The 144,179-nt window shown below is 40.4% G+C and overlaps 1 protein-coding gene across 7 annotated transcripts; it reads right to left on the bottom strand.

The window, feature by feature from the left end:
• Nucleotides 1-61,370: 61,370 nt before the first annotated feature.
• Nucleotides 61,371-123,915, bottom strand: AMOT (angiomotin). 7 transcript variants are annotated; one of them, XM_081125056.1, is made up of 15 exons: nucleotides 123,808-123,910; nucleotides 123,507-123,720; nucleotides 115,248-115,324; nucleotides 108,763-108,911; nucleotides 105,883-106,816; nucleotides 98,922-99,405; nucleotides 95,319-95,463; nucleotides 94,382-94,474; nucleotides 91,283-91,428; nucleotides 77,596-77,745; nucleotides 76,672-76,862; nucleotides 68,454-68,576; nucleotides 67,236-67,468; nucleotides 65,481-66,125; nucleotides 61,371-65,129 (listed from the first exon to the last, which is right to left on the bottom strand). In XM_081125056.1, exons 5-15 carry the CDS (start codon nucleotides 106,752-106,754, stop codon nucleotides 65,032-65,034), a joined length of 3,180 nt encoding a protein of 1,059 aa, XP_080981182.1. In that variant the 5' UTR covers nucleotides 106,755-106,816; nucleotides 108,763-108,911; nucleotides 115,248-115,324; nucleotides 123,507-123,720; nucleotides 123,808-123,910; the 3' UTR covers nucleotides 61,371-65,031. The 7 variants fall into 7 exon arrangements, with proteins under 7 accessions (XP_080981182.1, XP_080981181.1, XP_080981184.1 ...); XM_081125055.1 differs by having other exon boundaries at nucleotides 123,507-123,915; XM_081125058.1 differs by lacking the exons at nucleotides 123,507-123,720; nucleotides 123,808-123,910 and adding an exon at nucleotides 123,325-123,492.
• Between the last annotated feature and the right edge of the window lie 20,264 nt (nucleotides 123,916-144,179).

Genomic DNA, 144,179 nt, shown 5'->3' with positions numbered 1-144,179 from the left:
GAGTCTGGTTAAAGGTTTGTCAATCTTGTTTATCTTTTCAAAGAATCAGCTCTTGTTTCATTGATCTTTTGAATTGTTTTTTTAGACTCTTGTTTATTTCACTCTGATTTTTACTATTTCCCTCTTTCTAATCACTTTGGGTTTGTTTGGTGTTCTTTTTCAAGTGTCTTTAAATGTAAAGTTAGATTGTTCATTTTAGTTTTTTCTTTTTTCTTGAGATAGGCCTGTAACGCTATGAATTTCCATCTTAGGGCTGCTTTCCAGGTGTCTCATAGGTTTTGGGTTGTTGTGTTCAAATTTTCTTTTTTTTCAAGCTATCTTTTGATTAATTCCTTCACTCATTGTAAACCCATTCATTGTTTATTAATGTAGTATTTAGCCTCCATGTCTTTGTGTGTTTTTCATGTTTTTTTCTTGTGATTGATTTCCAGTTTCATACCATTATGGTCAGAGAAGACGCTTGATATGATTTCAATATTCTTAAATTTATTGAGACCTTTTTTGTGTCCTAGCATGTGCTCTATCCTAGAAAATGTTTGATGTGCCCTTGAAAAGAATGTATATTCTGCTGTTTGGGGGAAAAACGCTCTGAAGATATCAATTAAATCCCTCAGATCTAGTGTGTCATTTAAGGCTGCGATGTCCTTATTGATTTTCTGTCTGGAAGTTCTATCCAGCTGTCCCTTTAGCTCTCTCCCCAGAGCCACAAACACCAGTCTTTCCTCAAATGAGCCCAGGTTGAGTGGCTATGAATGAAATTTTGTGCATTAGCCCTTTAAAATGAAGCCAGTGTCTCTAGTGGACCCCTCTCTCTCTCACTGATTGACAGAAATCTTTTTGCTTTTCACAGCCTTGTGTTATATGGATGCCTCTTTCTGGTTCTGGTGCTCTGGGCTAGGCAGCCTGGCTTGGTGTTTAGGCTCCACACTTCTCAGTAGGAACCCCTGAAGCTGAGATATCCCTCTGGAACATCAGCTGCCACCCATGGGAGCAGGGCCAGCCCTTTTCATGTCTCTGCCTTTCCTACCAATCTCCACGTGGCTTCTGTAAATCCTTGGTTATAAAACTTCTCTTCAGCTAGTCTTCAGTTGGTTATTCAGGGTAACTGTTCAATAATTTAGTTGTAATTCCAGTTTGGTCCTGAGAGAAGGTGAGTGTAGCTTCCAGCTACTCCACCATGATCTTGGATTCCCCATTCAACCCATTTGTGTTTTTGAATGTAAAATGTGTCTCTTATATACAGCAAATTGTTGCATTATGTTTTTAAATACATTTTGCCAATTTCTGCCTTTTAACTGGAGAGTTTAATCCATTTACATTTAATGTAATCACTGGTGTGGTAATATTTATTTTTCTCATTTTACTGTTTATTTTCAACTATGCTGTCCAGATTGGCCAGAGTTCTATACATAATGTGTTCAAGAAACACACACATGGCCAGTGATATGCCACTTCAAAATATAGCTTTTCTGTAAAATATAGGGTTGCAATGTCTATCCACTCATCAACTCATCTTTTTGTTTCAAATTTAGTGTTCTAACAAAATGAATCTCAGCTGCCACTCTACAAATATGAGTCAACTTAATAATCAAAATGCATTACTAACCGACTGACTAAATAAATAAATAAATAAAGCCAATTGCATACCTTCTCAAAAATGTGTAAGAAGCATCATCCTCTCTCATTTTCTGGTTATTCCATTGTCCCAGATAGAAGGATGATAACATGTTGCAGTTTATTGTAAACTCATGGGTCCCTTAAACTGCCTCTGAGTTTAAATTACTACACCGAAAATTTCTCACGATTTTATTTTTTAAAAGTTACAGTTAAACATTAGGAAACCAAAAAATGTTACTCTATGCCTACTCCCACAAAAGTCAGAAAACACAGCCATAATCAAGAACTAAATGTAACCACAGCAATAGCTCAATTTAGATATGTACTCCCCCACAGAAAACAATTCCCAGGCAAAAGCAATTCGCCCAGTATTCAATGCATATTTTATAATCTAAACTTCTGTTGCTAGCATAGGCCATAGTAAAATTCAACTGTGATCTCGGATGAAATACAAAAATGGTCAGATAAAATTATTCGTTTTTGGTCAACTAAGAAGAGAAAGTACCCAAGAACTAGTATAAGACACTGGTTTTAGCTTAAAATATATAAAAATATTGAATTACATATTATAACAAAAGACAACCCTCCCAACTTGGTCACTCTATAATAGAAAACATCCAAAGCAGCACTCCACACACCACCCAAAGGTAGAATGCATAGATTTGCCTTTGAGGTTCCTGTGTGCAAATGAGGACAGATCATTTAACCTGTTATGAAAAGCTCATTCAAAGACTTGAAAGCATCTGTTTTTCTGGGTGTTAGTGGAAGTGCTTTTGTGTATGGGTTACCTTCCAAAATGTCTTCAAATAATGGAAAAAGTATAAATTATTCACTATGGAAAGTGTTATAGGTGCCTGGTATACAAAAATCTAGATTTATTCATCTTCCTCATGAAGATCCAATTCAACTTGCCTTTATTGAACATATTGTGAAACCACAAAGAAAAAAGTTAGTTGATCCAGCTAGTAGCTCTGTCAAGACCTCTGTAGTTAAATGATTCCAACTGAAGTTATCTCGAGTTTCTTCTTTACCAAGTTTGGAATTGCACAGGATTATAGCCCATCAATTTCCATTGTCTAAAGTCTAGCATCTGTTAATAAAGGCAGTTGAAAAAATTTACCATCAGGGCTTTGGCATTTCCCCAAGTGCTGTGCTCATTCTCATATGTGTGGCACCTGGAGACAAGTCCTGGTGTGGGGTGTCCTAGTTGAATGGTACCTAAAGGGCTCCCTTGAGATCCTGAGATTTTGTTCCTTCTGACTTTGTTCCAAAAACTGAGGAGGCCATCCAAAAGAGGATCATCCTGCTGGGTTCAAAAGGTGCAGAGCACTGTTATTAAAAGATTGAAGTACAAGTAGACATTGGTTAGGTAACTACATGACTTCAGGTGGTGTTAGGAAAAAAGAAAGTGTACCAAGAAAAAAAAAAAAAGAAACAATAATTGTGATGGTCACCATACATTGGAAAAATGCACATCTTCAAACTGTCTCCTCTTTGAGTGGTATTTCAGATACCCATCCGTCTTCTTGCAAAATTTCAAAACGTTGCAGTATTGCTACATATACATACACACCCCACTCACTGGATCTTACCCATAAAGTCTTTTCCACATATTTCAAATCTTTTAATTTCCATATTTCTTAGGAACTTTGTGCTTCATAGCATCCCAAAATTGAACTGAAAATGGTCTCTATCTACTAATTCAGCCCCCTAATAAGAAAGGTAGCCCAAATTAACCTGCTACTCTCAAAACAGTCTATTGCCTGTGTTCTCCACAGTGCCAAACTTCTTCCCTTCTTCACCTATCCATAGCAAGATATCAAGGTGTTTTTATCCCTTTGTCGTATGAACTTGCTTTCTCTCCTGGAATTCTATGCTAACAACTCATTTATTAACACTAACTGGTGACTACATCAATGAGAAACTTAAGCACGTAGCCTTGTTTGTCCTATTATACAACTAAAATACCTCCTTAATTTTTTCCTCATTATCTCTGCTCAGCATTCCCCTTGGGGTCATCCCACAGTGTAGCTATCCCAGATTATGTTAAGCATGCTTGTATTTCAGGATGCTAGAGAGAGCCTTCTCCAGTCTTAGAAGAGGAATGTTCCTAAAACAACATGTAAGACTTAGGGAAGTACCTGTACTTTGCTATACTAAGGGGAAAGATTGACATTTAATGGTAAAGATTTATAGACTTTTAAATAAGACTTTTTGTCACAATTTCAGTTAAATATCCCAAAGCTGAAGATAGTAAAAGTGAACTACTTCTTCACAGATACACATTTTAAAAAAACATCAAGCAGTAGTTAGACACCTACTCCAAGGTTTTGCAACAGATATTTAAACTGCCCCTGTGCACCTCACCTCACTTCACCTCAGCTGAGTTATATGAGAGAAGTATGTTGAATTTTATTAATTCATAGGGGTAGTGAAAGGTGGGGAGATTGTGGTTTATCTCAGTCTGAACACTGCCCTGGGCTAAGAGACAGGGGAAAAAATGGAAAGAAAGAAGCACGTGGATAACAAAAACAAAGGCCAGCATCCTGATTCTTGGCTAGCGAGGGTTCATGACTCCAGGAAGAAAATGGCTATGGGATGTGTGTCTAAGATAGGACTGGACCATAAGAAATCTCATAAAATATACCAATGTCCCAAATGTGAAATAGAAGTAACACAAAGATCACCATGTCCCAAGCAGGCACTGAAGAGCAGCTCTCTGCTGGGCCCCCTCAGTCATCAGACAGAGACAGTGGCAACAAGGCAGTGGAAACTTGTGTGAACAAATAGGCAAGAACCAGGTGGCACCACCTTTCTCTCTCCTTAATACCTTGACATTGTGTAAGATCTCTCTTGAAAGAGTGTCAGTTACTCACACTGGTTATTGGGTAAAGGTAGCCTTTTAACAAAGACAATAAAAATTTCACTGAGTGTAATGAGGAGGGGACAAATATAGCAGGGGCACTTAGCACAGTATGAGCATTATCCTGATAATTGGTGGGCCTAGGAGGATATTATACTAAGATCTAAGGATTCCTCATATAGAAAGTACTAAGATGAACAAATTAGATTCAATGAAAATATACCAGTGTTTGAAAACAGAGGGGAGGTAGACTTTAAGTATAGCATGATGCATATCAGACTATATTTTAGGCCAGTCCTCTGAGACTTAATTTTTTTTTTAATGTATCTTTATTGACTTCAGAGAGAGGAAAGGAGAGGGATAGAGAGAGATAGAAACATCAATGATGAGAGAGTCACTGATCAGCCGCCGACGACCAGGGATTGAGCCCGCAACCCGGGCATGTGCCCCGACCGGGAATCAAACCCCGATCGCCTGGATCCCAGGTCGATGCTCAATCGCTGAGCCATGTCCTGCCAGGCTGAGACTTAAATTTAAATACTTTAGCAAAGAGGCTGCAGTAACAGAGTGAATCTCCATAGGACATCGAAAGCCAAAGAATCAGCAGCATTTGTGCCAGTAGCTTTGGCAAGAATTTGATACACCGTCTTTGAGGCAGTGTTGGCAGTCTAAATGTAGGCATCTGCAGCATTGTCACAAAGAGCAATTCAGCTTCTGTAATGTTGCCTTGTTCCAACAAAATGTTTAGGCATTAGGGTTCCTGGTGAAAGCATCAGCATCCTGAAGACATCTTTGAAGAGTAGCAGCAAAAGACACCTTAAAAGTAGATAGGAACATAAATGGGCTGAGATCCATTAACAGATTATTGCAAGGACTGACTGCAAACTGGGTAAATTAGTCGAGAACCATAGGTTAAGATGCTATTTTGTTGATCCCAGTATATTCCAACTCCATTTCACCATCCTAGTCAAGGTAAGCAAGAAATTGCTACTGAGTGGCCAATTGCAAGCAAGGGGGTCAAAGAGGAATTGACTTTGTAGTAATAAGAAGAAGAGAAGTAAGTAGCTAAAAGTAATAAAACTTCGTGTAAGATTCTAAAGTTGATTGCAAAATTCCTTCAGATTTATGGATGAGAGTTGATGTTTGTCAAGGTTCTCCCTTCTCTTCTGTTCAAGGCAAGACCATCTGGATATAAACATTTTTTCCAGAATAACATCAGTATCTCAACTCCTTACATTGCCCCTGTTTAATAGGAACCTAGGGGAAAGTGGTAAAGAAAGCAAATTAATCAGTAAACATCAATGGTGTCAGATGTGACAAGAGGAACCCTGAGAAACTTAAGAGAGTAAAAAAGGATTTGACTAAGGGACACTTTTGCCACTTCTATGAGAAAATAACCAATAAAATGATATACTTGTTTAACATTACTATTTTTGTCTAGTATTACCTTAAACTGAGTGTAGACATAGAAAATACCCAGAAACTGAAGGATTCCCATTTCAGAAAGGCAGTCTGTGCACAGAGACCCACAAAGCTCATTTTCTAAGTGGGTAACTTCAGCTCACAGGTCTAAACTTTAGCAGAAATAATATTATTGAGAAATCTGAAACCTGCCAAAATGACTGATAAAAAGGAGTTTCCAATTAAAGGATCCTTACTCTCAGGAATTTTTCATTGATGTCATCACTGCATAACAAAAACCCACGTGTGTTGCCTGACCAGGCGTGGCTTAGTGGCTGAGCATCGACCTAGGATCCAGAAAATCAAGGTTCAATTCCCAGTCAGGGCACATGCCCGGGTTGCGGGCTCGATCCCCAGTCAGGGGCATGCAGGAGGCAGCTGATCAGTGAAGACTCTCTCATCATTGATGTTTCAACTCTCTCTCTCCCTCTTCCTTCCTCTCTCTGAAATCAATAAAGATATATTTTAAAAAAACAAAACAACCATGTGTGACTATTTTTATGGCCTGGCTGATGATATACCGATATGTAATATATTTTTTCAACCAGAAATTGGGACAGATGGTTTATCAAGATTTTCTTTTTGATTTGCTAATATATTATGAACATTCTTACAAATGAATAAGAATTAAATCATATGTAGTCATGCATTTACATTTTCTAAATTTAAAATAGTAAAAAATCGAAACTGTTCAGTATATCCCTGCTTGCATTGTTTGACTTATTTGTACAATTAATATGTTGGCAGATATTTCAGCTATACTTCAACAAGCATCCAAAAATCTCTCAATCCTTTACCCTTCCATGTTACCTGCTTTGCCACCATACCCAAACATCTGTTTTGTTTGTATCTGCTGAATTCTGCAATAGAAAGTTTGCTCCACTACCAATGTATGCCATTTAATCTCAGTTCAGCCTTAAATACTGATTAGTAATTCTCTTTTCATTCTTATGTTAATGTCCCTCCAGCAACTATATAAGTGTTTTACTTTTCATATGCTTTCAATACTCAAAGAAGAAAATCAAGTAAGGAAACAGAACAATTTCCAAAAAAGTATACTTCAATATCTCCGAAATAAGATTTAGAGCTGCATATCTAGAAAGGAAATTAACCCAACCAAAGCAACTAACAAAGAGATATAGCCTAATAAAACTACTAAACTTTAAGGGAAACAATTCAATGAAAGAACCCAAATCTCTCATAAAAGAAAGAAAAACAGATTATTGTCAGACTGGCAACAAATCATTATGCCAGCAGAAAATGGAATAGCATATTTCATATACTCAAGGAAAGAAAATGTGAGCCAAAGATTTTTGTATCCAGCCTGATTTTCAAATGAAAGGGTCAGAAATTTATCAACATGTGAGGACTCAGGAAATATCATTCCTACAATTCCCTCTGTTTAGAGAATGAGTTTCTAACAACCAAAATATTTGGAAAGTCATTGTCAACCTAAAATCTGATGTCATTGATCATTAACGACAGTTAACATCATAGAAAAGAGAGGCAACCAAACATTATGTGCCTCCATTATAGAACACGCCACCATCTATGAAGCCAAAAGAAAAAAAAAATCTGATCCAGCTTGCAGAATCAACTATCAATCTATAGGAAATTCATTGCAGAACAATATATTAAACTACAGTACAGGAAGCCATCAAGCAAAATCAAGACTATGGGAAACTCTACAGGACAAAAGATATCATTTATTCAACAGATACATTAAAAGAAAAACAGAATAGTCCCTAGATTAAAGAAATCTCTGGGGAAGGGGAAAGCATAACTGAATAAGTTATGAATATTTGGGTGATAAACTTATAAAGAAAATAAAGAAGTGATTACCATAAATGTCAGGAGTGTGATTACTTTTGCCCGCTGGGGCGTGGCTCAGCAGTTGAGCGTCAACCTGGGATCCAGGCGATCGGGGGTCAATTCCCGGTCAGGGCACACGCCCGGGCTGAGGGCTTGATCCCCAGTCGGGGGCGTGCAGGAGGCAGACGATCAGTGACTCTCTCATCATTGATGTTTCTATCTCTCTCTCTCCCTCTCCTTTCCTCTCTCTGAAATCAATAAAGACATAAAAAAAAAAGAAAAAAGAAAAAAAAAGACCGTGATTACTTTTGAGAAGAGGGAAGCAGTTTTGATTAGGATGAGTGGATGACAAAATTTATTTTTTAATCTAGGTAGTGGTTATAAAGCTTTTTGCTTCATAGAAGCTAACCTACACATTTGTTTTATAGGGTTTCCTATATCTTTTCAATTTTATGATAAAAAAGTATTTTTTGAAAACACTATATGCTGGTGCCCCACCCTCTAGACTCCTGGCTTTCCAGGAGGTCTGAGAAGAATCCTGGATAGTCTGAGGTTTATGGCTCTGGGGCAGGAGCCACTTCCCCTACCTTCTCTCAAACCTGACTGGTGCCTCCCTCTCACTGGAGATGCACTAGCTCCACCCTCCAGGTTCCCAGCAGCCCCACCCTGGCAAGCTCAAGCTCCCCAGAAGGTTTTGGAAGAATCCCAGACAGACTGAGTTGTGTGGCTCCAGGATGGAGGCCATTTTTCCCTCGCACACCTGACCAGTGCAGACCCCTCCCTTCACCTGGCCAATTCTTAGACTGTTTGGGCCTGATAAACTCTGCTTGCCTCACTCTGATGACTCCCTGATGCTCCACCCTACCGCAAAGGTCTGCAACACTCAGCAGATGTCAGCTAGCTTTAGTGTACCCTTGGATTTTTGTCGAGTGACCTCAGACCCAGCACTAGCACTGAGTTTGAACTTGTATCAATTTTGTAAACATTACTCATCCTTACCTGACTCAGTGAGAACCTACCTCCAGCAACTTGTGTACCACCAGAGGCTCTTTTAGTGACTGAGCATAATAAGCAGCCAGGAGGCAGAAGCAGGCAGAAGTGGATCTCAGAATGCTTTGGGCCTTTGGATGACCTGCCCCCAGGCTCAGTGTTGGTTGAAGACAGACTTGGTGCACAGCTTGGTCTTTCTGCACACACCCAGGCCCAGAAAAGACAGCCACAAATTGGATCACTTGGCAGCTCAAAACTGGTTGCTCAGGGCTAGTCACAGGCAGTGTGTGACATTGACTTGTGCCAGAGTCCCTTCCAGGAAGCTCCAGAACCAACACACCCAGTGGCAAGCTTCAGGCCACATCAGATCAGGATCCAATTAGCTTCACAACAGCATATCTAAAAAGATATCTCAGCAGGCACCAGGCTATGCTGAGGTGAATTCTGCTTCATGTGTTCAGCACCTGCACAGCAGCTAATACATGGTGGTGGGAGTCAATCTTCACAGTCAGCCACCCTGAGGGTGGACCGAGTGAATGAAAGGGCAAACTGCAATCAAGGCAATTATAACAGGAGGACTCACATAACCCAAACAACAGACATTCCTGGAACACCCAACTCAGGTCATCAAAGAGACTGTGTCACTGAGTCCCACAGGACACATAATACATAGGACACCCAACCAAGACCGGGACACATAGCAGATCTACCTAATACACAGAAACAAAGACAAAGAGGTAGCTAAATGGGGAGACGAAGACACAGGCCACAAATGAAAGAACAGGAGAAATATCCAGAAAACATGCTAAATGAAATGAGAGCAAGTGATCTACCAGATATGGAGTTTAAAAAAAAAAAAAAGTGATTATAAGGATGCTAAAGGAACTTCAAGAGAATTTTAACAGTATGAAAAAGGACATAAAAACGATTAAAAAAAGATTTTCAGTCAGAAATAAAGAATATAATATCTAAAATTAAGAATACACTAGAAAGAATAAACAGTAAGATAGATGAAGCAGAGGATCAAAACAGTGGTTTGGAAGACAAGGTAGCAGAAAACACCAAATCCAGAGCAGAAGAAAAAGAATATTAAAAAAATGAGGATTGTTTAAGGGACCTTTGTGACAACATGAAATGTAACAACATCATATCATAGAGGTACCAGAAGGAGAAGAGAGACAGCAAGGAAATAAGAAACTATTTGAAATAACAATGACTGAAAAATTCCCTAACCTGGTGAAAGAAAATGACATACAGTCCCAGAAGTGCAGAGAGTCCCAAACAAGATGAACCCAAAGAGGCCCACACCAAGATACATCATAATTAACATGGCAAGGGTTAAAGTTAAAGAGAGAATATTAAAAGCAGCAAGAGAAAGACAGTTACCTACAAGGGAGCTTCCATAAGATTGCTAGCTGATTTCTCAACAGAAACATTACAGGCCAAAAGGATTGGCATAAAATATTCAAAGTGTTGAAAAGCAAGGACCTAAAACCAAGACTTTACCCAGCAAGGCTATCATTTAAAATTGAAGGAGAAATATAGAGCTTCCCAGACAAGAAAAAGCTAAATGAGTCCATTGCCTTCAAACCATTATTACAACAAATGTTAAAGGGTTTCCTTTAAAAAGAAGGTGGGGAAGAAGGGGGAGAGGAACACAGTTATAAAGAATAAAACAAAAATAGATGCATTCATATCAATAAACAAGAAAAACCTCAAGTAAACAATCCAACTTTACACTTAAAGGAACTAGAAAAGGGACAACAAACAAAACTCAAAGTGAGTAAAAGAAAGTAATAAAGATCAGAGCAAAAATAAATGAAATAGAGTCTAAAACAACAATACAAAAAATCAATGAAATCAAGAGGGGGTTATTTGAAAAGATAATCAAGATTGGTGAAACTTTAAGCGGACTCATCAAGAAAAAAAAGAAAACTCAAAATCAGAAACAAAAGAGAAGTAATGACTGACACCTCAGAAATACAAAGTATTATAAGGAAATATTACGAAGAACTATAGGCCAACAAATTGCACAATCTGGAAGAAATGAACAAATTCCTAGAAACATAAAATCACCCAAAACTGAATCAAGAAGAAACAGAAAATCTGAACCAATTCCAACTAATGAAATTGAAGGATTAATCAAAACACTTCCAACAAACAAAAGTCCTGTACTGGATGACTTCACAGGGAAATTTTATCTAATATTCAAAGAACTAACACCTATCCTTTTCAAACTATTCCAAAAAATTCAAGAGGAAAGAAGATTCCCAAGCTCCTTTTACAAGGCCAGCATTATCCTAAATGCAAAACCAGATAAAGATACTACAAAGAAATAAAATTACAGACCAATAACCCTGATGAACACAGATGCAAAAATCCTCAACACAGGAGAATTCTGCCCCTCTGGTATCAGGAAATATACACCAAAGACATTCTGAAACCCTGAACCTCTTTCCATAAATAAGAAGTTTGTTTGTAAAATGGGGAATCTACCCATAATAAATGAACAATAGGTACTGCTGATTTAGGCCTATTCATGAATTTGGATCCACAAAGAGAAGATTTTTGTTGAACAAGGTTATATGTGTACAGATACATCTTTCTTCTTATATTATTATTATTTAATTGGTAGAAATCCTGTGTTTTCTGCAAGGTAATTAATATTCATTAAATAAAACTGTAAACAATTTTTAAAAATCCTCAACAAAATATTAAATAACTGAATCCAATAATACCTTAAAAAGATCATACACCATGATTAAGTGGGATATATTACTGGGATGCAAGGTTGGTCCAAATATCCAAAAATCATCTGATATGATACACCACATAAGCAAAATAAAGGATAAAAATCATATAAACATAGCAATAGATGCAGAAAGCACTTTTGACAAAATCCAGCACCCATTTATGATTTAAAAAATTGTCAAGAAAATGAGAATAGAAAGAACATAATGCAATATAATAAAGACCATATATGACAAACCCCAGCTAACATCATACTCAATGAGCAAAAACTAAAAGTGTTTCCCATAAGATCAGGAACAAGACAGGGATGTTTACTTTCACCACTCTTACTCAACATAGTACTGGAAGGCCTCACCACAGCAATCACACAACAAAAATTCAAATTTTATTTGAATTCCAATAAAATGAATTCAAATTGGAAGGAAAGAAGTAAAACTGTCATTATTTGCAGCTAACATGATACAATCTATAGAGAAACCTAAATATTCACCATAAACTACAAACTGATAAATAAATTCAGTAAAGTAGGATACATAATAAATCTCCAGAAATCAGTAACATTTTTAATGCAATAATAAACTATCAGAAATGGAAACTAAGAAAACAATCCCATTTACAATTGCATCTAAAAATAAAATAAAATACCTAGGAATAAATTTAACCAAGGAGTAAAAGATCTGTACTGGGAAAATTATAAGACACTGAAGAAAGAAACTGAAGAAAATACAAGTAAATGGAAGCATACACTGTGCTCAGGAATAGAAAAAAATTAACATTGTTAAAATGTCCATATTACCTAAAGCAATCTATAAATCCAAGGTGACTTCTCTCAAAATGCCAATGGCATATTTCACAGAACTAGAACAAATAATCCAAAAATTTATATGGAACCACAAAAGACCCTGAATAGCCACGGCAATATTGAAAAAGATGAACAAAGTTGGAGAAATCCTGCTACTTGATATCAAATTATATTACAAGGCCATAGCAATCAAAATAGCCTGGTACTGGCATACAAACAGACATATAAGTCAAAGCATCAGAATAGAGAACCCAGGAATAAATTCATGCCAATATGGTCAATTAATATTTGACAAGGGAGACAGGACATAAAATGGAGTAAAACAGTCTATTCAATAAATGGTGGTGGGAAAATTGGACAGGTATATGCAAAAAATGAAACAACCACCTGTTTACACCATATACAAGAATAAAAATAGATTAACAACTTAAATGCTTGACTTGATACCATAAAAATCCTAGAAGAAAACATAGGCATTAAAATCTCAGATGTTTTTCTTAGTGATATTTTTTCTGATACATCTCATTGGACAAGGAAAACAAAAGAAAAAATAAACAAAGAGGATACATCAAAGTAAAAAGTTTTTGCACAGCAAAGAACACCATTTATATTGTTCTTTAATGGAAAGACAAAATGGAAAGACAACCCACTGAATGGGAGAACATATTTGCCAATAAGAGGTTAAAATCCAACATTTACAAAGAAGTCATACAACTGAACACCAATAAAACAAAGAATCCAATTTAAAAATAGGCAAAAGACCCAAATAGACTCTTCTCCAAAGAGGACATACAGATGACCAACAGACATATGAAAGGATGCTCATAGTCACTAATCATCAGAGAAATGCAAATTAAAACCATAATGAGATATCACCTCACAAGTCAGAACAGCTATCATCAATAAATCAATAAACAGCAAGTGTTGGTGAAGATGTGGAGAAAAAGGAACCCTGTGCACTGTTGTTGGGAATGCAGATTGGTCCAGGACTATTGAAAAAAATATGGAGGTTTCTCAAAAAATTAGAAATGGAACTGCCTTACAATGCAGCAATTCCATTTCCGGGTATATATCTGAAGGAACCCAAAAAACTAATTCAAAAGAATATATGCACCCCTATGTTCATTTCAGTGTTATTAACAATGTCAAAACTATGTAAGCAACCCAAGTGCCCATCAGTAGACGATTGTATAAAGAGAATGTGATATATATATACATACAATGGAATATTACTTGGCCATTAAAAAGTATGAAATCCTACTATTTGCAACAACATGGATAGAGCTAGAGAGTATTATGCTAAATGAAATAAGTCAGTCAGAGAAAAACAAATACTACATGATTTCACTTATATATGGAATCTAAAGAACAATATAAATGAGCAAACAAAACAGAAACAGATTCATAGATAAGAGAACAGACTGATGGTTGCCAGAGGAAACAGGGGTTGGGGTACTAGATATTAAAGGTGAAGTGATTGAGATGTACAGATTAGTAGATACAAAATAGTCATGGGGATATAAAATACCACATAGAAAATATTGTCAATAATATTGTAATAACTATGTATCATGCCAGTTGGGTGCTGGAAATATCAGGGGGATCACTCTGTAAAATATATGATTTTCTCACCACTGTTCTGTACACCTGAAACTAATATAAAATAATATTGAATGTAAACTGTAACTGAAAACAATTAAAAAAGAAAAAAATACAATATGTTGTTTCAGGTATCTTTTCATTTTATAGCAATGAGATACTAATACGCAGCCCAAAATATACATAATTTTATATAGTTAAGCAGGTCTGAAATAGTCCAGTTCCTTAAGAAATAATGAACAACTCAGGGATTATTCAGAATCCTGCAAGGGGTGGGGGGGAGGAAGAAAGAGAGGGAAAGGGAGAGAGAGGGTGGGAGGAGAAAGACATAATAAAACACATTTCTCAGCTTCTGTCCATGAGAAGTCTCATCACTTCCATTATTTGTATTATAAATGCTGTTTCCTTATGCTTTCAACAAATTAAGCAGCAGAGAATTGTTTCAGAAAACAGTATGCACAAAAATTTAGACAAATTCTGCCAGTTAACACCATTACCTGGTTTACCACAGAAAACCAAAGCCAACAAAAGCTGTACCTAGAAAACTTCTAAAATCTTGCTAAAGTTGAAATGTCCCACTTTATAGTTGTACTTATACTGCTACTTAACACCAGTGCCAACAAAATAGCCAACTCCATCTGGAAATTTTATATCTTACTAAACTTTAAGTGTTCAGTGTTATAGCTGTACTTTATAGTTCACTCCATATGGATAATGGAAGGAGAATTTATCTGAATGCAAGATTTGGGCTAGCCCCAGCTATGCTCTAAATCAAATCACTTAAAACGTTGAACTTGTCTCCTCAAAATTTTCTTGAAGCTCTATATCTCTGTTCTTACCAAATAGATTTTGAGTAGCACTATCTTTTTATGGAATTAGAAGATAAAGCTTAAAAGGTTTTCACAAGTTAACTGTAGTTGAAAAATGCTTTAAGAGAAATAAGTTTAAGATATATTAGCACTTTAAATACTTTAAAATATGTTTTAGCTAAATATACCAACACTGGTATTCCAAGGAGCTGCTATTCCTGAGATTTTTTTCTTACCTATTTTTGGAAATATGAGATATTTTTCTGTAAAAAGCTAAAAATGTGTTTGACTTGCTATATAATGAAATACTTAACTAAGAAGTCAGGGAGGGCATAAGAATTCCGTTTCAGATAAATTTCAGGGACAGATTTTTACTGATTTTAACCTCTAAAAATAATGTTTACACTTAAAATATGATTAGTATTGTCATTTCTAAAAAAAATATTGAATGCATAAATGCTTCCTGATAGGAAAAATACCTCTGGATTGAAAAATGCTTATTAACTGTTCATTGGTATTATTAGTGTTCCAATCCCATCCTTCTACCATCATGAGAAAAGCCTAGACCATGGTATGACTGAGAAGACTCTGAATATTATCCTTTAGTGCAATACAACTGCTATCTCATGGGAGCTTAAGGCTCAGAACAATGAAACACAGTTCCTAATCCCCCTCCCCAAATACTCCCTAAAATCATTATAATGAATTTAAGTTACTTTTTGGTGTCTTACCCATCTGGAGGAAAGCTTTGGCTTTCAATTCAGATTCTGATCTTTCTATTGCTGCTATCAACTAGGAGTGGTATAGAAGGTTCCACAGCTCACTGGCACTTCTCTCAAAAGTCTCGCAGTCCAGTCTTCAAGAACTCTGCCTCTATATTGTTAACCTTGCAGATCATGGTTCGGGGGCCACCATCTGTACACAATTGTATCCGCTTGAAGACCTGGTCAGTGATTCCTGGCTACCTGGAATATTCTGTCCTCTCCTAGTTACACACATCCCTTTCCACTGTAAGATTTGCTCATCCACAATCAGTATTCCCTGGCTGTGCAATTGCTCACTTTCCTTTCCACTAAGAAAGCAGATTTGCTTTCTATTGTAGTTGGAATTTCCTATCCACTGACAGATTTCTCATCCTCTACCATTGTAGCTGGAGTTTCCTGCCCACTTTAGCCGTCCTCTTTCTTTTCCATTATGACTTAGGATAACTTGTTGCCACTACTTTCCAGTCCCTGCCTACTAGGAGACAAGACTTCTACTACTTTTGTCTACTATGGCTTGCCTCAACCACACCCAGTATTCTCATCGTATGAGGAGACTCTCTCATTCTTCTATTTATTTTTCATCACCAAAATGGCACTTTGGGACAAAAGCCAATGCCAGCCACATCCACATGGTCTTTTTAATAAGTGGTATATAATGCAGCTTATCTGAACATGTATTTGGTGGTGACTTTTGTCCCTCTCTTTCTTCAGGTAAGCATTTACTTCTATGAATCAGGCAACACTAATAACTATTCCAGAAACCAATGTCACTGTAATTAATTCGGGATGACATTTTTCCCCCTCTTCCTTTAAATCAGCATTTACTGCCTGGCCGGGCGTGGCTCAGTGGTTGAGCATCAACCTAGGATCCAGGAGATCAGAGTTCGATTCCTGGTAAGGGCACATGCCTGGGTTGCGGGCTAGGCAGCCAATCAATGACTCCCTCATCACTGATGTTTCTATCTCTCTCTCTACCCCTCCTTTCCTCTCTCTGAAATCAGTAAAGATATGTTTTTAAAAAATTAAATAAATAAATAAATAAATAAATAAATAAATAAATAAATAAATAAATAAATTAGCATTTACTTACATTGTTCAGGCCCCATCACTACCTTGCCTGGGATCCTATGTAACTGGAATTAATTTTGGTATTAGCATTTGTCTCCCTCCTCTTTCAGATAAGCATTTACTTACAAGTATTTTATAACACACATAACCAGTCTAGAAACAAACATCACTTCATGTATTTTGGGAGTGGCTTTTTTTCCTTCTTCCTCTTAAGAGAGGGGCTACTTATATGGATAGACCCTACAACTAATTCTTCCACAATCCAATATCACTTGGATTAATTTTGTTGGTAACAGTTTTCCCCCTCTTCTTTCAATAAGTATTCACTTATATGGATCAGACCACTAGTAGATAAACAAACATTGCTGGATGCAATTTTGGCGATGACTTCTTAATCTTTTCTTCCTTCAGATAAGCATTTAAGCATATTCCCCAGAACCCAGAGATATCTCATTCAGCCTCAAAGATCACTGGAATTAATTTTCATGTTTACCTAGAGCCTAAGCTTCCCCTGGGCCTTGGGGTTTTGTCAGTTTCTTTGCCAGGTTCCAACCTCATGTCACCTTTTTTCTAGTACCATACTTGTTCTTTCTACTCTATTTAGCACTCTATTTCTCTTCTCTTCCCCACAACAATACAAGATTCTTCAACTTTGCATCTATAAATTTGTTGAGTATCTGGTTTAAGGAGTGTTTGTGGCTGATACACTCAAGCCTTGGGATTGGATGTACAGAGACCATATTTTAAACTACAGAGAAAGGAGAAGCAGAAGGGAAGCAAGATAGTACAAAGAAATTGGTCCCATAATGTGGCTTACAATCAGAAAGAGCTGAAGACTGTTTGCCTTAATATAGGAAAGAAAATCCATATAATAAAAGCAGTTTATTTGCTGTCTATTTAGAACCTTGAGAATCACAATCATATATGATAATCAGTCTCCCTATCCAGAAACAGCCTCTCTGATAGGTTCTGCCTTTTATCACGTAGATCTCTTCCAAAAAGTTCTGTCCTCAGTTTTCCATCTTCAGAGAAACACCCAGGGGAGGGGACTTAGTTTAGCTATCCTTCAACCAAATACATCTGACCTTGCGCCCCACCATCAGCTTCTTTCAGAACATTCTGTCCTCATGCTTTTGCCCTTGCAGAAATTCCTGGGGAGGGGAGTTCTACTCAGTTTTCCTTCAATCAATCAGTCTGTGCCTGTTCTTGATATTTTTCTCAACTCGCCCCCACAAACACCTCTGCTTAGGCTTCTCCTTGTGCCATAAGGTAAGTTGTCTGGCCTCTCCTTCAAAGCCCTGGGCCCAGCCAAGGCCTTGAGGGAAACCTGCTCAGGAATTGTAGCTATGGCAACAGACAGCTGGGTTTGCAGGAAGGGGTTTAGTGGATACTGCCTGTCCTGTGTCCAACAGGCAACCTTCCCTTCAGGATACACATGTGGATAGACATGCATGTCCTCTGGAATGGGTCATGGACACAGCTCCTCAGGGGTGGGGGGAGCTGCTGAGAAGAGATATGCCTGAGGCCTGAGCTCTAGTGACTTTCTTCTGGTTTCTGTCATGTCTCCATCAGTTCAGCTTAAGAGCTCTGCCCATTCATGCAGATCATACAATAGTTCCAAAACCTAATACCCTAATGAAATGTATAAATAATGATGGTTTTTTTTTTCTTTTTCCAGAAAAATAGTCTCATTCTCAGTGTATGTAGTGATGATATTTTCATGAACCACAAAGTAGGGCACATTTTCTGGCATTAAGATTTAAATTCAGACAGAAATCTTGGAACTGAAGCTACCTTGGGAGATACAGGGCTTTTGGTTTCCAGGGAGTGTGTTTAGGGTAGTTTGTTGGAGGAATCTGAAGTCCAGTTCACTAAAATGAGCATAACTCAGTTAGCTGAACTTTATGAAGTGTTCATGTGATCAATGCTGTGCACTATCAGATTAGATATTCCATCATCCCTTTCCTCAAGAGAATGACAGAGATTGTTCCAGCTCTAAAATACTGTAAGAGACATAGAGTTCTCCTTAGATGGGAGTACGTGTATTAGCTGGTCATACAGGAATTCTGATGACTGAACAGTGTGTACACCAAGTAAAGATGCTCAGAGTGATTATTTATAAAATGTAAGTTTGTTCATATACTACTGACTGACAATAAATACACATTGCAAATATTTCCAAATAATGCCTTGTATAGGTACACTGATGGGGGACAAAAGCTACGAATTGGTCATCAAGAAACACAAGCATTACCATTCACCACTTGTCACCCTAAACCAATATAAATTGCTTGAAGCAGGTTATCTAAAAATATTTGCCAATTCCACAATGGATCAGAGCCTGGATCTTTGCAGTTTTCAGAATCCAACAGAAAGGAGAATAGTAACAATTTGGAATAGCAAATTCTTTCTTGGCTCTATCAGCTCTCTTCAAATCTAGGTATATCTGGAAATATAGCAAAGGAGGAATAACTGCTCCCTTTCTTCAACTAAGGAAGATGCTGTGGTCTACACTGCTATCTTTTACTCAAATACAAGTGACCACTTCATTCAATGGGATCCAGAACAAGATTCAAGTATTTCTCTCTTTCTTCCAGAACCAGGCATGTGCTTGTAAATGTTTAACATCAGATTCCCTAAGGGGAAAGGAGGCCTTAATTTGTAGCATCTATATATATTCACAGTGTAAAAATCTCCCACCATGGCCATTTCAAGCCACCAGAGTGATGTCATTGAGTGGCGAGTCAGGAAGAGGTGTGCAGAATTAGCTCTCATGAGATGATGGGAGCCAACTTTAGCTTTGTGACCAGAAGAGAAAGTTAAAAGGGTAAAAAGTATTACCTTCCCAATGTGAAAGGCTGTCATAAGAGATGTTTACTCATTCTTTATTTTGATGGTGCACAAAACAAGGGAAACAGTCTATTGCAGGAAGATAAGTGATTGGTATAGAACACAGAAATTAGAGCCAACTTAGATCTAACCTGGTTCTGTAATTACTCACTTGGTCACTTAATCTTATGGAGTTTTAGAATCCTCATCTAGAATAATTTAATATGGTAGTACATGCAGAATTCTAACAACAACATATGACACACTCAATAAAATATTAACTCTGTCTTCTCCTCCTCCATCACCCCTCAATATCTGCAAACTGGTATAAAAACAAGCCTACTTTCCTCACAAAGGCTTTACAAACAGAAATATTGCGTGTGAAAGTAATTTGTAATCTACAAACACTATTTCAATCTGAGATGTTATTTCCATGTTTAATTGCTGATCTCAGAGATGTAAGAAAACCAAAGGCATTCCGAAGGGAAATGTATGCTTACTCTAAGAAGCTCTAAAAATAAGAGAGTCCCATTGGTTATAAAGAATCCCGTTATAGTCACAGGGAATTTTTTAGACTTTAGATTTCATCTGATCCAACACCCTCATTCTACAGATGTGAAAATGGTTGCTGAAATTTTAAGTAACTTAACTAAGAAGTTAGTAGTGGAATAATAACTAGCATCCAAGTCATCTGACTCAGAGTATTTTTACCACCAAAGGTACATCAATTTTGGACCCTACAATCATTTGCAGGTCCTGCTATCTAACCAGCCAAAGAAGGGTTATAAATGAAATTTTTTTTTTTTTCTTAAACAACATCCTGAGATCAGAAACTAGTGGGAGTTTTGATACAGGTCATATGCTTAGTTCAGTATCAGGGTTTGGCGTTCATTCTCATGATATTGTCTCACAAGGTAGAGAAACTGAAGGATCTGGGTTAATCTAAGTTCTACTTCTAGTTACACTTGTATTCTGTGGTCGCTTTTTGCATGTTTTTTTCAGGGGCAAGAGTATAGGTCCCTTGTCCCCTGGGATCCAAAGTGTGATCTTATCCCAAAAGCCCCATTACTTCTGTGAACTTTAATTTCCTCATGTGTAAAGATAGGTGGTTTGATTAGATAATTCAGTTTTCAGTTTGGAAAATATTTATTGAGTGCCTATTATGGGGCAAATGTTGTGCTAGATTCTGGAGATATCAGGAGGAAGCAGGCAAGCCCTTATCCCTAATGAGTTTAAGAGTTTAATGGAGGAAAGAAGCACATAAATTAAGCCACAATCGGAACCCATTTCCTTCATAGCTTAACACATTTGAGAAAAGTAGATTCCCAGTGAGATAATACTGGTACCACATAATGATAGAAAAATATATACAGCCCAGGAGCATTGGCATTGATACAAGGGACTCGAACACAACCAACCATAACTGTACTATAATTTTTGCAATGGCAGCAGTATATACATGATGGTACAGAGGAAAAAATGATCCCTGGAAATAAGGAAGCTTCACACAGCAGGTGATATTTAAGCTGGGTCTTGAAGGATGAGTAAGAGTTTAATAAGTGAAGAACTTAAGATAGAGCATTCCAAGCAGGAGAAACAGCATTCACAAAGGTAGAGAAGCATCAAAATGCCTGAATGGTTTGGATTACATAAAAAAATTTGGAATGACCAGAATTGAGGGTCTAATAATAGTAGCAGCTAAAATTTGTTGAATACTTCATATGATCCAGAGCTGTTCTGGAATCAATATAAAAACTATGAACTGTATTTTGCCTACTTTACATCGCAGTTCAAGCCAGCCACATTTCATATGCTCAATAGCCACTTGTGACTAGTGACTTCTATACTGGACAACCCAGTTCTATGTGATACTTTTTGTTGTGCTCTAGTGTTGAGAACCTTCTCAAGTATTTGTTGTTGTTGATTTCCCTATTTTTTCTTTTTTCTTCTTTTTCAATAATATCACAGTTCTTATAGTCATCCAAGGTGATTCACTGTGCACCTTGAAAACTCAGAGACTCCCTAACCAACTTGTTCTGTAGTTTTCAAATTTACTACCCCTTGGGTCAGGCTAACTGACCTTCCCTTTGGGAAGCTTTTATATTCTTTGACTTGTCTATTAGTAAGGAAATATATAAACCTGAACCTTGGCATAGACTTAATAATAGGATATATGCATGGCGACTTATTAATGAGCACATAATGGAAGTTAAAACCATGGGAATGGATAAGGTCAGCCAAGGAAAGTGTGTATATATTGCAGAATGAGAAGACAAAAAGCATCCGCATGGAAGGGGAGAGCAAAGGAAGAGAAATGGTCAAAAACTTATGAACACAGCCAGGGACAGAGTATTCTCTCAGGAGCCAAAGATCACAAACCTTTAAAGAAAAGAGGAGGCAACCATATCAACCACTGGGGAGAGGTCATGATAATTAAGGAGCCTGTCAGCTCTATCACTATATGATTCCATGATCAGTTAACTAATGGGTTTTCAAAGATAACAAAGTTAAATTTTTAATGAAAAGACAATAAAGAGGGTAAACAGAGCCTACATTAAACTGCCCTTTTTTTTTTTTTTTTTTTTTTTCATTTTAGCTAAAAGCTCCCTCTTGTGCCCAGAGTGGGGATTTCCTTGACAGTTGGCAAAAAGGTTTTAAGAACAGCATGTTAATTTATTTTTCCCCCAGTATTCTTCCATAATATTTATTTTGCTAATAAATGTGTATTAATGTTATAACCAAACAGAAACATTATAATAAAAATAAAAAGAAAAGATGATATTTTCCTCTATAGATATAGGGCTGCATTGGAAGAAAAGTTATTGTGTAAATACAAAAAATTCCATTGGGTGTTATACCTTTCTCAAAGCGACAGAGAGAATTCGTTGAGATTCAAAACAGCTGGGAGAGAGTGGCACGTTTAACAGTAAGGTCAGGTGATTCAGATCACTTTAGAGTTTGAAAATTTTCTCTCTAGACACCCAAACTGTCGTGTCTCCACTAAAAAGAGAAGGAAATAGGAAAACTCCCTTTGAGGGACCCAAGAGATCTGTAAGTCTCATTGTATAGATAAAGGGAAGGTGCCAGAAGCAGAGTTCTTAGACTGGTTTGTATCACTGGTGGAGGTGCTGAAGAATTAGGAAAATAATTAGGAAAGGAAGCTGGAGACCTAGGGCTTTGCATCCCACCTCTGCCTCTAAATGGGTGTGTGTATGTGTGACCTTGGACAAGCCCTTCCTTTTTTGGACCTCAGGTTTTTCCTTCAATGGGATTCTTTCATTCCATGATCTAAGAGTCACACCCTGAAGGAAGTGTAACTATAAAGCAGGTAATGCTTCCCACCCTGTCATCTTACCTGTTTTCAGGACTATTATCCCTATTAGAGCCCAAGGCTTCATGCCTCCCACCCTAAACTACTGAGGACTCTCTACTTCGGCACCCTGTACAAACCAGGAGCAACTTGGACCAACCTCTTCTTCATGGTAGAGTTTACCTGTCAGACAAGGGTAGTTAACAGTGGTTCAGCAGTAACATTTGAAGAGGAACGGAGAGCTGCTGTGCAAGAGGGACAGAGACTTTTTATTGTATTTATTTTGTTAGGTTTGGAATGTTTACCATGTACACATTGTGTGTGTACAAGTGTGTGTCCATATATTTGTGTTAAGCAACAACATACTTTGTCGATTGGATTCCGTTTCTGACATAGCCAAACACATTCGAGAAAAGTGGATTCCCAGTGAGATAGTACAAGCACCACATAATAATAGAAAAATATATACAGCTCAGAAGGATTGGCATTGCTACAGGAGACTCAAGCACAAACTGCTTAAGAAAGGGAGTTTCTTTGAGTCAGACACTGCTGCTTCCTGGAATTGGAACCCAGGGTGATCTGATTCCAATGTCTGGCCTCTCTCCATTATATCATATACTTTCCTTGACCTCACAGTAGGAAATGGAAAGGTTATGGCTCAAAGAAATACCATTTGTTTAGTGAATTCCTGAGCAGAGAAGAAGGGAAAGCCACATGAGCTAGGCGTGGAGCCTAGGGATAGTTTTTATGGAGTTTTCTTTTTTTTCTTTCCTCTTCTCTCCCTTTCTATTTTTCTGTTCCTTCCTTTCTTTATCTTACCTTTTCTTTTCTTTTGGTGCCAAAGGATGAAAAAAACAATTTCCCTTACCCTCATCTTCTGGAACAGAGGTCAATAGAGTGGCAACAGCAACAGGGACTTGGTGGTGATGAAGGCTGATGTGTTTTTTGTGTTAGCTATAGACTGGCAAGGGAATAACAAGTTTATCTTAACTGATCGATGAAGTCTTGTCTTGGATGAGAGCACAGCTTACTTGCAGAGCAGCAAAGATCAGCAGTTCTGTAGGGGGAGGCAAGGAGGAGTAGGTTATTAGAACATTGACTAGAGTTGTTTTTTTAACTTAACATTGTACTAACAAAAAAAGGTATGTAGGAAACAAAGGACTCTATCCTCTCCTCATGAAAAATACCAAGGGTCATATTTGGATTGGATTGCTACAACTCATCATTGGGAAGGAAATAGCTTCATGGGATTTAGGACACATCTGGGCATTAACCATCACAAATAAAAAGCACACACAGGAAAGTAGTACATGTCAGTGGCAATGCATATACTCCTCTCTTTCTCTCATATTCTCTCCCCCTCCTTCCTCTCTCCTCCTCCCCTTTTCCTTTTCCTTATTCTCTGTCTCTCCTCCCTCTCCTTTCTCTCTCTCCCACTCTCTCCTTCTCTCTGAGGTAATCCAACCAGAGAATCTCTTCAGAGCTTTATTACAATTAAGTTGAGAGAAAGCAGAGTAGTTTGGTTCTCTCCTATAAAACCATATACACAGATGGCAACTCAGCACTCACCAGGGAGTTCTCTAACTTCCCTTCTCCCTTAGGAGGGAGAGGATGTAAGCAGCTAGTCAGGCCCGCCTGCTGAATGTAGGCCAAGTGTGGGGGAAATGACTGAGTGCTACTTCTGTGCTGTCGAATAGAGTTTGCCTTGAAAGCCAAACCCACTAAAATAGGGTCTGGAAACTATCAGGGAAGAAATCTGATGCATGTATGTTTTTACCCACAGTCGTCCATCACCAAGGATTTTTGCATTTGAGGCATGTTGCAGAGAGGCAAGCTGCTGTATATCAACTGTGATCAGTTTTTAACATGCTGTAATAATCTAAAAGGAAACAGTCCCTGGAATCTACATAGCCTTTTTTTTTCTTCTTCTTCTAATTTGCCCTTCAGTGCCAAAAAAATTAAAACAAAAACCTGAAAGGCAAGATTTAAATTGAGCCATCACTATTTCAGAAAGACCCAACTTATTTGTGTGTGCCTGTAGCTACAGGATAGAGTGTGCATATTTAGGTAAAAACAATGGATTCAAGGCAATGCCACTTGAATTGTGCTGGTCACCTACTATGGTCCTTACAACTGTGCTTGGTGCTTAATGCTTTACATATGTTCAAACTAAAAGGAAGAAACTCTTCCTGGGTCAAAAGGAATATGATACTTCAAAAGCATTTTAAGTAAATGGGACAAAGAAAATAAATACAATTTTCTGCTTAAACAGGTTTTCAGTTAAGGAATTCAGAAAACTTTCTTATGAGTATTGATGTAAAGCAATTTGCAACAATATTGAGAAAAAAGTACTACATTAAAAGTTAGAAAATATGCTATCTTAAAAATTTTAATATCCTCAATCCTGTAGGCCACAAAATAGTTTTAGAAAGTTCCAAGAAGGAAAGATTGAGGCTACTATGTTTGGCTTTCTCATTCAGTGCCACAGTTCCTAAAATATATACTCCAGGGCTAGTACCAACCTTTCTTGGACCTTCTCCTCTGTCTGCCCCTTGAATGCTAACTGATAGTCCTCCAAGTTTTTATCTTTGGCCTTCCTCTATTCTCACAATGCATCTCCTTTCTAGGTGATCTCATTCCCTCTGATGATTTTTACCATCATTCATATGCTGACGCTTTCCAAATCTCAATCTCTTGCCTTGACATCTCCCTGGAGCTCCAGACCCATATATCAAAAAATCTCCAGTGAATATCTCCACTTGGATGCCCTACAACCATCTGGAACTCAAGATGTCCAAAACTAAACTCATCATTTTTCTTCCAGAATCTGTTCTCCATTTTTTATCTGGGTTGGTGAAACCAAAATTCACTCATTATTAAGACCAAAAACCTGGGAATCCTCCTCAACTCTTTTCCTTCAACCACCATATCAAACCAGTCACCAAGTTCTGCCACTTTCAGTTCTCCCAATCATTCCCCTCCTCTCTATCATCCCTGGAGTCTGGAGCTCTAGGGAGATTATTGAGGCGAGAGACTGAGATTTGGAAAGCTTTAGTTGAGTCACTCATCATCTTTAGTATAAACTATTACAGTAATTTTATACTAAGTTTTTCTGCTTCTGGTCTTGCCTCTACTAATCTCATTCCTTCCAATCCCACCCTCCATACTACTACTAGTCTAATAAGTGCATCGGTACATCTGGTAGACCCCTAATTAAATTATTTCAATGGTTCTCCTTCACCTACTAGATTAAGTCCAGACTCCTTGGCATGACATATAAAATCCCCCTAAACTCAGCCTCTGCCTTTCTCCCTAAGCCTGTCACCTACCACTTTCCTAACCTTTCTCTTGATGCACTCTGCTCCATCAATACTGAAATACTTGTGGTTCCTTCCACATTTCATGTTGTTGCATACCTCTGCACCTTTGCTCATGTTATGCCTACTACTGGAATGACAACCTTATTCCTATCCTTACTTTGCTTGCATAACTCTTTTTGCCCCTCTTATGAGTAGCCTTTTTTGACTGCCATCTGTGCTTCTCCAGCACCCTGTGTGTGCCTCTCTCTCACTGAGCATACCACATTGTATTGTAACTGTTGGTTTTTCTTTGATTTGGGATCAGTCTTCTGCACCGTATTGTGAGTTTTTGAGGTGACAGTTGAGGCTACATTGCAAGTGAACTTATTCCGCCCTACTATGTTAGTACAGACCCTCGTTATCAGTCACCTAAATTGCCTCCCTGTATGCAGACTTTCAATGTCTTTGATGATTCTCTATAAAGTCCAAACTCCTTAGTGTGTCATACACAAACAGGTTTCAGCCAACCTTCAGGCCTATTTCTTGCCAGTACCTACCCTTCCCACATCTTCACTCTAGCTATGCTCAACTACCATGCATTTTCCTTTGCATACTCTCTGCCCCTCTTGATAAACACTTATTTATCCTTTAGAGCTCACTTTATTTATTTTTTAAAAATATATCTTTATTGATTTCAGAGAGAGGAAGGGAGAGGGAGAGAGAGAGAGAGATAGAAACATCAATGATGAGAAAGTCATTGATCGGCTGGAACCCCCAACCAGGGCATGTGCCCTGACCGGGAATCGAACCCTGATCCCCTGGATCCTAGGTCGATGCTCAACCGCTGAGCCACGCCCAGCTGGGCTAGAGCTCACTTTAAATGTGTCCTCCTCTGTTATGCCTTCCCCAGATCTTCCCAGGCAGAGTTACACATGTCTATCTTCGTATTCCTGTTGCACCTATGTATTGTAGCACTTTCTACACTCAGTTACCATCATAATCTTAACTTCTCTTATCCTCAGTTTCAGCATCTGGAAAATGGGTAATAATAATAATAGCTTCTACTTTATATGGTAGTTGTAAGAAGTAAAGGAGACAATGCATGTAAAGCACATAGCGCAGAGTTTGGCAAAGAGTAAGCACTGAATAAATAGTACCTCTCAATTGAGTTCTCAGTATGTGCCAGGCACTTTACACGTATGAACTCATTTCATTGTCTTCATGAGATAGGTAGAACTATTATCTCTGTGTTTCAATGACTAGGTAGGGTGGGATGACTAGTTCAAGGTCACACTACTGGTTAATGGAAAACCTGGTTGAATCCATCTGTCCTGGCACTGGCACAAGGGCCATTCTCATAACCAATATACTTCTTTGTGCACTTTTCTCATCCCTACTACATGTGAACTTCTCTATGACAGGATCTACCCCTGCCTTCATCCAAAAGTTAGACTCACAATCCCTAAGTCTCTCAGGTCTGCTCCCAAGAGAAGATAGGAACAAGGTTTCCAGCCCTTAACTCTGCTTAGACAACCAGAACTTTACTACTCCTTCCTCAATTGCCCCTGTTATTCAGTTGCCCTAAAACAAAGTGTTTTATTTACATTTCTATGCATATATGTTCTTTGGTTAATCTCTTCCTGTCCCCCCCCACCCCCTCCTCTCTGAGATCAGTCACATCTGTTCTATGCATCCATGCCTCTGTTTCTATTTTGTTCATCAGTTTATTTTGTTCATTAGATTCCACATACGAGTGAGATCATATGATACTTGTCTTTCTCTGACTGGTTTACTTTGTTTAGCATAATACTTTCCAGGTCCCTCCATGCTGTCCCAAAGGATAAGATTTCCTTCTTTTATACAGCTGCATAGTATTCCTTGGTGTAAATGTCCCACAGCTTTTTTATCTACTCATCTACTGATGGGTACTTTGGCTGTTTCCAGATCTTAGCTATTGTAAATGATGCTGCTATGAACACAGGGGTGCATATATTCTTTCTAATTGGTGTTTCTGGGATCTTAGGATATATGCCTAGAAGTGAGATCACTGTGTCGAATGGCAATTCCATTTTTAATTTTTTGAGGAAATTCCATTCTGTTTTCCATGCATTCCAGATCCACCTGAGGAGCACTCGAGTACACAACAGGTGAATAGGATAGGGTTTTACACTACATAAGGATTTTGATCAATGTTAGTTAACTGTTTTATATAGTTTTATAATGATTACAGACAGTACTGCCAAAGCACCACCCAGGTCGTTATTCTGATTGATATGTCTAGGCCACAATCTGGGACCTATACACAGCAGCGAAATTCTACAACCATCACAGTCCATTCCAAAGATGTTAAATGTTGGTATTGTTTTTGCAGTCTTGAGAAAGAGAGTAGAATATAATGTGAACAGCCAGTGGTAGCTACAGAATTTCTATATGGGGAAGCCGCCCTCTCCTCCCTCCAAGTATCTTTTATTGTTTGTATTCACATTCTCTGTTTATGAGAAGGGGCTTGGTGGCACAGGTAAAGTTTTAAGAGATTTGTTTTGAAGGTATTTTGTAGAACAGCAAGCACACTTTTTGTAAGCTTATTTGGGGTAACTTGATAGTAACTAATACACCCTTCTCAAAGCCAAATGGCACTGTCACTGAGAATGGCTCACAGTCACATAGTAAGTCTTGGGTAAAAGATAGATGAGAAGTTTCCACTTCTCTGCTCCAATTGCTGGGTTACAGAAAACTTTGTTCCACTATCCTTTCCAGACACTAATTTGGGAGAAGGTGGAAACCCTTTGCTACTGAGAAATTCCAATTAAAAAGATAAGAGAGTCAAGGCAGGAAAGGAGGGAGTAGGGGGAAGAATGGGACAGGAGCCAGAAAGAAGGAAATCACACCCACGCCAGTCAAGGCAAGGTTTGTACTTCCCACTAAGAAACCAGAAAACTCAAAACGGGAAGAAATCGGTGAGGTGCAATCCAAAAAGCAATCAGCTCACTGACATTTTATTTATTTTTACCTGGGGGAAAGGGGTGTGAGGAGGGGGTTTGGGTTCCCAGGCTGACCCAGCAGCTGCAGCTGCTATAAAGGAAGTGCGTGTTTGGGGGAGGGGGAGGAGACCAGGGCTGAGGGGTGCAGCCTGTTCCTCACCCCCAACAGAGGCCCAGAAAATCTGAAGGAAGGAACCTGAGACTGTGTGAAACCCAAGAGAATGAGATATTTTTTCCAAGCTCTGCAGAAAAGGAAGCCACTCTCCAAGGACACGGAATCTATCCCAATCTGGACCTGGAGACCCCAGGGAAATTTTCCTGCCCCTGCTGCTTTCAGACTGCTCGGTTCACCTGGGCCACTTTAAGTGCAGATGAAGGCAGTAGAGGTGCAGAGGGGATAGAGAGAAAGACATAAACCGTGCCAATAAAATATACAGAATTAACTGAAAACAAGACTTTCCTGGGATTTCTCCCCTGGTCTTACAGCATCTGTTTTCATTTCTCCTCCCTAAAGAAAAGAAAGAAAAAAAAAAAAAGGAAAAGAAAAGAAAAAAGAAAAGGGGTGGGGGTTGGAAAGCAGCACATATGTTTTCAATGGAGTCCTTTAAAACATACACAGGCAGCTGGGAGCTGGAGCCCTGAGGAGGAGCTCTTGTCGTTACCAGAGCCAACACCATCCTGTCTGTATGGACTCTGAGTGGTCCTGAGTAAGTCATTTCACTTTCTGTCCCAGCTTTTGCCTCACAGAATGGATAGTGACACTTTCAAAAGAAGTAACAGGAGACAATATAGTGAAAAGTATAACAATAGCAGTAACATTTTCTAGAAGCTTTTCTGTACTTTATAAGCATTTTCTCACTTAAATCCCACAAAACTTGCTGTGATTAATATTAATTATGAGCCTCACCTGTGTGGCTCAGTGGTTGAGCACTGACCTATGATCCAGGAGATTGAGGTTCGATTCCAGTCAGGTTACTGAGGTTCGATTCCGGTCAGGTTACGGACTCCATCCCCAGCAGGAGCGTGCAAGAGGCAGCCAATCAATGACTCCACTGATGTTTCTGTCTCTCTCCCTCTCCCTTCCTCTTTCTGAAGTAAGTAAAAACATATTAAAGTATATGTTAATTATCATTCCATTTTATAGGTGAGAAAACTGGATAACAGAGAGGTTGACTTGTTAAAGTCAAAACGGCCAATAATTGGAGGGATTTGAGCCCAGCTTTAAAAAAAATATTTATTGTTGAGAGTATTAGAGATGTCCCCCATTTTTCCTCCAATGCCCCACTCCACCCAGTTCCCGTCCCACCCCAGGCCTTCACCACACGATGATCTGTGTCCATGAGTTATGCATATTTGCATATAAGTTCTTTGGTTATTCTCTACCCATTCTCCCTCCCCCATTCCCTCTGAGATTCGTCAGTCTGTGTCATGCTTCCACGCCTCTAGACCTATTTTGTTAGTCGGTTTATTTTGTTCATTAAATTCCACATATAAGTGAGATCATATGATACTTGTCTTTCTCTGACTGGCTTATTTTGCTTAGCATAATACTCTCCAGGTCCCTCCATGCTGTCTCAAAGGGTAAGAGATCCTTCTTTTTTACAGCTGCCTCGTATTCCATGGTGTAAATGCCCCACAGCTTTTTTATCCACTCATCTACTGGTGGGCACTTGGGCTGTTGTTTCTAAATCTTAGCTATTATGAATAGCGCTGCTATGAACATAGGGGCGCATATATTCTTTCTGATTGGTGTTTCAGGATTCTTAGAATATATTCCTAAGAATATATCAGTTTGATTTTTAATTTTTTTGAGGAAAGTTCATACTGTTTTCCATAGTGGCAGCACCAGTCTGCATTCGTACCAGCAGTGTAACTAGGGTTCCCTTTTCTCCACATCCTTGCCAGCGCTTGTTATTTGTTGATTTATTGATGGTAGCCATTCTAGAACTTTTAACTCCTAGATTATATAAGGTAAGATTGTTGGTATTGTTACCAAATTGCACATGTCATGGTTTTCACATTTTGTCTGGAGGAAATGTTCAAATATGAATAGGATTTTCTTGTCTGAGTTTGAGAGATGAAGAGTAAGGTATTTCTAACTGGAAAGTGGGAATTGAGAGGGGAACATATCTGATGCCATGACCCAAATCCAAAGTTATAATGAAGCAAATAATACCTTCTATCAGGCATTCTGGACTTAGTAATGTCAGCCTGAGCTGGTCAAAGGGTACTTCTGCTAAGTACCCCAGGCTTCAACCTCTTTGTAATCCAGTTTTCTCATCTATAAAATGGGGCAATAATAGTACTTATCACATCAGATTTTGTGGGAACTAAATGGGGAAAAAAGCATGTAAAACACAGGAGTGCTTTCAGGAAAAGTTAGCATTATTGTTATATGTCTCCTGTTACTCAAGAGCACCATCCATGAGCTACTTGCAACTGTAGCCTCCTAAAATCCAGAGCATAGGGGAAGGATCATATCCACTGGGTCCGGAACAGTGAAAAGATCTCTAGAGCTAAGGATGAGATCCCTGGATTCTATCTCTAGTTTTGCCTCTGTTTTGCAATATGACCATGGAGAAGTCACTTGAGTGTCAGTATATAAAGTTAATCATACGTGCCTAGTCTACCTCACAGAGTTTTAGCCCAAAAGAGAGAGAATAGTACAAATATAGCTTTATAGTTTGTTGCACAGGCCACACCTTGAACATGCCTTGTAATATCAAAGATTGAAAAAACATTCTGAGAAATTGAAAGCAGTATTTTAACTAAGTGACTATTATTTTTATTTGGTATTTTACACCTTTTTTTCAATGGAAGGACCAGATTTCAGCTTTATCCATACAGACCACGAGTGCACCCCCTTCATTTCCTAAATCTTAAACCTCTGTATGGGTGGCTGTTGAGAAAACATAATGATCAGAGGCAGTCAGTAGAAGAAAATGTGACCAGCTCACAAATCATCCTGGAGAGTAGAAATAAAACTCTTTTTTTCTGTCTATGGCTTAGCAAGTAAATATGAAAAGGGGAGTGAGGGAAGTGGGAGACAAAAAGATAAAGGAACAGAGAGGCAGGAGACATTGCTGAGGCAAGGGGAGAAAGGCAAGGTGAAGGACAAAGAGTTGAAGAAATCCAGATGGGAGCCTTAGGCTTTAACACATCCAGCAGATGCTTGACCCTAGAACAGACATGGAAGGGTGTACAGATTTTTAATTTCCTCTGTGAAAAATACAAAATAAGCATTTGGCTCACATGAAGACAGCTTGTAATTTCTTTGGTCATTAGTGCTTGCCTGAGCACAGACACCAAAGGGTGCTTCTCTGCTGTGACCTGACTATAATCCTACTCTAAGTCTTTCCCATTCCCTAAGCTTTGGGCCTCTCAGAAAGTATTAGAAGTACTGGGGATGGGTGCAGAGAAGAGAAGAGGGATTCAGGACAGAGGTGAGCTGGATGAGAAGGGGGATTCTGGCCTCTACAATGGTTCCCTGACTGGCCAACAATGCCAGTATGGCATACTTATTATGAGTATGGGCATCAAGTTTAGCCAGACACAGGCTTGAATCCTAATTCTGCCACTTACTAGATATGTGTCCTTGAACTAGTTGCTTCTTTTCTCAGTGCCTCAGTTTTCTCACATATAATGTAATCAAAATAATAACTTCCACTTCCTAATGTTATTGTGAGGATTAAATGAGTTAAGACAAAAAGCTTGGCACACAGCCCAGCACATAGTAGTAAATACTCAATAAATATTTAACATTTCTCTTATAATTTGGTACCAGAAAGAGCTTCCACCTGAGCCATATTTGCAGAAATGTCATGTTCATAGCAATTGCCAGAACCAGACTAGCCTGTACCCTCCACATTTTTGCATATGGTTTCTCAAAATGCTGTAAAGATGTTTCTTTTATACATCTCTGTGCCGCCTTAGTGCCCTCTCCAGCTCTCTCACGCTCTCTTGTGCTCTCTGTCTCTCTCCCCACAACCATCCTCCCCTGCCATCACCAAAGAAACCCCCAATGCTCTAAATAGATATAAAGATGGGGCAATACACAGGCCCCGCTTCATTTGAAATGGGGTAGACTTGTCCAAAAAAGATGACAATATTGCTTTTGTTTTTCAGATCCTAGAATCTCCCACAAATCCTTAAGTGGACATTCCAGCGCCTCTTCAGCCCACTCCTAGCTACTTCAGTCTGGGCTCTCAGGAATCCAACGGTGTCACCTTTAAGGCCTCACTCACAATTCTGACACCTGCATCCTGGCTCCTATAGAAACACTTTCTCTCTTCTCAATGTATGTGATGTTGTGAAAAGTGAAGGATGAATGGGGAAGGCATAATCATAATGTTAATGGGACTTTAGACATGCAAATGTATGTTCTAAGCATGGATGAGCTGAACAAAGTGAATGTGAGGGACAGGAATGGACAAGTGCTATCAAAGCCCCAGATGTGTGATGCTGGGAGGAGGGGACTTGAGAAATAATGAAAGGAAACATAAGGGTTATTTAGAAAAAATGGGACATTTGAAGGACTCATTGAGAGGTGGATACATTGATGGACTGCATGAGAAAGTAGGAGAAAGAAGTCTGAGATCCTGTAAGGAGCATAGATCAGAGAATTTTTAAAAGCCACAGGGCAGGAGGGGAGGAGCCTTGGTGGGGAACTACCAGAAGCTGGAGCCTTTTTATACAAAGAGCTCCAGGACAGGAGTCCATGGGAGCCTGTCTGATCAAGATGCCAGGTAGATTCAGAGCAGTTTTTTAGAATGTTTTTATTGATTTCAGAGAGAGAATGGGAGAGGGAGAGAGAGAGATAGAAACATCAATGATGAGAGTCATTGATTGGTCGCCTCCTGCACGTCCCCTACTGGGGATGGAGCCCGAAACCCAGGAATGTGCCCTGACTGGAAATAGAACTGTGACCTTCTGGATCATAGGTCAACACTCAATCACTGAGCCAAGCCGGTGGGGCGAGAGCAGGTTTTTTTTGTTTGTTTGTTTGTTTGTTTGTTTGTTTTTTTAACCTGGAACCAGAGGACCCTCACAGGAATCAGACCAAAGTATCTTGCTTCCCACTGATCAGATAAGGTAGACTGAACCTGGGATTTTCATACTGTGTAGCCTTTTGACCTTGCATTTCTTCCCATAACGATAATGCAAGCAGCTATCTAAAACTACTGGCAAAGAGTATCAGAGGAGACTGAGAGGACACAGAAAAGACCCAGGTGTTGGGTCTAGCCTACATCAGTCTCTATGCCCCAACACATTGCTCTTCTCTTAAGGGTGTTTTTCAAACTATCCTCTCAGAGGATACTGTCTTCTGTGAACAAAACCAAAGTATTCTGACACTAAAAATAAAATATGAAAGAAAATGATCGTCTTTTTCCCAAAAAAAATCAAGGAAAAGCAATAAGTTAATGGTTAGAATGTGTTCCTATAAATATTGCATAGACTTATATTTGTAGATATTTTTTATTTAAACATGAATATTTCATGATATTCTACAAAGAGCTCTTGGTTTCTAGTACTGTGTCACTGAAACAGGGTTAGGAGCTCTAGAATTAAAGATGGCATTCATTATCTTTATTCTGCATGATAATTTTCCCCCTTTCATTTTTGCTCCTTTCCAATTTATTCTCCTCCCAGTAGCAAGAATTATTTTTCTCACATGTCAACCAGATCATGTCATTTTCTATCTTTAACCTCTTTAATGGCTTCTTAGTGCCCTTTAACTAAAATACAGATGACTCCTGACCATTGTCTGCAGGCCCTGTGTGAGCTGGCCCCTGTCCACCTCTCCAACCTCATCTTGCCACATTGTCCTTCTTACTCACAAAGTTCTAGCTACACTGGCTTTTTCAACTCCATGAATATGCCTAGTTGGGGTCCACCTCAGTGAACTTGTTCATGTTGCTCCCTCTACCTAGAATATCCTTTCTATCTGTGGTAGGCAGAATTTTGGCACCCATAACCTTCACCCCCTGGTGCCATGCCTGTTGCTATGTTTACATTCTATAGCAAAATAAATTATTCAAGTGTATTTGTGGTTACTAATAAGATGACCTTAAGATTGCAAGATTATTCTGGATGTTATCACAAGAGCCTTTAAAAACAGAGAGATGCAGAGAAAGAAGTCAGACATATTTGAAGCATGATAAGGACTTGAGCCAGTCTCACTGGATTGAAGATAGAGGAGTCCACATGGAAAACATGAAAAGTAAATGAACTCAGAAATGGATTCTTCCCCAATGTCTCCAGTAAGGAATGCTGCTGGCCTACACCTTGAATTTGCTCTCCTTCTCAGTTCCCATTTTTTGCTCCCATCATGGCCCTTCTCATACTTTTAGCTATTTTATTTTATTTGACTTTTAACATAATCCCCATCAGAACGAGATTAGTTTTGTTCACTGCTATAACTCTCGAACACAGAAGAGTGGATAGCACTGAATAGGCGTTCAATACATATTTGTTGAATGAAAAAATTAATATTGAGAACCTATTTTATGCCAGGAACTATGTTATGCACTTGACCTGCTTTCTTTTATTAGATCCTCACAATACCAACTCAAGTTAAGCACTGTTATTTTCTCTGTTTCATAGATAGATGATGTTCAGAGTGATAAAGTTATTGTTCAAGGTCACACAGCTAGTAAGTGGTAGAACCAGAATTCAAAGGCAGGTCAGAACCACACTGAAGCTCAAGTATGAAAACAACAGACTACATTCCAGCCTGATAAAAGCTTCTCAGTGGGTAAAAAAAAAAAAAAAAATGCACATGAAATTTTGCATACATTTTCAGGAAATTCATAGAACCTGTAAACTTCAGGTTAACTTCAACTATGCTACCTGCATCAAAAGGTATTCACACTTTAATAGAGAATAGCTGGGTTGGATCAGATGAGCTTCAGATGCCCTTCAAATTCTAAAATGGGCATCCCTGAAGATGGGGAAAAAACTTCAAGGCTCAAAGACATTAAATATCAATAGTAAGATTACAGGAGGCAACCAGTACTTTAGGGAAAAGGCTCTGTCTAATATCCCCTATGATTGAAAACCATGTAAGTATCCTACCCGTAAGATCTGTAGGTCTGTAACAGTTCCTCTGGCTGAACCTAATATTCCATACATTTGTGAAGTCACCAGAGATTTGAGAATAGCCTGAAGCAAAGCAAGTAACAAAAGCTCACCACATTGTTGTGAACTTTGAGATAGGCCAGGGTTTCTAACTAACCATCTCCTGTGGTTCAAGGTCTGGTAGTTGTGATGGCTTCCCTTGCTCCAAAAACCCTCGCCCAGTCCTGGCTCTGAGGAGCTTTCTAATCCCCATCTGATCACTATTACATTGAAACCAAGTATTTATGTTCCCTCTCAGCTTTGTGTACCACTTGAAATTCCTTCCAGATAAACAACAGGATTGTGGCCAAGTAGGAGCCAAAAAAGAAGTGAGAGATAAAACCTCAAAGCTTGATTTATGAAGTCAAGTTTCTGAAAGCTGTTCATATCCCTCAGTGGCCCAGCAGCAGCTGGCAGATTTGTATATTACAGCTTTACTGTCACCACCTCAGGGCTTTCCAGGGCTCTTCTGGTGCCCACAGCCTTGGAATGCCACTCTCCCTTTCCCTTATCACCTGTCCCCTTCCTCACAGTGAGTCATTATGACAGCCACAGACTCTCAGGCTGGGCTTCCTGAATGCAATTGAAAGTACTCTGGGGCAGAGAGCAAGGAGAGCATTAAGTACATCCAGTTCACATGCAAGGGTTGCTCATCCTCCAGAGATATGGGCCATCCCAAAATCTCTGTTCTCTTCAGAGTCTGGACAATTTCCAACTGAATCCCCTTCACTTGTGTAAATGGTCTCCTTGCTCCACATAGCCTTCCCTGGAGTTTCAGCTTCCAGTTTGCAAAAGGATAGCATAGTGGTTAAATGTCTAAGCTCTGGCCCTGGCCAGTTTTTCTCAGTGGTTAGAGCATTGGCCAGCAGACTAAAGGGTCATGGGTTCAATTCCTGGTCAAGGGCACATACCTCGGTTGCAGGCTCCATCCTCAGCCCCAGTCAAGGGTGCCTATGGGAGGCAACCAATTGATATATCTCTCTCACATTGATGTTTCTCTCTCTCATGCTGACTCTCTCCCCCTCCCTCCTTCTTTCCTCCTTTCCACTCGTCCTCAAAATCAATGAAAAAATATCCTCGGGTGAGGATTAAAAAAAAAAAAAAGAGTTCAGGCTCTGGAGCCACACTGTCTGGGTTCATATCCAGCTCTGCTACTGCTTGCTAGCTGAATTGTGTGGCCTGCAGCCAGTTACCCAACCTCTCTGGACTTCTTTCTTCATCAGTGGAGGGAGATAATAACAATAACCCTGAATTCTTGGTGTTATCAGAATTCAACAAGTTCATACAAGTAAAGCACTTAGAACACTGCCTGGCTTGTAGTTAGCACTCAAAAAATGTTAACTATTAATCTTTATCTATTCTAGGAGGCAAGGAATCTTCTTGTGTATCCATAGCACAAATAGATACTTTAATTGCTGCTTTCAAATCCATTACTATGTACCATATAGTGCAAAGTGTGATGGTCTTAACTCGGGGCTATGCCTTGTCATGAAAACAATAACAAATATGACTTATTGAGCACAGATATCACTTATTCCAGGCCCTTCCCTAAACACTTTATTGCATTATTTTATTAAATACTCAATAGAAACCTAAGAGTTGGATGCTATTGTTATCCTCATCTACCCATCAAGGTAGAGAGATTGAATAACTATGTAATCTAAAGTCTAAGTAAGCTAGTGCAATGGATAATTATCATGGGCTGCAGAAAAAAAAAAAAAAAAAAAAGAATGCTCTATGGAGGGGACAGAACTCTAATTTTGAATCACAAACTAGATTTTGGATAAGCAGAGAGGAAGGGGGTTGGAATCCAAATAAAGAAAAACACAGAAACAGAAGGTGGAAATGAGCCTGGTGTGTGTGGAGTAAAGAGGACAGTGATGAAGAAAGGTAGGAAATCAAGCTGATGGCATTATCCTTCCTACCTCACAGACTGAGCAACTGAACCTTGGTACTGAAACAGCACCACTCGGCCACTCCAATCCAAAAGCAGCAATCTTTTGTTTTCCTGCCCTACTCCATTCACTTTAGATGATCATGCTGTCTAAACACCTTTGGGCTCTCTCCAAAATAGGCTCCATGGCTACATGTATACCCTCAGTTTCCAAGGCAACAATATCTCCTTCTCAGCACCCCACTGAGATTTGGCAAGATTCATAGGCTAGGTCAGGAGAGTAAGCCTTATGAGGTCTGAGCTAAAGTTGATCCATTCCCTACCTTAGGATCCCAAAGCAACTCAAATCCACACCAGAGCCTTACCTCTATGTGTCCTCATTCAAACTTCTTGCTTCACTGCTGATCCTGAATTTGGGGTTTTGGCCAAGGTGACAAGAGTCCTTTAAGAAATATAACATTTATTTTTGCTACAAAAGCCTGTGAATCTCTCAGCCATGCCACACTGAATCATATTGCAGCCTATGGTATCAGGAGAGAGAAATAAGCAGAGTTAGATTTCTAAGAAAGATCTAGCCAGAACAATTTTTTCCAGGCCAGGAAGTGTTAATGGTACCCAGTGTTTTGTATTACAAGCAAAACACCAATGAAAAGAAAGGTCTCTTCCCTCCCTCCTTCCCTTCCTTCTTTCTTTCCCTTCCTTCACCTTCAAAAATGAGGGCATTGTAAATTGGAAGAAAAGAGTGTCCACCTTCCCATGATCCTCCCCTGCCCCCCCCCACACACACAACACAGGCACATACTTGACAGTTGGAGACCCATTCTCTTTGAGTGATGAATCCCATCATGACAGGAATGGGAGGCTAGGCAGTATGTGAGAATTCTATCTTCTCCCTGGAGCCTGAAATGCATGCCCAGATGTTGCCATGGTAACTCACTAGTACTCGGTCTCCAACCTACACAGCCTGATGCTTCTTTAGCTTTTATGTTTGTTTCACCTTTCCTGGACATCAATAACGTGCTGGAGTCTTAGCAGATCACAGGATAGTCTGGGAAACAAATGTACCAGCAATAAACACAAAGTGAAGAAGAGTAGGCTAAAACAGGTCTGTAAGGTGGAAGGCTGGGTTTTATTTGGAGGCTCACATTAGTGAGCTATGTAACTGCAAGATGCTTCACCTTTCTCATGACCTCATATTCCCTTTCTAGTACATGAGAGGGGTGAACTAGCTGATTTCCAAAGGCTTTTCTCTCCCCCAAATGATTCCATATATATCTTTATCATGCACAGAAATATCAGTGGTAACTGTTTCTAGAGCATCAGCTGGGGTTTTGATCATTAAAAAAAAAGAAGCAGCTATTTAATGAAAGGCCTGTGAAAGGAGTGGGAGAAAGGAAATAAATTAGAAGCTGAAGATGGCTGGAGGTAGTAGACAAACTGTAACTACATACCCTCCAGTTTGGTGGAAGACCATTCAGGGTCAAATATAAGTGCCCTTTGAACCTTCTGGGTGAGTGGTATCTCTCACTTTACTCTGTCTTCCAAACTTTCAGGTTACAAGAGATCATTCTCACTTTTTTGTCTTTATGTAGGCCTTTCCCCATCTGAACACCCTATCATCTCTACCAACCAAATCCTACATATATGTAAAGTCTAGCTTAAGTCCCATCACCTCTTGATGACTCTCCTTTGCTCTCTCAGTTTACAGGGATCACTCATGCTTCTGGATGTGTATGGCCCTTGTTATGTGCACCTCCTAATTTTTATCACAGACTGCACTCCCATTTTAGCTATCTTTATTTCTATTGTTTTAAATACATTTTATTTTATAATTTAATTACTTTCATGTTTATTTTAAATAGGGGGAAATACAAAGAAGAAAACAAAAATGAGCCATAATCTTCCCCTTTCTAACTCTGTTGAATTTTTCTATACAAAAGTAATACACATGGTTTTAAATGTTTTAATAACATTTAAATTAAATCAACCATAAGAAAAAAAAAATAATACACATGTAAAGGTTAGAAAATTTTCATATGGAAAGGTACCATATGAAAAGCAAAAGCCTCTCCCCACCATCCCTAGTCCCTTTCCCAAAGGTCACTATAAAATATTTCATACAGTATCGTCCAGAAAAAGAAAAGTGACATATACCAAAATAAGCCTATGTATCTATATTACAAGGCATAATCCCTTATCCTAAATCCTTGAGGCCAGAAATATGTTTGAATTCAACATTTTTATGATTTTAACATGGTGATATAGTGCCTATAACATTTAGTGTCACTTGCTTAGCAAAATTTGAGACAGCAAAGACATAATTAAACAAGTTCAATATTAAACATTAAACTGCATGAAGCAACGTGTTTGACTATTCATACTATTTAGAATAAACGGAGACTACAAATAATCACATGTCAGTTAATATCAAGTTTTTCCCCAAATGAGTTTCTGCCAAGTTTGGGGGGCAATGTTCTGTTTTAAAGAAAAGCAAATAAGGGTTTGCCTTTATATTCACATTCTTGCCCTCTCTCTCCCTTCTTCTCTCTCTTTGCCCACTTGAAGTCCCCTCAGACCTAGGGAATAGTCATGCCATTTATGAAAAGGAGGAAAGCCAAAGTGCTTAACAAAAGAATCTGATTAATTTGGGTCACTGTTTGGCATCAGCTTTCTTCTGCCTGATTGGTTTCAGATGAGTGTCTTTTTCTGGGTTTTTTATTCTTGCCTGTCTTTGGGACTTTCATAGAGAGTAGAGGATGTTTATAAAGCCAGCTGTGTAGTATTTCACCTCTATCCATCCAAAATTGTTTCCTCCAGCCAGTCTTGCCTTTGTGGTATCCATAACCTTATTTTTCCAGATCGTATGCACAATCACTTGTCCTAACTAGGGAAAAGGGGTCTCTAATCTACATGCCACTTACCGTGTTAAGCATATCGATTCTCTAGGCCGACGGTTGGCAAACTGTATCCTGTAGGTCGAACGTGCTCAAACAGCCTGTTTTTGTGTGGCTTATGAGCTAAAACTGTTTTTTACATTTGCTAATGTTAAAAAATCAAAATAATATTTTGTGACCATGAAAATTATATGAAATTACAATTATAGAGTCTATATATAAAGTTTTATTGGCACACAGCCACACCCATTAGTTTACAAATCTGTCTATGGCTGCTTTTACACTGCAGTAGCAGAGTTGAGTAGTTGATACGGAGACTACATGGCCTGCAAAGCCTAAAATATTTACTATATGTTCTTTTACAGAAAAAGTTTGCCAACTTCTGCTCTAGTGCACACCCATCTGTTAATTGCTAGGGTTCTACCAAAGTTCTGTACTTGGCAAATGCCTGGCTATTGACTTAAATTAGTGAAGCTGCCTGGATATAAAAAATAGGGAAGGAGTGGCAAACTAAAGAGCACATGTCTATCTAAAGGTGACAACCACAATTTGTGATCATTCATGGTGATGGCTTAGCTTTGCCAAAACTAATTTTTAAAAAGAAGATAAAAATCCAGATTTTCATGGGAACTCTCCTGATTATTTTATGTTGGCAAACACTGCTCAGGTCAAATAAATCAAGTCTGCCAACTACCAGTTTACAATTCCTCCTCTAGGGCTTCTAACAGGCAAGGATCCAGTTCAGGTTGTAAGTCACAGCCCCACATTCCACCATCCTTGCGAACCAAGGCACAAGCAAAGAACAATTGAGCTCATCAATAGCCTGCTCCACTGTAGATGCTACAGTGCTTAGGCATGGGGATCAGAAATGAAAATGAGGAGAGAAGTCCAGCACGTCCTTCTGCTGTCTTACTTGTGTGGCTTCTTGGTGGCCTTTTACACTGGTGACCACTCTCTTCTGAAACTCTACACATTCTCTGGGAATTTCTCTTCCATCTCTGGCCTATTTTACTATTTCTTTTCCTGGCTCCTCTTCTGCTATCATCAATTTTCTCTCTTCCACTAAACTGGGGTCATGGAATTAGCCCTTGGCTCTCTTGTTCTTGCAGCTTCCTCCAGATTCTGCTCAGTGAGTGACAGGTTCTAGGAGGTGGAAACCCTACTTAGGCCTCTGATCTAAGCTAAATACTCCAATCCAACTTTCCTAGAGAGCCATGCATCGAGTTTTCAGCTTTTCTATTAAAGTGATATCCTCCCCTACGCCCAATTTGGCTACTGTTCTTTCCAAATCTTTCCCTAGGAATTCTCATGAGGGAAAAGGGCTGATTGGTAGCAAAAGATTTCAACATTCTCAGGTACTATAAACACATGCCAAAGAAATACAAGCAAAATCTCACCCTAATTCCCAATGAAAAAAAAACCTTTTCTCTTGGTTCTTTTCTTTCCTCTGAGGCTGTACCATCCCAGGTTCTATTGTTAACCCCCCTTCTTGTGTCCAACCCTCAAATGATGCTGTGACTCGAGGTTATTGCCTTGCCTCTTTTCTCTTTGCACTTTATATACTCTTCCTATGCAATCTCAACCATTCCTGTAGCCTTGAATACACATACAGGTTGATAAAGCCAAAATCTTTATCTCCAGTATAGATCTCTCTCCTGAGCTTCAGACCCATATATTCATCTGCCTACTGGTCCTCTCAACTTGGATATCTCAAAGGCATCTCAAAGTCAACATGCCCAAGACTAAAATCAATTATCCCTACCCCCCTCCAAACCTTCTTCTCTTCCTTTGTACTCTTAGTGCATTTCCCCACAATTCCCCAAGACATCCAGGCCAGAAAGCTAGGAATCATCTTAGATTCCTCTCTCTACCTTCCCCTACCACATCCAACCACTCATTATGTCCAGTGAATGCCATTTCCTAATGATCTCTGAAATCTATCCCTCCTCTCCATTCTCATTGCTACTACTCACCCTAATTCAGGCATTTACTATTACTCACTGAACAAACAAATGAACTACGGGAACTGCCTCCTTGAAAGTCTGATCCCTTTCTATCTGTCCACCAGTAAAGTAATTTTTCTAAATTTCAAAGCTGGTTATGTCCCTTTCCTGCTTAAAACCTTCTATTACTATGCAGAGGGTTAAGTATAAATCCCTGTGTGTGGCATGTAAAGCTCTGTAGGATTTGTCTTATGCTTTGGACATTCTTCTTCAACTGTGTCCTGCCCCAGTTGTCTTGAGTACCTTGCTTCCTCAACTATAAACACAGCATGAAATTTCTGACCTGCGTGTCTTTGCGTGGAATGCCCTTCTCCATAACCCCCTTACAAATTCTACAACACAGCTTATCACAGCTTTGCTAGGTGGCAAGTTAGGTAATGTAACTTCTGATAGACATTCATACTGAGATGGCTGGTGGCTACTTCTTGTCAAAGAATAATACTAGTAATAGTTGATAATGTTGTATATAGTGCTTACTGTATGACAGGCATTCTTCTAGGTGTTTTCGTATGTAACTCATTTAATACTCATGACAGCTCTATGAGATAAGTACCACTATCATCCACATTTTATAGATGAAAATACTAAATCATTGTCATGACAGCTCATAAATGGAAGAGTAGATTCAAATCCAAGCATTCTGGGTCCAGACTGTGTGCTGTTAACCACAGCTCTCTTGTTGTCACATTGCCTTAATTTTGTCACCTCTTTGTGGAAGGAAGTATGGTATAGTAGTTAAGAGTGTGGGTTCTTCATATAGAACTTGTTTCAAATCAAAGGCTTTACTAGCTGTGTGACTTTTAGCAAATGAATTAACATCTCTAATTTTCAATTTCCTGTTTCTAAAATGAGAATAGTTGTTGTAAAGGTTCAATGGGATAAGTCAACTGCTTAGTACAGCGCATGGTACATACTAAATCTTTGATAAATCTTACCATTGTTGATTGTTATAGTGAATAAATACAATAACTTTCTAATAGTGGAAATTTCAGATATCAAAGAGAAGGGATTATAGAAGAGTAATTAAGAAAAAGACTTTGACTCCTAGCTCTGCCTCTTGAAAACTGATTTAATTTCTCTGTGTCTCAGTTTCTTCATCTATAAAATGGGATGATAATAGCATCTGATTCTTAGGATTATTTTGAGGACAAAATGAGTTAATAAATGTAAAACATTTAGAACACTGCTGGTACTTAGTAAGTACATATGTGACTATTGGGTTATAATAAAAAATGTATTTCTTTGATGTCTTTGCCTGTTCTGCCCATGTGTATGTTCCATCCTATATGCAGCTTTGTTTGGGTAACATCTGTACCAAACTGCTGCTGTTGCTTTTTTTAATCATTAGTGTTCTTACAGGCAGAGACTTCTTCACTATATTCCCAAAGCTAGCATAATCTGTGAAACACAGTCTGATATGAATGAATGAATGAATGAATGAATGAATGAGTGGGTTTGAATCAAAACATGAATAAATAAGCAAAAGAATGAAAAATTGGGTTGAAATTCTGGAGCTGTTATAACATCAGAAGGTAGAACAAATTTTTTTATTTTCTGGCCAATTAGTAGAATGAAAAATTCCTTCCTGCCCACTCTGGAGACTTATTGAATATTTAATAAATGACACTTAAATGCAATATGCAAATGGGAAATTCCATTTCATTTACCTCAATGTGCTACTTCATAGTTCTTCATCTGAAAGCAAGCACAACAGATTATTCCTTTCACCTTACATATCAAGCATCAGCATGAAATAGCTGCCTTTTTTCAAACCATGGCGGCCTGAGGGTCTGGAACTGATGTAACTAAAGAAAGCTGTGGCTGACTCTGGTATAGCTATGTTCACCTCTTAATTTTGGAGGCTCCTAAGGCAAAGGTTTTCAATGCTGATTGTGTATCAGAATAACTTATGAGTTTATTATATATGCAGATACCCTGGTCTCATAACAGACCTACTCAATCTTATCTTTTGGGAGTTCCAAGACTCTGTATTTTTATACATCTGCCCAAATGTCTCTAAAGCAATGCCTTAAGAATAGTCAAGATTGGCCAGTAGATGTCACTGAATCCTTCCCAGCGTAAATCACCCACCTGCCTGTTGTCCTAAACTTTATACCCTTATTGAAAAACTCTCTATAGTAAGTAGCTCTGACCATATCCCAGATACATCCATAGCTCAGGTCACATGGACCATGAAAAAGAACAAGGGCACTGTCATACATAGCATCTGGAAACCAAATGTTTTCCCAGGCAGCTTGGTGAAACCTATGCAGGAAGCAGTCCCCAAGCTTGTGGGTTTTTTTCATTCCAACTTGATGCATTGACTGTGAAAGTGGTATAGTCTGAAGGAGTCACTGTTCCTTGGGATGTCTGGAAATAAATAGATATGTTAAATGGAGCACAGAATCAGAAGTAGCAATACCACTACTTAAAAAAAAAAAAAGAAAAAGGAAAATAGTTTAATTTCTAAATCAACCTCAATTTTTAATTCACTTCTAGGTCTAAAGAAACAGGGAAAAAAAACATAGAAAAGAAGGTGCAAAAATAATCCCATCTGCTGCAGAAGGCCTCTACAGAACTTGACCACTAAAAAAAGAAACAGATTATTCCTTGCTTCGACAACTCAGCTTCTCATGGTTCAATCAAGCCAGCATTACCACAGAAAGATTCAGCAATTTGCTCAGAGATGTGGCTTATTTTAAAACAAACGACCCCCTGCTGGAAAAATCAGTTGTTGATTCCCCCAAACAAACACTGAATTTCAGTGCTCTTTGTCTGGGGATATAGGCACCACTCATTCACACACCATACACCATGGCCCCACCTCCCACCCCCCACCATGTTTAGAGGCCTCAAATCAGGGTGGAGTTTCTGTTCCTATGATTTATAGCCCTTTCTTTCATGGCTTCTGTGAAAGTCTGTGGTGTGCCTAAAGTTTGACAGCAAGTGTCAGGCAGCACTGGATGCCATAACAACATAGAGTCGGTGGTTTAAACAACAAAAATTTATTTTCTCACAGTTCTGGAGGCAGGGAAGTCCAAGATCAGGGTTCAACAGGTTTTGGCTTCTGATAAGAGCTCTATTTCTAGCTTGTTAGACAGCTGCTTTCTCACTGTTTGCTCACATGGTCTTTCCCCATGGAGAGAGACATCTCTTTCTCTCATTGTGAAGCCAAAAATCTTATTGCATTAAGACTTCATTCTTATGAACTTATTCAACCTTAACTACTTTCTAAAAGCCTTACTTTCAAATCCGATCATACTGGAGGTTCAAATTTTAAACTATGAATTTGAGGGGGGGAGGACACAATTCAGTCCATAGCAAGAAGGCAATGTAGGAACACTAAAAACAGACACCTAAAGTTGGCTTCCGGGCAAGATGGCAGGAAGATAAACATGGTACTCACAGCCTCCCACAACCACATCAAAATTACAATTAAAATATAAAACAGCCATCTTTCAGATCCACCCGAAATCTATCTGAACAGAAGTCCTACAACTAGGGAATTAAAGAAGAAACACATTGAGACTGGTAGGAGGGGTGGAGACTCAGAGCAGAATCACGGAACCAGCTAGTCCAACACCCACGTGGAGTGCTTCAAAGTTAGGAGAGATATCTTGGCTGTGGAGGTTTCCCAGAGGAGTGAGGGGTCCCAGAACCACACCAGGCCCCCAGATCAGGATTCCAGTGCCAGGAAGAGAATTCTCCACAACTTTGGGCTGTAAAAAAACAGTGGGGATTGTGGCTGAGTCACAAGGAGGCTGCTGGCCCCAGGCAGTTCCTCTTAATGGGCCTGAACACAGACTTAGACTTCCTGAGACTCATTCCCTCTGAGCTCCAGCGTGGGACTAGCAGCTTGAAAGGAACCTGGGGAAGAAAAGACGTGACTGGAATCAGGGCAAGAGCTGGAAGGGCAGCTTTCTCCCTGACACCAGTGCTGGCAGAGGCCGTTGTTCCTTTGATGAGCCCTCTTCCCACAGAGCCCAAAAGCAGGCACCATATCTAAATCTCCATCAACCTGGTTCACATTTTTCACCCAGCCCTGGTAATTCCCTGAGACCCCGCCCCACCCTACTTGCAGGCTCATCCAAGCCATTTCCAGTGGCTTTTCCATACAACTGGCCTCTCTTGCCTCATGCTTTGAACTTTCCTAAAAATCTCTCAAATAAGCAGCAGCTGGCCTCAGCATGCCCCATACCTCTAGATAAGTGTCCTCAGGCCTGGCACTAGTGGCAGCCCACCTTGGTTCATAGTTTGGCCACACTTGGGTATCTCCAAGCCCAACACAAGTAGCAGTAATCTACAGATTGCTGTGTAGCTCATGCTAGGTACCCCCTAGTAGGACACAAGCAGTGGCTGATTTTTCATCTCCCAGGAGGCTCCAGAGCCAGGGTACCCATGGTTCAGCTTCAGACCACCCAAGATTACAACCCTACTATCTCCACGAGTGACACATTCAAGGGGCAGACTCAGTGAGCATCAAAACCTCACTGAATCTAGTTCTGTTCCATAAGGTTGGCTCCTAGATAGCAGCTCTTCCTCTATAGTCACAGCCGATCCTCACAACTAATTGGCCTGGGAGTCAATTTCTCCCAGTGATGCTAACATGAACCAAGACTCAATTACAATAGGACACTGCACATGGCTCACACAAGGGTGCACCTGGAGTGCCCAGCTCAGGTGATAGGGGAGGCTGAGCCACTGGGCCTTACAGGACACCTACTACACATGTCCAGCCCCAGACACCTACTACATAAGTCCAGCCTCTCTACCAAGTCCAGGAGACATAGCAGATCTATCTAATACATAGAAACAAACAGGGAAGCAGTCAAAATTCGTAGACAAAGAAACATATCACAAATGAAAGAAGAGGAGAAATATCCAGAAAAAGAACTAAATGAAATGCAAGCAAGAAAAAAACCAGATACAGAGTTCAAAACAATGGTTATAAAGATTCTCAAGGAACTTAATGAGAATTTTCAGGAAACTTAGTGAGAATTTCAAGAATCTTAGTGAGAACATCCACAATATTAAAAAGGACCAGTCAGAAATGAAGGATACACTAACTGAAATAAAGAATAATTTACAGGTAATCAATAGTAGAGTAGAGGACTCTGAGAATCAAAACAATAATTTGGAATATAAGGAAGCAAAAACACCCAATCAGAACAGCAAAATGAAAAAAGAATCCAAAAATATAAAGATAGTGTAAGGAGCCTCTGGGACAACTTAAAGTGGCCCAACATGCGCATTATTAGTATGCTGGGAGGAGAAGAGAGGGAGCAAGAAATTGAAAACCTATTTGAAAAATAATCACAGAAAACTTCCCTTACTTGGTGAAAGAAATAGACATACAAGTCCAGGAAACAAAGAAAGTCCCAAACAAGAGGAACCCAAAGAGGCCCACAGCAAGACACATCATAATTAAAATGCCAAAGGTTAAAGGCAAAGAGAGAATCTTAAAAGCAGCAAGAGCAAAGCAGTTAGTTACCTACAAGGGAGCTCCCATAATCCTGTCAGTTGATTTCTCAATGGAAACTTTGCAGGTCAGAAGAGATTGGCAAGAAATATTGAAAGTGGTGAAAAACAAGGACCTACAACCAATATTACTCTACCCAGCAAAGCTATCAAAGGACAGATAAAGATCTTCCCAGACAAGAAAAAACTAAAGGAATTCATCACCACCAAACCGGTATCACAAGAAATGTTAAAGGTTCTTCTTTAAGAAGAAGGAGGAGAAGGAGGAGAGGGAGAGGGAAAAGGATGGGGAGAAGGCAGAGAAGAAGAAGAATCAAGAATATGAACAATAAAATGGGAATAAATACATATCTATCAATAATTGAATCTAAAAATAAAAATAAATGAAAAAGCAGAACAGCAACAGACTCATAGATACAGAAAATATTTTGATAGTTGCCAGATGGGAGGGGGATTGGGGTATGGGTGAAAAAGGTGAAGGGATTTAGAGGTACAAATTAGCCATATCCCTTGAATTCAGACAATAGACAGGTAAAGGCTTGGGATGGGGTGGGAGATGGGTGGAGGGGGCAAAGTGGGGAAATTGGGAACATCTGTAATGCTCAACAATAAAATAATAAAATAAATAAAATAAAATAAAATAATAAATAAATAAATAAATAAATATAAATAAATAATAAATAAATAAATACAGACAGACAGACAGACAGACACATAGGCCAGCCTGCAAACACCTTTTGGAAGGACCCAACCAAGAAAGAAAAGCACACATCATACAAGGACAAGAGCCCAAACTCAACTGCCAAAGTGCTAGTCTGCACTCTTCACCACTCCCCCTCCACCTCAACCCTCACCTGCACCCCATGGCCTTCCTCAATAGCTAGATGTGTACACTTTGCCAAGGAGTGTCCACTTCAATCCACATTTCAACAGGTACTCCAGCAAATAAATTTATGCTCTTTAATGCTCAATTATCCTCCCTTCAAGAAGAGGCAGAAGGGGAAGTTGGAAAATTAGGTACCAATTATCATCATGATAAGTAAGGAAAATGAATATTAGTTATGTATCACAAGAGCAGAGATATGAAATGGTTTTCTTTGACTAAGTACATTCTAGAACGTTACCCCATTTGATCCTCAAAGTAAACCAGGGGTTATTATTCCCATTTGACATGTGAGAAAACAGGTACAAATGAGCTATGTCAGTGCCCAAGTTACTATGTCACAAACCAAGTTACTATTGAAATCAATAGTGAAGTCTTAATGTTAGCAGTCACTGATAAAGTAAAAGGGCTACACTGGCCCCCTGGGCACCAGAAGTGCTGTTATGTAGATAGCACCAAACAATTTAGTACTGAATTTCTTTCTTATTATTTCATACACATTTATTTGGTTTCCTTGATTCATAAGTTTCTCATAATGAAGGACCTAGGTTTGTATATTATTGAATTGTGTATAAGGCCTAGCATAGGGCTAGGTCAAGATTATGAACTCACTGATAATACTTAAATGTTGGTATAGAACTTTACAGTTTGCAAAGTGTTTTCATATATATTTTATTTCATCTTTATGGAAACTACCAGAATATCATTTTTGGAAAAGTAATTTTGTCTTCTCAACCTCATGATGCTTATTTTAATTGTATTTTAATGCATTCATTTTATGGAACATTTGCTGAGAACTTAACATTATTTTTATTATTAATAACTGACAATGATTGGGCACATGCTATGTAACAGGCATTGAACCAGGCACTGTGCCAAATGCTGAGAATACAAAAATAAATCATATGCTTCCCAGCCCTGAAGGAGTCTTGTGAGTAAATAATTACAATGCAGTTTGGTGAATGTCTGTTAGTGATCATTTGGCCTCTAGACTATATATTAGATGAAGATCTAATCATCCTCTAATCAGATAGTTCTGATTGAAAGCTTTTCCTCCCTTTACATAAATCTTCCTTCCCTTTGCTTCCACCCCTTGCTCCTAGCCCTAGCCTGGAAAAAATATAATGTAAATCTTCCTCTACACTTAATAATCCTTCGAATATTTGAAGCAACTATTATTATCAGCCACCCCCTCCTAAGCTTCCTTGTCTCTATTTCTGCCACACCAGCTCCCCCATAGCTGGACCCACTGATCTACTCCAAGGATTCAGCTCTGTTCCAGTTTTCAGAGCAACCAAGGCTTGGGTTTGGAAGTGCTCAAGTGGCTGGCCTCAGCCTCTTCCATTTCAAATTTCAATCACTACGGTTTTTCATTAGGACACTCTCCTTGTTCTGTTAGTTTCTGAATCCCAGCTCTGTCCTAGGATATAAAACAAGAGATGAACCTGCAGCTTGAGCACATTAATTCAGTCTAGAGGAGGAACCAGGGAGGAAGGGTGAGGTTGCAGATAAGGGAAAGAGAGGACTTCATGAGTGGATCAAAGTGCCCAAGGAGATGAGGGTGGAGTCCAGAGCAAAGGTGTAAGTGGTGGTGTCAATCCTTATCTGGAAAAAGAATGCCTTATCCTCAGAGACTGGAGGAAAAAATAAGTTGAATGGAGCTGTGGATAAGTTTGCTGTTTGAGAGGGCTGGAAGTTAAGGTTTTTTCTGAGGCTGATTTTGAGCTGGTTAACACCAACATGGCAATAGCAGCTGTTTGCAGACAGCTGAGTGATTTCTGAGTGGTAAGAGGCAGTGCTCTATTGTTATATATTTTTAATATGATTCTTGGGTTGCCAACTGAAAACTGCTTTCACATTGAAGTAGAGTTGAGGCTATCTGTGAGTGAGGGAGGTGGATATTTACAGGCTGTGTGAGAAGAGGGCTATGTGTGGAATAGTTTCTGTGGGGGGACAAGAAACTGGCCAAGGGCAAATACAGAGGTTCCCAGCTGAAATTGGAGCCTCTAGAATGCTTAGTAGCAAAAATCTACTCATCTTTCTCCAGCAACCACAATAACTCAGATACAGAAGTAGAGAAAGCAGTTTGCTGGATTGATTACTCATTTATTTATTTTTTTAAAAAAATAGTGAGCATTTATATCAGGCACTATTCTAGGCTGTGAGAATATGATAATGAATAAATTTACATCAAAATGGCTGCATAAGTCAGCATTTTCCTTTTCACTTCTTAGAAATCATGAGAGAGCAACAAGGGGATTGAAAAAAGCCTCCAAGCTCCATTCTATCTACTAAACATAAAATGTACAGACTCAAAAATAAACTTGCAGCTGCCAAAAAAATCTGACAAGGGAGGAATGAAAAGAAGGGATGGGAAGTGAAGATACAAGGCACTGAGAGTGTAGAAAGGGCACAACAGATCTTAGGAAGCTTCAATAAAAATATACTTCCTGAAGGTGATTGGTACATCCTGAGGTGTCAAAGCTATTTCCCTAGTTTGGAACAACAGGACCAGGAATTGGGATGAATATAGCAGTAATTTTAGTCCAGATGTCATCCAGGACGAGGTTTGTCTCAGAGAAGCTGACGAGGTGCGACTAGACAAAGAACCACACAGAGAAGCAGTATTTGCAGTAAGATATCCATCTCTCTGCCTGCTTGGGATAGAGTTTTAGGACATTGGAGTATGGAAGATGGCTACTCTGGCCCATTTTCCATCAGTGGAGTCTCCTGCAAATAGCTGAGACAAAATAACCGAAACCGTTCATAGATGGGTAATAAAAAAGGAACAGACACAATATTGATAAAAGTATACTACCTTTTAAACGATGAAAAAGTTCAACAAAAACAAACACCACGCCAAATGTTGCCACTGCATAGATGAAAATTGTATCCAAACATTCCTCCATAAAATTAAAAAATAATGAGATAATCAACACTCTGAATGAAAAACACAAAGCCGAGAATAAACTGGAAGAGATGGTGATAAATCAGAGGTGAAATTAACAGAACACAGTGGAAGATACCAGATTCTGAGTATATTTTGAAGGTAAAACTAATGGGATTTTCTGATGGGTTGGACGTAAGATATGAATTGCATGTGCCCATTGTCCATTTCAATGTCCTAGGAGGATCCCTACCAAAGGGATCACATGGTAGTGTATTTCCATAATATTTCTATAATATTTATTAAAACAGGAGAGTTAAACTTACTGGTTAAAATTGGTTAAGACTACCGTGATTGCTAATTTTTTGTGCCAAATTGATTAAACTATGGTACCCAGCTGTTCGATCAAACACCAGTCTACTTGTTGCTATGGAGATATGTTTTAGATGTGATGAACATTTAAATCAGTAGACTCACCCAGCCAGCATGGCTCAGCGGTTGAGCATCAATCTATGATCCAGGAGACTGCAGTTCGATTCCAGTCAGGACACATGCCTGGGTCCCGGGCTCGGTCCTTGGCAGGGGGCATGCAGGAGGCAGTCTATCAATGACTCTCTCTCATCATTGATGTTTCTATCTCTCTCTCTCCCTCTCCCTTTCTCTCTCTCTGAAATCAATAAGAATATATATTTAATAATAATAATAATAAATCAGTAGACTCTGTGTAAAGTAGATAACCCTTCATAGTATGGGTGTGCCCTACTCCATCAGTTGAAGGTCATAAGAGCAAACACTGAAGTTTCCCAAAGTAAAAGCAATACTGCCTCAATATTTCAGGCTTGCCAGCTTCTATCCATCCCTGCTCTCTCTCTATAATAGTTTCTCTGTGAGCCCTGATTAATACAACTGCTATCTCTTTCCAGTCTGATTTCTCTCCATTACACTTTCTCTCATGTTTGAGATTCAGCAAAGGGGAAGTTCAGTAAGAGATAAAGTTTGTGTTTAGTGACATATATCTATGTGGTTTGCAGTCAGTTCTGTGTATAGACAAATCATTGCTAAACCATTGTGGTAAAGAAATGGCTTCTGAATACCCTACTGCTCGCTCTCCTGATTTTTTCAGGTCTTATCACTATATGAATCTGTCTTATGGCACTTGGCACTGAAAGTAAGAGGATACTGAAATAAGGTTTGAAATGTATGGGTCTAGAAGCTAATCTGTGGAAAATTCATTCAATAACCTGATGTGCAAAATGGTATGCAGAGTATTCAATTCTCTCTAATGCCTAAGCATAGGCAAAGTTTTCTTCTATTACTAATATACACAATAATACAAAATAACTCAAATATACTCAACTATGCATATACTTTTATTTATTCAGTGATGGAAATTACATAAAATATAATTTATCAGAATTCTTTTGTTTGTAGAGCACAAACCTGAATAAGTTCTACAAATATCAGTTCTACTTCAAGTGTGTGAAGTTGCATGCTTTAGCTTTCCAACTATCAATAAGAAAAATATATTTTAATCAACCATGCTAGTGGAAAGACTAAACTATCTTCCTGTTTTCTTGACAGAAAACAGTACAAAATCTTTGTCATATGAGGAAGCAAACAAAAAATATGAAGCCAAAAGTGTAGAAAACATGTACTATGGAGGTGTGTTGGGCAGTTAATTAATAAAAATTCTGTCTCCTTTTTTACTGTCATGTTTGTGTATTTGTTAACTTTTCAAAATTTGAAATTAGTTGTGATCTCTAAATTCTAAATAAATACTTGAAAATCTGGTTGTGTATTCATAATTTTTAAAAAATCTTTTTCACAAAGAGAGCCTTCCAAATTATCAAGGCTTCAAGACTCACAAGATATGGATCTGTCCCTGGATGTAAGAGAGAAGTGAGTTTTAAAAAGCACATGCATTTTGGTTTTTGGATCTTTTAAATTTGGTTTTGGGGAAGAATACATATGTTATGTGTTTGCCACACAACTAGTTGCTAACATATAGCAGGTTGCAAAAATGTTATTTTCTTTTTGCTAGCTCTAGTTAGTACCATGGGTATCATGGTGGCTTAGCAACTGCCATTCTTTGGCAACATGATACATGCCCTGATTATTTCCCTTTTACCTTCCCTTGTTGGTGCCACTCAGTCCTCTACAACTGGATAAGTACAAATGACCACAGACTTATGTTTTAAAAGAAATGTTAACTGTCCTGTCAATTTTCTCTATTTTCGTCTCCTCATATTTGGGGGGGGAAATCTAGTCTTGTGGACATGTATATTTTTGGGAAATGTATGCATAGTAGGAGAATGGAGTAAGTATAGCTAAGACAGGACAATGAAACATCAAGTGTGGGCAGAACCAGTGCAAAAAAAAAAAAAAAATTTTGAAACTTGATGAATAGATCTTAGTATTTTGGTATATTCAGATTTTAAAATATCTTTTTATCTGTACCACATAGCCAATTTTGGATCTATGTGAAAGAATTTCTGATCTCAGAGGTAATATTCAGTCTCATGTAATCAAAGAATGTAAGAGCCAGAAGGGATATTAGAGATCATAATCCAGTGACCTCATATTACAGAACATTCATTGGAGCTAAAAGAGCTGGCCAAGATCATAAATATGGTTGTGGTTGTCTCAAGGACTGTAAACCATGTAAAGTAAACCAGTAACAAAAGTAAGTAACAACATGACTTGCTTGATCAGAGCAGTAAATTCAACCACGTAAGAGCCATATCTGGGTGAGGGGGAAAAGTCATATTTGGGGAGAATAGGCAAGTATTTCACCATATGTACTAAGGATTAATGAAGAAAATAAAATGGCTGCCTACTGAAGTTAGGATGTGTGTGATAGCCAATGTCCAAACTGGACTTACTCATTTAACTATGTGCAGTTGGGAGTCTATTATGTAGCAGGGGAACCAGAGAGGGGACAAGAAGTAAGATAAATGCCAGGAAATCCTTGGTCTGTGTTTCTCAAAGTCTCAGAATAAAGTGCATCAAAACCTCCTGGGGAGCTTGTTACAATGCAAATTTCCAGGCTTTACACTGGAATGACAGGATAAGCTTCTCTAGGGGCAAAGCAACAGAGCACACATTGTATAAATACCTGAAGCAATTTCAATACGGATGGTTTGGATAAGACTTCAAGAAGTACTGATCTAGCCCGGCCAGGTGTGGCTCAGTGGTTGAGCATTGACCTAGAATCCAAGAGATCGCAGTTTGATTCCCAAGTCAGGGCACATGCCTGGGTTTCAGGCTCGATCTCCGGTTGGGGCATGCAGGAGGCAGCCGATCAATGACTTATTGATGTTTCTACCTCTCTCTTTCCATCTCCCTTCCTCTCTCTGAAATCAATAAAGACATTAAAAAAAAAATAGAAGAAGAAGTATTGTTCTAGGTTAAAAACAGAGAAAATAATGATGCCATAGCAATAGCGTGTTGTAAATCTAAGATAAAGAAAATACTTAGAACAAGGCATGATAATTCTACTGTAACAAGAGTCCTAGCTACCTGGGTTTGTTTCAAATCCACAACTATCAAACTTTGAGTTAGTTGTTTCACCCCTTGTGGCCCCATTTTATTCTCATTGCAATGGGAAGCTTTTGGAAAATTTTAAGCAGGGGCATGAGATGGTATTAATTATATTTGTTTCTGAATAAACATAATAAAGCATAGAACAAGTTAGAGTCAGATCAAGTTAGGTGAATATGCTATTGAAATAGTTTAGGTGAAAGATGTTAGCTTAAAACAGAATTAGAAAGTAGTGAATGGGTTTTGCAACTTATTTTGTTAGCATCAGTGACAGATAGACTATAAGGGAGAAGGAGGTTTCAAGGATGATTCATGAGTTTCTGGCTTGTGATGAATGGTTGAGGTTTTAAGGGATATGAATGATTTGAGGGTTCAGGTACTTGAGCATGAGGTCAGATCAGGTAGGTCAGGGCTAAAAACCTAGGAAGAAATGGGGCATTAAGAGACTTGAGGTCTCTCAGAAGTCAAAGGGCAAACAGGATCAGAGTAGGAGAACTGGGAAGATGGGAGACTGTGGCCAGACAGTGGGGTACTGGTATATGTGATTTCCATGGTGGAGCAGTTCTACATGATGAGAACAGCAGGCTGAAGTGGAGTGGATGTGGAGGTCAGTAGAGTTAGAGAGGTCAATGAACTTGATAGGCCACGATGCTTATTGGGTCATTTGGGACTGGAGTGGGCAACTGTGATTCAAGGGCGAAAAGCTTGGGATAGTGACCAAATCAGTTGATGAGAGAAAACAAGAAACAGTTGGATGACCAAATGGAGGAGGAAAAATAGCTTAGAGCCTGCACTAGAGAGCCTTTAGAGAAAATATCTTCCCCTTTGATATGTGGGTTGTGGAACAATAAATCCCTCCGTAGTTGAGACAGTAGGTTTTGGTTCAAGGCAGGAGTGTGGATTTTAAAAAAATGCTTTGTAAGCACCAGAGCACAAACATGCTATCATTTTGTTTGGATGGTGGGTTATATATTTTGGTTCTGGGAGTAGCATTTCACATTTATCATTATAAAAAATATTTTATATATATGAATACTGAAATCTTTCTGGATGAAATGCTGTCTGGGATGTGCTTCAAAATACTATAGGGTGGGGAGGAAACAAGACGGCAGTGTAGGTAGCAACTGTACCTGCCGCCTCCCACAACCACATAAAAATTACAACTAAAATACAGAACAACCATCACTCAGAACCTCCTGAAATCTGGCTTAACAGGAGCCCTACAAGGAGGGAACTGAAGAAGCATCAAGACTGGTAGGAGGGGCGGAGACGCAGGTAGATCGGGGCTGAATTGCAGAGGCACGGCCGTGGGCCCACACCCGGTGCCACAGTTTAAACCTGGGAGGGATATCTCGGTGGTGGAGGTTTCCCAGAGGAGGGGATCCAGCCCTACATCAGGCCCCCAGCCAAGGGCTCCAGGGCCAGGAAGAGAAGTCCCACAACTTCGGGCTGTGAAAACCAGTGGAAACTGTGGCTAAGGGTCGAGGAGGGTGCGGGAGCCCCAGGCAACTCCTCTTAAAGAGCCCATGCACACACTCAGACACACTCCCTTTGAGCCCCAGTGCCAGGCAGCAGCTTGAAAGGAAACTGGGACACTCGGGGAGGAACTAACTTGCCTGAAATCGGAGCAAGAGGTCGAGGGGCAGCTTCCTCCCAGGCAGAAGAGCTGGCAGAGGCCATTGCTCCTTTGGTGAGTCCTCCCCCCACACAGCCCGCAGGCAGGAGTCATATTTGAATCACCAGCACCTGACTCACACCTTTGGCCCCACCCCGGTGATTCCCAGAGGCCCCGCCCCTCCCTACTTACAAGCTCATCCAGGCCAATTCCAGTGGCTTTTCTGTGCAAGTGGCCTCTCAAGCCCCATGCTTAGGACTTTCCTAAAATCTCTCAAACAAGCAGCAGCGTGTCCCATACATCTTGATAAGTGGTCCCAGGCCTGGAACTAGTGACAGCCTGCATTGGTTCATAGCTTGGCCTCTCTTGGACACCTCCAAGCCCAGCACAAGTAGCAGCAAACTGCAGTTTCCTGTGTAGCTCATGATGGGTGGCTCCAGGCAAGGCACTGGCAGGGGCTGACTTTGCACCTTCCAGGAGGCCCCAGAGACAGTGCACCTGGTGGTCAGACTTGACCACGCTGGATTACAACACTACCACATGCACAAGTGGCACATTCAAGGGGCGCACTTGGTGAACACCAAACCTCCACTGAAGTAAATCCTGCTCCATAGGGGTGTCTCCAGCACAGCAGCTCTTTGGCTGTGGTTGCAGCTGGTCCTCACAGCCGATTGGCCTAGGGGTCAATTCCTCCCAGTGATGCCAACAGCAACCAAGGATCAACTATAACAGGACAGTGCACACAGCCCACACAGGGGAGCACCTAGAAGGCCCAGCTCAGGTGACTGAGGAGGCTGAGCCACTGGACCCTATAGGACACCTATTACACAAAGCCACTCTACAAGTTCCAGGAGACATAGCAGCTCTACCTAATACATAGAAACAAACACCAGGAAGCAGCCAAAATGTGGAGGCAAAGAAACACGTCACAAAGGAAAGAACAGAAGAAATCTCTAGAAGAGGAACTAAATGAAATAGATCCAAGCAAGCTAACAGAGTTCAAAAATTTTTTTATAAGGATGCTCAACCATATTAGTAAGCGTATGACGAAAATAACTGAGAAAATCGATGACATAATAAAGTACCAATTTGAAATGAAGGCTACAGGAACTGAAATGAAGAATAATTTACAGGGAATCAACAGTAGAGTGGAGGACGCTGAGAATCAAATCAGCAATTTGGAACATGAGGAAACAAAATACACCCAATCAGAAGAGCAAAAAGAAAAAGGAATCCAGAAATATGAGGATAGTATAAGGAGCCTCTGGGACAACTTCAGGAGGCCCAACATTCGTATTATTGGGGTAACAGAAGGAGAAGAATGAGAGCAAGAAGTTGAAAACCTACTTGAAAAAATAATTACAGAAAACTTCCCCTACCTGGGGAAAGAAATAGACTTACAAGTCCAGGGAGCACAGAGGGTCCCAAACAAGAGGAACCCAAAGAGGCCCACACCAAAACACATCATAATTAAAATGCCAAAGGTTAAAGACAAAGAGAGAATCTTAAAAGCAGCAAGAGAAATGCAATTAGTTACCTACAAGGGAGCACCCATATGACTGTCAGCTGATTTCTCAACAGAAACTTTGCAGGCCAGAAAGGAGTGGCAAGAAATTCTCAAAATGATGAAAAACATGAAACTGCAACCAAGATTGCTCTACCCAGCAAAGCTGTCATTTAGAACTGAAGGTCAGATAAAGAGCTTCACAGGTAAGAAAAGGCTAAAGGAGTTCACCACCACCAGACCAGCACTACAGGAAATGTTGAAGGTTCTTCTTTAAGAAGAAGCTAATGAAGAAAAGAATCTGACAAACTAAATAGATCCAGAGACGTTGACGCAGGCAACAGATGATCATATTTCAGAGGAAAGAGGGAAGGGGGGTGGAGGGTGGGAAGAAATTAACCAAAGAAGTTATATGCATATATGCATAACCCATGGACACAGATAATAACGGGGTGAAGGTCTGGGGAGAGGGTGGGAGTGAGGTGGAGGGGGTCAATTGGGGGGGGGGGGAATGGGACACCTGTAATACTTTCAACAATAAATTTTTAAAAAACACTGTAGGGTGAATGGGTAGTGGTGATAAATGAAACAAGATGAGCCAAGCATTGGTAAGTTGATAATAATTGTCGAAGCCCAGCAATGGACATATAGAAGTGCCTTACACTATTCTGTTTTTCTGTATGTTTGAAATTTTCATTAATTAAAAAAAAATAGAAACAATTTCGTTATAGATTCAGCCCATTGTTTTGACTGGCATCTTTTTATATTCTCACTTTGTGAAGCTCTCTTGTCCCCTCTCCATGTGGTTTATAGGGATAGGTTACTTATCCTTATTTTATTGATAAACCTCTCTGATCTTAAGGAACTTGTCCAGGTATGAATGTCTGCTTAGCAGCAGACTTAGGGCTAGAACTCCATGTTCTTTTGACTTCTGGACCAGTATGTTCTACCACCTGAGTGAGTTTGTAAGTTTCCATTAAGAGGACATTAAAATTCATGTGGTTCTCTAGTGCCTTTGATCTTGGAAACAGTCTTCATTTGATTGCAAGTCTGATATGAGATTGCCTTTGCACATATTATTACTTCTGGATGGAATGTTTGTCCCCATCTCCTAGTTCACCATTTCAACACCTACACATCCTTCAAAGCTCAACTCAGTCCCCCCACACCTACTCTGTGCCATCCTTCTTTGCATTTTTTCTGTGTCTTGTTCAAACTTTTTCATCTATCACAATGAATTTTAAATGTATGTGCATGTGTGTGCAGTTTTCTCTAATAAACCAGAATCATGGACTGTATTTTTTTAAGCTTCAGGGCCTTTTGCATAATGACATGTAATATGTAGTTATTCAACAACTCATGCATGTCTGAAACCATTGGTCAAGGCAAAGGCAAATGACAAAAACATGGGAGCCAAAACACATCTGAGGAGTGAGTACTTGTGATGTGGTATGAAATTCTGGGGTTGTGAACATTTTCCTTTTTGTAAGCTAAGGCACTCAGGGGTCTTCACTCAAATACCAGGGTGACTGCCAATAAATGTAGAAAGTGTTCTAAGACCAAATCACTTATACTCTTTTTTGTCCAATAAAAACCTTCCTGGGATAAGATGGAAGTGGAGAAGGTGGGAAGCAGGAGGTGTTTGTTTCTGCAACAGTGCAACTCATAGACTGTGCAAATCACTTATCACAGTAGGGTGGACCCATAGGGAGGAAGATGAAGTACCACACAGATAATCAGATCAGTTATAATACTGGATAATATCTGGAAAGTCTCCTACGGAGTGATCTTTGGGAGGAACACTCGGTTATTCTTCCTACAAATAACTGTTGATTTAGAATCAGGCACAATATATATCTGAAAGGAATATTTCAGAAAACTTTGTAAGGTGTGGTTAACTTGAGACCATCTTCTTTGCCCTGAAAAAGAGGAGTGGGCTTTCACTCTTCAAAGTGCTCATCGTAAGTATGGAGAGAAATGCAGTCCAACTTAATAAAAAGTATAATTTAGGATGAATTCTTTACCCTCTCTCCATTAATTTTGAAACACCGGTCAAGCCTATTGCACTGAGAAAGTGTCAGTCATTTCCAAGCCTGTGGGGATCTTGTCTCCCAGTCAGGCTGGGACTCAGTGGTAAACAGGAGACATAGGGACAGCAGTGTAAAGGCAGCTTTAACATTTTCAGTGAAAAGAGCCAATTTGTTTGTGGTATTGATTTGCTTTTAATAACAAGCTCCTTCAACCAAAACTGATGAATTGGCATAAGAACAAGGGTACAAAAGGAATATCAAGGGGCCTTCCAAAATGCTAACCAAATGAAGGGTTCTGTTTAGGGTGGCCATCATTTTATCCCTTGGAACCAGGAGATAAAAAGATGCAAAGTTTTTAATATATGCTGCCTGAATATTTAAAGAAACCGATGTGGTCAGTGGTGTTGTCTTAATACTTTATAATCACATTCCATATTTAAGCAAATGCAAATTCTGCTGCATTCTGCCCTGGAAAAGCAATTTCACTGCATACCGGGTTGAAAGTAATCACTGGTACAAGCTCAAATAAAACATCTATCAGGTAAACACCAAAGCATTTTCCACACAGTACTACATTTTAAAATAGCTAACTTTATTGTTAGTGAAAAGATAGGCACAGAGTGGATTCAAACCTGCTTAATTTTATTGGAACTAGCTCAGTTGATTACAGAATGAGGTCTTAATCATTATGGGGCCACATACATTTCAAATCAAAGGTGATTCTTCTCTAGCCATCTGCCAACCCCAGCTACCCATTTTACAAACACATGCCATTAATCATAAGGTAGACCGGAAGGAGGTTTGAAGGCTTCATGTAACCCATTGTTGCTACCAGAAAAAAATTCCCGACACCGGTCCTACTGATGATGGATGGCACTTGGAAGATATATTCCAAGGATCATGCCAGGCTGAAATTGGTGGCAATTAGCCCATAGCTGATGCCTTCCTTTGAAAACATGTTCAGTAAAAATGTACACATTTTAAGTAACAAATTCCATATGTGAATGAGCAATTGAGATAACAGGAGATTGTATGGCTAACAGACATGAGAATATAATTTATGAAAGTTAGTGCATATGTATACACCTTAAGTTGCCACATTATTAGTGTTTCGGCTCTTCATAAAAAGTAGTCTGCATAGGAAGTTTGTTCATTTTCCAATTGTTGTAAACACCCAACTTCGTAACAAGGAAAAGAGAATGTGATGGGTCTCTCAGTGTTTCCTATGGCAGATGATGGCAGGTATTTGAGGTTCCTGCTATCCTCTTATCCTGAAGCTCAAAAGCAGCACTGAAAACAAATCCTTCATTAAAATAAAATCAACAATGATTTTATAAGAAAGCTCAAGCTACTTTTAATTAAAAAAAATTGTTAATAAGAATTTTATAACAAGTAAAGTTTGTTCTAATGAAATTTTTCTGTACGTGGGACACTGAAGTGCAACTGACTTAGAAGGTCCCCAGAGACCACCACGCAGTCCAAGTTAAGACAACAAGGTCATCCTCCTGTTCTGAGGTGCCAGTAAAATGCATAGATAGGTAGGAGTCCAGAAAGATCCTCGAAGTGTTACATCCACACAATTGTGAAAAGGTGGCTACCTTGAGATTTCTCCCATAAACCTGAATTTTAAAAATGACACCTATTAGAGATCTTCTAGAAAGGCTTAATCTACCTCCTTCATAAACATAATACACTGACATGGACTTCTTCCATCTCTTAGATGTACAATTTATTTTAGCAAATTACCTGGGATTAAAAACTAAGCCAAAAGGGAATTCCTCTGGTGTGACGGGGCAGAGATGTAGAAAATTCAAAATAATACTTAACTAAGAACTTTCTCCTTTCCCAAAAATACATGAGCTTAAAGAGATGGCTGCCACACAGTGTGGAATGTATGACATCTGTCACCTTACAGAATGTAATTAAAACCATGGCTCCCAGAGCTATTGAAAATGCTGGCAATATGTTATAACCATGAAAGGAGTAAATGAAAGGTTTGTTTTTGTAGTTATTTATGTGTTTAGATAAAGTAGCAGTCCTGAAGTTTGATACCTGTTGATTTTACTATTTGAGTTATATTTCTCCTATGTATAAAGGGCAGTATGAATGAGTATTAATACAACTGCACTTTTAATTTCTATTTGGGATTCACTTAATAACTGAGGACTAATGTGTAGGATAATCACTTCATTATTAAAAATGCCAAGACTTGCTGACAAATCACATCCCTTTCCCTCTTATCTCTTCCTTCCCCACACACAAAATAATTCCTTTGGAAGGGAATTAGGAATGACACAAGAATACTGTGAAATAGACCATTCCTATACTTGCAGAGGAACCCTGTAAGATGATCCAAGACAGCCAATCTCCTAACAAGAGAAGAAGTGAGGTTTATATTTCAGGGCAGATGTTCCATGTGACTCCATATTGAAATCAGAATTAGGAAAGAGAAAAGGCACTGCAGGAGAGGCAAGATAGGAACTCAGAGCCCTGCACAAACTACTCAAGCCAGGGACATTTTACAAAATGCATGTGCCCTTGACTGTGAAGACACCTTTTCTTAAAAGGGGGCTTTTTGTACATAAGGGTTTCCCAAAGTAAGCATGGTATTTGGCAGAGTGGAAAACTGTGTTGTGGGATCTTGAAAAAGTCACTTAAACACTCCAGGTCTCAGATTCCTCATCACTAAAATGCCAGGGTAGGGGATTGTATTGTTAAAGTTCCTTCCAGCCACTATGCCTCACAATGTAATATATGAGGCCTACTCTTCTATTAATCTGCTTTCTAACTAACATATCCCCAAAACTCTACCCCCCACCCTTACATAACACTCCCGCTCCCCTCACCTCCCCCCATAGCCCTGAAAACTGGTATTAATGACATCGACAGTGGATTTATCATCTTAATGAAGGGTAAATGACACAGAGCAGAGACCTGTGGCAATAGGCAGCCCTTCTGTGTTCCTGGAGGCAGCCCATAGGCAAAGCTAGGAGCCATGGCCTCTTTGGTCCCTGCCCGCATGTACATTTCCTGCTGCTTTCCAAAAGTATTCTAAGGTGGAGTCACTAGCCATGAGAAGAAGGAGCTGAGAACATTGCTACAGCCCACCTCTCACCCAAGAGCAGCATAGTACTTGGGGCTTCTGATGCTAATCCCTTGGAGGTGATAGTCAAATACATCTAAGAATTTGGGAAAACAAAATGAGTTATTTCAAAGTAGTCACCAGAAATTCAAAGCCTTCAACCTGTCACCAAAAGTGCTTCCTCGTTTCTCAAATGATTGGCAATTTGAGACTGGTGACACAGCCAGTGAATTTGTGCTGAAGAAGAAATAGACACTAAGCAGATTGGTCTCAGGAAAGGCAAGCAAGCTGTTCATGGGCAGAAACAGACTACAAAGGCCTACATTCAGCAAGTACCTCATGCAGCTCTCCATCAAGGCCTCTGATGGTCTCACTCTCTAAGACAGAGGAAGCTTCAGCTAATTTACTCTCCTAGCAGCTGAAAGCAATATATTAATTACCCAAATGCATAAATTATTCCAGAGTATATATATGAATGTATGAACCTCCAAGAGGGAACCAAAAGAATCAACTTCCAAAGCACCACTGAAATGAAGAGAAAAGCAATCCCCTGGCACAGGGTAGCTGGGAAATTGGAAGGGAACATTAGCTCCAGCACCCTTCCCCACACCAATGCTCCCTAGCTTTCCTCCAGTCTACAAGGCTCCAAGAACTATTCCCTTTCATGAGCCCGAGGCAAGAGCTCTCTCTCTCTCTCTGGATGCTGCCTAGATGGTAACTCTACAGAGCAGCACACATGCAAATTCTCTCCGGCTTCCAACTTCTGAACTACCTTTTACATACTGTCTTCCAAACATACTGTGCTCTTCAATAAAAAATGATCTGGAATATAGAAATGCTAAACAAATTTAAGCACATTGAAAACATTGGTGAATATCCAGCTAGTAACAGTCTGAGCATTTGTATAAATCCAAACAATAACCTTTAGAGCACATTCTGATTGATTTGTCTTTAGAGGTACTCTCTCATGTACCAAAATAGACTGGAGTTCTTATGGCATTACCTAAGTACTATAATGTTTCAATAAAAAGTCCCTTTAAAAAACATTCCCCCAAACCCTTGTCCTCACCCTCAAAATAAGAACAACAAAAGGAAAAAAAAATGATTAAGAGCATTCTTGCTGATAAATTGCAGCTCTCGATTAGGCCATTTAAATGAGATATTCCACCATTTCTGCATCAGGCTCTTGTCCCAGGATCTGAACAGCAGCTTTTCTTTCCAGAGTATTGGAGTGGAAAATAGGACCATCTAAATAGAAATAAGGGGTTAGAAAACACTTAAGGACAGTGTAAAAAACACAAATTTCTAGAAATGGACAACTTTTAAAGCCCCTATGAAGCCAATGGCCAAGTGAGACATGCTTGCCACCATCTTGTTCACTTGAGCATTTATTTACTTCTACTGGGAGAACGGCCTCCACTCATCCCTGTTCCCATCCTAGTGTCATTTACAGACTCTGCCCTTATCTTTTCTGATTAATCTCCTTTAGAATATGAAAAACCTCCCTCCAAATGACCACCTATGCCCAAACAACAGGCACCAACAAACAAATCTGCAATTGAGGGCAGAATCAAAAGCTACCTGGTTGAGCATTAGTACCTGTCTTATCTGGATTACAGGTCAAATTTGGTATAGACAAACGCTGTGGTCCAGGAGTGGCAGTTGGAGTTGCAGGAGCCTCAGCAGGAGCCAGAGCTGGAGCTGGAGTTGGAGCTGGAGCTGGAGACACAGCTGCAGCCTGAGATGGAGTTGGTGTCTGAGTTTGAGCTAGAGCAGAAGCCTGAGCTGCTGCTGGAGCTGGAACCGGAGTTGGAGCCAGAGCTGGAACCAGAATGGGAGCAGCTGGAGCAACCTGAACAGCAGCGGCAGCAGCAGGAGCAACAGTAGCAGCAACAGCAGAGGCAGCAGCTGGAATCTGCACAGCAGCAGCTGGACAAACAGCTGCAGTAGTTGCTGGAGATGAGACAGCAGTGGCAGCAGCAGCAGCCACTGGAGCAGCAGCTACCATGGTGGTGGTGTTGGTGGCAGCATTGGCAGTGATGGCGGCAGCAGTGGCCACTGCAGCAGGAAGAGAGATTGGAGTAACAGCTGCAGTTTTGTTTGGTTCAGCTCCCCGTTCCGTTTGGGTGCTGCAGTCTCGGCTGCCTGTCTTAGAGTGAGCTGAGAGCAGGGGAGTTGAGGGCGGCACTGGCGAGGGTGTAGAAGGGACAGACTCAGCACGGTAGTCTCCACCCAGGAGAATACCTACAAAGGGAAGAGGGAAAGAGGTTAGAAAACTATACTTTATTCAAATATAGACATCTCATGACCTCTTTTTCCTTGTAGAGGTCCGGGAGAAATATGAATGGGTCTAAATTCTTTACTTTGTCCTCATGTGAACCCACAAATCAGTTTGTCAGGCACCTCCCATCAGAGCTAGAAGTTTCTTTCAGACTTGGTAGATCCCTTCTGGTTCCCATTCGCCAAGCCCCAGAACATTGTATTAAACCTTTAAGTGTCCTAGGTATGTGTTTTGATTTATTTTTCCAATGGTGATTGATTCCCACTGAACTGTCAGAATGATTCTACTTGGTTCCACTTACAACTAACACTATCCATTACTAGACAGCTGGAAAGGATGGGTGGAAGAAGTCTGCAGTCACACATGTGTGCTAATAACTGTGTGATCTAAGGTTCTAAGCATAACCATCGTCCCCAAAGTGCCTGCTCTAACTAAAGGACATGCAAGTGTCAGAAAACCAAGAAAGGTATTAGAAGCAACAAAAGAGCTAAAATTAAAATGCACACAGCTTGCATCCTTAGGCTCTAACAATGCGCTTCATGGTATTCCAAATACTTCTGGGGTTTTGATTAGAAGGGAAGGAATGGACCGGGAAGATATTAAAAAGTACATTCTATTCTCATCTCAGAACATTCTGGTAACAAAAGCCTGCCACCCAACTCCATTTAGCTTAACTAGTCTTTGAATTTTATGGGAGAAAAAAACATAGAAAAAGCTGGAATTTTGAAAATTTTAATGGCATGAAGGCTATATGGGATTTGAACAAAAGGTCCCACAGGGTAAAGGCCAAATCTGAGAACCTTATAGAAAAAACAAGTTATTTTCCTTCCCATCCAAATAGAACAGGATTCTTATCTTCTAAGGCCTTGGCTTCAACCAATGTTCTCTCGGTGAGACTTCACAACGTGGTGGAGCTCCTAATATGCAGCTAGCCTCTCAGGAGGACCCAAACTGCTATATCTTCCTCTCTAGAATCTGGAGCATCATGCCTATCCCTTGCTGTGTGGGTGCATATTTAAGTCATGGCTCTCTTTAAATATATCACTTTAACCTTCCTTATTTATTGTCATTACCTAGGCTCCCCTTCCAGCTCTTGTCATCCCGCTTCTCTTCCACAATGGGGGTGCCAGTCAGGGTGGCAGCATGGGAAAGCAAGCCTGATCCAGCATTTGAAATGGACATCAGAGACTTTGCTGGTCGCATGGATGACAGCTGCTCCGTCTTACTAGGTTCCTTCCGGGAACGCTGCTGTAGTACTTTGATCATGGCATCCTTCTCAATAATCTGAGCATGGAGGGTCTTAATCCTAGGAGTCAAAGACAAAGAACATATAAAGACCTTGTTCTGACCTTACTGCCTACATGGACTTGAGCTTCTATTATCTTTTTGACTAAGGGGTGGTGCAGTTATTTCTGAGTTGTAAATCAAGGGACAGTGTGCTGCATTTTTTAAAATATGCCTTTCTGCCCGGCTGGTGTGGCTCAGCAGTTAAGCATCGATCTAGGATCCAGGAGATCATGGTTCGATTCTCAGTCAGGGCATGTGCTCAGGTTTCGGGCTCAATCCACAGTGGGGGGCGGTGTGCAGGAGGCAGCCGATCAATCACCGATGCTTCTCTCTCTCTCTCTCTGTTTCCCTTCCTCTCTCTGAAATCAATAAATATATATTTTTTAAAAATGCCTTTCTGCACACCCAGATGGATAGAGCAGAGCATCTAGGAGTTGATGCTTAAATTTTAGGAAGCCAAAGTAAAATATTTGTGAAAAGAAGGCTGTATATGAGAGTAAACTGACATAGTGGGTGCTGTAGTAAAGAATCTGAGTCAACAGAAATGAAATCAGTGAGAAGATGAGAACTTCTATAAATGGGCCACAACCTTCAGGTAATAAGTAAGTGATTATGAGTTTATAAGAGACATCAGGTACAGCATAAGTGGATGTTCTTTTACTGAACACTCTGCAGTATAACAGGGTTGAGGTACAGTGCTAGAAAGAATACCCCAGAGTGCAAATACCCCAGAGTGCAGTTCTGGCAGAAGGCAGATGGAAAGCAATTACCAGGGCCAATGGGAAAAGCAACACGACTTGGAATTCCACAGTGAGTGGGGCTGATCAAGGTAAAGGTCATTGCATCTCAAGTCCTAAGTAACAGGCTGGCAGGAGTGTAGAGGTGGGGGAGTCTACATTACCAGGTTTCCCAGTTGTGAATGAAGATGCTTGCCCTTTCCTACTGACATATCTGGTCTTCATACCAACTTTTCAGATCCACTAGGGTCCGGGTCAACATTTTACCTGCCCTCCATATCAAGGCAACGCTTGTTGGCCATCAAGATTTCTTCCTCTTCCTTCTGGATGCGAGCTTCTAGAGCTGTGTCATAGCTGGTGTTAGGAGAGTGGCTGATGACTGTTGTGTCCCTGGGAAGGAAAATGGCAGTAACGATAATGAGAGGGCAGCAAAAATCAATAAATCCTATCCCCTTCCTAAGTCAAAGATATTGCTGGGAAAGCCCTAAACTGAAATCAAACTTCTTAGGAATGATTAGTTTCTCGGTGACTTACTGATAAGAGCTTTCAAGATAAGAAACTCCAGCTTTCCAAGCTAGAAGAGGTTACTGGCCTGGAAGTCTCTGCAAAAGTCAGTGAGGGATTCTATGAGAGGTGTGCACAGGTTTGCCTTCAAAACCAAGCAGACATCCTTCCAAAACCTTCTGGTTTTAAGATTACAGCCAAGCAATAGGAGAATATTTATATTTCCACTTTATATTATTTATATTACATATAAGATATTATATATTTCCACTTTACTCTCACAACAATCATAAAATGAAAAAAAAAGACAGATTTTGAATGAGGTCAGAGAACTTCATCCAAAACGTACTAAAGAGCTATTGCTACAGATGAATAGCATTAACTAACCTGAGTGCTAGAAACAAACTATAGACATGTCAATTGGTAGGGCATGTGAGCTAAGTGAGAAGCAGGGCCTTTGAGTCAGTGCCATGTGATTCCTATCTAACCTGAATATGAAACATTCTGGTTCCAACCACTGAGTCTCCCCCAACTAATTGACTGTTCTCTTGCCAGAGTCCCAACTGCATGAGGGACCATCATGTTCCACCTGAAAGTGTCTCAAGCCATTGACTTAAAGATTAATTGATAAGGGGAGAGAGAGAGATAGAGAGAGAAGGAGAGAGAGAGGGAGAGGGAGAGAGAAAAAAGAAGAGAGTCTAGCCATGGGTAAGGCTGATGTCTAATTAGCAGAAGTGAAAAACAAGGGAATCCTTTATTCTGTTGATAAGTGAGGTCATTACATCTTCCTTTAGTTCATTCACAACTAGAGGTAGAGAAAGAGGATAGGGAATGAAGACTACTGGATCTTATTTGAGTAATTTGGAGGGAAAGAAAAGAGATTAGGAAGAATATTGATGCAATTATATTGCTCTTAAAGGAAATCAGACAATAGGCTGGGAAAACAATGAACTGGCGCTGCTTCATTTTATTTCCTATTAGAACACCGACCTGTGGGAGAACTCCAGGCATATTTTCTGCTGGCAGCTAGCTGTGTTCTCTTAGCTTAGAGATTGTGATGAGTGCAGATGAGAGCCAAGGGGCAATGGAATGAAGAGGCAGAAAGTTGGTATCAAAGTTGGGAAATTTTGGTGTGCTTCTACATAAATGCTGTTCCCCAAAACATTTGCGCCTTATATGCAAGGTAGAAAGGACTTATTTGAATTGGGAAATAATTGGAGAGCAAGAAGAGGAAGGACTACAATGGCTCTCATCATTTGCTAAATTCAAAATATTTTAGCATCTCAGAATTCTACACTTGCTTTAGAGCAGTTCACTTGCTTGAAGTCCTACTGGGAATGGCCGTGGAGTTCCAAAGTACCCAGGAAGAAGTGGCATTGTATAGAGGTTGAGAGCACGGGTTCTGACTATAGACCACACCAGGGTCAAGTCCAAGCCTTCCCAAGTACGCTGCCACTAACAAACTATATGAGCTCAGGAAGTCAGTTACTTGCTATAAGCCTCAGTCTCCTCGTATGCAAAATGGAAATAATAATCGTCCCTATATCTCATGGGATCTTTAAGGGATAAAACTGAAGTATGCATGAAAGATATATAGTGCCATACACAGTAAAAACACTCAACAAAGTTATCTATTATTAGGAGAGAAAAGCATAGGTAGAAGGAGAATAACATTGGAGAGAGTCTGAGTTGAAAGAATTCCAGCTCTTGGTATAATCCTGGAGGCATTTCCTGCAGTACAGAGCTCCAATGTGATCGCTGAAGCTTCAGAGCCAGACCTCCCTAAAAAGTGCCTGGTATCTATGGACACTGGGAACTTGAGCATATGGTTGGTCACTGGGGGAGCCAGTGCTGGCTCACTGCCATATTCATTGCATAAAAGACCATTTGGGGGACTCAGAGCCCTGCCAGCTAATTGATATGGACACTGTGAGCTCCTCAGGAATGGAGCCTGAAAATGTGGGGCACTTAGTGAATTCCTATAGAGCTGCCAGGACAGCCTTCAACATCAATCTCCTTTCTAGAAGATGGGCTACTAAGCCAATGGCTTAGGCAAAAGCAAGCAAGCACAGTGTTTGTAGAAGCAACTTGACCTGCTAACTTCCAATACTGTAAGAAGATTCTTAAGCATATCAGTAGAGAGATGCTGGGCTTGAAAATGCAACCTGAAAATTCCAAATCCTATATCCCTGAATTTGCCACCCCTCATCTCCAATTCTGAAGTAAACAGCTTCTAGAAACTCTCTCTCCAGTCTTCTTCTCTCTCCTTCCTTTCTCCAGCCAAGTTATCCCCATCATGTTACTTCCATTGCTTTCTAGAATGTCACCCATGACCTCCTAATTAAAATATCAAGTAACCTTTTAAACTTCAAGTCTATCTATCTTTTCATACAGGTAGCATCCTTTGGTTTATGTACTATGTAAACTCAACCATGAGTACAGCTGTGTTTGAAGTTACTAGGGGGTTGGAGAGTGGCTAGACAAGGATAAGACTAGTTCCTGACTGCAGAAAACTTGTAAGGGAGAACAAAATAGTTAATAATTAATTATTACAGAAATGAGTTTGGACTTTACTCCAATTGGCACTGAAAATAATTAGAGCTTTTCGAGGGGAATGCAATGATCCCAGCTGTGTGTTAGGACGAGAGCGTTATCTCTTGCTGAAATGTGATGTAGGGATCAGAGGAGCAATAATACTAGACACAGGCAGACCAGGCAGAAAGGTTATATTGTAATAATCCCAGCAAGAGATACTGAAAACAGGAACCAGTGAAGGGAACAGGGAGATGGGAACAGACTATAGGAGGCAGAGCTACTAGAACTTGGGGACTGTCAAAATTTGTGTACTAGGGTGTGAGAAGGATGAGAACTTTGTTGTTTATAATTCAAATGACTAAAAAAGATGTCATGCTACTCATTTTCTGAGATAGGAAACCAAGGGCAGATTTTTTTTCAAAAACAATATAATGGGTTTTGAGTTTAGGTACCTTGGTGTTAAAGTGTCCTATAAGTAGCCATATAACAATATCCAAAAAGTTGTTGAAATGTCAAACTTTAATTTTTTTTAAATATATCTTTATGATTTTAGAGAGAGGAAGGGGGGAGAGGGGGGGAGAAAGAGAGAGAAACATCAATGATGAGTCACTGATTGGCTGCTTCCTGCACTCTCCCTGCTGGGGGAGCGAGCCCACAACCCCCGGCATGTGCCCTGACCAGGAACCAAACCGCGATCTCCTGGATCCTAGGTCAATGCTCAACCACTGAGCCACACCCGACCAGGCTCTAACTTTAATTTTTGAGATGTCAGAGTTACTACTTGAAGCTATAATACAGAACACGGTAACTAAGACAATGTAGAATAGGAAGAAAGCTGAGGATGGAAACTGAGAAAGGCCTATGATGAAGGAAAAAGTAGACATGTGTAATGTGTGTGACCAGCTTCTAACTCCTGATTTCCCTTTCTTCCTTCTTTCCCAGATTTACTTTGCCCGAATTAAAAAGGAAACTTGCACATTCTGAGAAAGGTAGCAACCTGATTTAACAAATGTAAACTCATAAATTACATGGTTAATCAAGTGTTTTATCTTTTTATCCTTTTGCTCTCTTCAGAAATAAATTCATGGTTTGTGAACTGAACCTAAAAATCTGAACTGCCAACTCGGTTCTTCTGGGATTGAACACATACTTGGTAGTAATTTTCTTCATCTATATTAAGCATCTAGAGAGGAATCTTTAGGGACACAATAATACAGAGTTGTAATATAGGTCCTATTATTTTAATTATTTATAATATTTTTAATCCTCACCCAAGAACATGTTTTTATTGATTTTAGAGAGAGGAAGGGAGAGGAAGAGGGAGAGAGAGAAAGAAACATTGATATGAGAGAGAAACATTGATCGGTTGCCCCCATATGCACCCTAACTGGGGATCGAGCCCAAAACCTGGGCATGTGCCCTGACTGGGAATCGAACCCAAGACCCTTCGGTGCATGAGATGAGAATCCAATCAACTGAGACACACCGGCCAGGGCTATTTATATTTCTAAGTGAGTAAATAATAAGCTTCAAATAGTAACTCTTGAACAGGTAATAATCCCTATTTCATCATCTTTGAAATCATGGTATCTGGGAGGCAGGAGAGTATAGTGGTTAAGGTGTCAAAAATGTAGATTTAAATCCTGGTTCTTCTGCCTCTTACTAGTTGTGTGTGACCTTGGGCAAACTATTTAAGCTGTGACTTAGTTTCCTTATTTGTAGAATGTATAATAGTACTTATCTGAAAGAATTATTTTGAGGATGAGCAATAATTTTAAAGTGCTTAGAAGAGTACCTTATACAGTAAATACTCAATGTGATTTCTTGCATTAACATCTTTCCCTTTGACAAGATGTGCTTCATAGAATCAAAGTGCAGGAAGGAGTATAGATAGATTACCTAATATGTCTTCTCACCTGAAGAAAGACAGCTGTCTATTCTTATGTTAAAAATCTGTATTTTAGCCCAGCCAGGCGTGGCTCAGCAGTTTAGTGTTGACCCAGGATCCAGGCGATCGGGGTTCTATCCCCGGTCAGGGCACATGCCTGGGTTGCAGGCTCGATCCTCAGTTGGGGGCATGCAGGAGGCAGCCGATCAATGACTCTCTCATCATTGTTGTTTCTATCTCTCTATCCCTCTCTAGGAAATCAATAAAGATATATATTTTTTAAATCTGTATTTTATTATTCACAAAGGCCAAACACTGGAAACAATGGAAATAGCCATTATCAAGTGGATGGATAAACAACTGTGGCAAATCCATACCATGGAACATTACTCAGCAATAAAAGGAATAAACCACTGATATGTGCATCAACTTGGATGAATCTCAAAATAATTATGATGAGTGAAAGAAGTCAATCAAAGAGTACATACTATATGACTCCTTTCATATGACATTCTAGAAAAGGCAAAATTATAGTGACAAAAAGATTAGTTGTCTTGGGACATGCATGGGAGGAAGGGATGGAGTTAAAGGGGCACAAAGACACTGTAGAATGTATCCGCTATCATGATTGTGGTGGTGGCTACATAATTGTATACAATTACTAACATTCATCAAACCATACACTTAAAATGGATGATTTTTAATATGTAAAGTATAGCTTAATTGAAAAAACTACAATTACCATTAACACCATCCAAAAACATTTCCTAATTGTGCAACCTGTTAGTTCCCAGCTCTTATGATGGGAACATATTAAGTTTGAGATACCAGAAGAATACGTAGAAACCAAGCAGGCCATTAAAATGGGGCACTAGCTTTCAGAATTTCAATTATAGAATTAGAAATCATCTCCTTTCTTTCATTCTTCCTTTCCCCTTCCTTCCTTTTTTCTTTCCTTCCTCCCTTATTCAAATATATGTTGGGCACTTTCCATCTGCAGCCAATATCCTGGGCACCTAAAAATTATTTTGGAAGAAAATAGGATCCTGTATAAAGCTTTTATCACAAAAAAGAGACAAAGAGCAGACCTTGGTTAATACCTATATTTTGGGCTTGGAGGAGGGAGCATGAAACCATTGGACAGAAAAGGAAGAACAGGAGATGTTGGAAGGGAAGGCAGAAGAGCCCACAGGTTCTGAAATAGTTTTTTGAATGTTACCTTCCAAATTTGAAATCTTTTAAAGAAAAAAAAAAAAAAAGAGGAAACCAATTTCTGTGGCAGAGCGTTAAGAGGTACTATCTTTGTAAACATAGCATAATTCTAGAAATGGAAGGGTCTGAAGGAATCACCTAGCCCAATTCTCCTTTTACAGCAATTTGGAAACAATCTCTATTGAATGAATGCCTATTGGATTAATAGGCATTCAACAGGCACACAGTCCAGATATGGAACATTCGCCTGAGGAGCTATCATAAGGTGTCCTACCAGGAGGGAACTGGTTGCTTTTTACCATATTAAATGATAAGCATACACATTTTACTCAAAACAGTGACAACTTTCTACCTGGTGATTTAAAGGAATTCAATTTAAATTAAATTTACCTTGTGGAAGCCAACAGATTCTGGAAAGAACTCTACTTGAAAGGGGTTTCCCCTAGTACTCAAAACTTCCCAGGAAGGAAGGAAGGGGGGTCATTTCTTCATACCAGGCCCAGTGACAACTTCCTCACTTTCTTTCCTGCATCTTGACCTGGAGTCTTACTCTGAAGTCAGTTTCAGCAATGAACCTCCCAGGACTAAGAACCCTGGCTTTCCAGCATTTTCTCACACTGCATACCTTCATGAGCCATATCTTTCTAAGTTTGTGCCCAAAGACAGTAAAACTGCCTTGCATCTCCTTTTCAGTGTTAGAATTTCCTGAATAAATTCTGAACAAGTGCTGGGCACAGGTGTTTTCTTGGGAGCGAGGAGCTAAAATTAGAATTAATTCTGCTTCTAATCTACCTGCAAACTTCTTGACCACCCTGTAGCACAGCTGGGGATTCTGTGCATTCTAACGCCACACTGGCATGTACTGAGCACACTGTTCTCAGAAAACAAAAACAGGTAAACTTAAGTCCATGAGGAATTCAAAGTCAAGACACAGGCAATTTTAATGTCTTTAAGGTTTATAGGGGACATCAGGAGGCAGACAGAGAAATGTAAGATGTCTTTCAGGAGAACTGGAAATAGGTTTACAAACCACCAGTCCAGCTCTTAAGCACTGGCCTCCCTCTGATTTGGCAAGAGAAGGCTCAAAACAAAGTGAATGAACTTCCCCCTCCACACACACATTCCAGCTCAAAGTCTGGCAAGTGCTTCCAGACTCTTCCTGCTCACCATGTTTAGGAGAATGTTAAAAACAACACCGTGGTTCTTTTTTTTCTTCTTCTTTTTAAATCCTCACCAAGGATATTTTTTTCCATCAGAAAGAGTGAAAGGGAGAGAGACAGAAAAATTGATGTAGGAGACACGTTGATTGGTTGCTTCCCACATGTGCCCCGACTGGGGACAGGGATCCAGCTGCAACCGAGGTACGTGCCCTTGGCTAGAATCAAACCCAGGACCCTTCAGCCTGACGGCCGGCGCTCTAACCACTGAGCCAAACCAGTTAGGGCAACACTGTGGTTCTTAATAACTTCCTGGATACAGACCGTAATGGGGGCAACATGCTATAGGCCACCTTGAATACCCAACTCCAGACCAAGGTTCTGTCTATATCTCCACAACACATGTCATCTCATGATTTGCATTTAGTTTTTGTCATTGTTTCATTCTTTCCCAAATGATGATTATGAATAGCAGAGAGCCAGACAAACTGGATAGGCACATTGTGCCCTCTAAGGATCAATAATTAAGGCTTATAATGTGAAAAGGGAGCAAATAAGCAAAAATATTTTTTAAATCCTCCTGCCACTTTCTCTCCCTTATCAAATAGAATGTGACTACTTACATGTGATGGACTCATGGGCACAGAAAATGTAGCCTTCAAATATAGACCTTCTCAAAGGGCAGGGATGGATTCATGTTAAGCATAGCCTTTGGCATACCTTGGATGAGCCAGAGCTATCAAATGGCAGCAGCCACTCCTGAGTGACATTTAGTTTCTGACTGGCATTTCTCTGGAGAGCCTTTCACTCCAGTTCGAGGGCTAAACAAAGAAACCTACACATTTAGGTGAAAGGAACTGTGGCTCCGGTGAAGTAGGTGTGCAAACGTTCAGCTGATCCCATCTGTGATTGTTCTGGCTCCTGAAGAAAGCTGAACTATTATTCCAATAAGTTTATAAATAACTTTCATTTTCAAATCCCTGACCCTCTTCCCCCACAGTTATTCAGTCCCTGCATAACCAGATGACAGAAAACACACTTAAGCAGAAACTAGGGAGGAAAACAAAAAAGAACATTACAGAAACAAAAAGAACATACCGGAAAATCTATTAATTAGTCACCTTTCTGTTCTCCCCACACCCCCACCCTCATGCCCTTCAAGGAGTGACTCTACCAGCCAAGTAGTTACCTCTGAGCAGCCACAGTTGCAGCAGCATCTAGAGCAAAATGTCTCATCACGTTCTCTTCTAAATACTTCTGTTCCCACTTAGTCATATCAGCTTCCAGGGCCAGGATCCTTTCCTCCTTTTCACGAAGGAGCTCCATCAGCGCAGCAGCATTGTATTCCGAAACATTGGTGGGTTGAGAGTTGCCCTGGCGCTGTTGGGGGAAATGCCGAGACCCCTCAGATTGGTAAGAAAAGAAGCATGGTGGCTAAGGCCCATTTGAAGAGTCTCTATAATTGGAAAGGATTACTGCCCAAGTCACTTCAGTTTGGATTCTGATTCTGAAGCAAAGGGAATTCAGATTTCCTAAGGCCACTGTCTACCTTGGGCTTGAATATGAGACTCCCTTGTTCAGGAAAGGAATATGCCATATCAAATTGCCATGCTGCTCAGAAAGAGGATAAATGTTTTACAAACCACCATCCCTGCCTGCCTGCATGGTACACAATTAAAATGGGAATTACATATCTAGGCTTTGGTCTTTACCCCCTAACTTGTTTGACTTTCAGTGAGTCATGTAACTTTTGCTAGGTTTTGATTTTCTTTCATGTAAACATGAGGGGTACGGTCAGATGATTCTAAAGACCATTTCCAATTCTAAAGTGATTAGGAGTCTACTTGTATAACATCTTCACTGCTTGTTGGGTCTACTGTTTCTGGGGTTCATGTAAAAAATTAAAGGTGCATACTAGGCATCAAGGATTTTGCTGTGAGAGGAAGCCAAGTAAGCAATCTACAATTGCTTTTACAATTAGGAGGTGCTCTGGAGTAAGATCAGGTGGGGCAAAAATCCTAAAAATGAGCATGAGTGTGTTTTTGTCTTCATACCAAACACCAAGGGGAAAATAAGCAATCAAGAATATTCATTTTCTTTAAGTTCTCCAAACCTGTTGAATTCTGAGGGATTCCAGTTCTCTCTCCAGTCGTGTCCGGAGTCGGTGCTCCAGCTGCTCACGTTTTTCACATGCTGCCTGGAGCTGAACAAGGGCCTGCTGCATCTTCTCCACCTTATCTACATACACCTGCTTTTTTTTCAGCTGGAAACCCAGGTTGAGACCATTGCAAGATAGAAGGAAAGAGAACAAGATCAGTTAGGCACTCCGCCACAGCTCAGCACTCTGTCTAGATCTCTTCCTGTCCAACTCTAAAAAAGAGTGAACTGTGAGAAGGTTCTTCATGATGAACAGCAGGCTGCCTTGTATTTATCATACAGAGCATGTGACAAAGGACAGGAATTAGGAGTCCCTTTTTAATCTCTTCCTCCTTCCCCATCTCTATGTCTTCCCCAAATCTATTTTCACCAGGAAAATCTAAGACAGATTCCACTGATGGAAGTAATAGTAGATGGCAAGCTCTTAAAATTCCCATTTATGGATGTCTTCCCATCTGCTCTTCTTCACTCTAAATTGGACTATTCTGGGGATAGGTACATCTTACTTTGGTCATTACAATAGAGAAATGCTAAAAAGAAATAAAAAAGGAAGGCTCTCCAGGGAGAAAAGCTTAATTTGGCATGGAAAAGAAGCCCCTCTCCTTTATGTAGCTATCTCCTCTCCAAGTGAGAGAAAAAGAGTGGTCAACCGTTGAAGGTACAAGGAGTCCATAATTGTCTTCTTGAAGTCTGCAGTCCTGGTAATTACCTTTTATTAAAGGAACAGAGATTATTTGCAAATTCTGCCTCACTCATAAGCCTGAGTTGATAATACTAGATTATAATCTCTCAACTTTTTGCGGGGACCTTTAAAGATCCCTAAAGATTCAAACTAATGAATCAAATCTAAAACTACAGAAGTCAAACATGCACTGTCCTCTCTAAAAGCTTATGGGCCACATCCAAAAGCAAAGGTAGACTGGGGAGAAGAGTTCAAATCACTGTACCCTTGCAACTTACAAGCCAGATCCTGGCTTCATGAGAATGAAGAGAAACTCCCTTTAAAGAAGGCATACACACCCTCAACAACTAAGAAGATAGGGGAAAGTGTATCCTTTCCAATTTGTTAGTAAATGAACAGATTATGCTTTTCATAATACTTGTGGAATGGCTTTCTCACTAATAAAATCAACCCATAGACTCTTTATAAAGCAGAAGATTTTTCCAAATTGTCATCATCATTTTCATGGAGGTTGAACTTAGGGTCACTTTCACTACTATGATTTAAATCTAAATAAATTAATAATTTGATCAAAAGGAAATTCAAGAATTTAGCTAAACTATAACTTTTCAATAAATTCCTAAGCCTTTCAGCTATGCAGGCAGACAGTTTCAGAGTAAGAGGTTACTCACTCTACCAGCATTGCCCATACCCATTTAGCTGGAGCCAAGCCAGCATAACCTGACTCCCCCACTGTAGAAACCAGGTAACTCCTTAATGGCAATGAGTCCAAATCACTGCTATGTAGAATATCCAGTCAGACACCAATGGCATGTGCTAGTGGGGAAACTCTCCTGCCTTATAACTGCCCTCTCCCCAAATTGGAAATGAACTTTCTCCAGTTAGAAAAAAACCTATGTTATATTTTCCTACCAGACCGGTGGTACATTTTGCCTCGGCGACTGAGAAAAGGACACTTTTTACTTTTTTTTTATACATTCTTGACATTTCCTTTCATTCCAAAGCCTAGTTCAATCTAACCTTATAAACCAAATGAGGCAAATTATAAATTACATGTTTTTATCCATTAAACCTTTACCTAAGGAATAAAATAAACAAAAACCATCATTTTCTTTGCCTCAATAAGCTTAAACCTTCCTTTCCTAGGATACATGACTATTTGTAACAACACTGACTAGGGCAATGAAGACTTTTGGCCATGGATGCCTCTGCCTTCCTATTTGCTAAGCCTTGAATAACTGGAAAGAAGAAAATATCCTCTATCCTTCACCTTTTGAGATCTATTATCCTCATGAACTACTTAAAGTTGAATGCATTTATTTGTGAATCACTCTGAAAATCACCCTAGATGAGCAGCACAATGTTAATGCAGAGAATGTTAACTATAATTACAGCAGTTATACTTAAAAGCAATTAAAGTTAGATAGCACGCAGTTCTTGACTTGATGGTAAAGTACTGCAATGTAAGCTCAGAGAACTGAAAAATAAGCAGTCCAGGGTCAGGTGAATTTCTCCACGCTCTGCCTTTCTTGAGAAAGGAAACCTCAAAATCTTACCAAAAGCATCCCCAGCAATTTCTATTGCTGAGCCACCCCTTTGAAAGGGAAAAACAATAAAGGAGAAAGAGGTTTCTGAGTTGGCTGAGGATAGGCATGCAGATCAGACAACTTCCACAAGGCAGGCCAAGGAAAATCCCATTGTGCTTTCTTTACTACTGGGATGATTTTCCAAAAGGTACAAGGACCTCTGTTGCTGGCATAATTCTCCTACCTCCTTTAAAAGCAGAAAGGGTGCAGCTCACCCATAAAAACTATGATCACCTAGTTAATGCTTCATCTCTAAATAAGTAAGGATAGAAAACAACAACTCTTGGATGCTACCCATGCAAGACCCTATAAATGCAACCAACAAAGTCAACTATCTTCTAAGTTACATACTCTATTTTCTAGATCTCATCAATGTGTAGAAATAAACAAAAGTCTATATGGTTTATTAAATCCTCCATTATCCCAGATGTTATATGCTTTACTTTCACCTCATCATGATAAATTCCCTCTTCCTTCCACCTCTCCTCTAGAAACTAATCTCCTGTGCTAGGCTTCTGAAATGGTAGATCAGTATATAGGACACCCTGAGCCTTCAACTTCACCTTCCAATGACATCAGAAATGTCAGTGGTTCCTTCTTAGGTAAAGAGAGAGGCCATAAAGTAAAATTGTAAAGGTCATGAGCTCTGGCTTCAGACTGCCCAAGTCCAAATCTTGGGAACCCCACTCACTAGGTATGCAAGCTCAGGCAAGCTGCTTAATCTCCCTGAGTTTCTGTTTACTCATTCATCAATAATACGGAGAGGATAACGCCGCATACCTCTATAAAGATCAAATGAGAGAACTTGTGAAGTGCTTAGTAGAGTGTTTGGTACAAAAAGACAGAGTTGTTTTTCTTTTATAAAGAAAAAGTTAATGCCAAGTCACACATACTCTAGTCCTTTCAACTTTGAACATTCACTCCAGACAGCCTTAACATGGTTCTCATTATCTCAGTAACTGATTATCACATCAATGTCTAATTAAGACATTAAAAACCCAGCTTTTGCTCTCAGAAAGACATATAACATTGGGCCTCAAACACTTCATGAAATACAGCTTCAGGTATCTTTATAGGACAAGGCCCTTCAATGGCGATACAATTAAAACCGAGCAATGAGTAGCTGCCAAGATACCATATTCTCTCAAAATTATATGATTTAGGGGCACCTACACTTTAGGAGAAATAAATACCTATGGTTGAAGGTATTATTCAACTAAAGACCCTTAGACAGAGCACATACCACACCACATACACACATGCATGCTTACATGCATGCACACACACACACAGGTACATATCAGAAATTTCTATTTGACAGCAAAATGAAAGGTAAAGGAACAAGGTGGTAATCAGGAGACTTGGAATCTAGGCTTAGCTCTGCTCTTAGTGGTAATTTGCTTACCTGTTTTCAGCCTCAAAGTCCCCATTTGTAAAAAATGAGGGGGGTTTTAGAAGTCAGCAAACTGAAATGGTCAGCAGTGGGTCAAATCCAGCCACACCCATTCACTTATGTATTGGCTATAGCTGCCTTCCCGCAATAATGGCAGAGCTGACCAGTTGCAGTTGCACAAGAGACTGCATGGTCCACGAAACTGAAAATATTTCCTCTCTGGTCTTTACAGATAAAGTGCCAACCCCTGGAATAATGTTCAAACTGTATTCTAGAGTCCTAGTGTGCTGTGGAGTGCGTCAGAGGCCACTACGGTGGGCGAGTTGTATCAAATGGCTCCTCTGATATGCATTTTGTATATTGGCGTTTAACATAAAACTTCATTTCAAAAGAGATTGTTACCTCTTAAAATGCACATATATATATATGTATGTATGTGTGTATATATATGTACATATACACATTCTTGAGTGCTGTCTTCCCTAGAGAATGGGTCTCCCATCTTACCTCAGTCCATCATTTTTTCACCCTTGACACTTCAGCATGGTTACATAACTTAAGATTCCTGAGGACCCCATGGTATTTCACCCCTCACTGCCATTGGATATAGCACTCTATCTTTTACGTACACCCTGTGCACTAAGTTTTAAGACATTAAAACAACAACTCTGTGCTAGACAGATGATCTTGTATGTTCTCTAATAGTCCTTTAACTCACAAATATTTTATGAATCTAACCTTCCCCTTTTAGCCTTCAACACTGACTGATAAGTAAGGCTAAGATCCTAGAATTCCTTAAAGGAACATTCTTGGAGATAAAAACAAAAGTCCTGCCTTAGTTTGTGTGCATGTACGTGCATGCCAGAGACAGAACATAAATGTGCGTAGTCTCCATAGGATCACAGATGATTTGTTTTTCTGTGAAAAGTGTTCAAGGAAGTAAAAGTTCACTTGGAAAGTTTCTAAAGCCAAGATGGGGACGAGTACCCATGGTCCCTAGAAGAATCCAGGTAAATCCATCACTTAAACCAAATTCCCTCCAGAGTCAGTAAATGGGGGAAATCATTCCATCCATTCGAGTTTTCTTACCAAATGCCAATTTTCAAAAACCTATCAAAGCCCCATTTCCCTTGCTTTTCCTCATTCTATGTTCTCCTAATGTGGCTCCTTAAATCACTCTTACTTTCTGTCTTAATTATTTAGACCCACCTTCCCTTCCAAACCCACCCCCTACCTTTTGCTATACCCTAAAGGTCCAATCTATGGTAGTTTACTCTTTTGCCTCTATACCAATGGTTCTTATCTGGGGATGATTTTCCTTCCAGGGAACATTTAGCAATGTGTGGAGACATTTTTGGTTGTTACAGCTGGGGATAGGTTGCTACTGGGATCTCATGGGTAGAAGCCAAGGATACTGCTAAATATCCCATAGAACACAGGACAGCTCCTCCACCACTACCACCAAATAATTATCTGGCACCAAATATCAACAATGCTGAGCTTGAGAAACTTTGCTCTACGCCTGGAGATCTCCTTCACGCTGCACTTGCAACAGCAACTTATATTCCTATTTTTAAGGTTATCATGCTCTCTTTCATCATAGACCTCTCGCTGAATGCAAGATTTTTCACTCTGGCAGTTAATATGCCCCAGATTGCTTTCATTTTCCCTCAAAATGCTATCCTTTGGATAGTTTGGTCATTGTCATTACATACCTTATTTTTCCAGTCTCAAAATTTTGGAATTGCTATTCATCTTGCTTTCCTTTGTCTACTATATCCTATCTATGGCTTTGTCTTAATTCTAACTAATCTCTCTCACATTCTTGCATTTCCTTATATTTTTATAGCCTGCATAGTTTAAGTTCCTATTTCACAACTGAAATTATAAATAACCTAACATATCTCCTTACTTTCAGTTACCCTCTCCCATCTACACACAACCACACATGTACACACACACACACACACACACACACACACAATCAATCCATCCTACATACAGCTGCTATAACAGACTTCCCCAAGTAGCACATTATGAAACTGCCTTATTTAAGAATAAAAGCAATCTACTCAAATAGTATCAATTAGGTCCCTACTATATCCAAGGCACTTTTACACCTCCTTCCTCATTTCGCTCTTTTTAAAAAAATATATCTTTATTGATTTAAGAGAGAGGAAGGGAGAAGGAGAGAGAGATAGAAACATCAATGATGAGAGAGTCATTGATCAACTGCCTCCTGCATGCTCCCCACTGGGGATCGAGTCCCTTTCCAGCCTAGGTGTGGCTCTTAAAAATGCCTTTACCAATATTCTGGGCTGCTACTGCCTTAAAATTTGACCAGGCCTACAATGCATGTGATCAGCTTTGTATCAGTCTAATAATTTCATTATCTCCCCTTAATATATCAATAAACTCTCCAGGAGTTCTTCCTTGAATAATCCTACCTGACTCTGATGGCTGCTCTTCCCTAGAGCCTCTCATACGTAATGTGCACTCTATAAGCAATCATTTTATAAAATTTCATTCATGTATTCATGTATTCATGTATTCATTCATTCATTCATTCATTCATCAGATATTTACTGGATGGTTATCACATGCCAGGCCCTATTTTACATCTGAGAGCAGTAGTGATCCAATGGGAAGCAAGAAAAAGTCCCTGCCCTATTTGAGGGCAGTATCCCATAAGCCACTTAAGAGCAGGGCCCTTCTATTTTCCTCCCTATCTGTTTTAGGTTCTAGTTCTAATTCACTGTTCACTATATTCTTGGTGACCAGTTAACATTAAATAACTATCAAATATAAAAACAAATAAGAGCATAGCATAGCTTAGCTAACTGCAAATATACAAACAATAAACACACACATTGTTAAATGTATTTACTTTGCTTGGCAAGTCAAGATAAGGGTTTCAAATAATTCCTGTTAAGAGATAAGTTTTAAAAAGGGAAAACTGGGAGAAAGAACAGCAGGAAAGCAACTTATTGAAGAATAGAACAAATACTCTTGAGTTCAATCAATCATACTTTCCCACTGCACTTCTGCAACAATTTGAACCCATTCCCAAGCATTTGGCAGATCTCTTAACCCCCTTCTGACTCAGGAAAATCTGATCTCTGCAAATGAATACCACGTGATGGCATCTCTTCCCTCCTTCCAACAACTGTGGATGTCTTTCAAATTCATTTTTTTAAAGGATGGCTATATACAAAATTACTTGCAGGGCCCCCAGAGCTACCCATTTGTCTCAGCCATTTGCAAGGAAGTGATTTAATCATTAACCTTTTCCATTTATTCACTGGTGGACAAAGCATAGGGTGGGATATTTTAGAATTAAGAGATCTGGGTTTTCTACTAGACTTATCACTAACTGTAAAATCTGTGTGCACTTAAATTTCCAAATCTGTCTAAAGAAGATAAAACTTGAAAGATTTGGAAATATTTTCAAAATGTTAAAAAATATATTGGTGGTAGAAATAAATATGATACCATATTGATGGATACATGTCATTATATACAAGGGTGGACAAAAGTAGGTTTAGAGTTGTTCGTATGGAAAATAATTAAATAATAACACAAGAATAGACTGTGTTTTTCATACTCACAACTGCAAACCTACTTTTGTCCACCCTTGTATTTATCCAAACCCATAGAATGTACAACACCAAGAATGAACTATAATGTAAGCTATGGTCTTTGGGTGACTATGATGTATCAAATGGGTTTATCAATTGTAACAAATGTACTACTTTGATGGGGGATGTTGACAATGGTGGAGGCTATTCATGTGGGGAGGGGGGGGCAGTAGGAATACAGAAAAATCTCTATACCTGCCCTTTAATTTTGCTGTGAACCTACAACTGCTCAAAAAAATTAAGTCTTAATAGATCACGAAGAAATATATAGACGGATGCATAGAGGGGATGGACTATTATTACTAGCTGAATGAACATCAACATATACAAACATGCCATTGGCTGAAGGACACTGAGGCTAATGATACAGAACTAAGTCCAGTGCGACAGAGAACATCTTACATTATGTCTGATTTCATCTTCCCATCTACTGCCTACAACTCCAAACACTCGATGTATCACAAATGTCACAATTGAAATGTACTTTCTTTGCTCCTTTCCTTTATACAACTGGTTATATGTTGCTCCGTGAGCTTTCAGTGATTTCCATTTGATTTGATTTAGCCTTACCCAGGAGTCCCTGGCTCCAAGTAAGAGTTCCCTCTGAAGCAATTTGGAAACACTACCCTGGTATTAGCAAGCTGCCTCTGTCCATTGCCAAGAGACTGTGGTCCACTGGTGGATATTAAAAGAATTAAAGAGTAGAAACCATCTCTAGAAACTTGCTACCAAGGGAATGAAGTTCATTCTGTTAAAAAGACTTAAGAAAAATATACAGGGCTTCAAACTTGGGAATTTCAAAAACCAAAATCGTCAGGAAAAAAACGAGAAAACCAAGCTCTAAGAGGTCAATCCATCTCTATTTGGGGTGGGGACATAATCTCTTAACATACTGGGTGGAACAACACCTATTTCAAAGAAAATATGCTGCCATAATTATGGGAAATGTCATCCTTAGATGAAATGTCCTTCAAATAATTCAAAAATTCATCAGAACATTCTGAAAGATTCCTGGTGGATATATACTTTATCTGAATTGCTATCAGCACTCTAAATGCATATGCAATTCACACCCTTGGATCTTCCATCCACATTTATAATACATCATAACCATTGTGTGAGTTTTACCTACACCAACGAAGTCTTATTGTTTGAAGAGTATTTGGGGTTAGACATATAAATGTCCATGCCTAGATCATCTTCCTTTAAAATTTTTTTAAATTTATCTGTATTAATAGAAAAATTTTAAAAATATATCTTTATTGATTTCAGAGAGAGGAAGGGAGAGGGGGAGTTGAAACATCAATGATGAGAGAGTCATCATTGACCGGCTGCCTCCTGCACGCCCCCAACTGGGAATCACGCCCGCAACCTGGGCATGTGCCCCGACTGGGAATCGAACCGCGATCTCCTAGATCCTAGGTCAATACTCAACCACTGAGCCATGCCTGGCCGGGCTAGACCATCTTCCTTTAATACTGAGAAACAAGAAGACTAGTTATGCTACTGTGTGGATAGGTGTGATAGCAGAAGATCATGCATCTCTAAAACCAAAGAAGATAAATCAAATAAGTGGCAAGAAATCTAGAAATAGAAAATATTAGCCATAAACAGTTAATGGTGGAAATGTAGTAAAACAATATGAATTTAGTTTGGAGAATTGAGTGGAGTGGCAAAAGGGCTCTGGAAAATGCACTGCCACTAAAAGTCATCACTGTGATGTCTAAATCATCAGTAGCCATTGCAGTTCAGAAAAGGTTAACACTTGGGCCCCTTTTTCCTGAATCTCTGTGGCTGTCATTCTCACCGCCTAAAGCTAAAGAACAAGACTTACTGGATCTTTCTGCCAGCCCTCCCACATTCCACTCTGTTCCTTCCTGTGCACTTTGCTCAGTAAGCAGCCCACCCGCAGCATCTTCCCTCTTTGATCTTGCCAGCGTCTTTTTCCCACCATCCCTAAAACAATTACCCAAGTGGTGGCTCAGCTCTGGATCATAAGACAGCAACCAGCCAGAAGCCTGGGCTGCCTTGAGCCTTGTGAGTGAATATGCCAGGCATCTGTCGAAACTCTCCAGTGAAGTCAAATTAGTGGGGGCAGGGGAAGGTCTCTTTGAATGGGAGAATACCATGGTTGCTGTAGGACACAGAGTTCTTTTGACTTGGAGTTTAATGAGCCTCCACTTCAATAGGACCTACGTGTCCCGAAAGATAAGAGCAAGGATGGAAAGGCACCATTTGTCTTAGCTAGCTGCCTGCTGCATAGGCTAAAGATTGGTGGCAAAACCTGGATCAGAGTGACTCACAAAAAGAAAAGGTCTGCTCTTTAGTTAGAGCGCTGTCCCCTTCCTGGCAAGATACCTTCCTCCATGTCAGCAGAGCAGGGTCCATGAGAAAATCTGTGCTGAACTTCGAAGAGGAAGTTGTGATTGCAGGAGGAAGTTCTCTGTAAGCCTGAGGCACCATTTCTGTGTAGATCTTAGAACACAGTGAATAGAGTATCATGGGCAAGAGACTTGGTGGGATTAGAAAGATGGAATAGCTTTCAGGAAAAGTATCTAAATGATGACTTTGTAGAGAGAAAGACATGAAGGCATGCAAGGGTCCTCAGACCATTAGTCATAATCTCTCCTGGATCATCTTTTTAAAATTGAGATGTATTTGACATATAACATATATATATATATATATATATATATATATATATATATATATATATATATGTCAAATCATTACTTCAAAAACCTAAAACTAATATATACATACATATATGTGTGTGTGTGTGTGTGTGTGTGTGTATATATATATATATATATATATATATATTGACCTGACCACCTTGATGCAGTGCAAAAGTTATTTGAGTGACCTTGTATTTAGTAGCTAACAAAGTATTTCCTAGACAAAAGGCTTAATTTGGGTTAATTTCCCTAGTTCTCATTTGCTAAGTAGAAGAAAAAAGTTTTTCTGGAAGAACTTCTAAGGAAAATTCATGCTGCCATTAGTAAACTATAACCAAATTATTTGTTTATGAGACACAGGCAGGCATCTGACATATCCTTCTGCCTTCGAACATGACTATACTTGAGCCATCTCAGAGAGAGGAATACATTTTCTACTCATGATACCCTTCTTAATTTAGAAGCATTTACTAATTTTGTTAAGGAATCACAATAAAGACTCCTGACTAGATGACTTCCCGAGCTATCTATTCACCTTAATTACCTCCTGAATGTTCCATACTTAAAAATGTTACCCCAGGAAGAACAAGGCCTAATGGGGGTTGAGTCATAGCCAAAAAGCAAAACTTCAATGATCAATTCCTATATTTGAGGATAAGGGAAAGAGATGTTTTCCTTTGCATGTTATAGAGGAGACAGGACTAACACCACCTACAAGCAATCCTTGCTCTGATAGGCTGCTGAAACAAAAAGGGAAATAAGAAGCAGTGTTTTTTCCCTGAGGCGTGATTTCAAGCCTCTCTTGTGTGTTGGAGGTGATCTGACTTGAGCATCTAGAAGACATTACATGGTCTCCGCCTTTGGATTCTGTCAGGGAGCAGGTTCCCAGCCTGCTCTCCCCATCAAATGTTCTACCTCCTTTAGCACAAGCAACTCATAATTTTCCAACAACTAGACTCCATGAAAAAGTACAAGTTGGCTGAAGACTAAAAAATTAACAATAACTGATGAGTTCATTTGAGATATCTGGCCGCTAGGTGCCACCATTCAATCCTAGGCAAATATTTAGGACCTCTCCTTTAAATTATAAATTGTGAATCTAAGTATTTGGGGGCAGAACCTTGGAAAACAACTAAAAATCTCTGGAACAAATGTACAGAGAAACCTCAAACGTTTCAAAGCAGAAATGTATTTCAGGCAACTGTCGCAGTGAGGGCTGCTCAGTGGGAACTACAGATTAAGATCCTCTCCATACATGTATATTATTTTAATAATTAATAAGCAGTTACCACCAAGCCCCCAGACACTGCAAACCAAGACGGCTGCAGAGTCTTTGTCCCCATTTATCTCCAACTAGATAGGCACCCTTTCTGGAGGAGCAGAATGAGGTTGTTTTGTACACCTCAACCTCAGAGCAGTCTGGATAAGTTTCCCATAGTCTGTTGAAAAAGAGGGGCCCAATGGGTAAAGCAATCTTTTTAATTAAAAGATACAGAGGTTACTAAATCTGAACAAGCGCCCACATTTTCTTTTTGGGAGTGGAACCAAAAGATGATTCAGACAGGGAGAGAGGCAGCAGGGTCTAGGGAATGAAGAGTCATGAGATTCCAGTTTTATTCCTGGCTCTACCCAAGACTTGCCATGTGACCACCAGCAAGCTACTTCTTCTCAGTGGGTCTCTCAGTTTTCCCTTCTCTAAAAGAATACAGTCTTATCCTCTGCAATTTCCTTGCAAAAAGGGGGAGGAAGGGTATATATGAGGTATAACAAAAGGCTAAAGAGTGTGCTAAGCTCCTTAGACTTGGACACCAGGAATACATAAGTATTCCTCATTTACAATAAAGCATCTTTTTACCCCAATTTTTATTTATTTATTTTTATTTATCTTTATTGTTGAAAGTATTACGGATATCTCCCTTTTTTCCCCCTGTTGGTCCCCTCCACCCCATATCCACGCCCCCCCCCCAGGCCTTCCTCACACTATTGTCTGTGTCCATGGGTTATACATATATGCATATAAATTTTTTTATTAATCTCTCCCTACCCACTCCCCCACCCCACAGTAAAGCATCTTAGTGATATTTCTGATGTAGACAACTCATGAAGCAGGACATTAGCCTAATTTTATACAACCTAAAGTTTAACAATTAAGCAATTCAGATTAAAGGACATCATAGGTTAGATGGTGTTGCCTATTGAAAAAGTATAAACCCACAACTCAGCTCCAACAAGCATTTTAATATCCAAGAAAGGAAGCAAAGTCTACCTGTAAATCAGATCTCCAGGAACTAGAACCATTCTTACTGAGGGAGAGGAACAGGTAATGAGTAAAGGTAGGAAAATGCCTCACATACAATAGCCAGAATGCCAAGGGCTTGTTCACTAAATATTTTGCTCTCAAGTTTATAAAGCTTTCCACTTGCTTTGGAGGCTACTTTTTAAACAATTCAAATTTTAGAAGAGATAAGTCAGGGAGACGTGAAATTTTCTTTACAAAGTTATACTTTAGCACCAATTTTTTTTCTAGAACACACCCATTCCCTGAAGTGCAAAACATCTAAGAGTTAGTAGCACTCTAATACAATGACAACTGACATCCAAGATCAATTAGTGGCAAGCCAGCAGCAAAGTTCCCTCTATTTCACACAAACACAGCTTAGTGTTGAAATCGAGTAACATCTACATCAAGGCTGATCAGCTACATATTAATCATATACTTAGTAGTTTGGGGGCCCTTGAGTTTGTCAAGGGAAGGCTCCATCTTTGCACACAAATAACTGACAACTTCACCCCACCACATACCTATATTCCAGAACCTGGCCAGTAAGAACAAGGACACAACTTTTGGCCTGCCATAAAATGTAAACTGTCCCTGGGTCTCATCCTGTCCGATACCTCCCAGATTGCTTTTATCCTAAGATCCACCTGCAAAATAAATTCAACAACAAGAGGCAAAGCCATCAAGATTCATTTTTTAGCCCGGCAAGCATGGCTCAGCGGTTGAACATTGACCTATAATCCAGAAGATCGTGGTTCGATTCCTGGTCAGGGCACATGCCCGGGTTGAGGGCTCAGTTCCCAGCAGGAGACGTGCAGGAAGCAGCCTATCAATGACTCTTTCATCATTGATGCTTCTCTCCCTCTCCTCTCCCTTCCTCTCTCTGAAATCAATAAATAAAATATTTTTTTAAAAGATTAATTTTTTTATCTGAGGGGACCAACATGTAACTGAGCATGGGAAGACAAGGATCATTCTGACTTCAAGATCCTTGGAGTACTTTAGATTATCTGAAATCATTTTCTAACCATTCCTAGATAAAGCCCTGTAAGGGCGGAATTTATATATATTTATCACAGGTCACAGGCCTAAGGCAGGGCTGGTACCTAGTAAGAACTTGGTGGGAAGGTGTTAGCTTATTATATGAATGAGCAAATGGAAACTGCTCCTTGACCTTCGTGATTTTTTATTCTGGAGCCAAAGAAAAGAAGTTGCAGAAAAAAGAAATCAAAAGCCATATGCATCAGCATGGCTATAACTAGAAGTAGCAGATGGCACCTTTCTGTTGGAAGACAGTGCAACTGCCAGTTCACCAAAATGGGGAGCCCCCGGTGCCCTTGATTTCCCAGCTCTTCCACTCTCAGGCTACTTGAGGAAACTACACATACCTCTTCCTCCAGCTTTACCACCTTGGCCTGGGCATTGCTCAGGGCCTGGTCTCGGATTTCAATGTGTCGCCTTTGGTCCTCGTTGGTGGAACGGGCAGTGGCGAGCTCAGCTTCCAGCTTTTCCTTCTCCCGCAGGCTTTCCTTATCTATAAGGACATGAAATATCAACACTGCCATTCTGCAGCTGGCTCAAAACCTTACCTAAGGACAACTGTCAATCATACCCATTACTAAACATTGTGGAGTTCTTACAGCTAAATGAACCAGGAAACCAAGATCTGGACTCTATCACTGTCTCAACTACTAACTTGCTGGATAAATTAAGAACAGTCACTTAACTGTGTGGCTGTTGAACAGAAGTGATGAGAAAGTAAATATAAAAACTGTTAGGAAAAGTATTACACAAAGGAGAACACACACACATCAGAAGAACAAGTAGGCTTGTCTCCTCAATTTTATCTTCAAATGGTCTTGTATTAGCAAAAACACAATCAAAGCGGCCCCTCCCCCAATTTTCCCATTGTCTCCCCATGAAAGTATATTAAAATCAATCTAAAAATCGTATTTCATAAAATGCATGAAACCTCAAATCCCACACTTTACTCACTACCAGTTTTTAAACAAGTTCAATCTATAATTGCATTGTATCTACAGATGATAATGACACATGTAGCTATTCTCTGTGCTTTTTTAGATTCTTCCCCTTCTAACTAGGACAGACCTCATACCAGAAACTCAAAGAGCAGTGTTGTTTCTCATTTGGAGATACTCTTCCTCTTGAGACCTTAATATTTAAGTTTGTAGGAGAAACTTTAATAGGGCAGCCTCCCCTTCCTTCCCACTCTGACTTTATATATCTATTCATATGTACCTTGGAAAGAAATGAACATTGACTTGGCCGAATATGGCTCAGTGGTTGAGCATCGGCCTAGGACACAGGAGGTCACTGTTCAATTTCTGGTCAGGGCACAAGCCAAGGATGCAGACTCGATCCCCAGTAGGGGGCGTGCAGGAAGCAGCCGATCAATAATTCTCTTAATGATGTTTCAACTCTCTCTCTCCCTTTCCCTTCCTCTCTCTGAAATCAATAAAGATATTTTTTTTTTTTAAAAAAAGAAATGACCATTTGTTGAATAGTTATTGCATACCAAGTATTGTAGGAACTTAACCCTCAGAACAACCACATAAGGAAGGTCTTCTTCTCTTCTCCATTTTGCATATGAAGAAACAGAGACTCAGAGGACTTAAGTAACTTGCACAAGGTCCCACAATCGGTAAAATAAGTAGTAGAGACCATACTTAAGGCCAAAGTATTCTAAACTCTTTCTAGTGAACCAGACTGACTTCTCCTAGGGCTCAGTTGGTTTGGCCTCTCTACGGTAGCTCGAGCACATACCCCAGAGAGGTTTTTCAAGAGGGCTTTCTTGGCTCCTGCCACAGTTCCAACCAAAAGCAAAGTCCAAAGGCAAAAGAAATTAAAGGGCCACAAATCATGCCCTCTTCCCTGCCTGAGAGGTGGAGTCCACTTTCTCCTTCTGGAACCATTTAACAGTCTTTCACTCTGCTGTTAGTATAGTTTGATCTGCTAAATTACCACATTTTATAAATCAGTAGCAGAGCTACTAAGACATTTTAAATACTAACTCCACATAGAGAACCAGCAGAACCAGGGCAAGAAACCGTACATTTTTCTGTTTTGTTTTGTTTTGTTTTGTCCTGGGAGGCTGCCACCCTTTCCACCAGTTAACTAGATTCCAGAGTAAATGTGACACCAGATAAGCAACTTCACAACAATTTACAGTAGGTACTGATGACACCAGAAAAACCACATTCCTTCCTCTAGGACATACTGATAAAGGAACAGCAGATTCAAGGAAATGAGGAAGAAAAATTCCCAGTTGTTAAGCCAGAGCATGGAGCAGCCATTAAGGGAGGGGGATAGTGCAAGTGGAGATCAAACACACTTGTAAAAGCTCACTGGAAGCTGCGTGGAATGACTTGAAAGGGTCATATGGAGGCCCAGCAAAGATGGGGCCTGACAAGTCCCACCAAGCACTACTCCAGCTGGGAGCCATACTGAGGGAGGCTGGGGGCAGGGGACACCAACTAAGGACATCTGCAGAAGTGGGGGTAGTTCATGTTTCCACTGAACTCACTCTCCCTGTGGACTCAATCCACTGTGTAGTTTTTCTTATTGCCAGTTTTATTGTAGCAATTAGAAAGAATAAGGCATTGTCTCGCTGGGTGGAGTCCATTAGGGGTCGATAAAGAAGATTAATTCATTGTCACGGTCTTGGGAGTATCTCCAAAGGAAACACTAGTATAAGGAAGACATAGTTCTGCCCTCCCCCATATCCTCCAACTCTGTAATCAGAGTCCATAGTTCAGGCCATAGCAGTGGTCCCCCTCTAGCTAGCCTTGTAGTCCACCAAGATATAATGATATGATAATACAAGGTGTTTTAACTGAGGGAGCCCCAGGAGCAGGTTAGGTATTGCAAACACTAATCATCAGTCCTGCAAGCTAATCCCATCTCTACCAGAGCCAGCACATGAAGCCTTCAAAAACAAATCCTGTCAACATTAAAGGACCCCAAGGTCACTAAAGTCCTTTTCAGCTAGCCATGACAAAAGCAGGGATGTCAAGGGACTTTTCTGCAGAAAGAGCCATGTGGATATCACTAGATGTTGTGGCAAGCAGCCTTCTTGGCCTAGAAATAAAAGAACAAATTCTCCCAACTTCATGCTTGAACAGGAAAAAAATATTTCCTAGATGACATTCACTCTGCCCTGACTTTTCTAGGTTAAACAGAACTGTGTGACCTTTTCCCACACCTCATTGCCATTCACACATTATTACCTGCAGCTAAAGATTGCAGACTTTTTTTTTTACTTTTAATTTAATTTATTTTATTGATTTGAGAGAGAGAGAGACAGCCATGTGAGAGAAATATCAATCAGTTGCCTTCCATACTTGCCCCAGTTGGGGATCGAACCTGCAACGTGGGTATGTGCCCTGACCAGAAATTGAACCCACAACCTTTGGTGTACGGACGACACTTCAACCAACTGAGCCACACTAGCCAGAGCTCAGACTTACTTTTTGCAAAGAGCTGAGAGATGGTTTTTCTGGTATCCTCTGTCCCCTCATATTCCTTCTCTGCAAGCTGTTTATTGGCAGTCTCCAGGCGCTCTGTAGAATTCGGACACAATCAACAGAGCCCCATACACAAACTTTCATGCACATGCTGTTGGCCCTCTCAATGCCAACCTTGGGTAAAACAAGCCTGCTTCTTCTTGTGACACAAAAATGGGTGACATGGACATAGGTTTGCAAATGTAGATCTCTAAACAAAACTAGACCCTTGCAGGGGAAGAGGAGTTGAGCACTTAACACTTGCATTCCATGCTGACAAAATCTAAGTGCAGAATTCTAAATTTCAGCATAGGAATCTATCCCTGAATATGTATCTTTCATTCACCTGGAGAAAAAGCATCAAAGTTATTATAAAGTCTTTAAAATTATGAAATGTCAAAGCTGGAAGGGGACCATAGGCAGCATCTAGTTCCGTTCCCTCAGTTTATAGATAAGATAAGCTAAATCCAAAGACAGAAAACAACATCCCCAAGGTCATCAGTTTTGAAGGTGTTGAAAGTGTTTATTTCTCACCACCTTCAAAATTATCATGTTAGGGTAAAAATACAAGGAGGTAGTGCTAGAAACAATGAAGGATATCACTATTTCAAGCTTGTACTGCCAAAATACTGGCCTCTGCAAAACCTATTAAAGAAGAGAGGCAGCACCAATTGTGGGGGAAAGGCAGGTGGGTCCAGGAGTCCCAGGATGGGTACCATCTGATGAACACATCAGTTCATCCCACTTTGATTAAGCAAGCTTGGGACCAAGTATTATTGCAGTTACAAAATCCTGACCTGGTCTATGCCTTGCAATTTATTAATCATACTAGCGGGCTGAACAAACTGAAGAGCCTCAACGTATGCTTAACAGGCTGATGCTTCAGAAGTGATTCCCTCACCTCTCAGATCCCTGTTGAAGTCATGCATCCTTCGAATCTCCCCCTCAAGTTTGTTTCTCATGGCTTTTTCCAGGGCTTCTCTTTTGGAGGATGACTTCACAAGGTTTTCATATGCCTCTGAGACACGCTGGATTTCTGTCTCCACCTGAAAAGAAAAAAAAAGAAAGATAGTGGGGATGGTTGAATCTTGATGGGAAAGATGGTAGGAAAAAACGGACGTGCAAATTCTTAATGACAGTTTAGCCCAGGGCTTTTTAGATCGCCAGGAGGCATAACACAGATAAGAAAAGTTTCCCAGAAGGACTTCTAAATTCACCTTAAAGCTCAGTAATTATCTCTCTGGCTCAGGACAGTTTCTCAGGTTAAAAAAAAGTACAGTTTCTGCCTTCAGAGAAGGTAGTAGGAGAGAATAAATTTCTTAAGTATAGTTATAAATGATTTTCCTATCTGAGTAAGAACTTTTTAATTTTGAAAATAATAATGTATATGTATTTAGATAATGTTATTCTAGAGTGCTCAAAGGGCTTTCTCATGTTTATTTCAATTTGCCATGATATTTGCCTTCACAAGGATATTTCTCCTCATTTTAGCAGAGAAAAGAGATAAATTGCCTTTTCCAACATCAAGTTAGTGGCAGAAGCAAACCGTAAAAACTCTAAGCCTCAGACTCATGTAGTAGTTCAGTTAAGTTTAACAAATATTTACCAAGGGCCAAATATTTACAAAAACTCTTTAAGGGACTATGGGGTATATAAATATGAGTGAGGACATTATCACTGACCTCGAGGAGATTTTGAGCAAACCAAGTAAAAGAATATAGGGAAAGAGGCATTATTAAGAAAAATAAGAGTAGTCCTATTAAGTGCAGGGGAGGAAGAGGTTATTCCTGGTTGGGGATGAAGGGAGAGGAGGACAATTTCAGGGAGGTGGTGGCATTTAGAGTCAGATCCTAAAAGCTGGATCAGATTTCAATGAGCACAGGTGAGTGGAAGGGTATTCTATTCTGAGTTTGCAAATGCATTCCCAGAATGACCAGTAGTCCTATTTGGCTGGACACTATGGGGTACACAGGGGAAAGCTAATGAGATCTGGCTGCAAAGATAGAGTGGACTCAGATCATAAAAAGGCTTCAATGCCAGGCAATTGGACTTGATCCCATAGTCAGTGGGAAATGAGTACAGATTTTGAAACAGAAATTCATGATCAGAGTTGTGTTTCATGACACATCTGCAAATCTGGTAAAACGGAAAAAACACCACCACAAGACATCAAATGGAAAGGGTTTTGCCCCAATCAGCCCAAAACAGGAAGAAAATAAGAAATTAGACTCCAGAGTCTTTCTGTAACCATTATAGCTCCATTGCACATATAATAACCGCAGAGCTATTTGCATATAATTTGAATAAGACAAATAAACCCCACAGACTATTAAGCAAATTCCAAATTAAATTTGATTCTTGCAACCATTCTGCATTCCCTCTCAGTTTTTCACTATCCTCCTTAACAAACAAACCTCAGGGTGCTTCAGGGGCAAAAGTAGGAGTCTGGTAGAGTGGGGGAAAGGTGTGGTTAAACAACTCAGATTCCACCTGCCCCAGCTCCAAAATTATGCCTGATGCAAGGACTGCCTGCAAACAAATGAGGCTTACACCACAGAAAAGAGCAGACTTGAGAATGTTTTTCTCCTTGCAGATGGCACCAAGATAGCAGCACAGAAGGGGGAAACTGGTGAATGGAATTTAGAGACATGATCTGCAAGGCTTGAGCCTGATAAAGCTTCTGCGTGAAATTCAAGTGCTGAGTAGAGAAAATAAACATTTCCATTTGAAAGAGCAGCTTGGTGTTGATCTGCTCTGGGCAGCCCTTAGAAGACAAGGCTTTCCAGCTCTGCACAGAATGCCACACCTGGAAGGCAGTCCCTCTACTCAAGTTGTTCAGAGTACTATTTCAAGATCTTGTACCAGTCCTTTCCCTACCCCCCTGTGTAGACACTGTACCCTCCAAAAGGGCAAGTTGCACACCCGTAAACAGAACCTTCCAGGAAAAGAAGTCATGGGAGGGCACATCCACTAGTTTTGTCTGCTCAGTGGTGGCAGCAGGGGAGAGGGAGAGTAGGGGGTGAGTTTCCAGACTTTTTCTGTCTACTTCGACTGCTCATAAGCCTTGGGCCTCCTAATTTGTTCTGACACCAGCTGGTATCTCCCACTTTCCTTTTCCTCTTCTACCTCACCTGTGCCTCCCACCCACTGCAGCACTGGTTTGGTCTTCCCTTCCCCCAACACTCGAGCTGAGCCACCCTGAGCAGAGTTTAGGGAAGGGTATCAACTGTTAGACCTAATCAGTCAAACTGGGCCAGTTGGCCTCTAGTGTGTGAATATGATCCACTTAGCGAACCATTGTGATGGGGGGTAGAGTTAAATAGATGGAGAAAAAATTTAAATGGAGAGGGGGCAAAGTCAGGGAGAAACAGTTCTCACTCAACCCCAACAACCCCATCCCGATTTGGGAACTTTTGGGGGAAATGTTTTTACTACATGAAAATACTTAGCCGACAGTATGTCCTCTCTCCTTTAGGACCCAGATTTGGGGTTTACAAATTCTCAGCTTCATTCAGGCCCCTTAAATTTCCACTTGCGGGTGTCTCCTAAGGACAGAGCTGCTGAACAATACCAGGCAACCTCCCCTCCCTCCCCCACCTTCACCCGCACCTCCCTGAACAGTTTGCATTGTCTGGAGATCAAACCACAGGAGCTCTACAATGACAAAAGCTGCAAAGAGGCTGCCAAAGGCATAACCCTATTCACAGACAGCCACTGGAAGCCAAGAGCTAAGGTTCCTAGCTTAGAGCACTCAAGAGCTCAAGTCCCAGCTGCAGGAGACAAGAAGGGCCCAGGGAAGAATGTGAACTGGGGGAGGTACATTCCTTTTTCTACTTCCTCAGCCTAGGGCTGTCACCTGTCACCCAGCTGTGGTGCTAAGCCCCTCCTGCACCCCTCCACACACACACCAGAGAGAGCAGATGTTGAATTTGAGTTGTAGGGAAGGACCAAAGCAAAGAGGAGGATAAGGAAGTGGGTGTTGAAAAACTGTCACCATGGGAACTCCCACTTGGAAAAGTGCTCTAAGCCTTTTCCAGAACAAGGTAGGGTAGTATCTAATTTCAATGATGAGATTTTTCTAGAAACTATGATTTTATATCTAGAATTCAAATTCAGTATTTGGGAAAATATAATCAAGACAGAAAGTCTTTATGCTGGCAGGTCTTCACTTCCACAGACATCACCATTGTTCTTGACCTTATGAAGAAGTTTCTCGACCTATCAGGATCCTAAAACAATCAATCAAGTTTTCTTAAGGCTATGGTGTCTGGGAAAACTGTATAAATATGTTTTTCTCTTCCTCACATAAATATAAAATGTTACTTCTCCTAGAAAAAAAGGCAGAGGCTTTTTCCAAAGTTTGATCCAGATCTAACCTTCAGATATAAGAATCCTGAAGGCCTGCCCATAAGTCAAGCAGGTATCCACAAATGGAAACTTTTACATCCATGTTAAACATGCAAGATATATAGGAGACTCTAATATCCCAACATGGGAGCCTCACCTTCTGCAGTCTTGCCACCTTCTCGTAGCATCCTTCCAACTCCTGTCGCAAGTTCCGGTTCTCATCTGAGAGGATCTCAACCATCTGCTGGGCTCTGGAAACAATGGCAAAAGGATCTGCTGGCATTGGCTGATAAGAAGCAGAAGACTGCTGAGCCCTAGGCATAGCTGAATAGGCTTCTCCTGGCTGCTGCTGCTGGTGATGGTGGTGGTGGTGTTGCTGTTGCTGCTGACTCAGGCCCGGCTGGGTGAGACGGTAATGATCACCCTGGTAAGCCTGATTAGGAAGGAAATGCTGCTGCGGCCTAGGCAGGTGAGCTGAGTGGTCTCCTTGGTTTGGGACTAGGGGATGTTGAGCAGGAGATAATCTAGTGGATGGTGGAGACTGCAGCAAAGACAAAGAACCTCCAGATGTGAGGGACGAAGTAGGGCTGTGAAGCTGAGAGTTCCTGGTAGACAATGGCAATGAGATGTCCTGTGTTGGCCTGTAAAACATGGAGGGCATGCTAAGGTTAAGCTCTCTCTGAAGGCACTGGGGGAGAAGGGCACAAGAAAGTGAGGTGAAGAGGCCTCCAGTACCCCCAGAACACCTGCAAGCTGAGGAGCAGGCAGTGTTAGACTAGGGGATCTCTGCAAAAGACCTCCACAGTCCTTTCTACGCCTGGCTTTCTGTGACTGCCTGACAGACAGAGATGTCATCCTGTGGAAGATTAAACCAGATGATCTCAAAGGTTGCTTTGTGAAAACTAAAGTGATGTATGCCTATACAGTTGGTGCTCAAGTCAAAGCACTTTAAATGAGTCTTCTACAAGGTACTTTTTCACCTCATTTTAAACTAAATCTTTTCTGACAATCTATACGTGGCCTGGCACATGTAAAGGTCAAATTTAGAAAATATGTTCCACTTGCCCAGAAGGAAATAGTGATGAGCAGTCTAAGCCACCCCTCATCTTTCTATCTGCAACTCTCTTTGATAATACATATATTCACAAAAAATTACTTGAGGATATGTAGATACTTTTTAGAGATACCAAATAATTGTTATTGATTACAGTTATTAATAACTGACTGATGCCTATTAGTAGTAATAATGCCATGTCTTGGGGCGGATTATAGGTAACACTATTATGCGATTTTTGATGTACTGAATCACAAAATGTAAGGACTGGAAAGGTCTCAGTTACAAAATTTAGTCCAACTCTGTCATTTGAGGTCCAGAAAGGGGAAGCGATATGCCAAATATTACAGAGTGAGTTAGTGACAGTGCCCGGGTGTAGAACCCTTGTTTCCCAATTCCCATGTCCAGGCTCTATCCACTCCATAATATATTGATTTCCACACACTGATGCTCAGATTCCCAGCCTATTGCTTACAGAAAGTTCCGGAAAAAGACCTTTGGTACATTGTTTAATGTTGCTCTACAATTTTTTCCTAAAACCAGACTATTGGCCATTAAGAGAAACAATCAGAATATGTGAATGGGTTACTTCCACCATCACCACTACAAGGAAGAATATATGTCAATATACACTAAAGACAAAAAGCTTATATACCCCATCCCCAATGAACTTCATATACTCCAACATCCTATAGATGCTTATCCTATAGTTGATATTTCTCAGTCCAAGGAAAACAGATGGCTAAGAGTATGGGATTTTGATCCAACAGAGTTTAGAGATCTTTTCTAGTGCTTACTAGCTGTAAAACATTGCTTAAGTTACTTTATCTGCAAGAGCCCGTTTCATTCCTGAGGTTGCAAATTAATTTAAAAAATACTGGGCTCTTCTCATTTTGGAGCTCAATAGGAATTGCAGAGAGTCTCTTATCTACCTCCCAGTGAGATAGGTTGACCCTGTTAGTGATTTTACTTATGGGATATCCATTTAATCTTCCCACTAAATTGCATAAAATTTCGTGGTGGAACTGGGACAAATCGCCAGGAGCAATTAACTTTTAACTGGTATTCCAGATGCTAAAGTACATCCTTCCCACACACTTTCAAGTTATCATTACTGTTCATTTATATAGCCCGACAAGCGATCCTCACTATTAGGGATTTTTACTGCTACAAAATCACTGCAAACATGTGCTCACGGATACCCAATTACCTGATGTTCATCAGAGCCCTGAAACCTGCTCCAGCCCTAGTTTCTGTCTCTCAGCCCCATCGAAGCCTCTGGTGTACCCACATCCTTCCAATTCCATACATATGTCACTATAAACAATAACTGAATATTGACAAGGGTATGAGAACTATTTGAGGATAGAAGAAATATCCACATATTCTGATTCCACGGTTCTCATGATTACAACTGGAAAGTTACTACTTTTACATAACCTTTCTTCTTCCAAGACTCAAAGCACTCCTCCAATCAAAAGCTTGGGAGCTGTTTACAAACTTATTTGGGAAAGAGTCTTTTCCCATTTTCCATACTGTGGATCTGCAGTTTCCTCAGAGGTAAAATTGACTATGTCTTCTTCTTCCTCTTTGAGTAAAAGCTATTATTATATATATCCCTAGAATTAAATTTTTATTTTGGTTTATCATCTTAGATTTTATTTTTATATACTTATAAATCACACATTATAGTAATATAATTTTTTAATTTAGTTTTTTTTTTAAATAGGTTTAATCTTTATTGTTGAAAGTATTACAGATGTCCCTCACCCACATTAAATTTAATGCCTGGGTTTTGTTGGTGCTTTTGGATATTCTGGGTAGAAAAGACGGGCTTGCATTTCATGTTCTCCAATCCAGCTCTCAAAATTTAAGGGAAAAACGATCATATTAACCTTCATCCTCATTGCCAGAATTTGGAAACCCAAGGCCTGGGATGTGTTCCATTTTAAAGACTGAATGCCCAGTTCTGAACTGGGCTTCCTCTCCCCAGCTCCCCTGAGCCCCATAAGCAATCCAGGGCTCTCCTTCAAACAGACTGGCCACTGGTCTCCCTCCTGCCAGGAGGTTGAAAGGCCCCTCCATGCCCTGAACAGCTCTTGGCCTCCTGGGGACCTTGGGAAAGAGAAGACTTACAAGGTCTGTGAAAAGAGGTCACCAAAGTCAAATAAGCCCAGGCCTGCAGTGGCCCTGGCCATGACTCTGGGTACTGCCTAAGAGATAAGGGGAGACAAGGCAGCTGCCCCTCAGGTTCCCCAGGCTGGAAAAGGGAGGTTTCAGTGCACCGTGATGTTGGGAAAACCAAGGCAGTCCGTCTCTGGCAGGTTTGCAAACATGAAGCAAGGCTTGGGCAGTCACAAAGAGAGAGAAAGCCCTCCAGCCAAAGAACTCCATCTGGGCTCCAGCATCCACCCACCACATAAAAAAAGCAGGACAGTATTAACACTGTCGTGAAGTTCCCACTGAGAGGAGGGGGCTGAGAAAAGACAGGGGTAGGGGAGAGCTGGGGTGATGTCATAGGAAGCAAAAATATACTTAAGATTAAATAATAAGAGCAATAACAATAACAAAGGTGGCAGCCGGGTGAGCGGCACACTGCCCAGCATTGCAGCATGAATCGATGGTCACTGACATATTAACCAGGAACAAGCTGTCAGCAGACAATAGAATCACATGATCCCATGGAAGCCCTGGCCTGCATCCGTGCCCCTTCCCCCCCTTCATTCTGCCCCTTCCTAAGACAAACTGGGTCCCTAGTGCTCTGTGGAAAAGGGGAAAGAGCATAAATGCAGAACAGAGGCCAGTGGCCAAAATCAGCATCTCCCCAAATCAGGCAGAACTCCCTCCCAGAGACAGACAGCTAGTGAAGACACAAAGGAAAAGCAGAAACCGGTCCACTGAGTTGACATACCACCTTCCACCCTGCTACCTCACTGATGAAGCTCTTCTCCTCCCCAGCCACACATCCACCCACTCCCCTCCACACACACTACACACTCCTGGTCCACATGTGTGCAAGCCCACATACTCACACTCTCACCAGAGCAGGTGCCGACAGCCTGGAACTCAATTTATTTTCCCCACAGACACAGTGCCTTTCCTAGGTTCTGTGATGGTGAATCTGTGAATCCTGGAGAAGGCTGCAAATTCTTGATTGTTTCTTTTGCACAACCAGCTCTGCTCTGAACTACAGAGTTAGGTCACCCTTAGATTCCACTAAACAAGGATTTCAAGAAACATCAGATCTGGGCATGATTTCAACAATTGAAAGGAGGTGGCTGCTTTACAAACAGAGAAGATTCAATTTTTAAAAGCAGTTGATAAATATATAAACCCCCAAATGCAGAAAAGGCTCAACACTTAAAAAGACAAAGATTCAGAAAATTTTTAATTCTTCACATGGCTTGGCTTTTTCTCCATCTGGAGTTCTGGGCATTCAGGATTATTTATTTTTTAAGTGGGGAGGAGGGGATAGGGGAGATGAAGTAATAAAAATATTGTTTATAACGTTTTGTTCATTTTCACAACAAATCTCTAGCACTTCACTGCACCTTGAAAGGCAAACAAAGGTTTTTTGAACAACAATTTGTTGAAAGAGCTTGCCTTGCATCCCTATCTGTGATTTGTGGATTAAGAACTAGGAATGTCGCCTTCTAATTGTTTAGTGGTAGCAGCAGTTCCTTGGAAAGGTACTCACAAACTGTTAAAGCAAATAAAGAGGACAAATGTGTCACCACTTAAAAGCTATACTTCAGGAAAGCAATTCAACTACCTCCCCTTGTCAGTAATTTGTCAATAGGTTGCACTCCCTGTCCCATGCCCTGCAAATATTTTAGTGCCGGAATTTTTCTGATGCAGACCCAAACTTCACACAAAGCATCTTTTAAATTTCATTATTCATCGAGCCTATCAAGCACCCTGTTCCTCTCCTATAGAGAAAACGAAAAAAACGGCAGAATAAACCTGTGTATTAAAATACTGCTCAAGAGAGGGCAATCAGCGTGAGCTCTACTGCCTTTGGGGACAGGAAGATAGAACCACAGATAATGTAGGAGGGAGGGGAAAATACAAGTATCTTCCATAAAACAGATACAGCTAAATTTCTCTGCTGGTTTGATCAGTATTGGAGGAAAAAAAAAATCCCTCTTTGGGTTTCTTATTATTTATTTAGGCAGATCAAAGGACTTTTCCATCTAGCTTCAAACACTGTGGGAGCCATTTCAGATCACGAACAATACTGGTGAATGAGTTCTGAAAATAGCTTTCCTGGGAAGGCAGGCCATGTGCTGAGTGGGGCTTTGGATTCTGCTCCACACCCCAGCTAACACACTCCCCTCCCTCAAGGCAACAGACATCAGCCCATCCACATATCGTAGGGAGTCCCACAGACTCTTCCATACTAATGGGAAGAACAAAACAAAAAACCCAGCTTCATTGACATTTTGTTGGCTTGGATGGGTTTCCACTAAGCTAAGCAGGCCAACAGACCAACCCCTCCCTGGGTCTTCCGCTTCACTGGGCAGATGGGAATTGGGTTCTTGATCTCATTTAAACCGGAAGGGCCCTGTCCGTTACCCCATTTCCTGTTCCAAGCCACTTATCAGAACTTGGGCTCCTGCCTTTTGAAAGCTGCACAGAGGATTTAAGGGAAAAAAAATCCTGAACTGGCAAAGTTAGGGGTGGAGCCCAACGTGAATTGTCTCTGGCTAAAAAAAATGGACCTGGAAGGGGAAAATGAAATAGCAGGAAATGCCAGGTGCATTCTCTTACCTTACCTCTACTCCACCCCCTGACTGCCTTGTCTCCTGAGTCACCCAATGAAGAACTTCAGCCAAGAGGCTTTTTCCCAAAGGAATGAGAAGGAGGCAGGAGGCAAAGAATTAGACATCAAAGAGATCACAGGCCTAGTCTAGGGGCCCTTATGGAAAAGGCCACTCTAGATCCAGGCACTTCAAACCTCACGGACACCCAGAATTACCCATGGTGACAGGGCAGGAATACCATATAACTTCCATCACTGTTACCCATGGTTGAAACCCTCCCTCTGCCCCATATGCTGAAAATCTACTAATCAGGGACATGGTCCCAACAGGAACAATAGGAGCAATGAACTGAGTAATGGAATCATAAGGTCTGATTGATACAGTGGGCCCTGGAATAAATCAGTATACACAGGTGGGCAAAAGTAAGTTTACAGTTGTAATACAAATAAATAATACAATAACTAAGAAATAATAGTACAAGAATAAACTCTGTTTCACGTACTCACAGCTGTAAATCTACTTTTGTCCACCTGTGTATTTAGGAAGAACTGAATATATGAAACAGTACTCCTGAACTAATGGCCAGTGATACAAAAGTCATGGGTGTATTTTGCCTTCTACATTTTAGCATCTGACCAAAACTTCTATATAATATGACATGAATTTAAATTAGACGTTTACAAATGCAACAGGCAACTAACAAAGTTTCTATGGAATGAAGATGAAGCAATCTAGACTTCATAAACTGAAAGGAAGTAGAAGGCAAGTTACATTCTGAACCTGCATATATATAGTTCCCCCACAGTAATATGTCAGTGTTTGTTTAGTGTCCAAAAGAATCACAGTAATTCTGCAGAAAGATGTGTTCATGAAAATAGTGATGAGAGTTTTGCAGAGGGGAAGAAGTAGAAGTGATAGGATACTCCAGACTAAAGTCCAAGAAAATTTGCTTCTGCTCCTAAAGGAAGGGCTTAAAACTCACAAGATGGAACACTGACCCTTCTTTCAATATCCTGGGAGACAGGACAGCAAATAGCTTCTAAAACCAAGACTTGTGCTCCTGTTCACCCACTAGGCAGTTGAGGCCATACTCAACCTATTAACTTCAGGGAATGTTTATACAGTGCTAATTATGGCTAGAAATTCAGGTTGGAAGGAAATTTACTATGTCAGGGGCCAGCCATGCATTGAAGAGTCTGCTATACCAATCACCTGCCCATTCCTTCCCTTAAGATTCCCAACACACAGCAGAAGCTGGTTGGGGAGGAGGTCAGAAAATTATAGAAAGGGAACTCTCTTACCTGGCTGCTCCATACTCAGGGGGATGCTGATACCTCATCAGTTGCCCCTCTGTTCTCCCTGGCTGGTTCAGACGATGCTCACTATAGAAGTACCCTGGCTCTTGGGGCTTGCACACTACAGACTGGGGTGGCATGCCCTTGAAGGGATACTCTGGCGGGGGGCCACGGTGTTCCATGCCCTTCAGGCTATGCTGGCTGGGAGGTGGCCCTTGGGCCTTGTAGAATTCACTGGAACTTGTGGGATTCTTGTAGAGGTCATTGGGTTGTGGTGGGGAGAGGGGAGCACTGGTAACAGGTGGATGGGCCTTAACTCCACTGGTGGCCAGTGACATCTGCATTAGTCGTTCACTCAAAGAGCGGACATGTCCTTGCTTAAGGTCTCTGAGTCCCTCATCCTGGTGCATCTTCCCAGGATTGAGCCGCTGAACTGATGGGCGTCCTTCAGTCCTCATCTTCTGGTTGGTGACTCCAGTGACATAGAAGGCAGCTCCAACACTGGCATGCTGTTGGCCTCGAAAGTACTGGGACTGGACTTTGGCTTCTTCATAGGTTGGGAGTTCCTCATTATTCTGCATTCGAGGGGAAAGCTGTTTCTCCATGATGATATTTTCTGACTGGATTTCCTGCCCCTGGGGTTCTTGTCTAGCGGCATGTGCCACAAGCTGTTGGTGGTGGTCTTGGGCACTCAACACATCATTCTGAGGACCTGGGTTCCCACTGCCACTGGGGAAAGGAGGGACATTCCCTGTGGCTTGCTGGTGTATGGCAAGCAGGTTGCGATTCTCATTAGGATTGCCATAGCGAAGCTGCTCTTGTAGCAGACGCTGCAACACCGTGGTTCCTCCACTTGGCTGTTCTTCAGAATTTCTCATCTCTATTGCTGGTGGTGCCTTGTGAAGAGAGAGAGAAATTGGGCACTTGGGCTGCCCTTGACCTAGGAAGGGGAAACAGGAAGCTTAACACCCAGTTGATGGATAAATCATTCCTCTAAAGGGAAATAAAATGGGTATTTGGGGTGATGATTCCACTGGAGATACAAAGTATAGAATTGAATCTAGAATTAATATATTAATTGTTGGTGACTCCTGACTCTAGCTTTGACATGATGAGGAACTTGGAGGCATAAGAGCTCTCTGTTTCCTCTTTCACTTTTAGCATGGGTTAAATATTTAATCTTGACTTAACTCCGAAGAGGACTGGGCAAACCTAGAGCAGTCAAGTAGGGTGGTCAGAGAGGGCAATTTTCCTAGGTCCTTACTTATAAGGTTCATCTCTCTGTATTCTGTTTAAATGAAAAATCCAACTCTTATAGCTGTGGCAGTAGGGGCAGGACAGTGGGGAGAAGTTACCCCATAGACAGGATCTGTACAGCAGTTCAGCATGTGAAGGGAGTTATAAAACGCCAAATAATAAGTAAAATAAATAAGAGGTGAAAACAGCTTGGCTTGCACCAGATAGAAATGATCCCTGCTCGATGTAAATCATTTTCTGTGATCTCATAAAACTCTGAAACATTTTTTTTTTAAGGAATCCTTTTTGTGTTGTCCATTTTGGATGCTTCCTGGCTTAGTAAGAGAAGGGCTTGGTATAATTGTTATTGACAAAGTTTCTCTTTCAGCCATCCAGGAATTGTCTTTTGAGATTTTGTTGTTTCTGTTGTTGGGTAAGAGGAACTTAAAGGGAAAACTCTCTTTCATTTGAAGTGTGTCTCTGACAGCATTTAGGAATTGAAAAAATAAAAAGGTCATCCTTCTGGAAAGGGCATAATTATAATATACCCCACCACCACTAATTCTTCTTAAGGAAGTAATATGAATTGAGTGAAACTGGTATCAGTAGTAAAACAACTCAAGATTCAAATTCTAAGCATGCCATGGTTATACAGGGTAACCTAAATAACTGATTCCTCTTTTCTTGTCTTCTGTTCCCCTACCTAAAAAATAGTATAGGTGACCTCCCGTTTTGTCTCTCCCTCTGCACAGTATAATAGTACAAACAAACTCATTACAGGCTCAAAAAATCTTTGGAAAGATTTTTTTGTACACCTTATGTACTGCAATTTAATATTAATACTCAATAATGAAACTTTCACTTTAAGGATCTTAAATAGTGTTGGATAATGGACATAATGTCACACATAAAGTTACAATAAAGGTTAACCTACCCCGCCCTTGGGTTCCTAGATGACAGCTCTGGAATCCTGGTTACAAGGCCCTGATTTCTATATTAAATAGCCCCCAGTCTCTCTGGAAACATGACCTCCTTTCCTTTAGCCTTACAAGGAGTGACTCAGAAGATGTGTATGGTAGATAGAGAATGTTCATCTTCTCTCCTTTCGCACTTTTTGCATGATTACTGCTACCTGGTTTCCAATTATTGTATAGAGTAGTTAACCTTCCCAAGGCTCTTTTTAAATCTCATTAATCATATTTTTTGGGAAGAGCACACCAAGGTGCTGAGCAACCTATTCTCAAGTTCCTTTCCTCCCCCCCCTCCTCCTTCCTTCCCTCCCTCCCTCCCTCCCTCCCTCCCTCCCTCCCTCCCTCCCTCCCTCCCTCCCTCCCAGTGACCCGCTGAGACTCCTGTATTTAAACTGTTAGATTGGGATTTTATATAAATCTCTTGGTGCCTGAAACTGGAAAGATGACTACCAAACTACTTTTTTTTTTCCCCTCAAAGAAATGGAAACAGGAGCCTGTATGGTTACAAGAAAATCACTTAAAAACCCCTCCTGCAAGGCAAGGAAATGCACACAGTGAGCTGCCCCAGACCCTGAAGAGTAAGTACACCACCCCCTCCCATTGCACACCCACCCCACCCTGCACACACACAGGCTCGCACGCACACACACAGGCACACATACACACCGATGGTTCATACCTATTTCTGCTTTCTTTTAGGCTTAAAGCCTTGATCAGGATAGGGAATTCTTGCTTATGAGCAGCTCCAGAATCCGCACCGGCAGATTCCCTCTCCCCTAACACTCAGGTTCAGGTTAAGCGTCGCCAAGAGTCCAACCAGTGGTCACTCTGAAATGTTCAGGAGGGGTAGGGAGGAGAAATAAAAACGTCGTTTCTATTTTGCCACCAATGGCCAACAGTTAACCAAACCAGTCCTTCCAAGGGAATGACTTGTCCTCCCAGGTGCTTGCCTTTGTATAAGTGCCAGAGTCCATTTCCACCAAGAAGAAAAGAAACCACTATCCAGGAGTAAGTTCAGGAGATCAGCAGTCTCCAGGAGATGGAAATGTCCAGGTCCAAGATGGGAAAAGCTTGCTCTGCTCTAGCCTCACAGCCCCCAAAAAGCAGCTGCTTGGATTCTGAGTTGGAAGGATGGGTGAGGACAGAAGCCATAACCACTGTCACCTTTAAGGTGCTACCTTTAAACTGCTATCAGTAGCAGGGCAGGTGAGTGAGGCTTTCATCCCAGAGGAAAAAGCAGTCATCAGAAGATAGGTACTTGGTCAAAGATAAATGCTCAGTGGAGCTCCTGATTCAACTGCTACAGCCTCAGGAGCAAACCCAAACTCCTTTTGAACCAAGTCATTATTATGTATTGCATACTGGCTAGTCCAGACATTTTCCAGCCTCATGCTAAACACTGAGGAATACAAAAGACATGCAGCATACAGTTCCTGCCCTCACAGAGCCAGGGAGTACAATCTGATCAATGGCCCAGCCATTCTTCCTGAGGCAGCAAAGGCAATCGCCCTTCTCATTCCATAGCAGCAACCCTTCTCCTTCACGAAGATGCCCCTACTTGTTTTCTCAGCACTTTCACAGCCTCGGTATCCCCCAAAAATGAAAGACTAGACTCACACAATAGAGGCTAGCTGCAAATGCCCACCAGATATGGGTCTGAGATAGTCCTCATTTCTAATTACTGTCTTGGCCCTCTGAAAAGGCCTGCAGGGCCAACCAAAATGGTTATCAGTCTGAAGAGTTTGTGTTTAGGTGACATGCACATAATCCACATTCTTATTTTCTGTCTTGGCTTAGCCATGATTCACTCTTATCACTTAAAGGAAAGGCTTTAAACTGCACCAGGGACACTGCCTGCAGAGTAAGGCATTGCAGAGGAAACACACAAGCATCTCTGTATTTCAGGAGCATGTCCAAAGCATCCAAGTTTTTAAAAAATCCACAAAACCGCACAGTGATTAATTTAACATTACTTCCTTGCAACGTTGCCAAAAATAAAATGAACAGATATAGAGTGAGCAAACATGGAAATTTGTCTTTCCATCTTGTTTTTGGCCTAATGTGTAATCACAATCAAAAGCAAAACCATCTCCAATCTGCAAGGTAATTATTTGGGGGTGTCTCCCCTAATTTCAAAGAGAGGAACAACTTCTAACTGGAATCAAAGCTGGACTGTTAACAGAGCTATGGTAAATAACCACCGTGCTTTGATTGTCCAATTCTGAACAAAACAGTTGTCTTTTTTAAAAAAAACTGAAACATGTAGAAAATAGCTCGAGGCTTTTAAACTTGAACCCCTGGAGAGAAACCACCATACAGTTCTTTGCCAGGACTATTTAGATTCTTCATGCCAATCTTGACTGGCTTGCTCCTAACGCCCAGCTCCTCACCAAAAAACTTTACTTGTCCAAAGTTTTACTCTCTTCCCTTAATTTTGTCCTCCCTCTTCCATATCCTTTCAAAACCCAAATCATTTTAAGTCAACTGGACAGATGGTCCCTCCCCATTACCCTACCCCCTGGCCTTTTTTGTTTCTGTTTAAAAGAGGAAAAGAACTCAGCCTAAGAAAAAAGCTTTGCTGATTTCTCTCCAGTTTGCTGATTGTTTCTTAAAGAACTTATGTTCACCTACAATGGTAAGAGTCACAGAAAAAGGAAAACACTACTCCATTTATTTATTAGAGAAATGAAAGGAAAATATTTTTTGTCTCATGTGCAAGAACTAAAATAGTATGAACTCTGCAACCTTTAATCTGCCCACAGCTTTAATCACCCCAACTTCCAGGGGTCTGACATCATCTTCAATCAATAAAATAACCTTGTTTCTCCTGGACAAATAGACTGTGCCTGAAGATATTTGCTAGGGGACGAAAGGATATCCATGTTCTCTCTTTAAAAATGCAATTTGAATCTATATATTCACCTTTTCTGTAATAACAACGGGTCAGCAAGGCCAAGCTAAATTCTTACTCCATTTGCAGTCATTGGCTTCTCCCAGTATACCTGGGAGGTTATGCCAAAACACATTAGTTAGAGCCCAGATGTTTCCCAGCCCAAGTCCCAGAAAATCAACATGATAAGGTGGCCAAATTCCCACCCTTCAAATAAATTTTGAAATATGCCTGTAAGATCTTCTCTTTGTCCCTTCTATCCCCTCTTCCTATTCTGCCCCTACTCCCCACTCCACCAACCAGGATGAACAATTTAAGTCTAGGAAACCTGTTTCTCTGCTAAATCTTGGTCAACTTGTTCATACAATTTTACTTCCAGCTATATGGAAATAAGCCAACTCAAAGTTTTCCATATGTCTGCATGCACGTATTTGTACATAACACACACACACACACACACGAAGAGAGAGGCAAAACAGCCCACTGAATTCTCTCATGTCCTCTCAGGTAAGTCCATATTGTGGCCTGAAGTGTCCTAGGGAACACCTTTCCCAACAGTCTTGCAAATCAGGATGCTAACTCACTTCCTCTGGAAGGTAAGAACCAATGGTCCCTTTGCAGGCTATCCCTAAACTTTCAATGGGTAATGGGCAGGCAATATAAACATCATGGTTAAGAGCCTGGGCCTAAAGTTACTCTGTCCAAGTTCAAATTCTGGATCTATGGCTTACTAATTGACCTCATACACGTCTCTTGACTTCCCCAAGTCTCAAATTTCATCATCTGCAAACTAAGGATAATGATGCTCATACCTCACAGAGTTTTATAAAGCTGAAGGGGGTAATCCATGTAAAGTATAAACACAGAGCCTGGGACATAGTAAAGGCTCAGTAAAAGTTAGCTATTAATATTATTATTTCAAAGTGGTTTTCTTTCTAGAAGGCTGCAGCAATTTATTTATAAAGTAGGGTTGATTTTGTGAAGCCTTTATTTGCAACTCAGTCTGTGTGCAGAGGTCCTTACATCAATGGATGTTCGAACAAGAAAGACTTTTGGGAGACCATCCAGTGGTCCAACCCTCTCTTTTTATAGATGATGATGCCAGAGCTTAAAAGGGGTCAGAGTCAGGGCCAGAACACAAGTTTTATTACTCCAAGGGGAATAGTCCTTCCACTAAAATATATTATCTAGCAAATTAGTTTACATATAGAAGAAGCTTAATAAATATTTATTAAACTGAATTGACTCTAGTTTTTAAGGACTATGAATGGGGCTTAATCCTACCACCAATTTTTCAATTCCATTGTAAATAAAATGATAATGGTGGTGGTGGGGGGGATCCAAACAGGTAAAAGGGATGTGTTTAGTTAGAAGTATAGTGGAAGGACTTTACACAATCTCTCCTCTTTAGGCCAAGATATGCAGATAGTTCAGAGAGTAACAGGAACCTCCACTGATCAATATTTCCAGGCCCCTGTTTTAGGTCTTGCCAACAACTTGGTACTTACTGTTACTTAAGTCTATTGCTAGCTTAAGAAAAGGCTTTGAGTCAGCCCCACCTCTTTCCTCCTATCTCTACCTCAATCTAGGTTAGAAATTTATTTTAAGACCTACAGTAAGACCTTGGTATTTCCAAATCTTACTGAGGATCAATGTCAGTTATCTGTTTCTGAGATGGCAACTCAAAGGTGTGGTCAATTTGGTTCCAGTTTTACTTTTCTGTACTATAAAGCAATTCAGTAGAACATATTAACAGGCAACAGAAGTGATTAACCATAAAATGTACATGAACAGTGAAATACTGGGTAACAAGAAAAATACTGTTGCCACCACCCCTCCACCGCACTCCACACACACCCATTCCAAGACAGGAATAAATAGATCACGCCATTCCAGCCCGCTTCCTCTTGCCTCAGAAAGAGTATAAGCAGTCCATAAAATCGGATTGAGAATAAACTGAGAAAAGTTTTAAAATACACCTAGAAGCTGTCTACTTTACCAATATCCCATCTTCAATGGCATACTACTTTTATTTTTACTTATTTTACAAGTAACATAAGCACAACATGCAAATATTTATAACAAAGAAAAAATCACTCATAATCCTAGCAACTCAGCCCAAACATTGTTAACATTATAGAGTATTTCCTTTAGTTTTTTCTTTGTGTATTTGCATTTTTACAAAGCAATGAAATATGAATGTACATGTAATTCTGGATCTTATATTTCACTTTATTATAAGCACTTTCTCCATGTTGTGGCAGAGACTTCATAACAAACACTGCAATGACTGTGTAATAGTCCATTAAATGAGTGTATCAAGATTCACTTACCCATTTTCCAATTATTCAGACATTTACATTGCTTTAAATTTTGTTCTAGTCTAAATAATGTTATAAAAACATCTTTGTGATTTAGCCTTTTTCAATATTTTGGATTGTTTCCTAATGAGAGAATCCCCAAAGTAAAATTAATGGGTCAAGGAACATGAATGTTTTTAGACAACCCACTAAAAAAATAAAACTAGCAAAACATCAAAGCCCATGAAATCTCTCCTTCATTTAATGAAAAGTTATCCTGCTCCCATTTTTCCACCAGGGCAGAGCAGGACTCCTGGGAAGGAAAGAAGCCAAGAGAAGCAGCGCAGTGTCCCACTGGCTTTCAAAATGGCCAAGTGGAATGTGGACTTCCTTGTGAATCTAGCTTGCATGCACTTGTGCCAAATTGCCACTCAGTCAAGAAGCTAATTAGTAAAAGCATCAGGTGGGTGAGAACAGGTTCATGGCCAGTAATGGTGTATATCATGTTTCATTTTTCGCCCTTGGAAAGATCTGACAGTCAGCTTGAAGACATTCAGTTCTAGTGACCCAACATGCTAAACTCTCAGAATTAAACTGGTTAGTTTTCAGACACCAATATTGAATATATTTGACAGGGTATTGCGCTATATAGAACTAAGTATACATAACCACTGTGCCTGTGAACCTCTATTTTCAGCCACCATTAAGGTGGCACATTTAAGGTCAGCCCTGTTTAATATTATATGGCTAAGTGGCACCTGTCTTAAATGGCCAATGTGTTATAGACAGAGGTTTATTTGCAGACTCGACCATAAAAGTGATCCAGTCCTAAGGCAGGGAAGGAAAACAGGCCAGAGATGCCTTAGCAAAAACAGACACAACAGGCATTTCTTTCCTGGGCTGCTTAGTAAGAATTCTTAGAAGAGGACAATGCTCTTCACCTTCCCCTGGAAGGTTTTTCCCTAATCTTTCTCTATCTTCACCCTGCCCCCCAAAGCTGCTCAATATTGAAAACAAATTCTCTCTCCTCACGGTTTCTTCTGAACTTTATACACATCTCTATTAGAGCACTTATCATGCCATATTTTCCACAAACATTTATTAAGCACATAACTATAGCCAGACACTGTGAAGGTCCTAGGGTGCATAAGAAAAGATAAATAAAAACACAGAGTCCAGTCCTCAAGGAGCTCCCAGTCAAGCAGTAGATAAAATCCAACAGGAAACCAGAGGTGTGAGCAGATAGCTCTGGCAACACAGAGGAGCCTGCAAAAACCTCTGAGCTACCTGAGCAAAGCTTCCTAGAGGAAGAGACCTATGAGCTGAGTAGGAGACATGGAATCTGATAACAGACTTCACCTTGGAGAAGTTGGAAAGGGAGGAGTCAAAGATAAGCTGAGGTATAGCTTTGGGAACCATTAGCATATGGATAACTGCTAAGGTCCAAAAGTGGGATGGAGTGTACAGAGTAGGAGCAGACTGGAACCAAAGGTGAAACTAGGTTGGGCCCCTGAAAAAAGTGGGCAAGGGTCAGGTACTTTGCAAATGTGAGCGTGGTGCAAGAGAAATTCCTTTATTTACCTATGGCTCTCCACACCACCACCCCCTTCCCCTTATATCTTCAGTCTAGACTTTGGAACACACTGCCCCAGGAATGGAAGTCCCCAGTTGCAATGCAGAGAGGAAAAAAGAAGTTAATTCTAGTCCTTTAAGCTTCTAAGTACCCAGGCAGAAATCACTTAATAGGTTGAACCAGAATGGAGGTGGCTAGACTGCAAGTTTTTAGAGCGCACTGGCTGAGTGCAAGCTTTTCTTCTGTGTCATTCCTAACACCTAAAACATTCATTGGTACATAAAATATACTTGCTAATTGCATACAGAGTAAATAACAACTTCCCAAAGACTTTGCTAGAGGCAACAGAAAGAGAAGAAAAGGAATGAAAGACAAAATAGCAATAACAATCATACTATTACCTTTCGTTCTCAGCCTTTCTTCTAAGGGGACAAAAGCTCTTTCACTTCTGTTATCTTATTTGTCCTTCTCAGCAGCTCTGTGAGGACATAAAGGCAGATGTGATTAATTCTATTTTACAACTGCAGCAGCTTAAGTCCAGGACAGATGGCTAATGATAACTAATTTAACCAAGGTTTCACTGTGGCCCACTGGTGGGGCCAGGGTAAGAACCCAGGTCTTGTGACTTCCTACCCTGTGCTAGGTTATTAGACACGAACCTCTACAGAACTGACTCTTCAGTTTTTAAGAGGACAGTTCACAAGAAAAATTCATTAAGAAAGCAGATTCCCTAGGGGCTCCAAGCACATTCCCTCTTGAGCAAGGTAGTGCACTGTACCTACAAGAAAATATCTAAGACATTTCCTGTACCAATACTGGAACAGCTAAATATAATTTGCAGTGGCGCTCCACTAACATAATTGGGAGCTCCTTGCTTTGCTGGACCCCTTTTGAAGGGAGCCCCATCTGCCTTCAGTCTGGTTTTTGCGTCTGAGTGGGGCTCAGGTGCCGACTACAGGTGTGGCATCCAGCAGGTGCAGGGACAGGAGCCAGCGTTTCATATCTTCATACCAAAGGGCCTGAGTCACTCCCCAGAATCAGCCCCTCCTCCTCCTGCTGACTTGCAAGTCCCAAGAACCGGTCCTGACTGAGTTGCCATTGCGAAACTAAATCTCGACCATGTCTTCCCAGGAAGGACGAGGGTGAAATCAGTTAAACTACAAATCATATAACCCAGCCAACTTGCCCACTCTCCAAAACTTTAGTGCAGGCATATGCTGCAGGTATAGAGTCAGGGAGTACAGGGTGGGGCAAAAGTAGGTTTCCAGTTATGAGCACACAAATCAGAGTTTATTCTTGTATTATTATTTATTAATTATTGTATTATTTTCCATACTCACAACCATAAACCTACTTTTTCCCACCCCTGTATATGTACAGAATGACTCTCCCCTACTCGTTATGGGGGAAAGGAGCACCACGTTACATATTTAGCTACTGAGCACTTACTCTATTTCAAATGGCCCTGAAACCTCAGGAACAAGTATTCATTCTCTTAAAAAAGTCATAGTACAGAAGAAAGAACCTGCTAGGAATCCTGCACTCCAGTTCCTATCATAAACACTCTCTTTCAGGCTGCCAAGGGAGAGCTGCTAGCCTAGTCACAAAACGTACAGGTCAGAAAAATCATCAAATCGCCCTAATGGAAGACTAACTGAGAGCCTGAGGCAGAAAGAATGTTCTTGGGAGCAAAGAGGGTCATCAAAATTTTCCTAGCTCCAAGATTTGTTTGCTTTTAAAAAACAACAACAATCTGCCTCTCCCAAACACACACGCACACGCACACACACACACACACACCCCAAAGAGAAACTAATTGTAGAAGAAGAAAAAAACCCAAAAACATTACCTTAATAAAATGGTTTATTGTCATTTGTCATATTTCTCCAATTCATATAGGAAACTCAAATTAATAAGCATTTGTCTACAGCCTGTGATCCAGAAAGTAAAACTGGCTACTAAACTAAAATGTGATCACTGTATATAAACAGAGTGAAATGACTATCTGAACTGCAAACCTAAATGTAATAAGGAAAAAGTTAGATTTCTTCAATATACGCAGTCTAAATAATTTTCCCCATCTGTGATTTTTATCTTAGTTTCCTATCACATGAAAAAAAATGTCATTACTTCAATGCAAATCCAGGCCCCTTGAAAACTACCCAAATGATTAAGTAATATACTAATTAGCTTCCTAATGGGGAAGGTTTTAATTGAACTATTCTATAATCATCAAAGTTTCCAGGGCAACTTCATAAAAGGATGTCAAACCTGGCCCCTATTTTTATCCCATAAAAATAAGTCTCAATGCACAGAAACACAGAAAGCTTATTCCTCTTCAATGCTGTTAACACTCAGGCCACTAAATTTTCTGATGTCAGCAATCCCCTTCCCACAAATATTCCAAGTATGCACCACCGTCATTCTCCTTTCAATTATGTGGTTTCTCTGCTTCTTTACTTATTGAGTCCAGGCCTCTCAGATAATGAGAAGCATGTGCAGGGAAAATATGCTCTTAAAAAACACATACATCAGTTTCATCTGCATCACAGAGGGAGGGGAGATCATTTGTCCATATCAGAAGGATCAAAATGTAAAGTTTGCAATGGGTTATAGAAAGGAAAAAAAAGATCTGCACCAGTGCCTAAAGTTGGGGGGCAGTTACTGTTATCTGAAGCAACACCAATAAGAATAAGAGAAACCCCCCCAAAACACACCCTTTCCAGCTTGGCCACATTTATATTTAATGTTATCTTAATGTTGCTTTTGGGGGTATTTAAGTCCTGACATACACATGGAAATGAGCCATGAATTGTACAGCAAGCATAAATATTCCATCATTAATAAAAACCAGCTGTGTATAAAACACTATGATGGCTGGGTTTCAGTTACTGGCTATCATCAGTATGTGTCACAAGCAAATATTACTCAAAACTTTCTCCTTTAAAACACACACACACACACACACACACACACACACAGAAATTTGCTTTACTCTTTTTAATCTTCTGGAAGAGGTCAGAAGAACTCACTAAACTCTATGGCACATTCCAACTAATGTCTCTTTTTGAAGCTATTCTCACCATCCTGGGAGATGCTAGAGTCCTCTTACTAGGACTTCAACTTACCGCACAGAATGTTTAATTATTTTAAGAACCAAGAGGGTCAATAATACAAACGATGGTACAATCAATTATCGTCAATAAGGCAATGAAGCAAAAGGCACTATAAGAGAGCAAAGCTTATTAAAAGTCAACACCTGCTTAGGACCCTATAATAAGCCTGCTCTGCCATCATGCAAACACCTTTCATCCAATGACCTCAAAGCCTGTGCCCAATACGAAGCATGCCTAAACACCTCTGTGAAGTATTAATATCCTTGCTTCCCAGAAGGGTAACTGAAGCTCAGAGCAGCTAATTTATTTACCCTTGGTCACATGGCAAGTCAGAGAGGACAGAGCAGAGACACCCAGATCCTAACTTCAAGTCACACAGCTTAATGATATTTCATGGAGTGAGGGGCAATAGTGAAAGGGACTTTACAAATGTGAAGGACAGTTGATAGAGTTAAAAAAGATGTTCAAAAATTACCTTAGGAGATCTAGCATATAAATATATCCATCTGCATTTTCCCCATGAACACATATCATTAAAAAATGTCCCTGTACTGAACTTGGTACTAAGTACTAAAAACTTATATTTCACCTTCCTATTCCAGTTAAAGAAACTTAATCTAATTTATGATGAGCCACTGGTTTTCAGGAATGAATCCATCCAAAATTTAAGATCATATGTATATTATAACTTTGCTATCAAAAAAAAAAAATGAAAGTCCTAGGTGGTTTGGCTCAGTGGTTAGGGTGTCGGCCTGCTGACCGAAGGGTCCCGGGTTCAATTCTGGCCAAGGGCACGTACATTGGTTGCAGGATCAATCCCCAGCCCCAGTCAGGACGCATGCAGGAGGCAACCAATTGATGTGTTTCTCTCACATTGATGTTTCTGTCTCTCTCTCTCTCTCCCTTCCACTCTCTCTGAAAAGCAATGGAAAAAATATCCTCAGGTGAGGATTAAAAAAAAAAAAAAGAAAGAAAGAAAGTTAAAGGACCCTGCACCTGAACTTTCACTATATGGTGAAGGTCTCAAACGCAGGTTATCTTGCTAGAACTTACATATCTTATATTTCATTGTCTAAAATCCTTAGTTTCCTTACTTAAATGTCTAATTTAAACATATTCATTTCAAAGCTATAAAATAGCTTTGTGCTTTCTTGCTTTTCCTTTCTCACTTGGGAGATTCCATAGTCTACCCAAATTTGTACCCTCATGATGGGATATCATGATACAGTGATCTGAGGATTAATGCTAGTGATTTAGATAAAGCAAACGGTGAACCATTTTCTTTTTGCTTAAAATGAATGATGGAGGGTTAACAGGAGGTCAAGGGAGTAGAATTAATAGCCTTGCTAGGTACCTGAACACCCCTAAATCACACCTAGTCACTCCTGGCATTCAAGAAACAAATGGATGTGATTCTACATGTAAATTCAGTCAAGTTCTGACTTCATTCCTCCACACAGATTTACAAAGGTAAGTCTTAGGTGGGCACTTATTTAAAAGCAACAGTGGGCATTTCTATGACTCTATGAAAATTCAAGTAAGTTGAGAAACAAGGACTGAAAGGAATTAGATAAAATGAAAAGTAGGTGATCTGTTAGGATGATGAGATTCTTGACAAAGTTTGGGGCAGGATCTTAGCTTTTTAATTAGGTATGTTGTTAAAATACAAAACAGAAGGCATTTATATTGATATATCCTTACAGGCTTTTAAAAATTATGCAGATGTGCCCAGCTGGCATGGCTCAGCAGTTGAACGTCGACCTAAGATCCAGGAGATCACAGTTCGATTCCTGATCAGGGCACATGCCCGGGTTGCAGGCTTTATCCCCAGTTGGGGGCGTGCAGGAGGCAGCCGATCAGTAACTCTCTCATCATTGAAGTTTTCTATCTCTCTTTCCCTCTCCCTTCCTCTCTCTCTGAAATCAATAAAAATCTATTTAAAAAATTGTCCAGATGACTACATGATTGTATTTCTAACAACTGCTGCACCCCATTCTACTAGGGATCATTCATACTCACACCAGAAACCAAGACCTAGGAAGAGAACCATAAACTTCTGAGAACAGGCCCTCAGTACATTCTGTCCTACCCTCAAAAAGGGGAAAACTTATCAAGGGTAGTAAACTGAGTTAGAGGTGGGCCAAGAGCCCAGATCCTTCTCACCAATAGGCTCACTAGGAAAGCTTCGTATATTTAAGTTGCTGTTATTTACCTGAAGCAATTTTCTGTGTCTTTGAGGTATTTGAATATAATAGCTGGAATTAAAATATTTCACCTATATGGTGTAGAGAGTCCCATCCTTACAATTATCAAAATCTGTGAAGTCTGATCCACAAAGTCATACTAGCTCCCTTCTACAAGTGGTTGTATGCTAGGGCTAAATGTGGCCAGCATTATTATAAGCCAAAATGATTTAGACAATTAACTCCATCTTATACAACAAAAAGACTTCAAAGGCCAACTAATGGCCTCACTTAATTCAAACAATAATCATTACAACAAAATTCTAATGTCTTTCTGCAATAAATATGTTTCTGAGAAGGCTCAGTTATAGTGAATTTTTATATATTAAGTAATAGCTCAAAGGCTCTAATTAGGAAAGCTAGCTCTTTCAAAGAACTCTGTAGTGGATTCTTTTATAAAGCTAATTACCTCCCATTTTTCTTTTTTTTTTTTCTTTTTTTAGACCAAATTTTATGAGTGGAAGAAGCGACTTCCCTCCTTTCTCTGGGTTAAAAGGCATACAAAGCCCACCACGGAGGAGAGTAATGCAGTATGGACAGCCTGTTTAATGCCCTCTTCATTCTTGGGACCAAATTCTAACCTTTGACTTGGGGGTGACACCCTAAATTTTGGACCAAAGTCTACAAAAGGTAGCAAGGAACGAAGAAGTAAGCAAGACTAAAGAAAACATGTCATAGTAAACCACCAACAAAAATTCCTGGGGACAGGAAATCAATGGAGCATTATTCTAAACAAATTGGTTTAGTCCCAAGCTAATTAACTTGTCAAGCAGATCTCCAAACCCACTGAATCCATGGGGGTAAGAGGTGATGTAATAGGAGATTTGGGAACATTTAGCCATTTACCATCCTAAAAGGCTTGACCACGAGCACACACACCTCTCTCCACCCTTTTCAGTGGTTTAAAGCTGGGCTTAATGGGTGCAAAGGACAATTTCTTCTAGACAGTACCTAAGAATAGACTGTTCTCATGCATTCCAAATACTCAGTCTCCATGGAGGAGGCTACCTGGTCACAAGCATTTCCAAAGAGGGAATATATTGTCTACTCATCCTCATTGGTAACCACCCCCCACCAACAAAACAAAACAACTTCTAACCATCCTGAGAATTCAGGGGACTTTTTAGGGGGGAAAGGAAAAGAAACCTTAAGAGGGGAGTAGAAGAGTGTGAGAAACTCCTCTTGTCTCAAAATGGGAAAAAAGCCTTAAAAAGCTGGATCAAAGGAAGAAAGGGGGATGGGGGAGAAGGGCTGCTTAATTACAAAGACACCCTTTTAAAGAAGGCGCAGGCCCTGGGAGAGCTCTTAGGAGAGGCGCACAAGCAGATGTACCCACTTAGAATTCTGGCACTCAATGGGACCTCAAGGTCATAGCATCCATCCCTCTGCTTTCTGAATAGACTGTTCTTAAGGCATTCTAGAAAGAGTCTGATTCGTTCTTTACAAAACTTCAGATAATGCAACTCCACAAAATGTCTTGGTTGTGCATTCGACTAATAAATCCTTATTCATAAACCAGAAATAAGATTTCAACTTCTAAATCCAAGAGAGTATTGAATATGACTTTTTAAAATTCCCTTCTAAAAACTTTTAAATAGGTAAAGAGATTCACAACAGTCACATAAAAGTTACTCTACATACAAGTATGGTCAGAGGTTTACTTCATATCTAGACTATGAAATTAGCAAAAGCACTTTCAATTTTACAGATCCAGGCTTTTCCAAAGAAAGAACTATCTTAAAATTAAGTATGATGTAGTGCCAGAAAGTGTCTGTAAATGACACCAGATAAACCCATACAGAATAACTGGAACCTGAGTTATCATCTGTAAATAGATGCAACTACTCTACAACCACCTGGCTATTAAAATATCCCAGGCTAGTTATAAAATGTTGTTTGGCCAGGCCAACTTTTCCCTCCCAGCTGATCTGAAACACGATAGCCTTTAAAATTGTCACCCTGTGACTGTTCCTTCTCTCCCTTCCTCCTTCCCTTTCCTCCATTAAAATCAACCAAGACAATTATTTTAAAATATGTCAAAAATTTGCTCCCAAATAAGCAATGGGTTGGAGACCTCTTACTAACAGGTCTTTGACCACCACCACTATTGTAAGTTTGCAGTGCTTGCCCAATTGGAGATAGGTAGATGGGAGATTTATCCCGCATCCAAAATGGTATCTCAAACTATTCTTAGCTACGAAATGAGGGTGCTGAAAGGTCTAACTGAGAAGGCTTCACAGAGGCTGCCCTGAGAAAAGAATATTCACAAGCCTTGTTCAAGAAGACTTAAATAACCTTAGCCCTCCATTATTGAAGATTATGGTGACTATCTTCCTCTCTGAATGGAAGAGGGTTGTATTCAAAAGTTTTAAAATGTCTCCCAAATTCCACTCTTCCTTGGGGGGAGGGGAAGGGAGAGCAAGAAGAACTAAATTAGACACTCCAAGGTGTCAGAAAATTCTTTCTAAAATGCATGCTAGACATCAGAAATGCTGTTTCTCACAAACTTTCCCTTTCCACTCTCATTTGATTGTATTTTGTCCCTTGATGCAAATTATTATTACATTATTATCAGTGGCAATTTACCAGGGATTGCTATAGCCTACAAAGGCTGTCACTTTCCATCTCACTTTTCCTTCTCTTCATTTTCATTTGTGGATAAGTCCATCTTGCTGTTGAAGCACCAACATTCAGTGACCCAGGTTTGGGACCCTCAAGACACCTATATGATCCCACAACACTAATATATATAAAGCAGATATGGGGCAACTCCTCCTCACCAACACACACACACACACACACACACACACAGAGTGTATCATTGTACATTACTCCCAGACTTTAAAACTTCAAGAATTCACGGCCCCCAGGGGATGGGAGTGTGAGCCCCCACCCCAACCCTAAGCATTTAGGAGGAATGCATCTAGCAATCTGAGATAAGCACGGACTTTCCTGCTGAGCTAAACGTAGACCTCAAGTTCCCTCAGGTCTTTAATTTCTTTTGTGCTTAATTACCTAGAGACCTACCTACAAGGACCCCAGGAGGCAAGGAAGTAAAAGTACCATCAACTTGTGGTACCCACTAGCAAGCATCTCCATAGGATGGGAAAGGAACATACATTTTTTTAACGGATTTAACTTGCTGCACATCTTGGAAAACTCATGGCCAGCTGCAAAGAAAGTAGAACACACGGGTATCCCCACACGCATGTAGATCGACTCACGCCGAGGGCACGATCAAGTTCATGCTACCATGGATCCTGTCCCAGTTCCCCGCGAAAATTAACCAGGCGTCTCCTACCCCTGAAGGCAACGAAGGCAAGGTGACGACTGTCGGCTTGTTCAAGTGGTTTCGGTCCTGGGCCAAAAGCCAGGGATGGGCAGGGGGGAAGCCCCAACTCCAACTCCCGGCTGCTCCCCTCTTCGCTGCTCCCTCCGGGTTCTCCTTGGTGGCAGTGGACAGGCAGGATACCGGGCCGGAGGGTGGAGCAGCGGATGGTCGGAGGCGAGACAGACTGGAGGTGGGGGTGGAGGGGGCGGTGAGAATTAAGAGAAGATGAAGCGAAAAGGAGAAGAAATAGAGGAATAAATCAGGAGTCTACCAGCTTGGGCAGTCAGAAATCTCCTCGGAAGGAAGGGGCGTGACTGCGAAGAAGGCAGCTCCTGGGCAAAGGATGGGAGGTAGGGGAGGGGAACGAATGGGTGGCTTTTCTTCTTGTAGTGAGCTGCTAGGACCGCCCAGGAGCGGGGTTGGGGGCGGACTAGGGAAAGGGGCGGAGTAAAGGGCGGGGCAAAAGGGGAGGGAGTCAGCCTGGACCCTGGAGCGGAGGAGGGGGGCAGAAGAGAGGCGGGGACAGAAGAGAGGCGGGGCCAGAGGGCGGGGAAGTTTCAAACAATTGAACGGCGGGGTCCAGCCCCTCAGGCCAGAGCTCCTGGCTCTCGCAGTCTTTCTCCCACTAACGTGGCACAATTCGGCTACAGTGTTCCTAAGAGTCTACGCAAGGGCTGGCTGGGAGGAAGGTAAGGGTTTTGCAAAGACCACAATAATAATTTACGGCCACAGCAGAGCGGAGTGGCGTGGGAGAGCCAGTACAGCTCCCTGCCCCACAGCAGGAGGGAGAAAAAATATATATAAATGCTGAAAAGCAGCTTCTGGCAAAGACTTCTTAAAATAATGCAGGAAGGAGCAGCCCTCCGCTCATTCGTTTTCCTTCCCTTCTTGCTTTCTATTACCAGCAGGCCCCCACCCAGGTCGCAGCTCTGCCAGACAGCCTCTTTTCTTCCTACGCTCCTCCTAGCCGCCCCCTACCTCCCCCCCTCCCAAGTCCCCATCCCCCTCCCTCCAGCTGGCCGCTCTTGAAGTGGGGGCGGCGGGGGCGGGCCTCTGTGGAGCCTCCGCCTCTGGGGAGGGCTGGGAGGGCCGACCTGGGTGGAACCGGCAGAGACGCGCAAGTCCCACCCACCATTCTTTGCAGCTACCGGTTGGTGGATCCTGGCCCAGGATTCGCTCGCGATTGGTTACTTACGCCGTCGATCCGATCCTTTTGTCCCACCCGCCCTCAAAATTAATAAAACTAAACAAGAGGCTATTGTTTAGCTCTGCGTTCTCCCCCAGCTACTGCTGAGAGGAGAAAGATGAGACGCTTGGTTTCTCAGTCTCGTAAGAGAGAGTGTGTCGCCCGCTCCAGTACACCTTTATGGCGCTGTCCGGCCCTCTAGAAATAGGTGACTTTTCTTCCCCTTTAGTTCATTAGGCCACGAGGGGGAAAGGTACCTGAAGTGTAAATGCGGTGTTTACATTTCCCAGCAGCGAAAAGCTGATATTGCATAAGAACAGAAGGTTAAGAACAGCATCCTTGAGCACTGAAAAATCTACCATTTTAGATCTAAGAAATGAAAGCACAGAGAATGTAAGGGTAGCAGGATAACATGGAATTTGGAACTAAAGGAAGAACTCATCTGGCTCTAGCACTTACCAGCTAGTTGTGAGACTTTTAAGTTGCTTAACATCTCTGAACCTTAATTTTCCTTAATTTAAAGGCTGTAAAATATACCCTATTAAATTAATGGCACTGGTATATGAAAATAAAATGAATTGTGTGTGAAAAGCCTGTAAACCACAAAGCACCTCACACATGTATGTGTTTGTACTTGTGTATGTCACATGGTGGAGAGTCTCACATGTGCTTGAGAATCAAATGTTTTACTCATCTGTTTTAAGCATTTACATCCAAGGTGCGTAGGTTTTGCAACTATATTTTTAAAAGTCCACCCTTTTCCTACAGTTTTCAGGGTGGATATGAAGTTGGCTCCCTGCAGTTAGAATAATAAATTACCCCTTTTCTAGCCAGGGTGGGTGAGATTTCTTCTTTAAACAGTCCTGCAGTGGCGCCACAACTTAAATCTATTGTGGTGCTGGTACTGAAAAAGGAAATCATGCTGCGTATATCAGAAGTGAACTTGAGAAAACAAATATGAGGGAACATTTACCATGGAAACCACCATTCTCTACAGATCCATATTTCCTAGAAAACGTTAGAAGGAGGAAGCAAGTCTAAATGTAAATGCCTTGACAACACAAAGCTATTATAATGAACTCATGCCAATGAAAAATTGACATCAAAATCAAACCTGTCTAACGGGAGCTTTCTGAAGGGCCGTGGATCAAGGCATGCAAAAGAAAGTGTGCTCTTAGAAAACACTGTCTGACCATGAACAGGGTCTCAGAATATAACTGAGTGCAAGAAAAGTAGTGAGCCGGTGCCATGTTGTGGAGTAGCCTCAGGGTGCAAAGCACTCTGCTAGGGCTGCTGAAAGATTCAGAAACAGAAGCATAGGCAAAATGCATTCTTTTTTTAAAAAATTATTTTATTTTATTTTTTTAAACATATCTTTATTGATTTCAGAGAGAGGAAAGGAAGGGGGGAGAGAGAGAGATAAAAACATCAATGATGAGAGAGTCATTGATCGGCTGCCTAGCCTGCAACCTGGCCCTGTGCCCTGACCAGGAATAGAACCCCGATCTCCTGGATCCCAGGTTGATGCTCAACCGCTGAGCCATGCCTGGCCAGGCACAAAATGCATTCTTGGTATGATTCTGTTTATGTGTGAGGTGAAGTTATTTGTATGATTTTTCATAGGCAAGGTGAAAATTTGAGTGTTAAAGACATGGAGACACCTGGTTTGTGAATCAAGGGAAGATTATTGTTGCCTTACTGAGGAAGATACAAATGAGTGGAAGTATATACAGTCTTCATGGATTGAAAGAATTAACATCATTAAAATGTCCATATCACTGAAAACAATCTATGCATTCAATGCAATTCCTGTTAAAATACCAATGGCATATTTCACAGATCTAGAGCAAATATTCCAAAAATTTATATGGAACCAAAAAAGACCCCGAATAGCCTCAGCAATCTTGAGAAAGAAGAACGAAGTTGGAGGGATCACAATAAGTGATATCAAACTATGCTACAGGATCACGGTAATCAAAAAAGCCTGGTACTGGCATAAGAATAGGCATATAGATTGATGAAACAGAACAGAAAGCCCAGAAATAAACCCATGCCTTTATGGTCAATTAATATTTGACAAAGGAGGCAAGAACATACAATGGGGAAGAGACACTCTCTTCAATAAATGATGTTGGAACAATTGAACAAAAAATGAAACTAGACCTCCAACTTACATCATACACAATAATAAACTCAAAATGGATAAAGGACTTCAATGTAAGTCGCAAAACCATAAAAATCCTAGAAAAAAACATAGGCAGTAAAATCTCAAACATGTTTCATAGCAATATTTTTGCCGATATGTTGCCTAGGGCAAGAGAAATAAAGGGAAAAATAAACAAATGGGACTTCATCAAACTAAAAAGCTTCTGCATGCCCTAGCTGGTTTGGCTCAGTGGTTAGAGCATCGGCCCACGGACTGAAGGTCCCAGGTTTGATTCCAGCCAAGGGTACTTACCTCAGTTACAGGCTCAGCCTCTGTCGTAGCATGTGCAGGAGACAACCAATCGATGTGTCTCTCTCACATCAATGTTTCTCTTTCTTCCTCTTTCCCCCTTCCACTGTCTGAAAAAGGAATGGAAAAAATAACCTAGGGTGAGGATTTAAATTTTTTTTTTTAAAAAAAAAGCTTCTGCACAGCAAAAGAAACCATCAACAAAATGGAAATGGAAACCACTGCATGGGAGAACATATTCACCAATGATACATTCTATAAGAGGCTAATCTCCAAAATATATAAAGAACTTATACAGCTCAACACCAGGGAGACAAAAAATCCAATTAAAAAATGGGCAAATGACCTGAATAGACACTTCTCCAAAGAGGACATACAAATGGCCAAGAAACATATGAAAAAAATGCTCAAAGTCCCTAATCATCAGAGAGTTGCAAATTAAAACCACAATAAGATATCACCTCACACCTACCAGAATGGCTACCATCTATACATCAGCAAACAACAAGTGCTGGCAAGGATGTGGAGAAAGGGGAATCCTGGTACACTGCTGGTGGGAATGCAGACTGGTGCAGCCACTATGGAAAACAGTATGGAGGTTCCTCAAAAAATTAAAAATGAAACTGCCTTTTGACCCAGTGATCCCACTTCTGGGAATATATCCTAAGAATCCTGAAACACCAGTTTGAAACAATATATGCACCCCTATGTTCATAGCAGCATTATTTACAATAGTTAAGATCTGGAAACAGCCCAAGTGCCCATCAGTAGATGAGTTGATAAAAAAGCTATGGTATATTTACACAATGGACTACTACGCAGCTGTAAAGAAGAAGGAGATCTTACCTTTTGCAACAGCATGGATGGACTTGGAGAGTATTATGCTTAGCAAAATAAGCAGTCAGAGAAAGACAAATACCATATGATCTCACTTATATGTGGAATCTAATCAACAAAGTAAACTAACAAACAAAATAGAAACAGAGGCATAGATACAGGAAACAGACGGACAGCTGTCAGAGGGGAAGGTGCAAGGGGGAGACTGGATGAAAGAAAGTGAAGGGAATAGCCAAAGAACATATATGCATAACCCATAGAAACAAACAACAGGGTGGTGATGGCCAGAGGGTAGGGGGGACAGGGGCTGGGTTGAGGTGGGCAGAGGCAGGGGCGGGGGGATGGGGGAATGGGGACATCTGTAATACTGCCCACAATAAAAAAATAAAGTAATTAAAATTAGGCCATAAAAAAGATTATTCTTGTTTTGTTCTTAGGGAAGGGAGAGGGAGTGGGCAGCAGCGGAGCTAGGCAGAGTGGGTATATGCTGCAGACTACTACTGGTCACAACAGTATATTTGTTAAAATTAGCAACAGTGTTAAAATGGTAAAAGTAAAAAAATATGGACATAGTATAATTAAAACTGTACTAAAAGAAGTAAAGAGTTCCTTTCGACCACTCCATTCTCATAGTCCTTTTCTCCCTTTCTCTCTATGCCTGTGTGTAATCTTTAAAATACATTATGTCTTTTAAATATCCTCCCATCTCAGGATAACTTCCTTCACTTCATTCTTTGTCACGATAGCTCAGTGTTCCATTGCATAGATGTGCCAAAATTCTTTTTCTCATTCTCCTATTGAGAGATGATTTCAGCCATTTCCCATGTTTTGCCATTACAGAAGGTGATGGGAAACAAATCCTAATAGCAAAGGCCTGGTTACTGTGTTTGTAAGATGTCTGACCCCAGCCTTGAAGTTGCCCTCAGAAGACTTTTCCTACCTGCCTTCCCGACAGCTAAGGGGCCTTAATACAATGGAATCTCCTAAAACGCTTAATTTCTTTACTACCCCCTCCTCAAATCCTGCCTTGGGCATTAATCTCTTCAAAATTTAAATTTTGATAGAGTAGAACGAGCACAGCTCTGAAATTGATGGATCAGGTTGTGTGTGAGTCACTTCTCAGCCTGTGGCAAACAACAGGTTTTTTGGCACCTCGGCTTTACCCAGGTCTCTAAACGTCTTAGGTGTTCCTTGTCTCCTGCTACTCAAGACTTCCTTTTGTTTTTACCCTGAAAACCCTTCAGTTTGTTTTAACTGAGTTTGAATTCAAAGCTAAGCTTTTCCAGCTCTACTTAAAAGGAAGGGGGAGGGGAGGCCAACATCAACAAACATTGATCGAGTTGCTATTATGGACAAGACTGAAAAAACAAAGAGGGATGAGACTTGGCTCCTGCCTTCAAGGTTATATACAAAAAAAAAAAAAAAAAAAAGACAACTAACAATCATATGCTAAGTGCTAAGTGAATGGGATTGACAGTAAAAGCTGTGGAAGTTGAAAGCAGGGAGCGAAAACTAGTTCCAGAGAATGAGTTTATACAGCAAAGTACGCCACACACATTTCACTAATCCGCAGAGCATCCCTGTGTCTTCATATCGTGACTGTAAAATATGGAGAAGCCTTTGCGGAACACCAGGAGAATTAACCACGGACTGTAAAACACCTGTGTAAAGACGCTGGGTTGCCTGAGTACATTAAGAACCTCCGTATATTGATGACGGATATAATGATCACTTTAAACTTAGAAGTCAATGGTCTCCATCCCCAATTACCCATCTTCCTTTGCCTTCTATTTTTCTCTTCAATAAAAATCCATGTCTAGAAAATCAGTCCCCCTTTAAAGCTTTATGCTAAGTAAAGAAGCCAGACACAAAAGGACAAATATTTTATAATTCTACTTGTATGAGGTCCCTAGAATAAGCAAAGTCATAGAGAGAGAAAGTAGCATAGCGGTTATGAGGGCCTGAGGGGAGGGAGGGATGGGAAGTCATTTAATGAACAATGTTTCGGTTTGGGGTGATGAAAAGTTCTGGAAATAGTGGTGATAGTTGTACAACATTTTGAATGTACTTAATGCCATGAATTGTACACTTAAAATGGCTTAAAATGGTAAATTTATAAATTATATATATATATATATATATATATATGTATGTATGTATGTATGTATGTATATCCACAATAAAAAATAAAGGTAACAACCCTCAGGCTTGGTGTCAGGAGGCAAGACCAACGATGGAAGCTGCCAAGAAGGCAGGACCCATGTAAAGGAGGTAGCTTTCCTGTGGTCAACACCATGGGAAATGTAGGCCCAATGAGGCCAGGACTTCTGATTTTTCAAGAGAAACCAGAAGTCAAATGTTTTAATGTAAAATCTCCTGGTTCTTCATTTTAGCAGCTGATAAATGTTTTAATTTAAAAAGTTTGCCCCGTGCATGCAATATTTTTTAAAAATGTACAGGAAAAGTAGGAAGGAGAACATGGCTCAGTCTGTTCCTCAGTCCCTAGCTAAGTTTTTCTAGAAGAAAAGGCCACAAAGCCATAGCGCTTTGTATTGAACGACATTCTCACCCACCCACCCACCCAGTCAACTGTGAGTGTGAAATGAGCACATCTTCCTCTAATTGCCTGGTGAACAACTAAATCATTTAAATGCATTTAGAAACAAAAGCAGAGGTGAGCACATATACCAGAGAAAACAAATCCAAAGGATTTATGGCTCTGCATAACTCTCCCCTCCCCCCACCAAAAACATCCTACCAATATATCAAACACTGACAAGCAGCCTTTTCCAGGACACCCCCTAAAGTCAATCTCCTATTTATTCAGGAGGGTACTAGTCCTGCTCATGCAGAAGCCAGCTGTTCAGAAAATAACAGCTTTATCAGAATAATGAAGGAACAAAGGAGCACATATACAATAAAAACATTGAAGTATATGCTCTTCCTTTTGGACCCCCCTCCCCCTTTCCCACTCTTTCTATGCACATAAACATATACAGACACACACACACACACACACACACATGCGTGTGCACACAGTCCAGACACAGGAAGTTTGAAGCCTGATCCATGTGTGGAAAACAGCAATGTGGGAATTCAGGAAACAGCACCAGAACTGTGCTCCAAGGCCAAGACCTGCTGCAGCATTTGGAAGCCAAGTTACTCCTGGGGTACTTGCGGGCCCCAGCATTTTGGAAATATATCGGCTGTAGGAAAATAAAGCTTCCTGCAAGCCTATTCCCCAAGCACCTCCTAGGGTCCTGTTTGAGTAACCTGGGTTCGCCTCTTTATGATTTATGCAGGGCTTCACTTCAGCTTAACTAAATACCAGATCTCCTTCAGCAGCTTGAGTTTCTGGAAAGGGCCAGACTGGCCATACTTCTCAGTAGGATTTGTTTGTAAAGTCCTAGGTTAGCCTGAGCAACAGGGAGGTAGGCAGACTGAGGAACACACATCCAAGTCTGCACTGTAAAAGGTGGTGGGATGAGAGGGAGAACGTGACTTAGTCAATGATAAAAAACAAAATCTCTGAAAGCGAGTCAGAAATCCAATTCCTGAGCCAGTAACTCGAAATGTACTAAGTTTGTAGTATTGAAAGGAAGTTCATGTTCCAACATTACCCTTTGCAAATAAACTCTTGATTGATTTGGTGCTCTCTCTGTTTCTATAGTTGCCAAAGTGTCTGAGAGTTGTTATCCCAATTGGGGAAGAAGAAGACTGTGAATGAACTAGAGATTTATCTTCTCTGGCCGCTGCCCAACTTCAGGAACTACAGGCAGAAGGTAGGTCAATGCTATTCCAGTGTGATTTACAGCCCACCTTGCAGACCCCAATCAGCCTTGTCTTCAGGTCTGCCATGGTCCTGTGATATTCGCACAAGAAAGACCCTTGTTAGAGTGCAAATATGTAACCTGGAAAGTGTTAAATATTAAACCATCCTTGGTGTGCTCAAGCCTGGATTCTAGTCGCAGCTCCAGTACTTAACCAATAAGGTAAATTACTTAACCACCCTGGGCCACAGTTCCCCCATCTGTAAAGTTGGAATAATAATTTCTCCTCCATGAGGGGCTACTGTGAGGATTAAATGAAATAACATTTCGAGGCCCTGTCATAGTGCCTGGCATTTAGTAGGCACTTAACACAGTTTATTCCTTTACTTTTTAGGGAATTCTAGGGGGTAAGACAATGGGTTTGTTTAGTGGCCTACAGGGATCGAGGCCCTGGTAATCAGCCTTCTCTGCTAACCCTGCTCAGCAGTGCAATGTGGTACTAAGCTTATGGGCTCTAGCACCTAAAGGACCTAGTATCACAGTCTTTGTTTTGTTGCTCACTAGCTGTGTGACTTTGGGCACATTTGGAGCATGTTTCCTCGTTTATAATAAGTAATAACAGGGTGGTAGTGAAAATAAAACAACAGCCATATACAAATATTAGCTGATATTGTAATTTGTAATATTTGGTGCAATGGGCTGACTAGAGTTTACTGTTTTATACCAAGCAGTTTCTAATCTAAACAATTAAATGGTTTTAGCAAGAGTGTTGAAAATCTTTAAGCAATGACAGCTATGTGATCCTGGCTTTCTGGTCTTGGCTAAGGAATTTGGGATGGTACTGAAGCATCTATAGACATCTCAGTCCCAGGCTGTTGAACCCCCCCCCCCCGGCCACCCCCACCAAGATTTTCACAGTGTTTTGGCAGGATGTGAGCAAAAAGAGGGACTCTTAGAAGGTACTAAGGAGATCATGGGATAATCGAATATGATGACTGTGGAGTGTGCGCATGAGGCACTCAGGCCTCTAGCTGTTTGAATCACATACTTTCCCTTGCCTTAGAACCCTTGCATATATATTTTTTTTCTACCAGTGATACTACACATACCCCCCTGCACTCCACTATTTTTGCATTCTTCACCTTGCTAACTCAATCTTACTTCTCAGACCTTAACCTAAATGTCGCTTCTTCAGTCACATATCCTCTTAGCAGTCACCTCTATCTCAATCTCATGTTTATCTTTAAACATTCATGTGAATTGCATATTCTGTATGACAAACTATATCAGAAGTGGTTTTAACATAAAAATGGTATTTAAATTATTCAATAGGTAAGGTATTTAAGTTTGTCTCCCAATATAGAAAATTAATGGTTGAGGAAGAAGCCTTGGGTTTATTCTGTAGCATTGTGTACACCCAGCACCTTCTTGCTTGCTTCCTTAGGGATACCCATGGGATGGCCTGAGTTAGTAATTTTTATAGTTATCCCTGCCTTTGGTGGGACTATTGAACTAGATGATCTTTAGGGTTCCTTGTAACTCTTGACTGTTGACAGTTTTCAGAATGCTGATGAAATCCTAGAGTCGGGAGCTGTATCAGAAATGTCAGCCACGTTCTCTTGCCTCCCAGTTCCTTAATCTTGGTGTATAACAAGGAGATTAAAAGTGTGGTGAGGAAATGTGGGTGTTAACTGTTTAAGCAGAAGCTGGTATGTTTATTTGCGTGCCTCACAAATAAGTGAGATCAGAAGAAAGACATGAGCAGTAGGGAGTAGATTAATTAGAGTGTGACTGGCTGGCTCAGTGCCTTTGATGGCAAGAAGATGGTTCCAGATAACTTCATGGATGATGTTGCTTCCTGTACCCCAATCAGAACTATAAAACAGGAACAGACTTACCAAAAGGCAGCCTAGTATAGTTGCAGAAACACAGAGATTTCTCATTCAGGTAGAACTTGGATAAGATCCCCGCATTCAACTGGTTATGCGACCTTGGATAAATTACTGAACTTCTCAAGTCTCAATTTTATAATTTATTGGTTGAACAAATATATATTGAGTATTCGTTGTGTGTTCAACACTGTTCTAAGCACTTGGGATACATTGGTGAACAAAACAGACAAAATCCCTCCTTATAGAGCTTATGTTTTGGAGCAATGTGGGAATGGTAGGTAAACATTTAAGATCTTTGAGGATGTGTCATGTTGTCCACACAGTCCTGGAACATGGTAGGTACTCAATACAGGTTATACATATGTATAATTATAATTATTATTAGTAGTAGTATTACATTTTAAAAAAGCAATCACCATCCGTGGAGCCAGGTAATTTCTAGAAAAACTCAAATTTCTATCCAAAGGGTTGTTAAAAAGAAACAAGAAAACTCAGGTGAAGCCAGGTAATTTCTGTACAAGAGATAATAGATGACTTGAACAAAGTTCTTGCAAAACAGTAATAGCAAGTGGCTTGTATGAGTTTTTCCATCCTAGGTGGCAATTTTTTTCTACTATGGTTTCCTCAGTGGCAGTTCCATCTGCAGCAAAATTTAGCCCAGGGTGGCCCTAAGCAGTAGGTTTAACCTCCATTTGGATAAATTTTCCTCCTTCATTAACTTCAGGATATCAAAGAGCATAAATCTGTGATCATGACATTCTCCTACAACCATTCCTGTCATGCTCCCACCCAGGTGACATTAACCAACCAAACTTTTAATATAAGTTCAATGTCTCACCCCTCTAGTCCCATAGTCCCCTTTCTAGAAGCATAGTGTGTGAAGGGGGCAAGAGAGGGGATGTGCTCATAGTTTTTCATGGCTCATAGTTTCTAGCTTGATTAAAAGTTCAGTTTTTACCTTGTTACAGAGCAAAAGAAACATGACTTGTTTCACAGTTTATGCAGTTCATTTTACAAGGTGTCATATTTCATGTACTATCACATTTCCAGCATTGTGGAGCAGGCATTGGTCAGGTGTTTGGGAAACATGGTGCACTGTGGGCTAGCAGCACCCTCACTTCGTCCTGCATTCCCTGGGTTTCAGTTCTCACCCTAGTTCCTCTCTCTATCAGATTACTTATCACATTTTTAAAAATATATATTTATTCTCTGGATTCCCAACCAGACTTTAGGTTTCCCTGAGGTCCTACACAGTATCTTATTTGCTCTTGTATCCCAATACCTAGCACATCCTGTATCTGGCACATAGTGGGTGCTCAGGAAATATTTGTTGGGTGAAAGAAACATGTATTTCATGACACAGGTTTTTGTGTAATTGAATAATTTATAATTCTTCTCAATTCCCCGTCCTACTTGGTGTTTAAATCCAAAATCAAAGTTATTTTTCAGCATCTGTGATAAACTGAGCAGGTAAATTCATTGCTCTGGTGTAGCATTGGGTTTGGAATCTTGAGAGATTTGAGGGGGGCACTACGACTTACAAGCTGTGAGAACTTGGACAAGTCTCTCAACCCTTCCCGACCCTCAATTTCTTTATTTGTAAAAATGGGGAAGAGTAATCTGTCCTGTCTTAAAACCATACTGGCTTGTTGTGAGCTTCAGATGAAACAATGTTAGTGGAAACACCTTGGAAACTGAAATATATGGTTATTTTTAGGAGACCTGTGGTTAGTGTGGTTACCACACTAACCCTTTCTCCTCCCAATTAGGCACCAAGCACTTATTCAGTCTTAAAGGCTCTAGCCCAGGGCTATCGTGGGTGAGGGAAAGCGTTGTTCTTTCTATCTTCTTGACAAGTTGATCTAAGCTTAAGACTTACTGCCCTCAGGTCTTTTCAGTCAGCATCAGGGGGAGCCCCTCCTTTGGTTTCTCAAAAGCATATTTGTCAGGTGCTCTTTAGATACTCTGTAGTTTCTACCTTCAGGCCTGCTTTCCTCTCCCGAGTGAAAAGTGATTCCTGTGGGGGAAGGGAACATTTCTAAATTCTTCCTCTCTTGCATCAGAACGCCCAGGGTCCCCAGACTCCAAATTTTCAGGCATAATTTCTTTACATCCTTAAAGTTCTACCCCATAAGGTATTTTAGACTGATCCCAGACAGGTAAGTTACATTTTGCAGAGATTTCACTTAATCCCAAAGTGCAGTCTTGGCTGCTTGGTAAAAAGCCCAGGACTTCCCCCTGCCTTTGTGGTCAGAAAGCACCCTGAGGGTTTGCCTCTCCTTGACCCCAGCTTCCAGATTGCATTTGGGTCTGCTCAGAAAGCTCCTGGGAGAGTTCCCCAGCTTCAATTTGACCAGATGCTCAATGTCCTGCTCAAATCACACTCCCTGGTTATTATTTTTTTCACTTCAAATAGCTTTTGCACAGACCCTTATATTCACTCAAACCTGGCCCCCTCCTCCAGCTAGTTCTTCGTGCTGGGAGTACTTGCCCTATTTGCAGGTTGATGATCCCTGGGTAATTAGTCTTGGATTTAATCTTTCCCTTATTAAAAATCCTCTTCACATTTACCAGAGAGTGTCTCCACCCTCTGATTCTGCAGAATTGATTTTACCTAAGTAAGTATCCTTCAAGTCGAAATCAAATGGAAATGTATGCACACACAATCTTCTAAAGCAGACATAGACAAACTGCTACTAAGATCTGTGGTTGAGCGTAGACTAGGATCCAGGCGATCGGGGGTTTGATTCCCTGTCAGGGCACATGCCTGGGTTGCGGTCTCTATCCCTAGTCGGGGGCATGCAGGAGGAAGTCAATCAATGACTCTCATCATTGATGTTTCTATCTCTCTCTCCCTCTCCTTTCCTCTCTCTGAAATCAATAAAGATATTTTTTTTTAAAGTTTTTAAAAGAAACAAAGGAGAATGCATATCTGAGACTAGGTTTGTAGTTTGCAAAGCCTAAAATATTTACTACCTGGCCCTTTACACAAAATGTTTGTTGATTCCTACAACTTTCCAGGAGTTTGAAGCACTTTTGACCTTATCACCTTCTCTCCTAAGTTACTGGAAATTTCTGACTCATTTATTGCCACATTTTACCATCTCATCTATCTCTTCCATTCAATTTCTAGTCTAGCAGTGAAGAGTTTAAAAGGTTTCTATTGTACCTTATGAACTCACATTTCATTTCTTTCCCAGGGAAAAAACTAACTTCCTTTGGTGAGACCAGCTCTAGGCTCCCTTCCCTCCTGCCTCTAATTAATATCCCTTTGGCTTTGGTGGACACTTGGAAAGTGAAAGATCATTGTTTATTTTGACCAAGTCTTAGAAAAATGCTCAAGGTAATTTGAAGATGGAGCAGATGTTAAATATGGGGAGATTTTTGTAGAGGACTAAACCATGGAGACACTTAAAATACCCCTGCAAATGGAGACTAAGTCTGTTTCACCCACCAGGTGATTTATTTCCATAGCTCTTTGGAGAAGGCAGGATCAGTTTACTAGGGCTCAGCTTACTCAGCAGAAGGGCTAATCTCCTCTGTTAAAATGTATTTTTTGCTGGAATTTAATCTTACTCATTGGTTTTCCTTGTGCACTACTTTCATAGTTACTGAGGGTAGGCCACACCTAAAGACTGTTGTCAGGCTCAAACAAAGAACATCAGCAGTTAGGCCTGACTGGGGTGGCTCAGTGGTTGAGCATCAACCTATGATCCAGGAGATATAGGTTCGATTCCTGGTCAGGGCACATGCCCAGGTTGTAGGTTCAAACCCCAGCAGGCAGCGTGCAGGAGGCAACTGATCAATGATTCATCATTGATGTTTCTATCTCTGTCTCTCCCTCTCCATTTTTCCCTTCCTCTCTCTGAAATCAATAAAGATATATATTTTAAAAAAGAACACAAATACTCAGTGAACAACTATTAGGTACTTAGCATGTCATTGGTGCCTTGTGGGGTACAAAGAAATCTAAACTTGGACTCGGCCTCCAAAATCTCCAGCATAGTGGGTGAGACAAATGCTAAAATAACTATACCAAGGGTTCTCTAATACATTTCAGATGAGGGAATAACCTCAGTTTTAAACAGTCTCTCCTGATTGTCCCATAGCACACATATATTTGTCAAACTGTCATTTAATTCTGAATATATGGTTGTTGTAACCATGCTTGCTGTAATAGGGAAGAGAGCTATATGAACTTTGATTGGCAAAGAAGGTATATAGTGTGTGTTCAATGAAGTTTCCTTGAATGACTGTAGGTAGACAAGTTAGTAGAAGACATTCCAAGCTCATGAACTAATAGCATTACCAAGGTTTACAATCTGAAAAACTCTGGTTTGTTTTCAGTACAAGTGAGTACACAGTTTGTGTAGAGGCTAGGAAAAGTTCAGTCCAGCTATGTAATTAATGTTGACCTGGAGAAGGAATATACTTGTCAAAAAGGACTCCTGTGGTTAACTGGATCTAAATTTATAATCAGAGTCTAGCAGCCGATGTTTTCAGGGCCCTCTCATTCCTGTTGCATTTCAGGGAAAATTCACAGAAGGGGTTGCCAAGCCTCCTGCAAAATGTTCCTGCTGGCTGAGCCTACCTTTATAAAGGAGTTCATGGAATTGTATTTCTACCAAAGGGCTGAGATCCATCCTATCTAATTGGAGCTGTCCAGCTCTATCCTCATTCGCATCTTTACCAACCAATCAGAGCAGCTCTATAGGGACCAATCAGGACCTGCAATTTCCACCAATCAGGACAGTGGTATTTGGACTAATGAAACTGTGCAAATTTAGATTCTTCATTTGCATAAATATAGACTAATGCTGGATCAGGGCCAGCACTTCCCCTGTAGAAGCATATAAGCAGGCCTCCCCTTTGTGTTCGGTAGCACACTTTCAGTTTCCACTGGAGGCTGTGTTTCCCTGATTTACAAGCTGTTCTCCTAAATAAAGTCTCTCCTTTTACTGCACCCCAGATTGAGGACTCGTGTTGGCATTGGATTGGTGGCAGCAACCTTTTTTTGACAGTACGGTAGGACCAGGTTTTTGAGGAACTTGAATGCCAACTAGAATAATCAGAACCTTTTTGGGGGGAGGCTTGGAAGACTGATGAAAGTGTTGCTTTACAAAAAGTAACCTGGTGGTGGTACAGAATGGTTTAGAGGATGTATAAACTAAAGGTCAGACAGACATTACAAAGCATTAAGAACAAAGAAGGCCAAAGCCAGGAATATAGAGCCTCTTATTTATTCCATCCTGTCCTCCTTGATGCATAAATGCTATTTAGTGAGGGAACAAGACTGACAGGTACCAAGTTTGACTTTATTATGTCTTTCACCACTCCCTGAAAAATACCTTAATCATTGCATATACTATATTGTACAATCAAAGTCCACAAACCTATCCTGGGTCAAGAGCAGCTAGACTGAGCTGGGAGGGCAAGGCCAGAAAGTGGCCAAGGCCATGAAAGTGTTTCAAGGATGCCTGGAAATTTTTCCCCAATAAAAATGTCTTTTCCACATGCTGTTGAGGATTCAGAAGCCAAAGACATTTTTGATCTCACAGAAAACCAAGGGGACATGTTGACTGATGATTCCAAAATCACTACCACCTGTCACAATCCTTATAAGACCCATGTATCAACCTGTCTGCTGAAATCCCCTGAATATTACATAGGCATCTCAAAATTAACATGTATAAAATCAAACATATCGTCAGTCTCCATTCCTACCCATACTTCTCATCTGTCTTTTCCTGTATTACCTATCTCCATGAATGACACCACCATTTACCTTATTGCCTAATCACACAAGCCCGAATCACAGGAGACCTACAAACCTCTCTCTCTCCTTCTCTCTCTCTCATTCTCCCTCTCTCTCTCTGTGGAAATCCTTATGTCTTGTTTGCTTACTTATTTACTACTTTATTCTTGGAGATTCAGCTTAGCCATTACCATCCTGAGAAACTGTTCCTCAATTCTCCTAGTGTGGGTTAGATGTTTCCCTGTCTTAGATGGTACTCTGGTCATGCTTTGAATATAAAACTAATGATATTATACTACAATGTTTTGATCTATTTTTCCACTAGAAAATAACTTCTTTAAGGGAAAGTGTTCATGTCTTTTTTTCTATCAATGACGTCTACATATAGTACATCCTTCAGAGTATTTGTTACTGGAATGGATGAATGAATTTGAACTTATTCACATGATATGTAAAAGGCTGAGAAATGATCCCTTCTGGAGAGCAGATTTGGTAGGTACAGAGCAGGGAAAGCATGATGGTGACAGAGAATTGAAAATATGGGGGCAGGAGAGATGTTGGTATGTGGAGCATTAGGGGATACTATGAGCAGAGAAAAAGTTTTACTGAAGGTACTACAGAAACTGCCCATCCATGGAGACAGCAAGCCTTGATGATGTAGGAATTTGTATTTTCTCAACATAGAAAAAGTGTAACTTATTTAGGAGAGTCAATTGACTTCTGGGAGGCAGGAGGTTAGCAGGATACTGGAGGTTAACAGGAGGCTACTGCTTACTCAAGGAGAAGTAGTGCTCATAGAAGGAAGGCTTTCAGACTTTGACTATAAGAAAGCATCTGAATAAAAGCATCGTCAACCACCTCCCCCTTTTCTCCCTGACCCTGAGTGACTCTTTGAATGAGTGTTCCTTAGAACTTTGTAAGACAACCTACAAGATAGTCTAGGAATACAGGACTAGCCTTGAGGCACTGACTACATGATATGATTTGAAGGAAGTATATTCGAGTTCTTAGAGGGCATGGGTATGCTGTACTCAGTTCCACACCATCCCATAAGGCTCAAGCAGAATTTTCCAGATAAGGAGGCATTTATTTGATTTATAACATGTTTAATGAGGCAGCATGGTACAGAAGAGAGAGTATTGGGGAGTGGGTGGGAGGTAGAAGAGGTTAATGGGGAAAAAAGGGGACACCTGTAATATTTTCAACAATAAAGATAAATTAAAAACAACACACATTTCTTGTAATTGCTGGCCGCACCCAGAGCCAGAACATGAAAGAAAGAAGAAAGAAAGAAAGAGAGAGAGAGAGAGAGAGAGAGAGAGAGAGAGAGAGAGAGAGAGAGAGAGAAAGAAAGAAAAAGAAAGAAAGAAAGAAAGAAAGAAAGAAAGAAAGAAAGAAAGAAAGAAAGAAAGAAGAAAGAAAGAAAGAGGGAAGGAAGGAAGGAAGGAAGGAAGGAAGGAAGGAAGGAAGGAAGGAAGGAAGGAAGGAAGGAAGGAAGGAAGGAAGGAAGGAAGGAGGAAAGAGGAAGGAAAGAGGAAGGAAGGAGGGAGAAAAGAGGAAGGAAAGGAAGGAGGGAGGGAAGGAAGAAAGAAAGAAAGAAAGAAAGAAAGAAAGAAAGAAAGAAAGAAAGAAAGAAAGAAAGAAAGAAAGAAAGAAAGAAAGAAAGAAGAAAAAAAGAAAAAGAAGGAAAGAGTATTGGACTGGGAGACAGAAAGACATTGGGAACTAGTTCTAACTTTTACACTTTACTGCTCTGTAACCATAGGAAGTCACTTCAATTCTCTGTTCCCCAGTTTCCTTTTCCTTAAAATTAAGATGACAGTAACTTCTTCATGAGGTTGTTGTAAAGAATATAATGAGCTGAGTGAGTGAAATAAAATGTGGGGCATGATCAGGCAAAGAGTACATGCTCCATACATGTCCTTTAGAACTAAATAAATGAACATGAAAGGGTACAGGACGTCAGTCCCAAAGGATTTATCCACAGCATGCCAGTTCTTCATTAGAGCTATATTTATTTTGGTTTTGAGGGATTTTGATCTCTAACATAGCCCTCTTTAAAAGTAAAATACTTCTATGGGGGGTGATACCTTATGCTGACACCTTATCAGTTAGTACCTTAGCAGGCAAAGTTACCACAGTGAGCCAAACCAAGAACACACTGGGGTTAAGCAGAGGGGAGAAGGTGGAGCATGATAGAAAATGGGGTCGCCAACCATAAATGTGGGAATGAAATAAAAACAAATACTGCCTACTTCATTAATTAGCCGAGGGCTTATTATGGTGGCAGCAAGATCTAAGAAATAAGGCCTAGGCTCTGTTACTGAGGTTGATGTTTAATTGGCATTCGATATGCACTTTCCCCTCATACTCACCATAAACCCTGAGGTGAAGGCCTCATACTGTGATATAAATTGAACTGTGTATTTTATTAATTTGGGGGAATGAAACAGTGCCACAGTGTGGTCCCTTCATGTGAGGAGCTCCTCATTTTAGAGCAGGAGAAATGCCATTGGAAATGTGGATTCATTGGGAAACATACAGACAGAAAACAAAATGAAATCACTCCTAAAAACTTTCCCTTTTTCCCATGGGAGGGAACTGTATGAATGATCGTGTCCGTGGATAAAAAGAATTGTTAGAAGAAATGCCAGGATAAATCTAGACTTTAGAGCACCTACATACTCTACATATATGAGCAAATGGGGGGAAAAAATATGTCTTAGCCAGGTCACAGAATAGGAAATGGCCTGATCTATCATAGAAAACTGAATTTTGCTTTAAGACAAAAATAGATCCTATCTTATTTCTGTATTTCCCCAGTATGTAGCATAGTGCCTGGTGCATAGTAGTTATTCAGTAAATGTCTCATGGTTACCCAAATAAAGGCATGTATTAGTTTCCTAGGGCTGCCTTCACAAAGTGCCACAAACTGGGTGGCTTAAAAGGACAGAAATGTATTCTCTCACATTTCGAAAGACCAGAAGTCCAAACTCAAGGTGTTGACAGGGCCACACTGTTTTTCAAGCTGCTAAGGGAGGATCTTTCCTTGCTATTTCTAGCTTCTGGTAGCCACAGGTGTTCCTTGACTTCTTGCAGTATAACTCCAATCTCTACCTTCATCTTCACATGACTGTCTTCCTTCTGTGCATTTCTGTGTCTCCACATATTATTTCCCTCTTGTGTGTGTCTCTCTCTGTTTCTTCTCTTCTTATAAGAATGACAGTCATATTAAATTGGGGCCCTCTCAGATAACCTCATCTTAACTTGATTGCACCTGCAAAGACTCTATTTCTAAGGTCACATTAACAAGTACTTGGGGGTTAGGACTTCAACATATCATTTGAATGGGGACACAATTCAACCCACAATGAGCCCAGGCCTCTAAAAGCATTTCCTGGTTATTAAGGTTGGGGAGCATAATCTTTCTCCAGACCTAGCTTCAGGCTTGATCTCTATAGTGCCCAAGATCTCACTTTCTCTGCCTAATATTCTTTTTTTTTTTTTTTAGGGAAAAATATATGTACAATCTTTTTGAATGGCTGTGTTTTTAATATCTTAATTTACTTGGACAAATGGTATGCCCATCCCCATTGCATTAGGTTTGCTTACTTTCTTTTTTTAAGTGTCCTTTGTTCATATTCTTTCAATGTGACCATATGTTTATTTTCTCTAGTTTTCAAATAATGGGAGTGGGGAAAGAGGCCTATTGCCAAAGCAGGAAGAACTGAGATGTTGATGAGGTACACAGAAAAAGTTCCAGTCCTACTCCTTGATTTGCTAAGCACAGCCATCATGGCTGTGCTCCTTGAGATTTTCCATATCCTGTTCCACATTAGGGCCTTTGGGTTGCCACACTCAGCCCTCCCTCTACCTAGTTAAATACCTTGCTTTTGGTCCTACCTGAGTCCCTGGTTCCTGACTGGTAAATGAGAAAGGATAAGAGCAGGGTTTCTCAACCTGGGTTTCACAAACTAATTGAAATCTATATGATTGTATGTTTCTATTAGTTTACTGTGGTTGATATAACACATTATCACAAACTTGGTGACTTAAAACAACAGAAGTTTATTATCTCACAGTTTTGGAGGCCAGAAGTCTGAAATCAAGGTCCCCCAGGGCCATGCTCCCTTCAAAGTCTCTACGGTGATTTAATTCCTTGCCTCTTCCAGCTTCTGGTGGCTTGCAGCATTCTTTGACTTTTGGCTACTTCTCTGCCTCCACCTTTACATTACCTCCTCTCTGCCCATGTCCTCTGTGTGTTTCTTATGAGAACACTTGTCATTGAATTTAGGGACCACTTGGATAATCCAGGATGATCTCCTTATCTCAAATGTCTTAATTTAATTACAGCTGCAAAGACACTTTTTGAAAATGTGACATTCACAGGTTCTGGAGATTAGGACATGAACATATTTTTTAGGGAACCCCCCTTTCAACTCACGACAGTGTTGTTGTTTTCCCCCCCTGGGGGAAGGTAGTTCCATAGAGTTTACCAGATTCCCAAGGGTCTGTGAAACAGAGAAAAATTAAAAAGCAATGATTTTTGCCCTGGCCAGTGTGGCTCAGTTGATTGAGCATCATTTACTGCACCAAAAGGTCACCAGCTTGATTCCCGGTCAGGGCACATGCCCAGGTTGTGGGCTAGGTCCTAGTATGGGTGCGTGTGGGAGGCAACTGATCAATGTTTCTCTTTCACATTGATGTTTTTTTTTCTCTCTCTCCCTCTCCCTTCCTCTCTAAAAATC

Source organism: Miniopterus schreibersii (assembly GCF_964146895.1).
Source record: "Miniopterus schreibersii genome assembly, chromosome: X".
In the NCBI taxonomy this organism is placed as follows: domain Eukaryota; kingdom Metazoa; phylum Chordata; class Mammalia; order Chiroptera; family Miniopteridae; genus Miniopterus; species Miniopterus schreibersii.
The sequence above is the reverse complement of the archived record's forward strand: the minus strand, read 5'-3'. Positions and strand labels throughout refer to the sequence as shown.

Bases quoted from the DNA above. Each gene is read 5' to 3' on its own strand.
- AMOT (XM_081125055.1), bottom strand. From the start codon at position 106,754: ATGAGAAATTCTGAAGAACAGCCAAGTGGAGGAACCACGGTGTTGCAG. The intron at 68,577-76,671 runs GTAACTACTTGG...TTTCCTTCCCAG, and splicing joins GCAACTGTGGCTGCTCAGAG to GGACACAACAGTCATCAGCC. The intron at 67,469-68,453 runs GTAAAATGTTGA...TTTGACTCCTAG, and splicing joins TGCCTTGATATGGAGGGCAG to GATTAAGACCCTCCATGCTC.